This window comes from Homalodisca vitripennis, chromosome 2, assembly GCF_021130785.1.
Source record: "Homalodisca vitripennis isolate AUS2020 chromosome 2, UT_GWSS_2.1, whole genome shotgun sequence".
Classification (NCBI taxonomy): domain Eukaryota; kingdom Metazoa; phylum Arthropoda; class Insecta; order Hemiptera; family Cicadellidae; genus Homalodisca; species Homalodisca vitripennis.
Genome location: NC_060208.1, coordinates 215,830,882 through 215,975,060, shown reverse-complemented (window position 1 = coordinate 215,975,060; position 144,179 = coordinate 215,830,882). Strand labels below are relative to the sequence as shown.

Below are 144,179 nucleotides of genomic sequence, written 5' to 3'. Positions count from 1 at the left end.
TATTGCTGAAGTCAAACTTTTATATTATGTTACGTTTGTAAATGACAGTAAAAATGTAATAAACACTGCTCCTTAGTGAAATGATTTCAAATATAAAATTATGTGCTGGAAATTCGCACTTGTTATTACTCACATCCCGTAATTGTTTTTACACCGTTACACCATGTCCAGGCAGCCTGATGATTATAGATACTTACCGCAAGACACAGTGGGTCGCCATAACCGTTGTTACCTGCCTGCTGTGAGTAATGTAACTGACAGTATGGGGTATAGAAATTACTCTTTAATCTTACAAGTATTACACTATTAAAGGTCTAGTTGAACTGAAAGCAGTACCCCAAATCGGAGTTAAAAAATTTGATCCCGTTGGAAGAAATTGCTGTTCTTGTACAATTTATTAAACATTTTTAACAATTTAAACAGCAATTTCTTCCAACTGTAACAAACTTTTTAACTCCATTTTGCGGTATTGTTTTAGTTCCACTAGACCTTTAATATGATGTACAACTCAACATAGGCTGTCATTTAAGATTTTCTTCGTACCCCCGACGAGTCGTCCCCAAAAGGTGACATCCGATCGCCAAGTATTCAGAAAAATATTTTACTTTTACCAGTAATGGTGTAACAAAATGTGATATTATTGTTTTAAAAAATTATAAAGTCGTCCTAAGACTTAATTGTATATGTAATGTCAGAATAGTATGCAATAGTTCATAAGTGCATCTTAATGAGACAATGTATTTAATCTATATCATTACCACACACAAATGTTACCGAATTAAATTACAATTGACAAAACTGGTCTTTGCAGCCCTCGATGAGACATTCAGAACTGTCCGTTGTTACCTAAATTAGGAATTAAGTTAAATTATTAACATGAGTAAACTCGGGTGACGATAAAAAACTAATAATTACACCTTATGGATGTGTCTGAGATATTTAGAGTAAATTTAAAACAATAGAACCTGGCTGAGGGGATTTATGAACTATGTGGTAGTTACGGGATAAAAAATAAAGGAGGGGACAGATAAACATCAATCAATCTGACAGCTTTTAATAATCTAAAGGGTACTCTACACTTTGTTAAGAGAAATAAAGAGCAAGACGAGTGCGAGAGATAGACCCTGGCCCGCAGATCGCACCTTGAACAACTGAAATCACATACTGCACAAGGAGCGTCCACCAGACACTATACCGACCGATCATATCAGTACGTGACCTAAGGCGATATGGGGAAACACACCAGATTCAACATCTATGTTGCACATGTTCATAGTGAAATTTAATACAGCTTATCAATTAGTTTAAGCAATTATGACAAATGTAAACCAAATTATTCTAAAAAAATAAAACTGAATTTTATTCTAATGAAATGTAATTGAAAATGTTATAAGCATTCTGGCCCGCGGATCACACCTTGAATAACTGAAATCACATACTGCACAAGGAGTGTCCACCAGACACTATACCGACCGATCATATCACGTGACCTTAGACGATATAGGAAAACACTCACCATATTCAACATCTATGTTGCACATGTTCACAGTGAAATTTAATCCAGCTTATTAATTATTTTAAGCAGTTATGACAAATGTAAACCTAATTATTCTAAAAATAAAACTGAGTTTTATTCTAATGAAACATAATTGAAAATGTTATTAGCGTTACTTAGGCCCCGCCACTAGACAACGACAGTTGGACCCTTTACTTGCAAACAGCCGATGATTCAGAAGACTAGACGCTTACTTTCCCGCATTTGTGTTGGGAGTAGAACGGGACGCGTACTTCCCGCATTAGTGTTGGGAGTAGAGCGGGACGCATACTTCAGGCATTAGTGTTGGGAGTACGCATGCGACAGCGCCTGAGCCATTGATGTGGGTCGTTGGGTCCGCAACTCTTCAGGTACAATTGCCCTCTATACAAAGTAAAATGAAATTAAATCATTATTACCATGAGACTGTACGGACACAAGCTAAGCTGTATTAATGACATCAGGTATTTTGAGTTCTCGTATGGAAATAATATCAGAATACGAGGCACGGTTAACTTCCATACAATGACCGTGTCATAGCTTTTCGCTTCTTCTTCGGCTATGGCTATTGAAGAAAAATACTGACAATTCATGTTTTTGAAAACGACTAGAAAACAAGTACTATTTTAAATGTATAGTCAGTTACTTAAACAAGTGGCATTTTGGTTTTAATTTAAATGTGCTGCAAGTACACAACATGTGGTAGAAATATCAATTCATATTTAGGACCTGTAGAGAATTACACTTTTTGTAAAGTACAGGGTGGAGCGCGGTAATTTGCTGATTTGGAAATGAAATAAAAAAATTATGAACCTTAGAAAAAATTATTTTTTATTTTAATTATATTGAACAGTAAGGGAATTTTTAAAATTACATGGTTTTAAATAATTTATCTGGCAAATGTCGACCTTCGGCACCCACATACTGCTGCATACGTTTTCTGAAGTTTGCATTAACTCTAACAAGCATGTCGACTGGTATTCTGCCAATTTCTGCCTCAATATTGTTCCTTAGGTCTTCCAAGGTGTTGGGACGGTTGATATACACCTTCGACTTCAGGTAACCCCAAAGGAAAAAATCGCATGGGGCTAAGTCTGGTGAACCTACCATGTTCTGGCCAGTTCACATCACCCCTCAAAGAGATAAGCCGTCCAGGAAACATTTGCCTCTAACAATTCATGGTAACGCTCGCTGTGTGTGCAGTGGGACCATCCTGTTGGAACCATGTATCCTCTAATTGCATTGCCTCAAGAGCCGGCTGAAAAAAATCCTGTATCATAGTCAAGTACCGTTCGGAGTTCACAGTTATGGCACGACTGTTATCCTCAAAAAATTAAGGGCCAATGATGCCTACTCGTGATATGGCGCACCACACAGTGACGCGGTCCGAATGCAGAGGTCTCTGGTGGACTTCTCTGGGGTTTGTTTCACTCCAGTAGCGCATGTTTTGCTTGTCGACACACCCACTGAGGTGAAAACGTGCCTCATCAGAAAAGAACACAATTGCGTCACGTGGTATAGTTGCAAGCATGTCTTCACAAGAAGTACGCTGTGTCAAATAGGTGTGACAATTGATGGACCACGCACATTTTTATACGGGTGAAATCTCAGTTCATCATGAAGAATCCGGTGGAGAGAACGTCTTGAAATGCCAAGAGCAAGTGATTGCTTCCGAGCAGAGCGTTTTGGAGATTGCAGTACTGCTGCTCTAACTCTATCGATGTTTTCCGGTGTTGTAATCCTTCTCTGAGTTCCCCTTCGTACACATGACACATTCCCTGCTGTTGTGAATGCAGTTACCCAATTTACAATTGATTGCCGACCAGGAACACGTCCGCATGGGGGAACAGCGAATCGTAAACGAAAAGCACGCTGCACTGCAATGATCGAGTGGGCATTTGAAAAATACGCTTCAACACAAAAACGACCTCTCCTCTCGTGTCCACTGCATGATGGCAACTGGAACGCGGAGGAATACAAAATACAAATCTCCCGTCAGCCACTATAAGCCACGCCCCACTCTCCCCTCTCTTCGACCAACAGTGCCGCCACAGCCTGCAGTGCAAAAAAGCAAATTACCGCGCTCCACCCTGTATCATACACAATTTTTAACAAAAAATAATTATATTTTCGGTTTTGGGTGGGCAGTACAATCTCGTTACTAATTTAGTCATATTATGGTTGGAAACTTCAACACGATTAACGACAGCAATTTTATGAAACACTACATGTTTATTGAATTTACAAAATGTTATATTATTTGTAGAAGCCATTCTAAATTGCGCTAATATAATTTTGTAGATGAATCGTCCCCCAGATCGTCTGCTGGATATGCAGCCATCGCTCGCTCTCGTCAAATGTCAAATGTCAGCCCTGAACATGTTCCTACGCAAAAATGTTACTTCCAAAACCAACAGTAACCGACTGTGCAGCGGATTGTTTTAGTGACAACACTGTCGCCATGGTGATGGTACGCTCCTCGACCTTCTGCTTTTTTATATGCAACCTAACAAGGAATAAACCACGGATGTTGAAGCACGCACTATAGATGGGGAATTTACCATAATTTGTCAATAACCTATCCAAAATAACGTTGTTTCGTTACGTTTTGTTACGTTGTTACGTTTTCAGTAACCTGTTACCGTAGTAACATATTACCAGCCGACCCAATCTAGTTATTGGCATCATGCTGTTACTGAAATGACGTTATTGAGTTTCAAGTAAACTGATTCAGGACTATATCTACATCTATGGGTTTATTTATTCATAGTATAACATTTATAAAATCATCACAATGTAAATTTGGGACTGGTAGGTTTGTAGTTTTTAATACAAAAACTTAACTGACTCACTACAATGTAATATTTAACTATCCGTCTTTAAATAGATTACTTATGATTAATGATAACTGAGAACGAACCACCGAATGACGAAAACATTAGGTTTTGCTTTCCAGAAACAATTTTTACGTTTATATTTATTTATTTCAATCTGGTATTTTACTCCCTGTCCCTCCTACACCATTCAGCTCACTTCACTACGTTCTAGCTCATTTTACTTCATTATTATTACCAAAAATCCTTTTACGCCAGGTGTTGAATGGTGAATGTTTGTTATAAAAATATGTAGTTAATATAATTTAAATATTTAATTGCAGAATTTACCAGCCTTGATATAGAAGATGTAAATATCTGAGTCAACGTATACGATTTCTACTACTGCCTAATAAATAAATAAATAAATAATAATAAATAAATAAATAATAATAAATAAATAATTAATGAAATAACATTCCTTCAAAACTCAAAATATTTCAGATATAAAATCTCTCTGTTTTGATTATACACAAAGACATAATATTTCAGAACCGCTAGTCCTATGTCTACATTTAGTTTATTGTACGACGTTAAATCAACAGTAATTTCAGCGACTCGGTAACGTAATACCAGAATAACGTTACAGTAAATGGTCCGTTTCCTAGCCTCATTCCTTGCTCGACAACAGCCTCGGCTGTTACTCAGTAACCAGGTTACTGTGCAACCTAATACCAGAAAGGCGTTGTAAGAACGTGCAAAATCATTCAGCCCGCATGTTGCTGAAATAACAGGGTGTTACTGGTAACACGTTATCCTGGTAATAGGTTACCACTGAATAACGGTGTTACCGACACTCATACGTTATATAATGCCAATCTCTAGCATGCACGTTACCTTGGAACAAGAGCAATTTTCTTTGGCAGCTGCAAAGCAAGTACAAAGGATCCAGCGATCTCATACTTGAACTTGCAGATTTACTCCTTCCCTTTAGCCTTCCACCCACTGACATAACAAACCTAATCTCTTACTGTACAAGTCACATCAGATGTGTTTTATACTAGTCTTTAACGAAATGAATAAATTAGCGTGTTCCTGCTGACTAGAGTCCGAAGAATAGAGAAAGCGCACAGATTTATTCATGTTTTCGCGTGACAGACGAGAGGTGGAGGCAAGTGCCTTAGCAGATTGTTAAGTGAACGATAAATCTTAGTCGGTGCATGAAAAGGGTTGGAGACGTTTGTCTTCTTTTGAAATTTCAGCACAGCCAACCTCGTCAAGACTTTGTTGTTTCATTCTCTTTTTTAATGAAAAGGAAAACATATTTACACAAAATAAACAATATCTTACAAATAATAAATAAAGGGCAAAATAGTACCAGAAATAATTGTTTCTAAACTCAAATACATAAATTAAACTGGATCTTTAAATTTTTTAATAACTTCTCAGAATAATGTCATTCAGATTAATTTAAATAAATTTAGTAGTTATCTCAGAATGTACAGCTTTTTAACCACTAAGGGTGATCACCGTCTGGCATTATCATATTTGGTCTGCTAACGGTGGAGGGGGGTTGATAACCACTAAGGCTCTCATTTCTAGTCTGCTAGAAGGATAGTTACTACCTGGGTTCTAAGGTCTAGCCTTATAGAGGGTGATCACTGTCTTTGATTATCACATTTTGTACTTTAAGTTTAAAGAGCGATGTTTTGGTGTGCTGAAGTCAGAGAGTGAAACAGTTATTATGAGTACAAAAAAATCCGATTTTCTTTTCAAATTACAACAATTTTTGCCTAATAGATCCAACAAGTTTAGTTATACTTGAAATATTTCAGTATAGAGTGGAGTAATACTAAGACCAGCGTAATATTCTTAGTAAAATCCTTATGATAGTTTTTACTTCGAATTAAACATGTTTATAATTATTTTTTTTATGCTTACATTGATAAGAGGGTCTAACTAACTAAAACTAAAACTAGACAAAATTGACACTTTGAAAAGTCTTCTTTTGTCACAAAGCAACTACTTCCCATCATTGTGATTTACTTTCAATGTAAGATATTTTCGGGGCATATAACCGGTTACCTGTTTGTACTGATAATGAAAGTATGCAAATATGTTGGTCTGAAATGTATACTTTCGTTGAAAAGCGACTACATCCGAGCAAGGTGGTATATTTCCGGTCTAAGGAATACGCTTACTTGTACAGTATTCTGTTGAAGAGTTATTCTGGGTCTCAAACTATACTTTTATAGCTCAGCAGGAAGTTTAAAAACAAAACATAGACCTTTTAGGGACGAACATAATTACTAATAATTATGCTTATTGTTATTTTACTACCGGTCTAAGGTATTTTCTGCACAGATATGTAGCTTTTTAGAGCATAAGATACATGTGTATCAAACTTCACATTTATAAAAAAGCGGGAAATTAAAAAACAAAATACCGTTTTTTTCAAATTTATAGCTTGCAGCCCCATTAATACCTTATGCTTGGTTTATCTTCATGAATATGCTTTTTTGTCTATGTGTGTGATATTCAATATTTCTAGCAGAAAGTTTACAAACAAAAGTATAGTTCTCAAAGGGGCAACTACTAGATTTCAGCTTTCATTAATGGTTGGTTTTAATGAAAAATCTTTTACTTTACTGTTAGGAATATGGGGCTGATTCGAGGGGTTTGTAAGATTATTTCTGTCCCTATGTGTTGACTTTCATAAAATGTTTTATTTCAGTAGATTATGAGGAATTTTTGTGTCATGCTTCATGTTTTTATGATATACAAGTTGGGAAAGCAAAAATATTATTCTAGGGGTTATGACCCCATTTTAACCCCTATGCAATCAGTGGTTGATCCCCTTAAAAACTATTTATTTGTTGAGAGCGTAAGACACATGTGTCGAATATCTTTCTAAGATATCGAAATGTTAAGAAACAATATATTTCCTCTAGAGGTTGAAACCTAATTTCAACCCTTATATATATATATATATATATATATATATATATATATATATAATTTCCTATCTAAGCAAGACATGTGGCAAGTTTTAGCATTCTGGGATATCGGGAAGTTGGAAAATTAGTTATGAGTGAGTGTGCTTGTACTCTATGAAATTTCGTCGGTAACAATAATGATTTAGTAAAAATAGTCAAATATCTCAAAAATGTGTAAAAATGTATGTGTATTCCTTACTTGAATGTTGTTTCCAGCATTTAAATCCAGATTAGTAACAAGAGAGCCTACAAAGAGCTTACAGAGATTTACCGACCAAGTTGAAGAGACAAGTGTGAATTAACCCCTTTCCACTCTCTCCTTTACTAAATCTACGTAATTACATCAGCTAACACTCAAGGGTGTGATGGATAATCTGTGGCGTTTCGTAAGGTGGTCATATTTACTTGTGCATTAACTACCACTTAAATTATTCCCCTCTTGACTAAATCAAATTACATCAGATAACACTCAAGGATATGATTGATAATATGTGGCGTTACGTATGGTGGTCATATTAACTAGTACAGTAACTACCAGCTACATTGACTTTCCTCTTGACCAAATATAAATAATTACGTCAGATAACACTCAAGGATATGATTTATAATATATTGCGTTATGTAAGGTGGTCATATTAACTAGTACATTAACTAACAGCTACATATTTTTCCTCTTGACTAAATCTAAGTAAATACATCAGCTAACAGTCAGTGGTATGCTTGATAATCTGTAGCAAGGTGGTCATATATACTAGTACAGTAACTAACAGCTACATACTTTCCTCTTGACTAAATCTAAGTAAATACATCAGCTAACAGTCAGTGGTATGCTTGATAATCTGTAGCAAGGTGGTCATATATACTAGTACAGTAACTAACAGCTACATACTTTCCTCTTGACTAAATCTAAGTAAATACATCAGCTAACAGTCAGTGGTATGCTTGATAATCTGTAGCAAGGTGGTCATATATACTAGTACAGTAACTAACAGCTACATACTTTCCTCTTGACTAAATCTAAGTAAATACATCAGCTAACAGTCAGTGGTATGCTTGATAATCTGTAGCAAGGTGGTCATATATACTAGTACATTAACTAACAGCTACAGACTTTCCTCTTGACTAAATCTAAGTAAATACATCAGCTAACAGTCAGTGGTATGCTTGATAATCTGTAGCAAGGTGGTCATATATACTAGTACAGTAACTAACAGCTACATACTTTCCTCTTGACTAAATCTAAGTAAATACATCAGCTAACAGTCAGTGGTATGCTTGATAATCTGTAGCAAGGTGGTCATATATACTAGTACAGTAACTAACAGCTACATACTTTCCTCTTGACTAAATCTAAGTAAATACATCAGCTAACAGTCAGTGGTATGCTTGATAATCTGTAGCAAGGTGGTTCATATATACTAGTACAGTAACTAACAGCTACATACTTTACTCTTGACTAAATCTAAGTAAAATACATCAGCTAAACAGTCAGTGGTATGCTTGATAATCTGTAGCAAGCTGGTCATATATACTAGTACAGTTACTAACAGCTACAATAAAAAAACTAATAAATAATCAATGGAAGGATTTATCCATTTTTTCTTTAACAGCAGATGTATTTACATTTTTATTTTAGTTATTTAATTGCTACTAGCAAGTTAAACTAATCTTCAGTGCCGTAAATGGCAGCGAGAGTAACAGAAACACAAACACGATAAAGACTATAGTGCGGTGATTGAGAATCAGTGTTGGAACATCACACAGGCACAACCGCTTTATTTAATCAACAATTCCAACGTCCCATCGGCGGGCAGTACCGGATGTCAGCCGCGCTTTGCTCAGATGTTTATTTGATTTCCGGCCGTGAACGCGGTAGACACCAGAGCTAACAAACGTCCCGGCAAACATCACACCGAAGTCACTTTGAATATGTTTCATTGTTCGGTTATTTGCGACACCCGTTTAATAACCGTTCTGCTGAAACTCGGTTTTTTGAATGGTTTTAAATCAAATGAGGTTGGATCGGCTCGCTCTATCTTTTTAATTTTAGTTAGCCTATACAATTGTAGATATATCTCATGCACTAATAAACACATGGCTAGGGGCCTATATTGTTTATTTTCATATATATAATCTTGAGTAAATGTTAAGTTAGTAATTTTTTAAAGCTAACCTAGGAGGATCTTTTGCGATTAAAATAAATACGTTAGATTAAAATTTTAAAACATAATAAACCATTTAAAAAAGCATCCTTTATCTAAAATTATTTAGTTAAATGTTTGGAACAAAGTAACAAAAACCATCAGGACACCTTTTCGAGTTCTTAAAACTTACTTTACCTTTATTTATCACGTGCTTAGGCGTTTAAATACTAATGAGTAATATGTACAGTGTAAACACTAACCAAATTGCTTATATAACAACAGTTTACGAATGAAAATTAGAAATGAGTCATTTTAAAAGGTAATATGTTAGAATAAATAATAACCAACAATCGAAAATTCTAATCCTTATTAAAAAATTTTTTTTTATCTGACGGAAAGAAACATTTTTCATATATTAAAATGGTATGCGATGAACAAGAGAACGAACGTAATTTATATTCCCTAAATATAATGGGCATAACGTCCGTTTTTCACACATTCACAACACGCACACACACACACACACACACACACACGTATATAAATATATATATATATATTATATATATATATATATATATATTGCCATTTATACAAATTTAATGAATGTAAATAGAAGTCATTTGACAGGTCTTCCGATCATATGTTAGTTTGGTTATTTAAACACGTATGTGAAAGAAACGGCCAAATACAAAATAATTGAATCGTAAAAAAGTGATTGCTATTCAATGTTTATTGAAATAAATTAAATTCGGCTATTGCCATTTATACAAATATAATGAATGTAAATAGAAGTCATTTGACAGGTATTTGGTCTTCCGATCATATGTTAGTGTATATATATATATATATATATATATATATATATATATATTATATATATATATATATATATATATATGTATGTATATATATATATATATATATATATATATATATATACAGTGTTCAGTAAAATTGTTTCCAATATTTTGGGATTTTGTTCTACACATAAAAATTTACAAGAAAAGTTCATATTAAGGTATTTCCTAAAACCTTTAGTGTTTTTGTTTGTGTTTACTATGAATAAATCTTTTGAACGAGTAAAGATAAATTATTCCATCAAAATAACGAAAAAACGACTAAATTCCACCATTTTAAACAGGTAAAGGATTTTATTAATATATTGTTTTCCATAAGGTCTACAAAAGTTTAATACAATTCTCAAGTTTCATAACTTTATCTTAACTGGTTCTTAATTTCTAATCTTAATTTGTTTTATGTTGGTCTGAAATGTATACGTTCGTTGAAAAACGACTACATCCGAGCATGGTGGTATATTTCCGGTCTAAGGAATACGCTTACTTGTACAGTATTCTGTTGAAGAGTTATTCTGATTCTCAAACTATACTTTTATAGCTCAGCAGGAAGTCTAAAAACAACATAGACCTTTTAGTGAGGAACCTAATTACTAATAATTTTGCCTACTGTTATCTACTACCGGTCTAAGATATTTTCGGCACAGATGAGTAGCTTTTTAGAGCATAAGATACATGTGTATCAAACTTCACATTTCTAAAACAGCGGGAAATTAACAAAACAAAATATAGTTTTTTCAACCTTTTAGCTTGCAATCCCCATTAAACCTTATGCTTGGTTTATCCTCATGCATATGCTTTTTTATCTATGTGTGTGAAATTCAATATTTCTAAGACAGAAGGAAGTTTACAAACAAAAGTATAGTTCTCAAATTGGCTACTACTAAATTTCAGCTCTCATTAATGGTTGGTTTGCATGAAAAATCTCTTACTTTACTGTTGGGAATATGGGGCTGATTCGAGGGGTTTGTAGGATTGTTTATGTTCCTATGTGTTGATTATCATAACATTGGTTATTTCAGTAGGTTATGAGGAATTTTTGTGTCATGCTTCATGTTTCTAGGATATACAAGTTTGGAAATCAAAAATATTATTCTAGGGGTTTACAACCCCATTTTAACCCCTATGTAATCAGTGGTCGATCCCCTTGAAACGTATTTATCTGTTGAGAGCCTAAGACACATTTGTCAAATATCTTTCTAGGATATCGAAATGTTAAGAAACAAGAAAATTTGTTTATTTCAGTAGGTTATGAGGAATTTTTTGTGTCATGCTTCATGTGTCTAGGATATACAAGTTTGGAAAGCAAAAATATTATTCTAGGGGTTATGACCCCATTTTAACCCCTATGCAATCAGTGGTCGATTCCCCTTGAAACGTATTTATCTGTTGAGAGCCTAAGACACATTTGTCAAATATCTTACTAGGATATCGAAATGTTAAGAAACAAGATATTTCCTCTACAGGTAGAAACCTAATTTAAACCCTTACATATATGTCCTGTCTAAAAAAAACAAATGCCATGTTTTAAGCATTCTGGGATATCGGGAAGTTGAAAAATTAGTGATGAGAGATTGTGCTCTATAAAATTTCGTTAGTAACAATAATGATTTATTAAGAATAGTTAAATATCTCAAAAATTTGCAAATATGTATGTGTATTCCTTACTTGAATGTTTGATTTCCAGCATTTAAATCCAGATTAGTAACAAGAGAGCCTACAAGAGCTTACAGGGAAGATTTACCGACCAAGTTGAAGAGACAAGTGTGAATTAACCCCTTTCCACTCTCTCCTTTACTAAATTCTACGTAATTACATCAGCTAACACTCAAGGGTGTGATGGATAATCTGTGGCGTTTCGTAAGGTGGTCATATTTACTTGTGCATTAACTACCAGTTAAATTACTCCCCTCCTGACTAAATCAAATTACATTAGATAACACTCAAGGATATGATTGATAATATTGGCGTTACATAAGGCGGTCATATTAACTAGTACAGTAACTGACAGCTACAATAAACAAACTAATAAATACTCAATCGAGTTATTTATCTATTTTTCCTCTAACAGCATTTGTATTTACATTTTTATTTACGTTATTTAATCGCTACTAACAGGTTAAACTAATCTTCAGTGCTGTAAGCGGTAGCGAGATTAACAGAAACACAAACACGATAAAGACTATAGTGCGGTGATTGAGAATCAGTGTTGGAAAATCACACAGGCAGCAACCGCTTTATTTAATCAACCATTCCAACGTCCGTCCCATCAGCGGGCAGTACCGGATGTCAGCCGCGCTTTGCTCAGATGTTTATTTGATTTCCGGCCGTGAAAGCGGTAGACTCCAGAGCTAACAAACGTCCCGGCAAACATCACACCGAAGTCACTTTGAATATGTTTCATTGGTCGGTTATTTGCGACACCCCTTTAATAACAGTTCTGCTGAAACTCGGTTTTTTTTAATGGTTTAAATAAAATGAGGTTGGATCGGCTCGCTCTATCTTTTAATTTTAGTTAGCCTATACAATTGTAGATATATCTCATGGACTAATAAACACATGGCTAGGGGCCTATATTGTTTATTTTCATATATATAATCTTGAGTAAATGTTAAGTTAGTAATTTTTTAAAGCTAACTTAGGAGGATCTTTTACGATTAAAGTAAATATGTTAGATTAACATTTTAAAACATAATATACCATTTAAAAAAAGCATCCTTTATCTAAAATTATTTAGTTAAATGTTTGGAACAAAGTAACAAAAACCATCAGGACACCTTTTTCGAGTTTCTTAAAACTTACTTTACCTTTATTTATCACGTGCTTAGGCGTTTAAATACTAATGAGTAATATGTACAGTGGAAACACTAACCAAATTGCTTATATAACAACAGTTTACGAATGAAAATTAGAAATGAGTCATTTTTAAAAGGTAATATGTTAGAATAAATAATAACCAACAATCGAAAATTCTAATCCTTATTAAAAAAAATTCGAAACTGCTCAAAGGATTAAAACAAGAAAATCCTCCAAATTAAAATTAAAATTTTTTATCTGACGGAAAGAACATTTTTCATATATTAAAATGGTATGCGATGAACAAGAGAACGAACGTAATTATATTCCCTAAATATAATGGGCATAACGTCCGTTTTTGACTCAGGCAGTATATGCCCAGTATGGTATTTTAAATGAGTATTAATATGGAACTTTATCTCATTCAGACTTTTTTACTTCCTTAAAGATTGATTAGATACCGCCATATTGTACGTTTAACTTGCAAAATGTTCCTTTTTAATCTAATTTAATTAAAGCCTTTGTACCTTTTTTTTATAACTAAGTGTTTTATTTAATAATATTACTAATTTCTTACTTAAAGATTTTCAGTGCTGATTATAATTATCATGCAAATGGCTAATGTTTAATGGAATTCATAAAAGTATCGTCGTTTCATTATAGAAACCGTTATTATTTATTTATATTTTTTTGGTTTACTGGTTTGATTTTGTTTGTTTTTGCTAGAACTCAGATGTTTTTGTAAGTACTTTGCAAACTCATCTTTCAAATTTCAAATAATCGGTCTTGTTTTCTACATTCATCACCAACCCAACAACACTGTTCACTAAAAAATTCCACTTGCAAATTTCTGGTGCAGTTCATTCCTGATTGGTGACACGTTGATATAAATTTGATTGATTGAAATACAGAGGAAACACTTTAATGGTCGTTTATTGTTCTTAGAACAAGTTACGGTAAACCCCACTTTCGTTGGAGTTACTTCTTCAGGAACTGTCAATTACTCGTAGTCACTTGTCAATTAACTCAGAGTCTGACAAGGAGCGCCTCACACTCGGTACGTGCCTTTATCGCTCTTATTAAACTCCGAGAACATCAATTTTGTCATTACGAGAACTACTTTCCGGGTGATTTGCAGTTTAGTATTTAGATATCTGCGAGTATGTCAGAGAGTGAGAAAGTGATAAGGCCTCTCATTGATAAACATAGTCCTCAAATACATTCATTTGTCACTTAACGAACAAACATTCACTTATTATGCAGGTGTTGCACAAATGTTTTAGCTTGTACAATGTCAGACATTATCAGCATATTTACGATTTTGCCTCTGCTATGTTTTTTGTTTATAAATTACTATTCCGTCTCGAAACTTAAATAAAAGGTCGTATTTTTATTCTGGATTACAAAGCAATACAAGTTTTCACCCTCATTAGTTTCTTCGCTATATCATAAGTGTTGGCATGAAAAGAATACACGCACACACACATTCACACGCACACACACACACACACACACACACACACACACACACACACACGTATATATATAATATATATATATATATATATATATATATTGCCATTTATACAAATTTAATGAATGTAAATAGAAGTCATTTGACAGGTCTTCCGATCATATGTTAGTTTGGTTATTTAAACACGTATGTGAAAGAAACGGCCAAATACAAAATAATTGAATCGTAAAAAGTGATTGCTATTCAATGTTTATTGAAATAAATTAAATTCGGCTTATTGCCATTTATACAAATTTAATGAATGTAAATAGAAGTCATTTGACAGGTATTTGGTCTTCCGATCATATGTTAGTTTATATATATATATATATATATATATATATATATATATATATAAATATATATATATATATATATATATATGTATATATATATATACAGTGTTCAGTAAAATTGTTCCAATAGTTTGGGATTTTGTTCTACACATAAAAAATTTACAAGAAAAGTTCATATTAAGGTATTTCCTAAAACCTTTAGTGTTTTTGTATGTGTTTACTATGAATAAATCTTTTGAACGAGTAAAGATAAATTATTCCATCAAAATAACGCAAAAACGATTAAATTCCACTATTTTTAAACAGGTAAAGGATTTTATTAATATATTGTTTTCCATAAGGTCTACAAAAGTTTAATACAATTCTCAAGTTTCATAACTTTATCTTAACCGGTTCAAAAGATATTATTGTTTTATAATAAACACATACAGATAGATAGACGGAAAACTAAACTTTTTAGTATATATCTTCATATGATTTTTTCCTCATTTTTATTTGTTGAATAAAAATCTAAATTATTATTGAAACACTTTTATTGAACACTGTGTATATACAGCAGTCTGCTAAAATACTTTTGGTTGTGCAGATACCTGAGTGCCGATAAAGCTGCATTATCAGTTTGCCCCAGCCCTTAACAATATTAAAGGCTGCAATAGTGTCTGCTACACACAACAGATGATCCATTTCCCCCGGAAGTGTTAAGTGGTGTTAATTACCCAGATTAAGTGGATTAGGGAGTTTAAGCGGCGCTTGTCCCCGCGACTTGGACAGTAATCTTCTCCGTGAATTCTCTCAGGCTGATAACCTATCTGGATCCAAATTTGCTGGAAACTAACTGAGTGACATTTGTCTACATCTGACATTAAAGTTTCAATTATAATAATGAATTATAACAAGGAAACTAATCTGCTGCGGCAACCTCAAAGTTTAAATTTGAAGCAACCCTGATCTTAAGAACGCGATTTGAGTGTTTCTTTAACTTAGTAAACTCAGTATATTATCATTTCAAATATATTTTTTAACTTTCCACTAACAAACCTTTCCTTCCTATATTATTAAGGGGACTTATGAGTGTCCTATCATAATAAGGTAAATGCACTTATGAAAAAAGGCTCCACAGCTACAAAATGTTCTATTCAGCAATTTGTTTTCGCTGAAACAAATTTTATTATTTAAATTTGTTATTCCCCATGGGCCATTATAGTATAAGCTGACGTATAGTTACTCAAAATTGGTTTTTATCTGATAAACATATGGGAACTGCCTGCATATCTTCCATAAATATAAAAAAATCCAACTTACGCGGTATAAATAACATCTAAGATAAGACAAAAATAAGTTCTTTCATCTATTATACCTGTGCAGGACTTTATGTACACCCTGTATACATATACACACACACACACACACACACATATATATATATATATATATATATATATATGTGTGTGTGTGTGTGTGTGTGTGTACGTTTTATATATATACGTTCGATTATCTAGGTCTCGGAAATCTACTTTGGTCAAAATCGTGTTGACATAGTTGAGTTTATCTTGTCCTGATGAAGAAAATACACATATAAGTAGGACTGAAAATCTTACTACGACCTAGGGGAGAGTCCTACCTACTTACCATGTACTTTCTGTGTAAGAGGGAAATCCTTATTAAGGTTTTGCAACATTCCAAAATAATCGATATTAAAGTATTGCGTTACACTTTTTTTTGGACTGAAGCCAGGGAAAGAATGAATCGTTGAGGCATGTTAGTATTCATTTATCTGTTTTTTTTCCATTAGCCCTTGTTAAAATGTAATATCATAATGTCAATGAAGCCCGCCAGTTTAAAGTAACTTAAGTGAAAACATTCATAACTTTTTTCATTAGGGTTAGTTTTATAACAGTATTTAATGCAGTAGATGATTTTAATTCGTCACTGGCGCAATCTGGAGTAAAATTTATATAATAATGTTTTATTTAATATTTGCATTACACTACCGATCAAGCACTGTTTACTTATTATTGATCTAATTCAAATGTAAACAGATGTTTCAGAATGTTTGTCTAACTATAGCTGTCAACAGCTGTCAAAATACGTTTCGTTCTTATCATAACATTCGAATGTAAACAAACTAATGTGACAATTTGAATTCGACTTCATTTGGTGAAATGAATGTGTTATGGTTGGTAAAAAGCACTCTAAATGTTAATTTAGACTAAAAGCTATACCTGTTCCAATTTTCAGCACAATCCGTATAGCAGTTTCAACGTGATTCGAGGACAAACCTCCAAACACCTAAACATCAAAATATCCAAACATTCAAACTTTCGCATTTATAATATTAGTGGGAAATACAAAGAAGGGAATCTACAATTAAACGTGTATTTTGATAACGTCAACGTCTGATTAATGTCAGAGTGATTGTCGTTTACATCTATATTATTGAAACCTTTTGATTGTACCGTTCCGATTCACGTTGCAAAACTAGGAACAAACAATAGGGTCTGTGTAAAAAGCGTGTACATAGATAACCTGCCAGAGTCATTGTTGATACCATACAGATTATTCTAGCCGTGTTGACATCATCTGTTCAGTTTACATCAACAAACTACAGACAAACAATAGACTATATCACATTATTCTCCATATTCCTAGGCTCACTACTAACAATCAGTGACCACCTGACAATCTCTTAACAGTAATGTAACCAGGAAAAAGGTTTTTGGTTTGGTTCGAGACAATTGATATTATACCGTAGTGAACAGAGTCCTTAAAAAGTTATTGATCTGTTTGTTTGTTGAGGACGATCTTTCAGCTTGAAATGTGGTAAGTTCCACGGTTAGCTACCGATAGTGCTTATAACAGTAAGGTTCCCACTGAGCTCACAGTTCACGACGAAAATGAACATCAGCACTGTGGTATAGAGCATAGCCATCGAATTGTTGACCACAGAGATTCATGTAGCGGCAAACAACAAACGTATTTTTATATTTCGTATATAAAACTGTTCTTTCATTCAAAACAAAACATAAAACTACTGATTAAAACAATCTTCTTCACAACTTGGTTTTTAAAATTGTTGGTTGATCCGATTGCAATTGAAGGAAAAGGGATTCCTGATGATTTGTATAGATATTATTAAACAACCAAAAAAGCAAAATGCATGAATCCAATGTGTTAATGTTTCTTAATTTGACTGGAAAAATATGTGTAAATTATGTTAAGTACTTGATGGAAAGAGTGAATTCTGATGTGTTCGTAAAAAGCAAGTGTCGTCGTCAGGACTTTGTCACTCCAACTTCACGCCTTACACAGTATATACTAAAGCTGAGCCGCATTTTCTGTCATGAAATGCAACAGAATCTCTGTCAGACAACTTTGCTCGTTCCTCACAGGTACTTGAGTGACTACAGTATGATGCATCTTGAATCTTTGCACCTGTATACCCTTCTCACACCCGTATGGACCTTTGATCCCTGGGACTGTAACAATATAAAAATTAACTGAATATATGTCTACTGTTTCTACAGTATGGATCTCATAATCCTTATTACTTAACGCTACAAAATATGCAAGCATAAACGAATCCTTTGGATCCTATATAGTCGTACAGGGTGTTAACAAAAATGTACCATCAACTTGGGGTACTAATATGCAAAATTTCCAAACTATCGCCATTTTGTCTCTCTCTCTTTGATTTAAAATTTTGCACTCAAACTTAGCGGAGTCTGTTTCAAGACGTATTTTAGCATAATCTTACTGTGTACTAGTAGGACAGATAGGAGTAATAAAATACGATTGATAACTTATGTTGTGTTTTGAAAACAGAAGAGTATGAATCATCAACAGTGAGAGAGCAAAAGCCATATGTTTCTGAACAGGCGCGATCGTGATCACAATGAAACAGCAATAAGATAGTGATTGATTACTAGACCAGGATGTATCAGATTATAAGTCAGTCAAACTCATGAGATATAGATGACATTGTTTGCAACTGTCTGGCAATAATATCAGGATAGGTTGGATTTACAGTTAGAAACTGAATATAATTACTTAGTGTACACATAGTTCACAATACACTTACAGCAAAAAGCTTTGATGAAAACTTGTTATTAGGTTAAAATGTATTTACTGCATTTAGTTAACTTGATCACTATAAGAAGTAGGATGTGCAAATGTAACGTGGCTGGATGCAACTTGTACGTTTATCAGTGGGTTCATATATCCGCCTACTTAAGGCTAATGTTCAATGTTTAATGCACACATACAGTGAATATCGGGAATTTAACAGGATATTCAACCATCTTAAACAATGTACCATATTTAGCGGTACCCTTCTACTTTCAGTGAGAAGCTTCGCGAGATTAACTGAGCTTCCATCTTAATTCACATTTTGTGTGAGATTGAGCAATACTAGTTTTAAAAAAATATTTAAAGATACTTTAGTACAAAATACCACGTTATTACACAAATTTGGGACCAGGAAGCCTATTTTGGTTAAAAGACCTTGTACTGAATGGACGAAACACATGGTTGGAGATCTCTGAAGATGTAATAATAAATACTCAGTACGCAAAGTTGATTTACAATTTGAATATAGGACATAAATTGCAATAAAAAAGCTAATATTTCCGGATTTTATAATCTACTTTCAGTACATGGAGAAGTACTTGGAAAATTTTAACTTCTAGACATTACTCCCTAGTCGGCAGTATAAAATTGGTGTTAAATCTCTCTCCTTTACGTCAAACCGTTTTTGAGATGTATAGATAAACCTACTTGGACAAACACATTGGCTAAATCTTTTGGACGATCCTGACAAAAACAACGTATGCATTAATATTTATAGGAACTTTCATATTTTACTAGAAAGAGCTTAAAATCATCATTGCAAATTAATTGCTAATTGATTCGGTGCTATAGCAAGATGTTAATGCTATACCTTCAAATGTTAAACGAAATCTCATATGGTTTTTATTTGTCGCTATGCGCAAGTGCACTTCTAAATCGTAATAAGTAATATACCATGGTTGAGTCTGCCTTGTTTCATCTGTCAATTATATATATGCACAAGTCTGAGAAATCTACTTCTGTCACAAATCGCCTGATTTGAGCCATTGTAATTTACTTCCGGTAAAAGTTTAATTTTCCGGTGCAATATTTGAAGTTGCTTTGTTGCTACAATCAAGACACTATATGCATTCACAGTTATAAGAACCTTATTTCTGTAAAATATAAACTAACAAGATAGGATTTATATCAGTATTAAAATTAAAAAAGTATAAGCTAGACAGTAACTTTGTCTTTTATATATGTACTGCATACTAAATGTCCCAAGAAAGTGCGGTTTAAAAGTATATTTTTACTGAATTTTGCAATTTTATTATCCGGAGAAAACGTTAAATTTAATAGTAAGAGTTACTTTTAAGCTTACTCTATGATTTGAAGGCTATAAATGGACACACATTTACAGTTAGCAATATTAAAATTAAACGTATGATAGTTTTTTCATAGTACAATGTTTAAATTAAATATGAGTCTATTACACTAAACAGGATCTTTAAATGAATATTTATCACCTTTCCAGACCAAGATTCAATTTTCCGATAGACCAATATTCTTAGAGCAAAAAAAATTATGGTTGCCTGTAAAGTCGGTTTTACGGGCGAAGATTTTACGTGACAACGTCTTTTTCTCGGTAGAATATTTATTGATATGAATATTATTAAATTGCACAATAGGAACAAGGAATTGAAATGAAAATAAAAATTGCACAAATTTTAACTATAGAAATATATTTTGTTTAATAAAACATTGTACATAATTTAAAATTAATTACAATTTGTTATTGTAAATGGTAAAGTTGAATAAAACATTTACTAAAATTGGAATTTGAAATTCTTGCTAAACACAGTTAAATTCTAACTCCGCGCGTGGTGATTGGTCGGTTTAGTTCGTTTGTTTGGTCGCACTGTTATGACAGGTTAGAGGTTATAATTTGTTATTTTAAATGTTTGACTAGCAATACGCGCTGTTTCTTCTCAATCGACTGAATTACGATTGATTGCAGAGTGATTTAAACTAATAATTTACTTAACACTATCAACATTTGTCAATAGTATGACATAACCTATAAACTCAGTTTCTCAACTTTTGTGTCAATCTAACAATTAATCAATCAATCATAGTTTACGATAATGAAATATCAGTGTACAATCATTTACCTTTATTGTTGTAGTTGTTGTAAATGACGAATCTAAGCACTCCACATTTTCACGAATAAACATAGTTATCTGCTTTATCCCGTGCGGCGGACCCACAGTTATCTGCTTTATCCCGTGCGGATCCCGTGCGGCGGACCCACTGGACGGGCATCGTAACGTTACCGGGCGTTACACTTTTTCATGAGTGACTCCGAGCCGCAACCTAATTTAAGACGTTGTCACGTCAAAATAAACTTTCGAATATACAATATTATTAGAATATCTTCATATTGTAAAGTATATATGTTTATTTCCAATAAAGATGGAAATGAGAACATAACGTATATGTTTTAATGTAAACTAAAAGAACCATATATACGAATTTAAAAAAGCAGTGTTATATTTTCATTTAACTGGGTCATATTGTGGTAATAATACAAAAGCTCATAAAACATTTCTATGCTTATATTTTAGAAGTAAAATATTATGGTTTCGCAGAAGAATAGCGAGAAAACTTTATCCTTGTAAAAATAGTAAATTGTTATAAAAATGAACTTAAATATAATTTTTTATAGTGCTAAAACTGTATATGGGTACATTTATTAAACTTAAAATACATATTTACATATAATCAGAATTTTTGAAGTTACACAATACAAAGGTAAGCAGCATTGCCTTTGATAATTTGTAAATAATATTTGTGTAAAATATATTGGAACTAATTAGGAACAAAAAACAATCCTTGTTTCCAAATAGCACAAGTATATAATATGTTTCAGTTACATACACTGCATGGTTTAAAGTAACGTTGGGTATTGTCTTAGAATGAAGGGCTAATTTTTGCAAAAATAACATAAGAGTAATGGTTTTTTTTTGTCTGGTGATTATACGTGTTTTGTTAGCTAAAATAAACCACGAGTAAATGAATATTTCCAAACAATAAAGAAAATCTTACATCTTGTGTATTCCAAGAATAACGCTTCAGGCATACCTTAGCGAATCTATAGCGTATTGTCCCAGAGATTTTTATTTCACAAGATTCAGGGTATAGATAAAGAGCAAATTGGTGAAGTGCTCTTGACTGATGTATTATCAACGAATAACTGGGAATGTCCATCGCACTTAAGATAGTTCTTGGAGGCCGTCTGACCCAAAACTGTATATAAAACAGAAGCTCGAAAGAATCCATACTACACATCGTTCACACAGTGTTGAGGTCGAGACAGTTTAAGGTGAGTTTTGATGTTTGATTCATTGCAAAATTTATACAGTATTTCTCTACGATATATATCTATCGAAATTGTTATTTTTTCTAGCATTGTAAATGTTTTATGAAATATTCAAAAACTAATATTTATTACCTACTATCTGAGATGAATACCTATAATGGTACATTGGTACATTTTGTATTCAGTATATTTATTAAATTTTATGGCGTTTGAAGCAAAAACCTAAACGGAATATACTTATATGTATATTATATATAATAAATATAATATAATATGATATAATTACCTTTTACTATATAAAATATAAGTATTAAATTTAAGTTATTCATGTATATCACAAGAACAAACAATTTGTGGTGACAATGTTTTCTAAGTTTTATGATAAATATAAAACTAGTTTGTCGAAATTTTAAACCGGATCTAAAATTTTATATTTGCATTCTTAGTTTTCAGGTCCATTACTGAACGTTTTAAGATATAATTTTATACAAATATATTTAATAAAATACAAAGATTTTTTCACGATAATAATCGTTTATTAGATCAATGCAATACGATAATGTAGTGGCTGTTAAGTAATAACAAATTGAAGATCAATCCGTTGTTTCCAGGTAAACATGAAACTCTTACTTCTCTCTGCCCTAGTGGCCGTCGCCCTTTCTCATCCTCTGGAAGTGTCCGAGGAAGATCTTGCCCAATGGGAACTGTTCAAGGTAAGGCAGAATACATTTAGACCACAAAGGTAATGCAGAATTGTATAGAGTAAGTAGTGAACTCTTTCCGACAAAGCATGATTATGATCTCGTGTTTACAATCAGATCTTGTTGGCAAGAGTTTGGAAGATATACGGCTGTCTCCAACTGCATTTAGATTATATTAATTGACTCAATAAATTTCTTATTAATATTACGGTAATAGAACTATAAACATGGATTCATTTGATAGATTACAGTCTGAAAATCAACTAGGTCAAAATAGATTTTGTCTAGTAAGGGTTTATGTTTATGTCTAGTAAGGGTAATGAAAATGACTACTAAACTAATAATATTATAGTGTATAGCATATTTAAAAATGTATGTGGTATGTAATAATATTAAAAATACATAATATTAAAGTTATTACTTTTAGAATAATTCCACAAAATAATTCTTATTTATATACCTGAATTAAATTAATTCATAATATTAGCTCATGTTACCTGTTACTTTTTAAAACTAGTTTACTTAATCAGTTTGTTCCTTCATCGGAATATTGTATTAAATAAATATCTAATTTTTCAAATTTGTATTTAAATTTATAAATGTACTTTCTAATAAAGACCAAACATTTATAAAAATATCAAACAAAGATATTAATTTACTGCTAAAGACATTAAAAATGATATATGTATAGGTAACATTACATTGGGACGATTATATTTCAAATCTAATAGAAACCTGTACTTTAGGTGGCCCATGAAAGAGAATACGATACACCAGAAGAAGAACTGAAAAGAAAGAATATTTTCCTGGAAAACCTGCAGTTTGTACGAGAGCACAATGAAAAGTTTGAAAAAGGCGAAGTTACTTTTGATGTTGAAATCAATAAATATTCCGATTTGGTAAGTAAATAAATAATTATAGGTTTACAACAAATAATGATAGGATGCAGTAGGATACGATAATATCTAGTCCTATGTGAGACACTATGCTGATTAAATTTATCGCACAAATGTTTTTTATGATTTTTCAACATATTGACCTGTATTTAAAATTGTATATACCAAAGATATCTTCAATCCTTTTCACACGAAAAGTAATATATTTTTAATACCGTGCAGTTGAATTACTTAGATTTTATAGAAATTGTAAAGTTCCTATGCACATAACATATAAACATGGAATGGTATAAAAAAAATACGTTATTACGTTATATGACAAATGCTTTTATTTTAAGGCGGAGATACAGCTATCAAGTCATGTACCACTCAAAACTCATACATTGTACAATAAACTTACATTAATATGATAAATTTGCGGTTAAATTTAAATTATACTTTATATAGAAAATTACAAAATTGCTTACGTATATTAAATGAAATGAAGTTAAAGTAAAAGTCTATATATAAAATGATTTAAAAACTTAAAATACAAAAGAAAAGTTTATAAGTATTTTTAAATACACAACACAATTCAATATGAAGAAAAAGAAGCCTATACGCATTGAATCACTTTAGATGGAGTTTGAGAGTTACAAGTTTTCTTTATTGGGAGAAACAGTGCTTGTCCCCAAACACAGGGTAATGCAGAAGAATTCAAAGAACACTAAAAAATAACAACTATAATAGGCAGTATGATTGGTAAGATGACGTTTAAAAAGCGTAGGGCTATATTATCACTCTTGACGGCATTACTAGTCATCCTCGAAAACGCGGAATATACGTCAGCCTCACTCACAGAAGCAAACGAGAACTAACAGGCGAACGCATCCCGACGAGCAGCCCTCATCTCGGTGACATAAAAGCGTGCTGAAGAACATTTATCTATTGGTAAATTTACAAAATGGTCATTAATTACGTATTTGTAAAAAAAACATTTGAGTTTAAAATATCTAGGCCCTAAACTTTGTTCCATGGTTTCGATCCACGACAATTAGGATAGTGATCTATCTTGTTCTAATATTTACAGCAACTAACCACTTAACATAAACTTATAGCCCTTTTCAATATACAAAAGCCTCATTCAATGTAAGCAAAGGTTTTAAATTTATTACTAATTGACCCTCAGTCTAGATTGACTAGCCAAGTAAAATAAATTAAGTTTTACCAATAGCTAGTATTTAGTCTATTTTGTTATTTTGTCCAAAATAAACATATATTAATACAAATACATACGTTCAACTCCCACACAGACCACCGAGGAGTTTGTGACAATGATGAATGGCTACAAGCGCCCAGAGGGATACGAGAGTATTGGAGATAAATTCGACGACTCAGAGAACGTCAAGCTCCCTAAGAACTTGGACTGGAGGAAGAAAGGAGCTGTCACTGAAGTCAAGGACCAAGGATTTTGTGGATCTTGCTGGGCTTTCAGTGCTGTAAGTATTTGAACAGTCATAAAATATGTACTATAGATTACTAGGGATATATTGACATCTCAACCTTGTATATAAGCAAATAGATATAATTGTCTAGAAAACCGTTTTGAAGTGAAGTTGTGTTAAACAGACTGGAAGTCTCGAGGGTCAACACTACCTGAAGACTAAGAAGCTGGTGTCACTCAGTGAACAGAATCTTATGGACTGCTCAACTGCTGAAGAAAACCATGGATGTCACGGTGGTCTCATGGACAAGGCTTTCACTTACGTACAAAAGAACAAGGGCATTGACACAGAGGCATCTTACCCCTACGAGGCTAAAGTACGTACATAATTTAACTTTCTTATTTATATAATTTAAATTATTCTTTTATTATTAATTTCTATATTTCTTGCTTCTATTTATAACTTATATATTATCCTAATAAAAAAACACGATAATTGTGCGCAAATATCTTTTTAACAAACTGATAAGATGTGACTGGAATCATTCTAAACTTAGTTAAAAACAATAGCACATTTTGCGCTAACTCTTGTGTGTAGTACTTAATTATAACAGTCCTAGATAATATTCTAAATTGTTTTGTTTACGAGGGTTACGTACGTAAATAATATTCCTTGCTTCTTCATATAACTTATATTTTGCTAAAGGACACGCTAATATTGTGCAAATAGCCTTTATACAAACTGATAGGATGTGATTGGAATTAGTAAAAAACTTTTGATGTATGTCTTAGTTAAAAAAGCACATTTTCGCTTTATTTTATACGTAGCACTTAATTATAGCAGTGCTAAAACATATTAACAATCTTTTTTTCTGTCATTTATAGTAAAATATTAGGTCAAAGAAAACATTTCCCATCCTCATGTTTTTTCCATGTTTCCACTGGAATTTCAGATACCTACAGTTCCAAATTTAAAAAATATACGTGTTTTAATTTACAGAATGGCACTTGCCGCTACAACCCTAAGAACAAGGGAGCCACCGACAATGGATATGTTGACATCACCTCAGGCAGCGAGAAGGCTCTGCAGAAGGCTGTGGCCACGGTTGGGCCGATCTCAGTCGCCATTGACGGTGACCACATTTCCTTTAAACACTACAAGAGTGGTAAGTTCATACTGCAGTAACTAACTCCACCTGTGACAACTCGACTAACATTGTATTTTTCCTCATTACGTAATGTCCTCTTGTTGTCCAGGAGTGTACCAGAATCCTGACTGCTCTTCCACTGCCCTTAACCACGGCATTGTAGCTGTTGGCTACGGCTCGACCAAGAAAGGCGGTGCCTACTGGTTGGTAAAGAACTCCTGGAGCAGTAACTGGGGCATGAACGGCTACGCCATGATGGCTAGGAACCACAATAACATGTGCGGTATTGCTACTGCCGCTAGCTATCCCAAGGTTTAATTACTTCCTTTGTATATGATATATGGCCGAGTTATTAAACTTACCTGAGCATTGAGATATTAGTTATTTTTTACCTTATATAAATTATAATACACTTTTATTGTAATAACTCTTTAAGCGAAAACTCTTCATAGACATGCACTATAGAGTTGCCGTTTTAGTCAAGGTATAAACTTATTATGAATTTTTGTTTTTTAAATTAAAAAACCATAAAGGTAATTTAAAACATTAACAAAATAAATTTTAATGTATAGTTTTAGTAAATTACTTGCATTTTTTATATTTTGTATTGGTAATTTTTAAATTATTACATAATGCATATAACACGCACAAATTTAATATTGAGGATTTTTTTAGTTACAATACCACAGAGAGTGAATATATCATTTAATATATATGTAATTTTAAAAAATAATTTTGTACTTGAAATTAAACAGTAATATGTAATCATCACAAATATGTGACAGACTCTCCGTAGAACGATGAAAAGGAATTGGACCATAACATTTTGTCTCAGAAATTGAAACGTAAGAAAACCTCTAAATATTCTGCTTGGGTCTATTATGAGTGAATAAATTATTACTTCAACAATGAACTAAATTTGAAAAAAAACACCAGCAGGTTACATGATACTTAAAGAGATAGATATCAATTTGGCTGTATATCTTTCGAACAATATCAGTTCTTTTCGTAGTATTTATGTTTTAAATTTTGAAAAAGTCTTGTTTATTACACGTTACATTACATACTTTTTTAATTGTAGTTTTTTCAGTGTAAGACAGTTTACAAATAATTTCTAAACTTAAAATAACATTTTATCTTTTGGAATTGACTAAATACAAATTATTTATTCTTTTAATTAAAAGTTTCTTTTTTTGGTAATATTTCAAATTTAAATACGGCTATGAACATCGACTGTAACAAAATATGATGTATTGAAAATTATATTCCACATAAATAAGGAGCTAATGGTAAATAGTTCTCAATTGTGTGTATGTCAATTTAGTATGTACAATTTTATAAAACTGTGAATCCTTATAAACCTCAAATAATTAAGTAATAAAAGTCACAAAATAGCTCAACAAAATACCTCAACAAAATAGTTATTTTTGAAAAATACAAAAATATGTAATAATTAACAAAAATACTAGTACTAAGATTATTTAGTGGTTAATATTTCTGTTATATTCTAGAATATACACGCTATATTATCCTGAAAAAGGGATCTTTATATACTTGCCACACATTAGCTTTATATGTGTGTAATACTGTTAGAATATTTTAACAGTAATGTAATTTTTATGTTAAAGTTACATAGACAAGAATGAACTTTATGTTGGTGTATGTCTAACTATGAACTTAATCTAAGCGTCATTCATGCATGGTACGCATGATGCATATAATGAGGAAAAAGGATATGTCTGCCGGAAGGATGAAACCTTGTTTTGTACTATTTCCTATCTGTCTGTCTATAGGACATCTATAAAATGAAATGATCAATACGGATTTTAAATGATGCATTCAAAGTTAGCGAAGGCTGTTACGAGACGTATTGTGGCGTAATCACACGTTATGCTATTAGGACAAATAGGAAAAATAAAATACGATTGGTAACTTATGTTGTGTTTAAAAACAGAAGAGTATGTATGAATAATCAACAGCGAGGAGCAAAAGTTAGATGATCCTGAACAGGGGCGATCGTGATCACAATGAAACAGCAATAAGATGATGATTGATTACTAGACCAGGATATATCAGATCATAAGTTAGTTACACTCATGAGATATAGATGACATTGTTTTGAACTGTCTAGTATTCATGTCAGGATAGGTTGGATTTACTGTTAGAAACTGAATAAAATTGCTTAGTGTACATGGTTTCAAAATACACTCACTGCAAAAACTTAGATAAAAACTTTATATTAGGTTAAAATTTGTTTACTGCAATTAGTAAACTTTATTAATATAAGAAGCAGGATGTGCAAATATAACGTGGCTGCTAGCAACTTGTACGTTTATCAGTGGGTTCATATACCTGCCTACTTCAGGCTAACCTTCAATGTTAAAATACAGACATAATGAGAATAGCGGTAATTTAACAGCCTATTAAGAAATAAGAAATAACTGGTTTAAGATTTTCAATTCACAGTTCTAGTAATAACCTATAATAAGACGACAGATCAATATTTTAAGCGCATGTAAATTTTGTAAAGCATACGAAGAAATACACTTCAGTCAAAGGCTGAAAAAAGTCGTTCAAGAAATATTCTAAGAAATGCTCTCTTACAGCTCGAACAAATCAGTAAAATATACAGATCACATATTAATTACCCGTTTTTTTTAATAAAATACTTATAATCTCGTACTTTGTTAGATGATGTTTTTCTTGAAGGAAACATCACAGTATGTCTCAAACCACCTGTTGAGTTGATGGCTTCCCTTTGAGCTGATCTTAAGGTTCGCTTTCTCTGCTCATTTTTACTAATCATAGCGTTAATTCAAACAGTGCACTTGTTTAGCTTTAAGGTCAGAACATGTTCGAATAATTAGTTTTTATTTAGTATGTTACTGGATGTTACATTACCACCAACAGCCTTAATAATTTTTTCATTCCCGATGCTTGATGATGGCAAAAGTTTTCACCAGAAAAGTGGCATAATCAAAAACATGAATCGTAGTGAAGAGCTATCTCTATATTAATCGAAATAAATACAGCACAGACAAATCATAAATATGAAAAAACCTTAAAAATGCACTGTACCTCGTGGCACGCTTCTACTTTCCGTAAGAAGGTTCTCCAGATTAAGTGAAGTCGTAACTAGAAGTTATTTCAAATATTGTGTAAGATTAAGCAATACTAGTTAAGTAAATTTAGAAAGATTCTTTAGTACAAAATACCTTGTTGGTACACATATATAGGTCTGGGAAGCCTAATTTTTTCAACAACTTTGTACCAAATGGAAGATTCATAGTTGGATATCTCTGAGGTCACATTAATGAATACATAGTATGAAAAGTTTATTTAAAAGTTTAATATGGAACAGAAAATCCTATTTCAATTAAGGGGGTTCGGTATCCAAAAAATGAAATTTTTATAAATTTTCGTGTTTTAATATTTTATTATTCTATGACTAATTCCTGACATTTTAATGCAAAAAATATTAAAATCCGATGATGGGAACTATTTTTATTTTTATTTTGAAAAATATATTACATGCCAACAATTTAGTGTTTCCATTGCAACTGAAGTATTTGTTATAGTAACACAGTTGTATTCTTCCAAACTATGATTTAGATTTATGGTTTGGTACACCTGCCTTGTCTACTAACAAAAAATACAGCTGTCTATAACTGTCTTCAGTTACAATAAACAAATTTTGTGTTTGTAAACAAAACAAGTTCTGTTTGGTGGATTGTAGTTACTGTTATTTTGTTTGTAGAACGCATTTGATTTCTAAAATGCCTAGAAGTAATAGAATTTTTAAGAAGAGAAAAAGTGAGTTTTACAAAAAGAAAGTAGTTGTAGAGTGTGAAAGCAGTGGTAGTGGTGTTGTTTTGGAAGAAACTGTGGAAGATAGGTTAGTTGAGTAAAACTGAGCCTAGTCCTACGCCGAATAATGAGGGACACAGATGATGTTGTTAGTGCTTCAAAAGTGAAACTAGGTAATATCAGTCAAAATTATAAAAACATAACTGATAAGGAGCCTAATTTCCAAAATGATATTGTTGATTTTAAAAAACTTACAAATGTAATTTCTCAAATAGCAGTATTCAAACAGTGTCATCAACCGATCGATTTTAAAATCAAGTATCGTGTAGGCCTTTTTTTCTCGGGGAACTTTTCATGTGAAGGTTGCAATGAAAAGACACTGGCCTCTTATGAAAACTCCTTAGTCTTGCAAAATAGACCTAATGATGATACAAAATTATATTACATAAATGTAAGATTGGTGTATGGCATGTGTACGATTGGCAGAGGCCAGACGGATGCCGCTACACTATGTGGCGTACTAAATCTGCTGCCCTCTCCTCCATCACGGTTTATGAATTACACACAACTGTTAGGGTCTGTGACTGAAGATGTTTGTTTTAAGATTTGAAGGAAGCAGTAGAAGAATCAGTGATTATAAATGAAGGTAGGAGGGATTTGACAGTAGCCATAGACGGGACATGGCAAAAGCGAGGCCATACATCACAAAATGGTATAATCACTGCAACATCTGTGGATACCGGTAAGGTAATTGATGCAGAGATTTTATCTAAGTATTGTCGTTGTAAAGACAAATTAATTGGACAACATAGTGATAAGTGCAGTGCAAACTATCTGGGAGTAAGCGGAGGCATGGAAGTTGTCGGAGCTCGTGCGATTTTCCATCGGTCCCTACCCACTTACAATGTTCGCTACGTTGAATACTTAGGTGATGGGGATTCGAAAGGGTTTTTTAGTGTTGTGGAAAGCAAGCCCTATTGTGATGAGTGCCTGGTGAAAAAACTAGAATGCATTGGGCATGTGCAGAAGCGCATGGGGACTCGCCTAAAGATTTTAAAATTAAAAGAGGGGAAAAAAACAAACAAACCGGTGGAAAAAAAATAGGCGGTCGGAACAGACTGACTGAAGCTGCCATATTAGCCATACAAAAATATTATGGTCTAGCAATTCGAAGAAATGCAAGCAATTTAGAAGACATGCGAAAAGCTGTTTGGGCTGAGTATTACCATTTGCTATCCAGCAATACAAATCCTCAACACGGACTTTGCCCAATAGGGAGTGAAAGTTGGTGCAAGTACCAAAAGGCTATGGCTTGTAATGAAACTTATGACCATTCCAAACATTTTCACCTTCCTGCTGTCATCATGAACAAGATAAAGCCTATTTTTACAGACCTAAGTGCACCTGATTTGCTTCGTAAATGTCTCCACGGTAAGTCACAAAACCCAACTGAGTCCGTAAACCAAGTAATCGCTTGCCAAAAACTGTCTTTGTTGGCATACACACCTTGCACTTATGAGTGTATGATGCCATAAGTTCCTGCAATAAAGGAAATATGGCAAAATGTATGGTTTTACAACATCTTGGAATGACTGTTGGACATAATTTTTGTGAAACAATGAAAAAGCTGGACATAGCTCGCTTACAAAAAGCTCAACGCATGGCTACCGAAGTCGCAAAAAAATCAAGGCAAGCTCGCTCAAGTGCCAAGAGGAAGCTGGAAGATCAGTGGGAAGAGTTGAAGGATCCTGATAACCCTAGTTATGCAGCTGGATGTCATTAATATTATAATAAAGGTCAGTGAATTCACTTATTTGATGTGTGTTGCCTTTAGCTGCGATTTCCCGAAAATTTACTTTTTTATCACTTATGTACCTTTTTCTCAAGATCCACTGATCAGATTAACATAAAAAAATACACATGTACTTAAGACCAGTACACACATTTAGAGCGGAAAACATTATAAAAATCTATTTTAAATTTTTATTACAAAAATTATAATTATAAATTATTTTACAAAAAAATAATAAATTTTTTATTTACAACAAATTAAATAAAAACTTCTTTTTTTTAACTTTTTTACGCTCTACATGTTAACAAAGGTCTAAATAGTAGTGTCCTAAAGTTTGATGATGATAGCTTTAAAGGTTTCTGAGAAAAAGGTACATTAAATTGGCCAAATTAACATGTGAAGGATAGGGCATACCGAACCCCCTTAAATAGCGACTACTTTCGGGTTTTGTAATCTACTTTCAGTGCATGGAGAGGTATTTTGAAAATTTACACCTCCGATCAGACTGCTTCCTAGTCTGCAATATAAAATTGGTATTAAATCATTCTCCTTTTCACTGCACACTGGGCAAATTTTTCAGACGCTTATAACAAAAATAATGTGGCCATAATTGTTTATAGGAATCTTCATATTTTACTAGAAAGAGCTTGGAATCATCATTGAAAATTAATTGCTAATCCGGTGCTATAGCAAGATGTTAAAGCTATATCATTATTCCTTTATTATAAAACAGCACAAGTTTGCTGTGTAGTGTAATACGTGAGTAGTCAATTTCATAACTTTTTTACACATTTAGTTAACTTTGCTTATTATGGTTTGTTTTCAGAATTAAATTCCCTACAATCTGTATTAGGAAAAAACAATTTGTTTATTGGTCATTTAACAATGTTATTGGACATCAGACATTTAAGACGGTATTTTTGTTATTATACGTATTTTTGGCAAATTTCATACTTTTCTCAAAAACTGTTCACATTACAACCTATACAGTGGTTTTATGTTATTTTTCAGGTGACTTTACTTATAAATACACCTTATTCGAGTTAAAAAGTAAGAACAAAACATTTCAGAATCGCTTAATTTCACCAGATGAACTGAAAATAAAGCAAAATCTTTCGCCAGCCACTACTCACTAATGGAGCGTTTCCGGACCTACCTTTATGCAACATTTTTTTCTTATCTTTAGCTCTACAGTTACGTCTTAAAATATTTTACCATATTCCTGACTCAACCTGTATATATATATATATATATATATATATATATATATATATATATATATATATATATATATATATATATATTATGTGACAGATACGGCCAAATACAAAATAATTGAATCGGAAAAAGTAAGCGCTCTGTGGTGTAATGGTAGCACATTCACCCGGCAAGTGAGAGATCCGGGTTCGACTCCCGGCGGAGCAAGTACTTTTTGCGATTCAATGTTAATTGAAATTAAATAAGGCTCTTGCCATTTATACAATTTAATGCAAATAAAAGTCGTTTGACAGGTATTTGGTCTTCCGATCATATGTTAGTTTGCTTATTTAAACGCATATGTGACAGATACGGCCAAATACAAAATAATTGAATCGGAAAAAGTAAGCGCTCTGTGGTGTAATGGTAGCACATTCACCCGGCAAGTGAGAGATCCGGGTTCGACTCCCGGCGGAGCAAGTACTTTTTGCGATTCAATGTTAATTGAAATTAAATAAGGCCCTTGCCATTTATACAATTTAATGTATATATATATATATATATATATATATATATATATATATATATATATATATATATATATACTTTTGTCACAAATCGTCTAATATTAGCTATTGTAATTTACTTCCGGTATAAGGTTGATTCCGGTGCCATATTTGAGGTTGCTTTGTTACCCCAATCAAGCCACTATGTACATACAAAGTACTAAGAACCTTATTTCTGTAAAATAATAGAAACTAACAAGATTGGTTTTATAACAGTATTAAAATTATAGTATAAGCCAGACAGTATCTTTGTCTTTGACATATGTGCTGCATAGTAAATGTTCTAAAAAAGTGCGATTAAAAGTATATTTTTACTGAAAGTTCCAATTTTATTATCAGGTGTGAAAACGTTAAATTAATAGCAATAGTTACTTTTAAGCACACTCTATGGTTCGAAGACTACAAATAGGCACACATTTACAGTTATCAATATTTAAATTAAAGGTACGATAGTTTTTCATGGTAAAATGTTTAAATAAAATAGAAGAGCCTATTACATTAAACACGATCTTTAAATGAATATTTATCACCTTTCCGGACCAAGATTGAATTTTAAGGGGACCTATATTCTTAGTAAGGATCCTTTGAATGATAATGTAAATTTTCAACAGATCGTTGACTGTTTACGTGAAAACAAAACAAACAAAAAAGTCACTTTTGAATCTATAATATTATTAGAATATCATCATTTTGTACAGTATATATGTTTATTTCCAATAAAGATGCAAATGAGAACATAAAGTTTATATTTTAATGTTACAAAAAAAGAAAACATATATACGAGTTTTAAAAAGCAGTGTTATATTCTCATTTAACTGGGTTATATTGTGGTAATAATGCTCAAGCTCATAAAACATTTCTATGTTTACATTTTAGAAGTAAAATATTATGGTTTCACAGAAGAAGGACGAAAAAACTGTATCCTTGTAAAAATAGTAAATTGTTATTAAAATAAACTTAAATATAATATTTTAATGTGCTAAAACAGTATATAAACCTAACATATAACCCTAAAATCCATATTTTCATATCATCAGAACATTTGAAGTTACACAATACCAACGTAATTACGTAGTATTGCCTTTTATAATTTGTAAATTATATTTGTGTAAAAGATATTGGAACTAATAAGGAATACAAAACAATCCTTGTTTCCAAATAGAAAAAGTATATAACATGTTTCAGTTACATACTCTGAATGGTTTAAAGTAAAGTTGGGTATTGTCTTAGAATGAAGGACTAATTTCTACAAAAATAATATCTGAGTAATTGTTTTTTGTCAGGTGTTATTAAAAGTGTTCTGTTGGCTATAATGGTAAAAACCATGAGGAAATATATGTCTCTAGACAATAAAGAAAATCTTACATCATGTGTATTCCAAGAACAACGTTTGAGGCATACCTTAGCGAATTTATAGCATATTCTGCCAGAGAATCTTGTCTTCGTAAGATTCAGGGTATAGATTAAGAGTAGATTTGTGAAGTGCTCTTGACTGATGTATTTTCAACGAATAACTGGGAATGTCCATCGCACTTAAGATGATGCTTGGAGGACGTCTGACCCAAAGCTGTATATAAAACGGACGCTCGAAAGAATCCATACTACACATCGTTCACACAGTCTTGAGGTCGAGACAATTAACGGTAAGTGTTGTAGATTTCTTCATTGCAATTTTTATACTGTTAATTTTTTCTAGCTTTGTAAATGTTTCATGAAATACTCGAAAAGAAGTCGTTATTACTACTAAGATGAAACCTATAATGGTACATTGGTACGTTTTTTATTAAGTATATTAATTAAATTGCTTGGCATTAAAAGGTAATGATATCATTACCTTTAATTATATGAGATATTATTATTTAAGTTATTCATATATTTGTAGTGACGATGATTTCTAAGTTTTATGATAAAAATAAGAGTACTCAGAAACATTTTTGCTTCTATTTCAAAATTTAAAATTTGCAATCTTAGATTTCTGGACCATTACTGAACGTTTTAAGATTTAATGTTATAATATATATTTATTAAAATACAAAGGTTTTCAACACGGCAACACTCGTGTGTTATTTAGATCAATGCAATACGATAATGTAGTGGCTGTTATCTAATAACAAATAGAAGACCAAACCATTTTTCCAGGTAACTATGAACCTCTTACTTCTCTCTGCCCTGGTGGCCGTCGCCCTTTCCCATCCTCTGGAAGTGTCCGAGGAAGATCATGCCCAATGGGAACTGTTCAAGGTAATACAGAATACATTTAGACCACGAAGGTTATGTAGAATTGTATAGAACTTAGTGAACCCTTTACGACAAAGCATGGTTATGACCTCGAGTTTATAAACAGTTAGAACAAACTATATCTCGTTGAAGAGAGTTGGAGGATATACAGCTGTCTAAAACTGTAGTTAGATTATATTTATCAAATTATTAAAGTTTTTAACAATATTACCGTAACAGAACTATAATCATGGTTTCATTAGATAGATTAACTCTAAAAATCAACTAGGTCTATATTAAACGTTTATGTCTACTAAGAGTAATGAGAATAACTACTAACCTAATAATATTATAGTAAGTAGTACGTAACAATATTAAAAAGACCTAGTAACAAAGTTATTATTTTTAGTATAAAGTATTATTTTTAAATTTATATATTACACAATATGATTCCCTATTATATACGAAACATAAAATTAATTCATAATTTTAGTTTATAATACACGTTACTTTTAAAATCTAGTTTACTTATACAGTTTGATTTATCAGAATATTGTATAAAATAAATATTTTCCTAATTTTTAATTTTTTTATTTTAATTTATAAATGTACGTTCCAATAAAGCCCAAAAATTTATAAAATTGTCAAACAAAGATATTAATTTACTGCTAAAGATATAAAAAATGGCATATGTATAGTTTATATTACATTGGGACGTTAATTTTTCAAATCTAATATAAACCTGTAATTTAGGTGGCCCACGAAAGAGAATACGATACACCAGAAGAAGAAGAGAAAAGAAAGAATATTTTCCTGGAAAACCTGCAGTTTGTACGAGAACACAATGAAAAGTTTGAAAAGGGCGAAGTTACTTTTGATGTTGAAATAAATAAATTTTCCGATTTGGTAAGTAAATAAAAAAATAACTATCGGTTTTAGTATGATGTGATGATATATCGTTCTGTGTGAGACACTACGTTAATTAAATTTATCGCAGGAATTTTGTTCTAGATATTTCTATATATTAACCTGTATTTGAAATGTATATATACTGAAGATATTTTTAATACTTTAACTAAAAAAATTAATATATTCTAAATACCTTGCAATTGAATTAATTATATTTTATAGATATTTTTAAGTTCTAATGCATGTAAAATATTAACAGGGAATTGAATAAAAAATTACGTTATACAATTATATGGAAAATGCTTTTACTAAAGAGTTAGAGATACATGTATCAAATTCCTCTCTACCACTCAAACTCATACAGTATACTGTATAATTACGTTAGTGTGATAAAATTGCGGTGGGCTTATACTTTATATAGAAAATTACAAAATTGCTTATCTTTACTAAATTTACTGTAGATAAAGTTAAAGTCCACATATGAAATTAATTAAAAACTTAAAATACAAAAGAAAAGTTTGTATTTATTGTAATAAACACAATACACTTTAATATGAAGGACAAAGACACATAGAATCACTTCAGCAGGAGTTTGAGGGTTACACGTTTTCATTAATGGGAGAACCACGGGTGGGTCCAAACATTGGGTAATACAGAAGAACTCAAATAACACTAACACATAACAACTATAATAGGCAGTGTTGTTAGTAAGATGACGGTTAAAAATCGTAGGGCTATATTATCACTCTTATCAGCTTTGCTAGTAATCGTCGAAAACGCGGCATATACGTCAACCTCACGCACAGAGGCAAACGAGAACCAACTGACGGCCGCATCCAGATAAGCATCCCTCAACACGGTGACATAATCGCAAGCTGAAGATTTATCTATTGGTAAATTTAAAAAGTAGTCTTTAATAAATTACATTGATGTCAAAAAAATATGTATAGACATTTGATTTTATAATGTCTAGCCCTAAACCATGCCCCATGTTTTCGATTCATATTAACCAGGATTCTAGTATTTATAGTAACTAAACATATAACATAGCCCTTTTCACTACTCAAAAGTTCCCATTCAATGCAAGACAAGGTTTTAGATGTTTTTACTAATTGACTAGTGTTACAGTCTACAGTCTTAGTACAGCATTAGTACTACAGTATAGATTGCCTAGCCAAGTAAAATATATTAAGTTTACCAATATCTTGTATTTAGTCTATTTGTTATATTGTGCAAAATAAACATATATGAATACAAATACATACGTTCAACTCCCACACAGACCACCGAGGAGTTTGTGTCAATGATGAATGGCTACAAGCGCCCAGAGGGATACGAGAGTACTGGAGATAAATTCGACGACTCAGAGAACGTGAGGCTCCCTAAGCACTTGGACTGGAGGAAGAAAGGAGCTGTCACTGAAGTCAAGGACCAAGGATCTTGTGGATCTTGCTGGGCGTTCAGTGCTGTAAGTCATTGAGCGGTCATAAAATTTTTAATATAGATTATTAGTGATATATTGACATCTCAGTCTTGTATATAAGCAAATAGATCTAAATGTCTAGAAAACCGTTTTGATGTGACGTTGTGTTAAACAGACTGGAAGTCTCGAGGGTCAACAATACCTGAAGTCTAAGAAGCTGGTGTCACTCAGTGAACAGAATCTTTTGGATTGCTCAGCTGCTGAAGGAAACAATGGATGTCACGGTGGTCTCATGGACAAGTCTTTCACTTACGTACAAAAGAACAATGGCATTGACACAGAGGCATCTTACCCCTACGACGGTTACGTACGTAAAATAATATTCCTTCCTTTTTCATATACCTTATATTTTGTCCTGAAAAAAATAATGCTAATGTTATGTAGAAATATATTTTACACAACTTGATAGGATGTTACTGAAATCAGTCAAAACTTGTTGATATGTGTTTTAGTTAAAAAAAATAGCTCTTTTTACGCTAATTTTTATAAGTACTACTTAATTATAACAGTGCTAGAAAATATTCCAGATCTTATTTTGCTGCCATTTATAGTAAAATATAAGGGCAATGAGAGCATGTTCTCATACTCCTGATTTTTAATTTCATGTTTTATACTGGAATTTCGGATACCTTTAGTTACACATTAATAAATATACGTGTTTTAATTTACAGGTTGGCACTTGCCGCTACAACGCCACGAACAATGGAGCCACCGACACTGGATATGTTGACATCACCTCAGGCAGCGAGAAGGCTCTGCAGAAGGCTGTGGCCACGGTTGGGCCGATCTCAGTCGCCATTGACGGTAGCCACACTTCCTTTAAACACTACAAGAGTGGTAAGTTCACACTGCAGTAACTAACTCCACCTGTGACTAACATTGTATTTTGTCCTCAGCAAGTAATGTGCTCTTATTGATTTCCAGGAGTGTACCAGAATCCCTACTGCTCTTCTATATATCTAAGCCACGCTGTTCTGGCTATTGGCTACGGCTCAGCCAAGAAGGGCGGCGCCTATTGGCTGGTGAAGAACTCCTGGGGAACTGACTGGGGCATGAAAGGCTACGTTATGATGGCCAGGAACCACGATAATATGTGCGGTATCGCCACAATGGCTAGCTATCCCAAGGTTTAAGCACTTCCTTTGTATATGACATATGGACGAGTTATTAAACTTCCCTGAGCATTGAGAACTTAGTTATTTTTTACCTTATATAAAATATTAGTACACTTTTGTTTTGTACTGTACTAACTATACAAGCGAAAACTCTTCATAGACATACACAATAGGTTTGATTTTTACTTTTTTAGTCAAGGAATAAACATATTATGAAGTTTCCTTTTTTAAATAAAAAAATGAATTGTATAAAAAATCATGATCAAAATTAATAATAACTTTAGTTCTTGTAAATATCATACATTATTTACATTTTGAATAGGTAATTTTTAAATTTTAACATAATGCATATTACACGCACACAATTTATATTAAGGATTTTTTTTGTTAAAATACCACAGAGAGTGAATATATCCTTTAATAAATATTTCATTTCATAAAATAATTTTGTACGCTAAATTAAACAGTACTATGTATTGATCAGAAATATGTGACGGATTTCCCGCAGAACAATGTAAAGTCCTAAGACAAAAGGAATTAGACCATAAAATTTTGTCACAGAAATTGAAACATCCTTTAAAAAATCTACTTTCGACTATTACGAGTGAATAAATTATTACATTAACGGTTAACTAAATTTACAAAACCCCAGCAGGTTATATGATACTGAAAGAGATAAGATGTATTTTTGGCTGTATATCTTTAAACAATATCAGTTCTGTTTATAGTTTTTATGTTTAAATTTTGAAAAAGTCTTGAGTAATACACGTTACACTACATACTTTGTTAATTTTATTTATTACAGTGTAAGACAGTTTTTACTAATAATTTCTGGATTAAAAATAAAACTTTTTATCTATTGGAAGTAACTAATACAAAATATTTATTCTTTTAATGAAACGTTTAATTTTTTCTTTTTTGGTTAGTGTTCATAAATTAAATACGGCTATGAACATCGACTGTAAAATGATATTATGTATTAAAAATTATATTCCACATAAATATGGACTTAATGATAAACTGTCCTTAAATGTATGTATGCTACTTTAGTGTGTACAATAAAAAAAAAAAACTGTGAATCCCTAAATACCTCAAATAATTAAGTAATGAAACCCAAATAATCCTCAAGAAGATAGTTATTTCTGCTGAAAAATATAAAAATATTCAATAATTAACAAAAATCCTTCTACAAAAATTATTAAGTGGTTAAAATTTCTGTAAAAATGAACTTTATGTTGGTTGTGTGTCCAACTATGAACATAATTTAAGCGTCATTGATGTATGACACGCAGATACATATCATAAGGAAAAAGAATATGTCTGACGGAAGGATGAAAACTTGTTTTGTACTACTTCCTATATGTCTGTCTGAAGGACATCTAAAAAACGAAACGAGCAAAAAGGATTTGAAATGATCCATTTTGAATGTAGCATTCAAAGTTAGCGGAGCCTGGTACGAGACGTATTGTGGTGTAATCATACGTTATGCTATTAGGACAAATAGGACAAATAAAATACAATTGGTAACTTATGTTGTGTTTAAAAACAGAAGAGTATATATGAATCATCAACAGCGAGAGAGAAAAAGGCAGATGTTTCCGAAAAGGGGTGATCGTGATCACATTGAAACAGCAATAAGTTGATCATCGATGACTAGACCAGAATGTCATCAAATCATTAATGAAACTCAGGAGATATAGATGACATTGTTTGCAACTGTGTAGTATTCATGTCAGCATAGGTTTGATTTACTATTAGAAACTGAATAAAATTACTTAGTGTACACAGCGTTGACAATACACTTACAGCAACAAACTTTGATAAAACTTGTTATTAAGTTAAAATGTATTTTCTGCATTTATTACGCGTAAATACTATATGAAGCAGGATGTGCAAATATAACGTGGATGGTTGAAACTTGTATGTTTATCACTGGGTTCATATACCTTCCTACTTAAGGCCAATCTTCAATGTTCAAATGCAGACGTAGTGTGAAAAGCGGTACATTAACAGCCTATTCAAAGATAGGAAAGAACTCTTTTAAGATTTTCAAATGATATTTCCAATAATTAGCCTTAAAAAGACGAGAGATCGATGTGTAACTTTTTGCAAGTTGTATGTTTATCACTGGGTTCATATACCTTCCTACTTAAGGCCAATCTTCAATGTTCAAATGCAGACGTAGTGTGAAAAGCGGTACTTTAACAGCCTATTCAAAGATAGGAAAGAACTCTTTTAAGATTTTCAAATGATATTTCCAATAATTAGCCTTAAAAAGACGAGAGATCGATGTGTAACTTGTTGCAAGTTGTATGTTTATCACTGGGTTCATATACCTTCCTACTTAAGGCCAATCTTCAATGTTCAAATGCAAACGTAGTGTGAAAAGCGGTACTTTAACAGCCTATTCAGAGATAGGAAAGAACTATTTTAAGATGTTCAATTGATATTTTCAATAATTACCCTTGATGAGACGAGAGATCGATATTGTAAGGCCATATAAAAGTTTCTATAGCTTACGAAGAAATACACTTCAGTCAAAGACTGAGTAAAATGTGGTTCAAGAAATATTCTAAGAAATGTTCACCTACAGCTCGAACAAATCAGTAAAACAGACAGATCTCATATCAATTACCCCTTTATTTCTCAAATTCAATATCATCTCGTAATTTGTTAGATTTTTTATTTCTTGATTTAAATATCACAGTATGTCTCAAACCACCTGTTAAGTTGACGGCTTCCTTTTGAGACGATCTTTTGGTTCGCTTTCTCTGCTCATATTCACTAATCGTAACGTTAATTCAACAGTACATTGTTGTACTTTGTGGTCAGAACATGTTTGAATAATTAGTTTTTATTTAGTACGTTACTGGATTTTACGTTACCAATTAAAACTTTTTAATTTCCGAGGCTTGTTGATGGCAAAAGATTTTAACATAAAAGTGGCATAATCAGAACCTTGAATCGTAGTGATCCGATATCTCCATATTAACCAAAATAAATACAGCAGAAACAAAGAATAAATATAAAACCACCAAAACAAATTTTACGATACCTAGAAATCTTTCCGTTAGAAGCTTCGCGAGATTAAGTGAACTTACAACGGGATCTTATTTCAAATTTTGTGTGAGATTGAGCGATAGTCGTTTTAAAAGAAAATATTTAAAAATACTTTAGTACAAAATATCTTGATGGTACACAAAGTTGGGCCTGGAGCCTATTTTGGTGAAAGACCTTGTACGGAATGGACGGACCACATGGTTGGAGATCCCTGAGGACGTAACAATAAATACTGAGTACGCAAAGTTGATTTAAAATATGAATATAGGACATAAATTTTATTGAATTAAAATTGACTATTTGTCTAATCTACTTCAGTACATGGAGAGGTATTTGGAAAATTTACACTTCTGGATATGGCTCCCTAGTCTGCAGTATAAAATTTGTGTTCAATTACTCCTTTACAAATAATAGGATAAACCTATTATCGCACTTGTAAATCGTAATATATATATATTAGAAACAGGTTATTCTCTTCTAAGAAATAAACCACGTTATATTGGTTCAAAACATTTATACATTTTGGTACATCTAGGTACACTTCTTCAGATAAACATAACTTGTATAAATATTTACATAAATTGTGACAAAAAATAGGTAGGAACTCAAACAAGAAAAACAAACATTATAAATAAATGCAGTAGATCAGCAGCTGATGGCCCACGGCATGACGTGTGTGAATAAGTAGACGAAAAATAAATTTATCTTAAATTAAGACCCCTTGGATGTCTTCTCTGAAGTACCAATTGGTGTACAGTTTCACTTTTCAATTGCTAAAATTGAATTAAAATTCCTAAATTCACAGAACCATTTTCTTTTAGTTTGGTTTCGTTTTATTGATGTTGTATTTTTTTAGTGGGATCATAGTGAAGAACTCCTTCAAGAATTTCTACATGCATTGAACACGTTTTTTAACCCTCAAATTTACTTACAAATGTTCTTATGAAATTCTTAATTTCTTGGACGTAGATGTTTCTATAGAGTCTGGTTTATTAAAAACTAAAATACATGTAAAAGACAGCAATACTATGCAGTATTTAAATTACAATAGTTGTCACCCACACTTATGTGAAAAAAATTATTCCGAAGATTCTTTCAATTCGTGCGAAAAATCTTTGCAATAATAAGGACGATTTTATTAATTATATCAATAAGTTAATTTGTGGTTTTAGAAAATTAGGATATACCTATAAAGTTATCAAGAACAATTTGAATCAACCATCAAACAAAAATAATTATCCTTTTCCCAAAACGATCCGAAATTTATAACAAAATGTTATCATGGCCTTCAGAAAATCAACTCAACTATGAGGACAGCCTTTAAGTTACTTCAAAATACTCAAGAAACTAAAGATTTATTTTTAAAAATCTCAAAGAGTTGTATTCAAAAAGCCCACCAACATTAAACAGATGTTTGTCTGTACTGATCCTCTAAAAAAGATAAATAAGGAACCACAGTCCTTTGGTTGTAAACCTTGCCAAAAACCTCGTTGTGGAACTTGTAAGATCATATCTACAAGTAAAAATTTCAAAAGTAATCAATTATGTATATCCTATCAAGGGAACTATAAAATGTGACACTAAAAACCTTAATTACAAATATGACTGTAAATTTGGTGAAAAACAGTATGTCGGCCAAACGTCGAATCCCTTACCGATACGAGTAACTGGCCATCGATTTGACATTGTCCATAGCGATATAGAAAACCCTTTAGCCAGTCACGCTATCAATGTCCATAAACAAAATCATATAGATAATTGTTACACCATCAAAAGCGTAAATATGATCCCTGAAAATTGAAAGGAGAGCCTTAATACATTTAAATTGAAATATATGTATGTGTGTGAGTGTGTGACACGTACAGCCAAATAAAAAATATTTCAATAAGTAAAAGGTGAGGGCTGTAGTGGTAGCATATTCACCCGCTAAGTGAGAGATCCGGGTTCCAGTCCCGGTGGAGCAAGTAATTTTTATTATTCAATGTTTATTGAAATTAAATTCGGCTATTGCCATTTATAAAAATTTTATATAAATATATATATACATATAATGTGCGTTTAAAAGTATATTTCTACTGAAATTTACAATATTCTTATCCGGAGAAAACGTTAAATTAATAATAAGAGTAACTTTTAAGTTTACTTTATGCTTTGACGACTAGAAATTGACACACGTTTACAGTTGGAAATATATAAATTAAACGTATGATATTCTGGTCATGGTACAGTGTTTAAAATAATTAGAAAAGTCCATTACATTAAACAGGCTCTTAGGATGAATATGTGTTATCTTTAGAGACCAAGATTGAATTTTCGGATAGAGCAATATTCTTAGAAGGGATCGTAAGAGTGATAATGTAAAATTTAACATATTGGATGGATTGTTTATGCGTGAAAGCAAAACAAAAAGTCACTTTCAAATTTATAATATTATTAGAATGTATTTATATTGTAGAGTATATATATATTTATTTCCAATGAAGATTAGATTGGGAACATATATATTTTAATTTTACAAAAAGAAAAAATACATACGAATTAAAAAGTACAGTGTTACATTCTCTGAACTGGGTCGTATAGAGGTATTAAGGCACATAAAACATTTGTACGTTTATATTTCAGAAGTACTATATTGTAGTTTCATGGAAAAAACTACTACTACAAATTAGGTATACAAAACAGTCCTTGTTTCCAAATAGCGCAAGTATATAATATGTTTCAGTTACATACTCTGCATGGTCTAACGTAACGTTGGGTATTGTCTTAGAATGAAGGACTAATTTCTACAAAAATAATATCTGAGTAATGGTTTTTTGTCAGGTGTTATTATAAGAGTGTTCTGTTGGCTATAATGGTAAAAACCATGAGGAAATATATATCTAGACAATAAAGAAAATATTACATCATGTGTATTTCAAGAATAACGCTTGAGGCATACCTTAGAGAATCTATAGCGTATTCTCCCAGAGAATCTTGTCTTCGTAAGATTCAGGGTATAGATTAAGATCAAATTGGTGAAGTACTCTTCACTGATGTATTTTCAACGAATAACTGGGAATGTCCATCGCACTCAAGATAATGCTTGGAGGCCGTCTGACCCAAACCTGTATATAAAACGGACGCTCGAAAGAATCCATACTACACATCTTTTACCCAGTCTGGAGGTCGAGACAGTTAACGGTAAGTGTTATTGATTCTTTTATTGCAATATTCATACTGTTACTATTTTCTAGCATTGTAAATGTTTCATGAAAAATTGGAAAAAAAATATTTATCACCTACTATCTGAGATGGATACATATAATGGTACATTGGTACATTTTGTATTCAGTATAATAATTAAATTGCATGGCGTCTTGGGCATAAACCTAAACAGAATTTCCTAATATAAAAATGTTATCATTACCTTTTATTATATAAGATATTATTATTTAATTTAAGTTTTTAATGTATTTTTAAAAAAACAAACATTTTGTGGTGACAATGATTTGTAAGTTTTATGATAAATATAAAATTCCTTAAAAAGATTTGGACACAATTTCAAAATTTTGTATTTGTTAATTAATTTTCAGGACCATTACTGAACATTTTTATGATTTAATGATATAAAATATACTGATTAAAAAACAAAGGTTTACATCACGATAACAATCGTGTATTATTTATATCAATTCAATACGATAATGTAGTGGTTGTTAGATAATAACAAATTGAAGACCAAACCATTTTTCCAGGTAACCATGAAATTCTTACTTATCTCTGCCCTAGTGGCCGTCGCCCTCTCCCATCCTCTGGAAGTGTCCGAGGAAGATCATGCCCAATGGGAACTGTTCAAGGTAATACAGAATACATTTAGACCCACGAAGGCTATGTAGAATTGTATAGAACGTAGTGAACTCTTGCCCACAAAGTGTGACTATGATCTTGTGTTTGTAATCAGATTGAACTATATCTCGTAGACGAGAGTTGGAGGATATATAGTTGTCTAAAACTGTAGTTAGATTATATTAATCAAATCATTAACGTTCTTATTAATATTACTGTAACAGAAAAATATTCATGGATTCATGACATAGATTATAGTCTGTGAATCAACTAGATTAATATCAAATGTTTATGTCTACTAAGAGTAATGAAAAAAACTACTAACCTAATAATAGTATAGTATGTAGTACTTAATAATATTAAAAATACATAGTAAAAAAGTATTCATTATATATAAATGATTTTTTAAAATTATATATATATATATATATATTACACAAAATAATTTCTTGTTATATACATAAAATTAAATTTAATTCACGATATAGTTTATAATAACCAATTGTTTTAAAATCAATTTTTCTTATACAGGAATATTGTATCAAATAAATTATTTTTTTTATTAAAAAATTTAATTTTATAAATATACGTTCCAATAAAGCCAAAAATGTTTTAAATTGTCAAACAAAGATATTCTTTTACTGCTAAAGATATTAAAAATGGTATATGTATAGTTTATATTACATTGGGACGTTAATTTTAAATCTAATAGATAACCTGTAATTTAGGTGGCCCACGAAAGAGAGTACGATACACCAGAAGAAGAAGAGAACAGAAAGAATATTTTCCTGGAAAACCTGCAGTTTGTACGAGAGCACAATGAAAAGTTTGAAAATGGCGAAGTTACTTTTGATGTCGAAATAAATAAATTTTCCGATTTGGTGAGTACATAATCACTCATAGGTTTACAAAACATAAAGTTAGGATGCAGTATGATATGGTGATATCTAGTCCTTTGCGAGACACTATGCTGATTAAATTTATCACACAAATGCTCTCTATAATTTTGTAATATATTGAGCCATATTTAAAAAGTATATATACAGACGATATTTTTAATACTTTACCCACAAAAATTAATATTTTATAAATACCGTGCAACTGAGTTTCATATTTTTTATTGAAATTTTAAAGTTCTGTGCAAATAAAATATAACCATGGATAGGAATTAATAGAACATTTAAGTCATTACATTATATGAAAAATGCTTTCCTTAAAGAGGCGGAGATATGGCTATAAAGTCCTTTACCACTCAAACTAACACTGTATACAGTAAACTTACATTAGTATGATAACTTTGCGGTAAAATTTAACTTATACTTTATATAGAAAATTAAAAAGATTGCTTAACATATATTAATTGAAATTAAGTAAAATTAAAAGTATACATATAAAATGACTTAAAAACTTAAAATACAAAAGAAAAATATGTAAGTATTTTAATAAACACAATACAATTCAATATGAAGAACAAGAACGAATGACACATTGTATTACTTCAAAAAGAGTTTGAGGGCCACGTTTCATTGAATGTAAGATCCAGTGATTGGTTCCAAACATCGGGTAATACAGCTAGTGTTATTCTATCTGTTATTTTGTGCATAATAAACATATATGAATACTTTCAACTCCCACACAGACCACCGAGGAGTTCGTGACCATGATGAATGGCTACAAGCGCCCAGTGGTACACGAGAGGACTGGAGATGCCTTCGACGACTCAGAGAACGTCAAGCTGCCTAAAAACGTGGACTGGAGGAAGAAAGGAGCTGTCACTGAAGTCAAGGACCAAGGATTTTGTGGAGCTGGCTGGGCTTTTAGTGCTGTAAGTCTTTGAGTGTTGATAAAATATGTACTCTAAATTATTAATGGTATATTGAAATCTCAGCTATATGCATGTAAGGAAATATATCTAATTATTAATTTAAACTGTTTTGAAATGACGTTGTGTTAAACAGACTGGAAGTCTCGAGGGTCAAAAATACCTGAAGTCTAAGAAGCTGGTGTCACTCAGTGAACAGAATCTTATGGACTGCTCAAATGCTGAAGGAAACTTTGGATGTCTCGGTGGTCAAATGGACTTTGCCTTTTCTTACGTGCAAACGAACAAGGGCATTGACACAGAAGCATCTTACCCCTACCAGGGTGGCGTACGTTAATAATACTCCTTGCTTCTTTCTATAACTTATATTTTTGTCCTTCTAAAAAAGCACGCTAATGTTGTGCAAATATCCTCAATACAAACTAATAGAATGTGACTGGAATCATTATTAAGTTGTTGATATGTGTCTTAGTTAAAAAATAGCACATTTTGCGCTAATATTCATACGTAATACTTAATTATAACAGTGCTTGATAATATTATAGACCTTGAATGTATGCTACAATATAAGGTAAATGTAACATTTTCCCATCCTCATTTTTTTTTATGTGTTAATACTTGTATTTCAGATACCTCCAGTTAAACACGAAAGAAAACATACATGTTTTAATTTACAGAGTGGCAATTGCCGCTACAACCCCAAGAACAAGGGAGCCACCGTCACTGGATATGTTGACATCACCACAGGCAGCGAGAATGATTTGCAGAAGGCTGTGGCCACGATTGGGCCGATCTCAGTCGCCATTGACGCTCAGCACACGTCCTTTAAACACTACAAGAGTGGTAAGTTTATTCTGCAGTAACAACTCCACCTGTGACAATTCGAATAACCTTGCATTTGTCTTCATTAAGTAATGTGCTCTCATTGATTTCCAGGAGTGTACAAGAATCCTGACTGCTCTTCAACTGATGTAAACCACGGTGTTCTGGCTGTTGGCTACGGCTCGGCCAAGAAGGGTGGTGCATACTGGCTGGTGAAGAACTCATTGGGAAGTAACTGGGGCATGAACGGCTACGTCATGATGGCTAGGAACCACAATAACATGTGCGGTATCGCCACTCTCGCTAGCTATCCCAAGGTTTAAGCAATTCCTTTGTATATGACATATTGACGAGTTATTAAACTTCCCTGAGCATTGAGATCTTAGTTACTTTTTAACCTTATATAAATAATAATAATCTTTTATTGTGCTAACTAAACTCTTCATAGACATGCACAATATATTGATTTGTACTTTCTTAGCCAAGGGGTAGACATATTATGAAGTTTCGTTTTTTAAATTAAGTTTATAAAATATAATGATCAAAATTAATAGTAACAATAATGAATAGTTCTCTAGTAAATATTTTGCATTATTTATATTTTGAATTGGTAAGCTATAAATATTTGAATAATTTATATAACATGCACAAAATTTATATTGAGGATTTGTTTTAGTTAAAATACCACAGTGAGTGTTTATGTTTAAGAAATATGTCATTTCTATAAATATTTGTGTACACGAAATTAAACAGTAATATGTAATCATGAGACATATGTGACATAACATTTAGTCTCAGAAATTGAAACATCCTCTAAAAAAATCTACTTTCGACTAATACGAGTGAATAAATTATTAAATTTAACTCAATTTACAAAACCCCAGCAGGTTGCATGATACTGAAAGAGATAAGATGTATTTTTGGCTGTATATCTTTAAACAATATCAGTTCTATTCACAGTTTTATTTTTTAAATTTAAAAAAGCGCTTGATTAATACACGTTACATTACATACTTTGTTTATTTTATTTATTACAATGTAAGACAGTTTACAAGCAATTTCTAGATTAACAATAACCTTTTTTATCTTTTGGAAATAACTAAATACAAATAATTTAATCTTTCAACGGAAAGTTTAATTTTTTCCTTTTCGGTAAATATTCATATGAACATCGACTGTAAAAAGATATAATGTATTAAAAATTATATTCCACATAAATATGTACCTAATGATAAATTGTCCTCAATTGTTTGTCTGCTATTTTAGTACGTACAATTTAAAAATAACTGTGAATCTTTAAAAACCTAAAATAATTAAATAATGAAACCCAAATAATCCTTAAGAAGATAGTTATTTCTGTGGAAAAATAAAAAAAATATTCAATAATTAAAAAAAATTATTAAGTAGTTAAAATTTCTGTAAGTATAAACTTTATGTTGGTTGTACGCCCAACTATGAACGTAATTTAAGCGTCATTTATGTATGATACGCAGATACATGTGAAGAAAAATTTAAAAAAAGGGAAAATGTGAATCCTTAAAAACTTCAAATAATTAAGTAATGAAACCCAAATAATCCTTAAGAAGATAGTTATTTCTGCGGAAAAATAAAAACATATTCAATAATTAACAAAAATACCTGTACAAAAATTATTAAGTGGTTAAAATTTTTTGTAAGTATGAACTTTATGTTGGTTGTGTGTCCAACTATGAACATAATTTAAGCGTCATTGATGTATGATACGCATATACATATCATGAGGAAAAAGAATATGTCTGACGGAAGGATGAAAACTTGTTTTTGTACTATTTCCTATATGTCTGTCTGAAGGACATCTAAAAAACGAAACGAGCAAAAAGGATTTGAATGTAGCATTCAAAGTTAGCGGAGCCAGGTACGAGACGTGTTGTGGTGTAATCATACGCTATGCTATTAGGACAAATAAGAAAAATAAAATACGATTGGTAACTTATGTTGTGTTTAAAAACAGAAGAGTATGTATGAATCATCAACAGCGAAAGAGAAAAAGCCTGATGTTTCCGAAAAGGGGCGATCGTGATCACATTGAAACAGCTATAAGTTGATCATTGATGACTAGACCAGAATGTCATCAGATCATTAATCAAAACTCATGAGATATAGATGACATTGTTTGGAACTGTCTAACATTTATATCAGGATAGGTTGGATTGACAGTTAGAAACTGAATAAAATTTCTTAGTGTACATGGTTCACAATACACTTACTGCAAAAAACTTTGATAAGAAACATTTTACTAGGTTAACATGTGTTTACTGCATTTAGTACGCAATACTATAAGAAGCTGGATGTGCAAATATAACGTGGCTGGTTGCAACTTGTACGTTTATCAGAGGGTTCTCATACCTGCCTACTTAAGGCACAAACCTTCAATGTTCAAATGCAGACATAATGTGAATAGCAGCTTAATTAACATGTCTATTCAGAGACAAGAAAGAAACTATTTAATATTTTCAATTCATACTTTCAGTAAGTATCCATGATAAGGCGACAGATAAAAATTATAAGGCATATAAAAGTTTCCAAAGCATTTGAACAGATACACTTTAGTCAAAGACTGAGAAAAATGTGGTTCAAGAACTATTATAAGAAATGCTCACCTGCAGCTCGAAAAAATCAGTTAAAACATAACAGATCACATATCAATTACCCTTTATTTCTAGAATTCAATATCATCTCGTAATTTGTTAGATGTCGCATTTATTTTAATCAATCACAGTACGTCTCAAACCAATTGTTGATGCTGACGGCTTCCCTTTGAGCTGGTTCTTATGGTCGCTTTCTCTGTTCATATTTACTAATCGTAAAGTTAATTCAACGGTACACTCGTTGCAGGTTTAAGTTCAGAACATGTAGGAATAATTAGTTTTCATTTAGTATGTTACTGGATATTACATTAACACCAAAAATCCTTTAATACATTTTTAATTTCCTAGGCTTGAAGATGGTAAACGTTTTCACTAAAAATGGAGCAATCAGAACCTTGAATCGTAGTGATCCGCTATCTCCCTATTAATCAAAAGAAATACACCATAATCAAATCATAAATAATAAATCACCTTTAAAATGTACTATACTAGTTTAAAGTAAAAGTTCAAAGATACTTTAGTACAAAATATCTTGTTGGTACACATATATAGGTCTGGGAAACCCGTTTTGGTCTACAACCTTGTACCTAATGAAAGGTTCATGGTTGGATATCTCTGAGGTCACAGTAATGAATACTCAGTATGCAAAGTTTATTTACAAGTTTAATATGGAATAGAAAATCCTATTTCAATTTAAAATCGTCTTCTTCCGGAATTTTTAAATCTGCTTTCAGTATTTGGAGAGCTATTTGGAAAATTTACACTTCTGGAAATGGCTCCCTAGTCTGCAGTATAACCTTGGTTTTAACCCGCCGTTGGTTGCGTCATTAAAAGTTACGTAAACGGTCGCTAGATGGTATCTAACATTTGATTTTCGATAATATTATTTGTTTTTTAAGGTTAATATTCTGTTCAGGCTATCATGCAACTATATTTATAAGTTAATAAACCCATAAAAAGTTTTTTTTTATAAATTACCAAAACAACACATTTTTATAAAGCTTTTTTATTACAAACAAAACCTATGTTACATATTAGTCCTTTGTCACAATGTATTTCAGTTGCTGTCTTCCTTATTGTGTTTATTTGCCAAACATTCATTACACCAATATTTAGTTGAGCCCGTGTACTTTTTGCATATTGCTTTACTGCAGCCTCCACTCTGATACGGAGTAAACCGGTTATTTCTTGTGGGGCAATAGGCACACCTTGGTTTTATTCTATTGGTACCTGAGAAACCCCATACGTATTATATTTATGAGTATTTCAGTTTCTATAATGCCTATATTTATTCATATAATGTACATATTAAAATAGAAACTTAACTAACCTTCCTTTTTACATACCAATAACGTTATGAAAAAAATAGTCTTACCTGTTGTGTGACTTGTCGATGGAAGAGTCTAGCCCATAAGAGTATTAATGCTAGATTTAAAATTTAAAGGAAGTACTTCAATTGTAGCTCGCTTCAATAATAGCGAGCTAATAATAGTCTTTGTCAATTCGGGAATAAACACCCTTCTAGCTATAACCCTCTGGCTGCTTTCATGGATATATTTCCATGTTTAGAGTGTAAAAAGATCTAGCATCCACTACAGCATATATCTTTACGCCATACCCATCAGGCTTTTTGCTAATGTAATGTCTGAACTTATATTTTCCTCGGAAAACTTCTAGCATCTCATCTAATGTAACATATTATCCTGGAGAGTAATTTTCCGAGCAACGATTTACTAAGTTTTCAAAAATATCTCCGATTGGTGCTATGTTATCTAGCTTCCTCCTATTTGCTCGTCTCATTTTATCATCGAATCTAATGCATTGAACTAGTAAGTGAAATATCTTTTCACTCATTACAGCCCTAAATAATTATGGAGCTGTTCCATCAGTTTTCCATATATCAGCTGTAGTTAGGTGACTTTCTTTTTTTACCCCTAACAGTTACAAAATTCCAAAGTAACCTAACATTTCTTAATAATTGGTTGGCAAACAATATCTCTCTCCTTAATATTTGTCTCGTAAGCTGTCTAACTGTGTGTTTGTATATTTGACAATATCTTTTATTTTTAGTTCAGGAAAAAAACCATTTTCAACATTAAACAAGAGTTTAACAGGCTCTAGCAGCCCTTTTGTCTCCAGGTAATTTTGTTACAATAGTTTGTCTTGCTTCAAACGGTTTGTGATTCAACCATTTGCAAAAGAGATTTTTTCCAACATAAAAACAAATTGGCATTAGCTACCTGATCAGATTGAAGCTTTGATGGTACTGATCCCGTTGCATGTTTGATGAAAAACACACTTCACTTTCACTGTGACCACTATCTTCTTCCGATCAAGGTGAATCATCTTTATTATCAGTAAAACCAATTTCTCATATGGTCGACGGATCATTGTCAAACCTTCATTGTGATCAGACAAAAATTGAAAAATTACAATTTAACGACTAAATTGTATGGATGCCATCGAACAATGCGCCTCATCACAGGTTAAATCTCTCTTTACGTCAAACCGTTTTTGAGATGTGTGGATAAACCTACTTGGACAAGCACATTGGCCAAATCTTTCGGGCGCTCCTGACAAAAACAAACGCGGGCATTAATGTGTATAGGAATTTTCATATCTTACTAGAAAGACCTTGGAATCATCATTGCAAATTAATTGCTAATCCGGTGCTATAGCAAGATGTTAATGCTATAAATCAAGACACTGTATACATACACAGTTCAAAGAATCTTAGTTCTGTGAAATATAAACTATCAAGATTAATTTTATTACGGTATTAAAATTTATAGTATAAGTTAGACATTAACTTCGTCTTTGACGTATTTAGTGCATAATAAATGTTCCAAGAAAGTGCGGTTAAAAGTATATTTTTACTGAAATTTCTAATATTATTATCAGGTGAAAACGTTTTTAAACTAATAATAAGAATTACTTTAAAGCTTACTGTATGGTTTGAAGGCTAATTTGCAGTTGGCAATATTTAAACCATGCATTAAAGTAAAGCTGACTGTTGTCTTACAAGGAAAGAACTAATTTATACAAAAATAACATCTGAGTAATGGTTTTTTCACGTATTATTATACGTGTTCAATGGTAAAATCCATGAGTAAAATTTATCGCTCTAAAAAATAAAATATGATATCTTGGATCTTGAGTATACCAAGAATTACACTTGCATCATACCTTAATAAATCTATAGCGTACTAGCTTTTACCCGCGGCTTCACACGCAACCATTAGAACCAAAGTCCTTGTATTATTTAATAAATGTAATTATAATGTAATATGATGGGAGTCCTATAAAAATTTAAAACGTAAGTAGACATATCTCAGGTAGATATTATTTAAGTTCATGGTAAATAGTATCAGAGTTTAACTTCATTATTATATCATGTTTGGCATGTGTAGGAGCGTTTTCATGTTCTACTTAATTATATACATAACGTTACAGTTGAATCTGCCTTGTCATCCCTTTCAAGAAAACACAAATCTCGGATCACACAGGTCTCGGAAACTTACTTCGGTCAAAAAGCGTATATTTCCATATTTCCAGTTCTTGTCATATATTTCAGACCTAAGATATTTCCAGTACCATAGTAGGAGTTTGCCTTGTTGTTCTGACAAAGAATATATATATATATATATATATATATATATATATATATATATATATATACATTAAATTGTATAAATGGCAATAGCCTTATTTAATTTCAATAAACATTGAATCGCAAAAAGTACTTGCTCCGCCGGGAGTCGAACCCGGATCTCTCACTTGCCGGGTGAATGTGCTACCATTACACCACAGAGCGCTTACTTTTTCCGATTCAATTATTTTGTATTTTGGCCGTATCTGTCACATATGTGTTTAAATAAGCAAACTAACATATGATCGGAAGACCAAATACCTGTCAAACGACTTTTATTTACATTAAATTGTATAAATTTTAATGTATATATAGTCTCTTAGAGCAATTTCAAAAGAAAACTACAATTTTTTCGTACAATATTTCGTTGTAATTAACAACTTTTTCAAGTACACTTTTAAAATATACACAGAATAAAATAAACAAAGAAAAGAAGAAACACCTGATAATAAATATTCTAAATGTAAATACAGTTTTATTTTGACATGTAAACAAGTTTTGATTAGTTGCCTACGGTTAAAAAAAGTGCCTACTTAAAACCGTTTAAATTCACTTACCTACTATGTCACAGTTTAGCTTACCATTGTTGCCTCGATCAAAAAACTATAAACTTTTGAATATCTATTTCTCGGAAATCTATTTTTGGTCAAAATCGTGTTGACATACAGTAGTTGAGTTTGCCTTGTCCTGATGAAAAAATACACACATAGTAGGACTGAAAAACCTGTTACGATCTAGGGGGAAGTCCTACCAACTTAATATGCACTTTCGGTATAAGAGGGAAATCCTTATTAATGTTTAGAACATTCCACAATAATCGTTTTTAAAGTTTTGCGTTACACTTGGTTTTTGGACTTTAGCCAGGAAAAGAATGAATCGTTGAAGTATGTTATTATTCATTTCTCTGCTTTCCGTAAGCCATAGATAAAATGTAATAGAATAAAGTCAAGGAAGTCCACTAGTTTAAAGTAACTTATGTGAAAGCATTCATAACTTTGTTAATTCAGGTTAGTTTTATAACAGTATTTAATGCATTAGATGATGTTAATTCGTCACTGGCGCAATCTGGAATAAAATTACAGAGAGAGAGAGAGAGAGAGTGAGAGAGAGAGAGAGAGAGAGAGAGAGAGGAGAGAGGAGAGAGAGGAGAGAGAGAGAGAGAGAGAGAGAGGAGAGAGAGAGAGAGAGAGAGAGAGAGAGAGAGAGAGAGAGGAGAGAGAGAGAGAGATGAGAGAGAGAGAGAGAGAGAGGAGAGAGAGGAGAGAGAGAGAGAGAGAGAGCGAGAAAGAGAGAGAGAGAGAGAAGAGAGAGAGAGAGAGAGAGAGAGAGAGAGACCAATTTGACACCAATTTTTTTATTTTACCTGCCCCGGTTTAGACCAAAGGTCCACTCTTCCACCGGGACAGGCACCAAAAGATTACAACACAGAACATAGGTCGTGGTCTTACAAACGTTTGACCTTGCAAACATGAATTTATACATTGTACAAGGAATAAATTGTTATTATATATCTAGGTAAATATATATATATATATATATATATTTATTTTTTTTTTAAATCAAAATATACTATCATGTTTCTTACGTAAATATAATTCCAACACTTCATTTCATTACATTGTAAATACAATCTACAAAACAAACACATAATATAAAGAAGAAAACAATTATATACCAAATACACTTCAATCTATATTAACAACTCAAATATAGCCTTATTTTATTACACTGTTTATCTTAAGCATGATTTCATAATAACATTTTTTATTTTCTAACCCTATTCACTATATTTTAAAAGCAATAAAACGTCTTATATTTTTCACAAATATTCTCTCATTTTGCTCTTCTTTTAATGTTCGTTCTAGTTTATTTAATAACCTAATTGATTGGACACGAAAAGATTTAGAATATATCACCGTTCTATGGATTGGAAATTGCAAAATATGATCACCAAATCTTGTTTGTCTCAAATGAACATCTTGCATTCTAACAAATTTTTCATACAAATATTCTGGCGTTTTATATTTCAAAGTCTTAAAAGCTAAACTCAATATACTTAACTCCCTCCGTTCTTTAATCTTTAGCCAATTCAACTCTTTATAATACCTAGTTACATGATCATCCAATCGTAGATTGAAAATATACCTAATGCAAGCATTTTGTGCAACTTGTAACCTATTACTTAGTTCGTCATTTATATCACAATATGCTGACATAGCATAATCAAAATTTTGGGAAAATCAATGACATCACAAGCTGTTTTTTTTGTAAGAGTTGTTGGCTTGAAACATAAACGTTTGAATTGATACAAACTTTGGAAAACCTTTTTACAAACATAATTTACTTGCTCTTCCCATGACAAGTTACCCATAATTCTAAGTCCTAAATTGTATTACTATATATTAGTATTCAACAATCTAGAGGTTCCTAATATTATCGGCTTACACTTCAATATATTTAATTGTAACCCATGATCACTACACCAAGAGAAAACATTAGTTAAATCTATGTTTAATTGATTAACAGCATCATTTATTTTATCAGGTGTACATTGAACATATAAACTGTATGTCATCCGCATACAGCATAATATTCCTAAAAATAACACATTCATTAATTCGATTAATGTACAAAGAAAACAATAATGACGACAAAGTTGAACCTTGTGGTACACCTAGAGGATTAAGTCTCCAGTCAGATTTCTTACCTTCGACAGTTCTAATTTGCTGTAGCCTCCCTTCCAAATACGACTCAAACCATTGAACAAGATTATCACTAAAATTATAAGATTTAAGAATTGAAACTAGCAACTTATGATTTACACAATCGAAGGCACGGCTAAAGTCAAGTAACATTAGTACAGTAAGGCACCCTCTATCCATCCCTAGTCTTACATCATCAGTTATTTTTACTAAAGCAGACTGTGTACTAAAATGTGTTCTATAACCTGACTGATATTTATTCAGTATATTATTGTCATTAACATACTCAATAACCTGCTTATACACCAATTTGTCTAATACCTTTCCCAAAACACATAATATATTTATAGGTCTATAATTCTTACATTCTATAGGATTTACAACTTTAGGTAATGGTAAAATCATTGACCTTTTCCACTGATTAGGATATTTAGCACACTGCAGAGAGAAGTTAAAAATATGCGAAAATTACAGGTTTTATATTTTCAAACACCAACTTCACATCCCTCAATGAAATATCATCACTACCTACTGCATTGGAAGATATCTCATTTAACACTTCAGATATATCTTTATAACTAACATTTGAAAATTTCAGAAAAGTATGATTATTATCATCAACGTCTCTCAGAGCTTCATAATAATCTACTAAATCCCTATTAATTACATTATCTATACCACAAAAAATAATTATTTAAATCATTTAAATCTACAACAGGTTCACTTAATTTATTACATTGCTTTCCCGCTCCTTGATTTTTTATAACTTTCCACACATCTTTGCTAGGCTTATCTACTCGTAACAACTTATCAAAGTACCTGTTTCTACCATCTCTAGTCAATCTCTTCACCCTATTTCTTATCAATCTATAAGATTCCCAAATAAATACATCTTTTGTTCTTATATATTGTTTATATAACCTATCTCTTTCTTTCATTTGAGTTTTAATTTCAGAATTAATCCATGGACATGGATTTCTATTTTTTTGAAATCTTTCTTTCTGGAACATATTTATTAAGTAATTGTAATACTTTATCTGAACAATATCCACTTTTTCATCTATATTAGTTTTCAAATACATTTCATTAAATTCTAAATTACTACACTCATTATTAAGTTCATCTATTGCAATATTTTTATAATCCTTAATCACTATTAATTCCTTATTATTAGCTAATCGTACCTTCAAATTCAATTCAACATATATCATGTCATGATATGAGATTCCTGGTACTGGTATTTGACCAAAATTCTTAACTCTATTAAGCTCATTACATATTATCAAATCTAGCCATGTGTGTCTGACTGTGGTAAATGAAAAGTAGAGAGATAGAGAGAGAGAGAGAGAGAGAGAGAGAGAGAGAGAGAGAGGAGAGGAGAGAGAGAGAGGAGAGAGAAGAGGAGAGAGAGAGAGATGAGAGAGAGAGAGAGAGAGAGAGCCACTCCGCCAATTGATGAATTCATTAATACTATAAAAAGGACGATCAAGCAGCCACTCATTCAGTTTAGCCTTCAGCAATCTTGGTCTTGAGATCTTGACTTCCACTGGCAATAGGTTGAAGAACTTCGCTCCATTGTACGACGGCTTCATCTCATACCGCTTGCTATGATGAATAGGGAGGTTAAAGTCTCCAGCAAGCCGGGTGTTGTAATGGTGAGCATCCTCATTTTTTTAGAAGACCTTTAATGCAGGCTAGCGAGATCACCTCCAACAGGTAAATGTTCACCACAGCAAGTATGCGCCACCTTCTGAAAGGCTCTCGACAGCTCTCCTTCCAGTTCAGGCCAGCCATTACTCTTAGTGCCCTCTTTTCCAGGACTAGCACACGTTGGATGTTATGGAGAGAGGTGCTTCCCCAAAGCTGGATCCCATACCTGAGGCGACTTTTCGAAGAGGGAGTGGGTAAGAGATTTTAGGGGCTTCTACTGTACTAATAGATTTAATGCGTCTCAGAGCAAATATAGCACTGCTTAGTCTTCTGCACAGCTCGTCCACATGATCAACCCATGACAGTCTTTTGTCTATAACTAAGCCAAGATGTTTTGTAGCTTCGAAGACCTGAAGACCTGGACACCCCCTGATCTCGTCTTTCTTGTTGCCCATATTCATTTGCTTGGTTTTTTCTTCAATGAAGACGAGGTCATTCATGGAGCAATATTCAATGGCCAAGTTAAGTGCAACGTAGGATTTCACTTCTATATCTTCTATGGTTTTGCTTGAGGCAACGGAGCACCGTTATCATCGGCGTACATGATTGATTTGCTGAATGGAACAGTGTATGATGGAAGGTCATATGTAAACAGAGTGAATATTACTGGCCCCAAAACAGACCCCTGGGGTACGCCCCTTGTAACAGGTAGCAGTTGTGACCTGCATGTAGTAATTCTCCCATTCACTTTCTTCTTCAGTTCAGCAAGTTGGGTTCGGCCTGTCAGATGGCTTTGGAACCATTCTAAGGCGACACTCTGAAAGCCAAGTTCCTCAAGCTTTGTCAAGACAAGTCTGTGGCTACGGCAATCGAAAGCCTTACTTAGATCAAGGTATATAATGGTAATGTTCTCCCCATCTTCGAGCTTATCCACAACCTGTTCAACCATCTCGACTAGAGCTGTGACAGTGGGACTTATACTTTTGGAAGCCATGTTGGCTATTTAGACTGATCCTGTTGCTTTCCAGGTGATTTGCGATTCTAATCAGGACAATCTTCTCGATGAGTTTAGAAAAGGTAGACACTAAGGAGATAGGTCTATAATTTCCCAAACTCATGTCTAATACCTTTCTTATGTAATAGAATCACTTTTGACGCTTTCATCTTGCTCGGAAAAATGCCTTGAGACAAACTTAAATTGACCATATACAGCAGAGGTGTCAACAATTCTTCTTGGCAGTGCTTGACCATAACAGAGGAGAAATCATCTAGGCCCGATGAAGTCTTGCTATTTAGACTACTAATAGTGTTGAAGCAATTCTTGCTCAAAGGTAGGAATTAACGCTGTCATTGGGGTTGCCACATCAAGTTCTGTATGTTGTTCACTACGGGGTTTCCGGTCTTGAATGATCTTAAGGGTCTCCTCAGCTACAGATGAGAAGTGGACATTGAAACAATTAGCAAGCTCCATAGGATCTTCAACTTTGAGCATGTCTCTTACCATCAGGTATGTTACGTCCTCAGGTTCTCGTTGTTTGGGACTTCCTTTCGCTATTGATCACATTCCAGATCGCCTTGGATTTTATCAAGGACTTGGAAATGTAGCTGGCAGTAGCTTCACGTCTCAGTGACCTAAGCTTAAGGTCATAGTCTTTCTTTAGGTTATTTGACATTAATTTGTCTTCTTCTTTTTCCACTTAAAATAAATCGGTCCCGAGCTCTAATGTAATCTTCTTTTATTATTTTTGCTTCGTCATCGTAAACGTGCTTTAAAGGGTTTTCTCCTCTTGTCTCGAAAGGCTTTTTGGGGGCAGGTGGCATCGAGAGCTGAAGCTACAATCGTGATGAAATTATTGTAAGCATATTCTACACATCTGCATTCCAAGACTGTTGTCCAATCTTGATTTGATAAAATGGAGCTTCAAGTTGTCCAGGTTTTGAGGCTTAAGGCTTCTACGAGAGTATGTGCAGCGCATTTTTTGAGATATGTCTAGGTTTAGGTTGCATAATTGTCCGGCATGGTCCAAAATGCCATTGTCAATTACTTGAACATCAATTTCATTCATGAAATCGGTCGTTACACAGCATATATCGATCGATGATGAAGATTCCTTGGTAATCCTTGTTGGTGGAAGATCGATTTCGGTGGACATTGAATGTAGTCAAAAGTTTCTTTATTTGATTTCTTTTGGATGAAACAACAAGGCAGTCGACATTAAAGTCGCCCAAAATAAGTATAATATTATTCAGGGTTACCCAAAAGACAATAATGGCTAAAAGTTTCTCCAGAGGAAAGATCAAATGATTCCTTGTCATCAGCTGGAGATTCTGGTTGTCTTTGTTTTTCAGAAACTCTTGAATATTATTATTGAAGAAATCTTCATAGGTTTTATCGTTCTGCAGACGTTTAGCAGTTGCAGGGTGGAAATCTTTGTACCCTCTTGTTTTGCTGATGTTAGGGAGTCTAAAGAGGGGCCGAGAAGCGCAATTCACATATTCCATCTTCTCTGCAGAGCTAGTCTCCAAAATTGTGACCCTTTTTTCTAGCATTTTATAGTTGTTACACAGATTTTTTTATGTTCTTATTTATCAAAGAAACTTCATTTTTAACATTTTGTGAATAGGAGTTTACTTGATCCTGCGACGTGTAATTTTCGTTAGGCATATTATTCCTTATAGTGCCAGTGTTTTGTTTGCAAACAAGACGTTTAAAATGTTGAATTTCATCTTCTTGTTTTTTGATTATTTTTAACTGTTCAAAATCATGTTCTTCATAGTATGCGGTCTTCTTTAACATTTCCTCTCGAATACCGTCTGTTTGCTTGTTGCTTTCTTCAATAATGTAAATAAGTTCTTGCACTCTGGCGTGTAAGTGATTATTTTTGCGATTTGAGGTCTTCTATTTCCATGTCCTTAGTTTGCAATACTATTTTAATAACACAAAATATCTGATTTCAAATTGCGATTTTCTTCAAGTAAGGCCTTACCAATCTCGCCAGCCATTCTTAGAGTATAGGCGTTGTCCGTTTCATTTTCCACTAGTATATCTGCTTGACTTAACTTAATAACTGATCCACAGTTGGTATCAAAGGAATTCAATAAATATTTTTTGACTGTTTCGGAAGGCTTGTGTTGTCAAGACGATGCGGAGAAAACAAAATTTACCGAATGAATTAGCAAAATTTTTTGTAGTTAAGGACGAATTATCATCATTTTTCGTAGGACCTGTTTTGCCTGATGATTTGACTTTAGCTGTTAATTCATTACGGAATGGCAAGTCACCTGGATTTTGATGGTTATAGTTCTTTTTTAATCAAAACAATTTTTCCACTCATTTCTCAAGTATTTTTACATATAGTTAATTTAAGTTTTACGCTGGGTGAATTTTCCTGAGTGCCTCAAAGAATCTATTGTAATACCTTTACATAAGAAAGGCTCGAGAACCTCGTGTGACAATTACAGACCTATCTCCCTAGTTTCGACCTTTTCTAAGATAATTGAAAAATTAATGAAGCAAAAACTCATAAATCTTTTGTCAAAAACAAAATTTTTTAGCAAAAATCAATATGGTTTTAGAGAAGGGCTTAACACGGAATCTGCTATTCTTAATCTTGTTAAATCGATAAACAAAGGGATAAATAATACGAAGAAAGTCAGTGGGTTGTTCTTGGATATCAAAAAGGCTTTTGACACGGTCAACCACATTTTATTAAAAAAAATGTACAAGAGTGGAATAAGAGGCGTTGCGTATGATTGGTTTCATAGTTATCTCAAGAATAGGCGACAAACGCGTTAGAATAAATGGCGCGCGTACTGAGCGAAAGTGCCATAATTAAGTATGGGGTTCCTCAAGGCTCAGTTTTGGGTCCAATTTTGTTTTTAATATACATAAATGACTTGTGTAATGGCAATTTCAAAGGGTTGGTAACATCATTTGCTGACGATACAGCTATAACTTACATCAAAGGCAGTAATGTGGAAATTCAAGAAGCTATGAATGCAGATTTGGCTGCTCTCAGATATTGGTTCGCAGTTAATAAAATGATTTTAAGTCCTGAAAAAACTGTTTATTTGAATTTTTCCTTAAGGCAAACGTGTATACTTTTAAATCCTGTAACTTATAAATGTGTTGACTGTTTAACAAAATATACGGCCTGTAGTCAGAATTGTGTAAATTTAAAACAATGTAACAATATTAAATACCTTGGCATATTTTTGGATGAAAATTTAAATTGGAAAATACATGTATCAAGATTAGTAGGGCAGCTCAGCAGTCATCTAAGAATTTTTTATTTCCTTAAAGATATATGCAGCAGTGAAGTGTTACGTACCGTATACTTTTCGCTTGTTCACAGCAAACTGGAATACGCAATTTCAGCCTGGGGTGGTACTTATGCAACGAATTTAAATTCTTTAATTGTTTTACAAAAACAATTCATTCGTATAATTAATAAATCTAAGTCGAGGGAGCCATCTTTTCCATTATTTAGTCAAACAAAAATTTTACCAGTAAGATATATTTATGTTTTTAAAGTTTTGAAATTTTTCCACATAAATCGTGATAAATATGCCGCAAGAGAAGAGGTTTTACATAGTATGGCATTGCGAAATAGAAGGAATTTTTTGTGTCCCGAAACCCTATATAGATTATTTTAGAAAAAACATGTAATTTTATAGCTCCTCGTATATATAACGTTATTCCTGGAAATATAAAAGCTTTACCAAGTTTAAAGTTATTTTTACGCAGTCTAAGAAGCTGCAGTTCAAACAAGACAGTATAGACTACCTATTCAATGTAGTGGGCTAAGGCGTGACTTGTGGCTGGGGCGCCTCGCATTACTGACTTCCATGCATGGACTGAGCTTTTGACGGGCGGAGTGTCTCCGCTCAGAGCCGCATGATGGAGCAAGTGGCGAGGATGCCTTCAGTCTGAGTGGCGACCTTGCAGCAACATTCACAACAATTCGTACACTTACACCTACATTACAATATTATCTAAGTAAAGAATTGCACCCATACCAACACATAAACCGACACACACTCACACACACAAAACGCTGCTCAAATCACGAAAACCTACAGACAGACAAAGTCATTTTTTTTTCTTTTTTAGTTTTTTTTTTCTTGACACATTTAAACTTTTACGGCCAAAAATTAGGGACATATGATCAGCACCTAAAAAGAATATTTTTCCTATCATTATTTGTAGTCTATTAATTATATAATGAGTAAGCTACTATATTATTTATTTAATTATTATGCTCGACTTATAATATTTTGTCAATGTAGAAGATGTACCTCTGCACAGGCTTGCCTTTAGAGGTATATTATATTTCCCAAAATATAAAAAAAAGATGAATTATTTAGAGCTGGGGGAGAGTATTTTAAGTATGTTAGTTAACCAAAACGTGTTTTTTTATTTTTTATTTTAATTTTAGTACATTCTAGGAAAACCGTTAAGTTAAACTTTTAGATTACATTTTTAGAAAAACATAACTTTTTTAGTTCTAATCAATTCGGTTTCAGGCAGGGTTTAAATACAGAGTCGGCTCTTTTAAAATTTATGGGAGAGGTCTCAGAGGGGATAAATAATGGAAAAAAGGTAAGCGGCCTGTTCCTAGATATAACTAAAGCATTTGATATGGTGAATCATGATATATTACTGCAAAAAACTATATAGGTGTGGAATTAGGGGAGTTGTTTTTAACTGGTTCAAAAGTTATATTTTAAGAAGAACACAGCGTGTAAAGTTGAATGGAGTGCTTAGCGATTTACGTGAAGTTAAGTTTGGAGTTCCACAGGGTTCTGTTTTGGGTGCAGTTCTTTTTTTAAATATATATTAATGATTTATGTAGCGCAAGATTTGTTGGAAAAGTAACTTCTTTCGCTGATGATACTGCTTTCTCTTTACGTTGGAGAAACATGGGCTGATGTAGAGTTGAATATGAACCTAGATCTTCAAGCTATACAGTGGTGGTTCACTAAAAATAATATGATCTTAAGTACCGCTAAAACAAATTATTTAAATTTTAATTTAAGGGAAGGTAATCATTTAACAAATAGGATTATTCTACACTGTATTGATTGCATTTGTAGTAGGAGTGTATATTGTAATAATAAATGTATTGAAGTAAAAAATTACTGACAGTATTAAATATTTAGGAATAATTTTAGATAAGGATTTGTCATGGAAAAAACATATATTAGATTTAAAGAAAAAATTAAATAATGTTTTGAGACTATTTTATTTTTTACGAAACATGTGCGATAATGATACACTAAGAATGATATATTTTTCACTGGTGCATAGTAGACTGGAATATGGAATTTCATGTTGGGGAGGGGACTTATAAAACCAACACAAAATCCTTGTTTATTATTCAAATCATTTCGTTAGGCTAATTTTACGAAGAAATATAACTGAAGCAAGTTTTCCTTTATTTTATCAATTAAATATTCTACCAGTAAGACATGCGTATATCTATAAAGTCTTGAAAATATTTTATCGTCGTAGCAGGAATAGTACAGATTTAAATGATTACAGATCAAAATTAAGAAATGCGTCAGATGTATGTGTACCTAGGCCATCAAACACATTTTTTTTACCAAAAGCTATATTTTTTTGGCGCCAAGAATATTTAATAAATTACCTAATCGCATTCGCTACGTCAATTCTTTAACTAAATTCAGCTCTAAATTAAGACAGTGGTTGTTGGAAATTGAAAATATAGACGAAATATTATTTGAGATAATACAGTAAAAGTTTTTGTTTTTAAAGATTATAGCAGATAAAAAATGTAAAATCTTCTGATATGGATATACGTTATTTTTTGTTTATATATTATTTAAACTTATAAAATATAAAGGTTTGCATATTAATATTTTTATGTACATAAAATCAAGTTTTAAGGTTGATTTTTGTTTTGTTGTAGGGTAAAACATAGAACAGTTTTGTTTATTCATGAAACTAGATATTTTTGTTTAATGGTTTTATAATATTTGTATGGGCTTTAAAGAAAGACAAATTATTAATTGAAGGTGTATTTTTTTATGAGTAGACTTTGTTGGTTTTGGAGAAATTATTTTTCATTCTATATGTAATTTGAAAATTAGATCAGCCATTTGTAAAATAAAGTCAGTAAGACCTCCAATCAGGCTGTGCCTTGGAGGAGTCTATTTCTCATAATTATATTATATTATGCATTGTACTTGAAATATATTAATTTTATAGGATCTGCTTGGCATTGTTTTAATTTTATTGTTATGTATGTTATGTATTGTATTGTGCCAGTGTACAATGTTCAGCATGATTTGTAACATATTTGTTGTTTTGAGAAATAAATTTATTATTATTATTATTATTATTATTATTATGATTATATTGATGTCTATGTAAATATTAATATTTTAATTTTGTGAGCTTCAATTATCTTAGTGTAAATCTTATAGCATATTTTTTCTGGTCGACACCCTGGCAGGTCAAGGACTTTATTGTATACATATCTGTTATTGTTTATTTATGTATTAACTATGTTTTATTTTTGGGAAATAAATATTTTCTTTCTTTCTTTTCTTTCTTACTTAGCTCTAGCTTTTAAATCCTCCAGAGTTCTGTCGGGGAAGTTGGGGGGAGAATTAACAAAACTATTTTTGGGATTTGTAATCAGTTTAATTTGAATTATGAAACGTAAAAACCTACGATTTTTCTGAATTCCAAAATGTTTCCAGGTAAATTTTTCTTAACTTTTTTTCATGGAAACCTTCCTCGGATTTCAATAAATATTTAAAAAAAAGAATTAACCGAATTGCGAATTGGTCCAGCCGTTATCAAGATATGCGCTTACCAACCATTTTGCGATTCATTTTTATATTATAGATTCTCCCAGAGAATCTTGTCCTCACAAAATACAGTGTATAGATAAAGAGCAACTTGGTGAAGTGCTCTTGACTGATGTATTTTACAACGAATAACTGGGAATGTCCATCACACTCAAGATAATGCTTGGAGGCCGTTCTGACCCAAAACTGTGTACAAAATGGACGCTCGAAAGAATCCACACTACACATCGTTCACAGAGTCTTGAGGTCGAGACAGTTAACGGTAAGTGTTGCAGATTTCGTCATTGCAATATTTATACTGTTACTTTTTTCTAGCATTGTAAATGTTTCATGAAATATTAGAAAACAAATATTTTTTACCTACTATCTGAGATGGATACCTATAACGGTACATTTTGTATTCAGTATTTTTAATTAAATTGTATGGCGCCTTAAGCACAAACATAAACATAATATACCTTATAAAACATGATATCCTTTATAATATACCTTTAATTATACGAGATATCATTATTAAATTTAAGTTATTCAAGTATTTCACAAGAACAAAATAGCTGTAGTGACAATGATTTATAAGTTTTATGATAAACTAGGTGTTACCCGCGGCTTCGCACGCAATCATACAACCAAAGTCCTTATATTACTTATTAAAAGCAATTATGATGTAATATAGTCCTATAAAAATTTTAAAACGTAAGTAGGCATACATCAGGTAGATATTATTTAAGATAGTGGTAAATAGTGTCAGATTTTAACTTAATTATCACAGGCCAACTATGAAAAAACTTTTTTACTAAAAATAACTTATTCTAATGTTTTTTAGGTCGCTGAATCCAAATATGATGCTTACAAAGCTGTATCACCCACAATTTCTTCACAATTTAAAGTAACATTTTTTTTAACTAAGCGATTTCTACAGAGTTTAAATATAATCAAAAAAGTAGAGGTAATGGACTTAAATTGTGTTGGTAGCACTGCTGAAAACACACTAAAAGATCAAAAAAGGTAGATTCCATTTGAACGTTAACAGCTGATGTTTGTTTACTGTCAATCTAACCTCACTTTCACGGTTTTTGTACACGTGCTGAACACAATGTCTAACCGCGGTTGTAAAAACTCTGTTGACAGTTTTTGTTATATTTGTGGTGAGTTTGTGATTAAAAAACACCAAAGAAACATTACGGACTTTGTGAAAAGGTTTATCGATCATACTTTGGAACTTTACTTGGAGATTAGGATAAATATTGGGCGCCGCATAAGGTATGTTATGTATGTGTTGAAGATCTAAGAAAATGGTCAAAAAAGGAGGAAAAAATCCTTCAAATTTGCTGTTCCTATGATATGGAGAGAGCCAAGAAATCATTCTGATGATTGTTACTTTTGCAGTGTTGATGTAACTGGTCACAACTCAAAAAATAAGAAGGTAATAAGCTACCCTAACCTTATGTCTGCCATCCGACCAGTGAAACACGGTCAAGATTTGCCGGTCCCTGAACCTCCATATGATTTGGATTCCATTCAAACTGAACCATCTTATGATGTAGAATCTGAGTTAGATGAACAAGATGATGAAGAATTTCGATGTATTACAGAAAATGTAGAGCCTAAATTGTTTACTCAGATTGAACTTAATGACTTGGTTAGGGATCTAGGCTTAACTAAAGAAAAAGCTGAATTGCTTGGCTCTAGACTAAAAGAAAAAGAAAAGAACTTGTTGGGTGCTGGAACCAGCATTTATGTGTATAGAAAGAGAGAGCAACAAATTTTCAAAGTTTTTTGAACAAGATGGTGATTTGGTGTACTGTACAGACATTCCAGGTCTGATGAATGAATTTGGTGTTGAGTACAAAAAGGAAGACTGGAGGCTGTTCATTGACTCATACAAAAGAAGTTTAAAGGCTGTTTTATTACACAATGGAAACCAGTACGCATCTATACCTGTTGGTCATTCTGTACACATGAAAGAAAGCTATGAAAACCTAGAAATAGTGCTGAATAAAATAGGCTATTGTGATCATGGTTGGATGATATGTGGTGATTTAAAAGTAGCATGTATGCTACTTGGTCAACAAGGTGGTTTTACCAAGTTTTCCATGTTTCTTGTGTGAATGGGACAGTAGGGCTAGAGATCAACATTGGTGCAAAAAGAACTGGCCTGCTAGGGAATCTTTTAAAACCAGGTGAAAAGACCTCGGTTCTTCGCAAACACCTCGTAGATCCAAAAAAAAGTGCTCCTACCACCTCTTCACATAAAGTTAGGCCTCATGAAACAGTTTGTCAAGGCTTTGCCTAAAGATGGGCCATGTTTTATGTATCTCTGCCTAAAGTTTCCACACCTTTCAGAAGCTAAACTGAAAGAAGGCGTCTTTGTCGGACCAGACATTAGAAAAATTATGTTAGACCTTAACTTTGAATCGACAATGACCTCAAATGAGAAAGAAGCATGGGGTGTCATTCAAGCAAGTGGTTACCAAGTTCTTGGGGAATAAAAAATATCCAGAATATGTTGTTATTGTTGCTAAATGTTAAAGAACTTTAAAAAGTTAGGATGTTTGATGAGCCTGAAAGTTCACTTCCTGAACAGTCATCTTGATTACTTCCCGGAAAACTTGGGCGATGTAAATGAGGAGCAAGGAGAGCGTTTTCACCAGGACATTAAACTGATGGGAAAAACGCTATCAGGGCCGCTGGAACACTAACATGATGGGGGACTACTGTTGGTCACTTCACAGAGAAGTTCAGCAGGCGACTCATCGTAGAAAAAGCTACACAAGAAGTTTCAAAGAAAAGAGGGAAAGAAAATACAAACCAATCCCAGATGACTAATGGAACCTGTATTATACCACATGTATAACCCTTTCAAGTAACCTATTGTATTAATATATTCATAATTATGATGTCACATAGTGTTTCATTAATTTCACCATATACCGTATTTATACTACATAAGAAACTACATAAAAATGTATACTACATAAAAACCCGAATTGCAGAAAAACTATGGGTGATACAAAAAAACTAAGGCCAGATTTGGATTCAGCACATAAAAATCTATAAGACCAGCTATTAAAGTAAAAAAAGTTTTCACAAAAAAATTTTTCGTTGGCCTGTGTTATTATATCATGTTTGGCACGTGTAGGAGCATTTCTGGTACTAATTAATTATATACATAACGTCACAGCTGAATCTGCCTTGTCATCCCGATCAAGAAAACACAAATCTCAGATCACACAGGTCTCGAAAACTTACTTCGGTTAAAAAGCGTACATTTTCCATTCCTTGTCATATATTTTAGGTCTAAGATATTTCCAGTAGTACAGAAGAGTTTGCTTTGTTGTTCTGACGAAGAAGAAATATATATATATATATATATATATATATATATATATATATATATATATATATATATATAAATTTAATATATATATTATATATATATAAAACTTGATCAAGGCAATATGGCTAGCAAAACTGTGACATAATAGGTAAGTAAATTTAAATGGTTAAGTAGGCACTATTAACCCGAAGTAGGGATCTCGGTCGTACGTAAGTATATATATATATATATATATATATATAGTAAGTATATATATATACTATATAAGTATATATATATATATATATATATATATATATATATATATATATAGTAAGTATATATATATACTATATAAGTATATATATATATATATATATACTATATAAGTATATATATATATATATATATATATATATATATATATATACTTACGTACGACCGAGATCCCTACTTCGGGTTAATAGTGCCTACTTAACCATTTAAATTTACTTACCTATTATGTCACAGTTTTGCTAGCCATATTGCCTTGATCAAATTTTTATATACGTTCGATTATCTAGTTCTCGGATATCTAATTTGGTCAAAACATCGTGTTGACATAGTTGAGTTTGCTACAACTGAAAAGCCTATTACGACCCTAGGGGGAAGTCCTACCTACTTAATGTGTACTTTCGGTATAAGGGGGAAATCCTTATTAAGGTTATCAAAATTCCAAAATAATCGTTATTAAAAGTTTTGCGTTACACTTGTTTTTTGGACTGTAGCCAGGGAAAGAAAGAATCGTTAAGGTATGTTAGTATTCATTTCTCTGTTCTTCCGTAAGCCATTGTTAAAATGTACCTAATATCATAATGTCAAGGAAGTTTAAAGTAACTTATGTGATAACATTCATAACTTTGTTCATTAAGCTTAGTTGTATGACATTATTTAATGCATTATATGACTTTAATTCATCACTGGCGCAATCTGGAGTAAAATTTGTATATTAATGTTTTATTTACTATCTGCATTACACTACTGATCAAGCACTGTTTATTTATTATTGATAAAATTCAAATGTAAACAGATGTTTCAGAAAGTTTGTCGATCTACAGCTGTCGAAAGCTGGCAAAATACGTTTCCTTCTTATCCTAACATTCGAATGTAAACAAAATTATTTTTCAATTAGAATTTTACTGTATTTGATGAAATGAATGTGCTATGGGTAGTTAAAAGCACTCTAAATGTTAATTCAGACCAAAAGCAATAACTGTTCCAAATTTCAGCACAATCCGTATAGCAGTTTCAGCGTGATCCGAGAACAAAAATCAAAATATCCAAAACTTCAAACTTTCGCATTTATAATATTCGTGGGATATAAAACTACTTTGAAACTATTTGGAGCCGATTTCAAAATATAATATTTGCATTCTTAGTTTTAAGTATCATTACGAAACGTTTTAAGATTTAACGTTATAAAATATAGTTATTAAAAAAAATTTTTCGTCATGATAACAATCTTGTATTATTTAAATTAATGCAATACGATAATGTAGTTGCTGTTATCTAATAACAAGTTGAAGACCATAACATTTTTACAGGTAACCATGAAACTCTTACTTCTATCTGCCCTGGTGGCCGTTCGCCCTCTCCCATCCTCTGGAAGTGTCCGAGGAAGATCATGCCCAATGGGAACTGTTCAAGGTAATACAGAATACATTTAGACCACGAAGGTTATGTAGAATTGTATAGAACGTAGTGAACCCTCTCCGACAAACCATGTTTAAGATCTTGTGTTTGTAATCAGTTAAGAACTATTATCTCGTTGCCGAGAGTTGGAGGATAATATACAGCTGTCTAAAACTGTAGTTAGATTATATTAATAAAATTTATTTAAGTTCTTAATAGTATAACCGTAACAGAGCTAAAACAATGAATTTATCAGATAGATTAAACTCTGAAAATGAAATAGGTTTATGTTTATGTTAAATTTTTATTAAGATAAATGAAAACAACTACTAATCTAATAATATTATTAGTATGAAGTACAAAATAATATTGAAAATATTTAGTAACAAAGTATTAATTTTTAGACTTAATTATATATATATATTATATATATATTTTAACAATAATAATTCCCATTTATATACTTGAAATAAAATTAATTCATGATATTATGATACCTGTGATTTTAAAAAATCGAGTTTTATTATAAGATTGCTTCATCATAAATGTATGATATAAACTTAATGTATATAAAACTTTTTTAAACATTTAGAACGTTAATATTTCAAATATAATAGAAACTTTTAATTTAGGTTTCCCACGAAAGAGAATACGATACCCCAGAAGAAGAAGAGAAGAGAAAGAATATTTTCCTGGAAAACCTGCAGTTTGTACGACAAGCACAATGAAAAGTTTGAAAATGGCGAAGTTACTTTTGATGTTTGAAATCAATAAATATTCCGATTTGGTAAGTAAATAAACACTCATAGGTTTATAAAAAATAATTATACGATGCACAGAATGATAATGTTAATATCTAGTCCTATGTGAGACACTATGTTGATTAAATTTATCGCACAAATGTTTTTCATAAATTTTCAACATATTGAACTGTATTTTAACAATTTATATATACCTAAGATATTTTCATTATTTTCCACACGAAAAAGTAATATTTTTTTAATACCGTGCAGTTGAAATTACTTAGATTTTAATGTTCTTATGCACGGAAGATATAAAACATGGAATGGAATAAAAAAAGTACGTTTATTAAATTATATGGAAATATGTTTGTATTAAAGAGGCGGAGATACGGCCATCAAGTGGCTCTATACAATCAAATGTCTTATATCGTATACAGTTAAACTTACATTAGTGTAATTAATTTGTGGTAAAATCTAACTTATCAATTTATATGGAGAATTACAAAATTGCTTAGCCTATACAAAATGAAATGAAGTAAAAGTAAAAGTATATATATATATATATATATATATATATATATATATATATATAAAGAATTAAACAGTTAAAATACAAAATATTGGTTTCTAAGTAACTTAATAAAATCACAATACAATTCCATATGAAGAACAAGAATGAAAGATACAAATAAATCACTTCAGAAGGGATTTGAGGATTACACGTTTTCTTTAAACGTCATCTTACCAATCACACTGCCTATAATATTGTTTTTAAACTCCTATTAAAAAAGCGTAGAGGTATATTATCACTCTTGACGGCGTTGCTAGTATTCCTCGGAGCAGGCCTCAACTCGGTAACGCAATCGCGTGCTGAAGATTTATCTGTTGGTAAAATTTACAAAATAGCCATTGTTTACATTTGTTCTAAAAGAAAATTGGGATTTTCCATATATCTATGCCCTAAAACCTTGTTCCATATTTTCAATCCAGGACAATGTAGGATAATGATCTATCTCATTCTAATATTTACAGCAAAATAACACTTGACTTATACTTAGAGCCCTTTTCACTACTCAAAAGCTCCCATTTAATGCAAGCTAAGGTTTTAGATTTTGTATTTAATTGACTACCACTCTGAATTGTAAATAGATTACGTTTTACCAATAGCTAATATTATTTAACTGTTATTTTGTGGCAATAATAAACATATATGAATACGATTCAACTCCCACACAGACCACCGAGGAGTTCGTGACCATGATGAACGGCTACAAGCGCCCAGAGGGACACCAGAGGACTGGAGATGCCTTCGACGACTCAGAGAACGTCAGGCTCCCTAAGAACTTGGACTGGAGGAAGAAAGGAGCTGTCACTGAAGTCAAGAACCAAGGATATTGTGGATCTTGCTGGGCTTTTAGTGCTGTAAGTCTTTGAGTGTTCATAAAATATGTAAATCAATAGTGATATCTCAGCTATGTGCAACCAAGCAAATACATCTAAACATATATTAAAACTGTTTTTGAAGTGACGTTGTGTTAAACAGACTGGAAGTCTCGAGGGTCAACACTACCTGAAGACTAAGAAGCTGGTGTCACTCAGTGAACAGAATCTTATAGACTGCTCAACTGCTGAAGGAAACAATGGATGTCGCGGTGGTCTCATGAACATGTCCTTCTCTTACGTGCAAAAGAACAAGGGGATTGACACAGGAGGCATCATACCCCTACGAGGCTAAAGTACGTAAATAATATTCCTTGCTTTAATTATAAACATAATATTATCCTGCTAATAAAAAAATTGCAGTACCTTATTATAACAGTCCTAAAAATATTCTAAATTTTTTTTGCTGTCATTTATAGGTAAACATATTAGGTCAAAGAAAACATTTCCCATCCTCATGTTTTTTTTTCCATGTTTTAATACTGAAATATCCGATACCTACAGTTCCACATTTAAAAAATATACGTATTTTAATTTACAGAATGGCACTTGCCGCTACAACCCTAAGAACAAGGGAGCCACCGACAATGGATATGTTGAAATCACCTCAGGCAGCGAGAAGGCTCTGCAGAAGGCTGTGGCCACGATTGGACCGATTTCAGTCGCCATTGATGCTAGCCACATTTCCTTTACACACTACAAGAGTGGTAAGTTTATATACTGCAGTAACTAACTCCACCTGTGACAATTCGACTAACCTTGTATTTTCCCTCACCACGTAATGTACTCTCATTGATTTCCAGGAGTGTACAAAGATCCCGACTGCTCTTCTATATATATAGGTCAACGCTGTTCTGGCTATTGGATACGGCTCGGCCAAGAAGGGTGGCGACTACTGGCTGGTGAAGAATTCCTATGGAAGTGACTGGGGCATGAACGGCTACTTCATGATTGCCAGGAACCACAATAACATGTGTGGTATTGCCACTGCCGCTAGCTATCCCAAGGTTTTAATTACTTCCTTTGTATATGATATACTGTATATGGACGACGAGTTATTAAACTTACATAAGCATTAAAATCTTAGTTATTTTTTAACCTTATATATAAACATTAATAAACTTTTATTGTACTAACCATTCAAGTAAAAAACTCTTTATAGACATGCACAATAATTTTGCTCTTTAATTTTTTAGTCAAGGGGTAAACATATTATGAAGTTACGTCTTTTAAATTCAAAAACATTGAAGTTTATATAAATTCATCATAAAAATTAATAATAACAATAATATATATATATATATATAGTTACGAGTAAATATTTTGCAATATTTATATTTTAAATTAGTCATTTCGAAAATGTTATATAATGCAGGATTTTTTTGATTAAAACACCACAGAGAGTGAATATATCCTTTAATAAATATTTAAAATGTCCTAAAATATTATTGATGGCGAAATTAAACACTAATATGTAATTATCAGAAATATGTGACGGATTTCCCGCAGAACAATTTAAAGTTTTAAGACAAAAGGATTTGGGCCATAAAAGTTTGTCTCAGAAATTTAAACATAAGGAAGATCTCAAAAAATATACTTGGGAATATTACGAGTGAATAAATTATTACTTCAACATTTAACTAAATTTTACAAATTCCCAGCAGGTTACATGATCTTGAAAAAGATTAGATATAAATTTGGCTATATGTCCTTCACTCAATATCAGTCCTGTTTTTAGTATGTGTGTTTTAGTTGCTAAAAAGATTTTGATTAATACATGTTTCATTACATACTTTGTTAATTATTTTATTTATTACCAGTGTAAGGCAGTTTACAAATAATTTTGTAGATTAAAAATATCACTGTTTGTCTTTGGGAAGTAATTAAAATAAAAATTATTTAATCTTTAAATGAAACGTTTAATTTGTTGTTTTCTTAATATTCAAAATTTAAATACGGCTATGAACATCGACTGTAAAACATATTATGATTAAATAGCATATTGCACATAAATAAATGTGCTAATGGTCAAATTTTCTCAATTTTCTGTACGATTATTTTTGGCATGGTACAATTTTATAAAACTGTGAATCCTTAAAATCCTCTAATAATTAAGTAATAAAACTCAAATAATCCTCAAGAAAGTAGTTAGTTCTGTTGAAAAATACAAAACTTTTCAATAATTAAAAAATTTCTTTCTACTTAAATTATTAAGTGGTTAAAACTTCTGTCATATTCCAGAACATACATACCTTAATAACCTCAACAAGGGTTCTTCATAATCTTGTCACACATTAGCTTCTTATGTAATATGCTATTTTTCCTGTGCACGAAGGATATTTTTACTGTTATTTTTCATACCTCATTATTTCTTCTACCCACTTAAGCATACTGTAACCAGTCTCGTTCCCCCGACCTTGCTGCTCTCAAACGAAATGGCGTCTGTAGTAGCAGGATAAAACTGTCTGAATTAATTGCTTCAAAAAAGTAACCGACAGAGGCGTGGAATGTGATAGTGACTTCAAAAGATGGTTTCACTCGGAATGCGTCAAATTAAGCTCTGAAGAGTAAAAAAAATTGCCGATGGAGTTATTAAGACTTGGACATGTGATAGAATGGATTGGGTTGACAAGCCCCCGATGCTCTTAATGATCTCAATGCAAAAGTTACAGCTCTTCTGAATCAATTTCAACAGCTTGCTACAAAAAATTAAATCAATGATGGGATTTCGTCTATAAAGTCGGATATTCAAACTTTGTCTGATAAATTGGATGCGATGGAGCCTAGAATTGGTAGGTTTGAGACTAAGACTTTAGAGCTTGAACAGAAGATCGAGAATCTGAATTTGGAAGTTTCTGATGAGAACGATATCATTGCTGAAGTCAACGATAGAAGCAACGGAACTCGAAATATAATCATCTATAACATACCCGAATGCTCTAGCACTTCACCTGACCTATAGATAAAGCTTGATTCAGATAAGCTTAACATAATTTTCAATGATATTGGACTCGCCGGCCTTACGTATGTAAGCTTTTTCCATATTGGTAAACCTTCTGGCTCTTCCCCTCGTCCTATCAAACTGATGTTGTCCTCTAAAGAAGATGCATTCGCTTTCTTCACAAAGTTCTTACAACCAAAATGGCACTAAACCAAAGATCATTGGCTTGTGACCGTTTCGCGTGACAGAACTCCTTAGGAACGCAAACATCTAGAGACACATAACTTGAAGTTAAAGGATAGAATCGGAGCAGGTGTGAAGAACCTCACGATCAAGTTCGTTAATGGCGTACCTCGCATTACTGAAAAATCAAAAAACTAAACTTTTCTCACGGTAATCCCACATGTTTAAATGTTTATTACCAAACTGTAGGTGGTCTGCGCAGTAAATTGAGATGATCCTCTTTTGCTACATATCTGCATGACATTATTATCTTAAACCTAGTCTAATTTGACTCCTGAAATCAATAGTGCTGAACTTGGTGCCTCAAACCGTAATGTATTTCGTAAGATCGCTCGGGTGAAACTAGTGACAAGCACAGTGGTGGAGGAGAACTCATTGCTACTAAGAAATCCTGCCCATTGCCTCCAATCCGGACTCTTACGGTTACTGAAAGTGTCTTCGTTTCCTTAACAGTTTGGGTGTGAAAAACTGCTTCTGGGTGAAGTTTATCTCCCTCCCGGCCAATCATCACAAACTGTATTCAAGATTCTGTTCAGCTCTAAACGTGCCCGTTGCATCAACTGAATACTCAGAAACTCATTGTTTCTGGCGACTTTAACTTGCCGAACCACTCTTGGTCCGAAGACCAATGATTCTAATTCGTCTCCTTCCGCCCGTTATCTTCAGGAAGCTGCTGACTCTTTCTCTCTTAAACAAATAAATACTTTACCCAATCAGAGAGGAGTTCTTCTCGATCTGGTTTATTCTTCTTCCATTGAGGTAACCACTGCCCGTTCTCTGGATTCCAATTTTTTCTGGAAGTTCCCATCATCCAGCATTGGATATTTCTTTGCCCATAGGTGATATTTCTAAATCGTTTAATTTTGTGCCTAAACTAAAAGAAATGTGACTTGCAAAAATATATTCTTAGAACTCCATTCCCTTCCTTTGCACCACGATTGCAGTACCTATGATGTTGATGTTAACAAGCAGTTGTGGAAATTGGTTGACATGATTGGTGGTTTGTGTCTCCAAATTCACACCGTTAAAGAGAGTTGGATTTTTCAACTTTCTTCTCCTGGTTCAGCAAAGAACTTAAAGACTCTATTTTTGAAAAGAAGATACTGCATAGGCGCTACAAGGTAAATCTCGATATCAACACCTACAATCTATTTTTGGGGGGGGGTGGGGGGGGGGGGGGGTGGGGGGGGGGGGGGGTGGGGGGGGGGGGGGGTGGGGGGGGGGGGGGGTGGGGGGGGGGGGGGGTGGGGGGGGGATGAGTTTTCTTGAAAAAATTCATATGAGTAGTTTATTTTATTCTTTGACATATATTAAAGACAGATAGAATTTTGCAGCATATCATGATGAGAAAATACATGTTTACCTCCCTAAGAAATATAAGAAGAGGAAATTGTGTCAGCCTTACTGAGTGATACGCTTCAAAAAAAAATGGGATTCACAGTCCCAAATTCCATACTAGAACACTTACCGATCTCAGTAACCTCATTGTTGTCCTATGTAAAAATAAAGGGTCATCGACAATTTAACCGTCTGCACATGAAATCTGTACCTCGAAAATAACAAGATGATTCACATGATACAACCGCCATACCTCTAGAGCATTATTAAAATAGGTATTTATAGGTGAGGAATTAAGTTTCAATTCGGTAATATAATTAGCTGAAATTCTAAATTTATCATCTAAAATTAGGTTGATCTGACGTTTCAATTCATATTATTCTTTATTACTCCTGTAAATAAAAATGTTAACATGTTAAAACCTCATATGTATTGAGGTGCTCCAGATTTTTCCGGTTCTACCAAATATATTTTCGTCTGCTATTTTCTTTTTGCCATTTCATGGATACACGCCGATAAGCGTCCTCGCCAAGGTTTTTATAACTTAACGCGTTTGTCTGTGTAAAAGTGAAGTTGGTGCAAAACTTTCAAGTCTATAGGGTCAGTGCTTTCTTCTCGAGATTAAATAAAAAAATTTATTTGGTTTAGGTGTTAGGTTAGATTAGGTTAGGATTAGGTAAAATTAAATGTTTCTCAGCCCTACTAGAGTTGGTAGGCAGAGTCAGCGCTTTTGCCTGAAAAAAAAAAAAAAAAACTCGAATCCATAGATTGATAATCACACGTCTTTTTAAAAACCCAGAATTAGAAAATATGGCGCTTGGTCCTACAATTCCAAACGCTGGACATGACACTTAGGCAACCAGGTGTTTTCCATGGCAGAACAAAAATTTAATAAATTGTTCACCTGTATTATTCAATAGTAATTTAACCTTTTAACTGCAGATTTTACAATATAAATTTTTGTAGCGTAACCTTCCATCACCAGTGCAAGTCGACACGGGGGACACGAGATCAGGGCACAGTAATAAGCTTGCACAGCTTATCATAGTGGCTGATGATATCCAGACATGAAAAGGAGTGTCCCAATCTCGTTCACCAACCTGTAATTCCAAATTAGATGCCATGTAAAGATGAAAAGCCGGATTATGTAATCCAAACATACGCTTGGATATACAAGTATTCATAGCAATGAGAGGAGCTAAACTCCGAAAACTGATATATTATTCTGTCAAGGCAATTAATTATCAATAGTACATACAATACTTACTTAAATATAATAAATAATAATATGATTTTGGTAGTATTTTGTCACTCGTATCACCATAACGAAATAAGATATTTTACAGATCAACCGAATTAATGCGATCAGATGGTTTTAAAAAGAAAGACTAAATACGGGTTGAACCTAAACGGGTCCCTCAAATAAAAAAAAAGTTCAAAATACCAAGTAACGGCGAATACGATTTAAAATAAACCACCAAAAAAAAAACCATATTAAAATAGACCAAATATCACTATATCAAAACACAAATCAATATAACATTGGTTTAATCTTTGTAAATAAATAATAAAACTGAGTAGTATCCCTCTTGATGTACTATTTAATTATACAAGATACATATTTACTCAATATAAATTGTCCTCTAATCTATATGAATCATTAATTGAGACCTACAGAACCTTATTAACTCGTGTTAAACGCCTGTAGTATTGTGTAATAACTCTTGAAAGAAGGTCTTAAAGACATAAAAACCTTGGTATCCAAAGAACGCTATAAAATTTTTTGTCTACCCCCCCTTTAAATCAAAGAGCAAATTTTTCGTATCATCAGTCTGCCCATAAATGCGATAAAACACCTTCATAAAATTCAAATTCTATGAACTTTGAACCTCGGTATATTAAATGTTTTATCTTCCTTGTAATAAGCAAAGTATTGAGTTTTGAAGTCACAACGACATCGTCTGTCTGTACGTCTCCCCCATCTGATGCGAATAATTTTTGGTAGAAAGGTGGTTAGAAAACTTCCGTACATGTGTTTTCGTATTGGACCAATAAAGTAGCTCTGTTGATTTTAATGGGTTTAACAATTTCCGCTTGTACATCTGCGCGCTAATGTTTTCCTTGAGTGGTTTAATATAGTTCGATTTACAAGGAACAATTATAAAGCGCGAGACGCGCGGAATGGAGAATGGTTAACAGGAAAGAGCCCGTAATGCCAGTTGCTGTGTAATACTTGTCACCCTCGACGAATATCAAAATTCTCCACGTGGGTGTTCACCTATGATGCTATAAATATGTTATTGCTACAGCATTACAGGAAAAAGCATGAAGGAGGGGCAAATGTGCCAGTTTTTGATTCAATCTCAACTCACTGGGCATAACAAAAATTTACCAATGGTGCTTCACAATAACATGATGCTGCTTGAGCGCTGCGACGAATGTGATGTGCGAGGTGAGTGCGCCTTGTTTGGAGAGAGCAGCGAGATACTGGGCTATGTTGTCCGGCAGAATAAAGGTGAAGGAAACTGAAGAGGATACAATTAATTCATTGATGTGTTCGCCGACATGTCCACGTGTGTAATTAATTTACACGCACATCAATTAAATGGAATTCTATTGCAGATGTTCACACAGCCTAGCACGATAGTTTGATTAATCGCTGTAAACAATTAGCGTATGATAGCAAATTGTGATGAAAAGAGTAATTGACACATAATTCTAACAGAATTTTAACTATTTTGCAGGGGGGGGGGGGGGGGGGGGGGGGGGGGGGGGGGGGGGGTTTTCACTTATCGGCTGCATTAAATCTGGGCGGTTCTATCTTCTTTAGTGGGAAGAAGAAATATCCTATTATATTTTAAGCAACGCGCGCGAATCGTGCGAATAGAGCGATCGCGAGCCGATTATAGAATCCGATCGGGTCATAACTTTCCATGACTTTTATTTAGAACGAAAACTTTCTTAAAAAAAATATTTATAATTGCGCAAACCTCAAATAAATCTGAATTCATTCCTCTTATAACGCCCAAGTGACAGAATTTCTGATTTCCGGTCCGACTTCAACTTGGGCAAGGATTAAGATATATTTTATGCTCCCGAAGTCTACAAACACGCTTGACTTTTCTTCCCTTCTTGAGTTTCCCTGACATTTCTTGAGATGAATTTACTTGGTAAAATTATATTTTCATTCGTAAAAGTTTGCACAATATTTCACCTCTCAATCAATTAAAATAATAAGGGAATTATTTGCCCAATGTGTTTTAAGCAATTGCTATTGATGAAATACTTAATTCAAAATGATAAATCTTGATTTAGTCTCAATAACTCCAATAAGAATGAGAAGTTTAGCGCTACGTATATAACTGGAGATAACTACTTATTTATTTATTTTGTATTAATAATCAAACATATAATAAAACGTTATATATTTATAAAATATTGTAGTGCAAAGAAGATATCGTGACTCAGTTTTAATGTTTGTGAGACAAAATAATATTTTAAAATCAGTATATGAGATATACTATTACACTTTGAATCCGCAAGTATATTTGTACTCTTGTTGTGCAGGTACGTAACTCTCCGGATGGCGCTAAACGAACAACAATAAACAACACTGGTACCTGATCTTTTCACATTTGTTCATCTCCTTGTATTTTTGAGTAGCAATTATTTTCAAACTGTCAAACTTGTCGAGCCTCACTACTTACCATTATCATGTTATTAAAAATAAATAAATTGCAGAAAAATGAGATGACATCGTATATGCCAATTAGAAATTCAAAAAGTCGACGAATGAATTATCACAATCTATCAATTTATAAAACTTCATACCTCATATATATGCGTCAAGTAACTTACTCCAACCACTAAATACCACTTTACCTGATGTTGATAAAGGAGCACTTAACCAGAATGCACTCCATCGAATTTCCTTTCCATCCCGATGAGGGGCCTATTCTTAAAAATATTTAGGTGTCATTAACAGATTTTGTTGTAAAGTGATCACGCTTAATAAATCAGCAGAAGAAACGTCTCTTAAGTATTAACGTGATGTGTAATAAATATTATTTTATACCCCAATTATAAGATTGTGGTTGAGAGTAAAAGGGGTATCAAAAAGTGGTAATATACAGTGCGAGATGGAACGTTATCCTTTTTCAACGACTCTCTTTAACCTCTTCTTGCGAAGCGCGGGTGTAGCGGGTACAACGATCAAGCAAACGTTGAGCGTGGCTGCTGCTTATGGAGGATAGATAACCGCTGTAGCGATCCTATCCTTAGGCAACCAATCCGCTTCGCCCAGCCCATTGGTGATGGTTCGTGGAAGTCACCTTTAAGCCGTTAGGTCGCCCCTCAGGTTGTGTTAGTAGAGGGCTTCTTATCCCTAAACTTCTCGCCTGGTAAATATAAGACATCTGTCTGTACTTATACTTTACTTATTTCCTTCCTCATAAATGTCCTGTCCGTTGTTACCTAAAGCATCTGAATTTTGGAAAGAATTTCCGAGTTTCGATTTATCAAGATACAAAACTCTTACCACTGATAATTACTCAGTGAGGTTTAATGAGTAATCCTACAATTAGTTTCTTCCTGTGCAAGAACTCGGCACTCTAGTTCCCGCGTTTTCTGGGATATTCTTAGAACGAAAAAACGTTTTACTAATATCTGTTTTTTAGTTTAACACTTGAAAAATCATTACATCGATGATATATATGAAGAATAATTTAGGAGAATTTAATTACTCTAAATAGACTAGAATGAATGCAGTCTTCAATTTAAATTCATGTTAAAGATATATTCAATATTTAAAATAAAGAAAATATACATGAATCTTTAATTAGATCCAAAAATAAAATTAATTCATTTAATCAGGTTCACCTGCTCAAGTAAATTTATAATAAAATTTACACGTTATTTATAAACAGTATTTCTTTATAATAAATTTATGAAATAAAAAAATTTTTTTTGATCAACATATCATTAACAATCTAAAACAATAATCTTAATTATTATCGGTCATCACATTGTTTAATAAGTAATCATTACTGAACTTGGTAATTACAATCCTTAAAATAAACCCCAATTGTATTAAAGTATTTAAATCAAAATAATACAAATTTGTGATTTATGATTAAAATTTCATCTAGTTGAATACACCAGTTTTAATACTGCTTATTATAAATGTGTATTTTGTTTTAAACGCAATAAAATGCAAATATTCACAGACAAAAGCATTTAATTGCCCCCTCACACCCTACGGTTATAGGTTGCATGTTTACGTGGCCAGAGCTCGCAGGATCCTTAGTTTGTATCTGTATGAAATAAGTTACACACTCATTCTCATCGGCATGTTTATTCTTTCGAATAACAACGTAAAATAACAAATAGGAAGAAGCACAATATATAGATTTTATTAATACCACATGGTTGTGGTTAAGATATATTGTGATAGCAGTGTGTCAGGCTCTGAAATAGGTACTGTGGGAGAATAAGTTACCACTATCTCAACATCGGCAATGTTTTATTGACGATAAACAGCGTAGATAACAAAATAGGAAGAAGCACATAGATATTTTATTAATGCACATGGTATGTGGTTACTAGATTGTGTAGCGCGGTGTTACAGGCTCTTAATTGGTACTGTGGGAAATTAGTTTACCACTATCTCATCATGGCATGTTTAATTGTCGATAACTATACGTAGTTAACAAATCATAGGAAGAAGCACACTAGAGATTTTATTAATGCACATGGTTGTGGTTACTAGATTGTGTAGCGGTGTTTACAGGCACTCTAATTTGTTGCTGTGGGAAATAAGTTTTACCACTATCTCATCGGCATGTTTATTGTCGATAACTACGTAGTAACAAATAGGAAGAAAGCACATAGATGATTTTAATAATACACATGGTTTGTGGTTACTACATTGTGTTAAGCGGGTTGTTTACAGGCTCTAATTTGTACTGTGGGAAATAAGTTTACCACTATCCTTCATCGGCATGTTTATATGTCGATAACTATACGTAAGTAACAAAAGAGGAAGAAGCACATAGAGATTTTAATAAATACACATGATTGTGGTTACTACATATGTGTAGGCGTTGTTACAGGGCTCTAATTGTACTCGTGGGAAAATAAGTTTACCACTCATCTCATCGGCATGTTTTATGTGGTCGATACCTTAGCTCGTAGTAACCACAATTAGGAACGAAGCACATAGATATTTTATTAATGCACATTGGTTGTGGGTTTATACTAGAATTGTGTAGCGGTGTTACAGGCATTAAAAAAAAAAAAATTGTACTGTTGGAAATAAGTTAACTACTAATCTCTCATCTTCATGTTTTATTGTCGATAACAACGTAAGTAACAAATAGGAAGAAGCACATAGATATTTTATTAATACACCATGTTTTGGGTTACTAACATTGTTGTAGCGTGTGTATACAGGCTCCTAAATTTTACTCCCTGGAAAATAAGTTTACCACTATCTCATCGGCATGCTTTTTTGTTGTTTGAATAACAATCGTAGTAACACATTGGAATGAAGCAAAATAGAGATTTTATATTAATACACGATGGTTGTGGTTACTCATCAATTGTCTATCGGTGGTTAACAGCAGGCTCTAATTGTACTGTGGGAAATAATTAACCACAATAGCGTCATCGCATGTTTTATTGTCGATAACAACCATAGTAACAAATAGGAAGAAGGCACAATAGAGATATTTATTAATACACATGGTTTTGGTTTTACTAGATTTGTCTAGCGTGTTTTACAGGCTCAGTAATTGTACTGTGAGGAAATAAGTTTACCACTATCTCATCGGCATGTTATATTGTCCGATAACAACGTAGTATAACCAAAATTAGGAAAGAAGCACATAGATATTTTATTAATACACATGGTTTGGTTTACTAGATTGTTCTAAAGCGGGTGTTACAAGGCTCTAATTTTACTGTGGGAAATTATTTACCACTATCATTCATCAGGCATGTTTATTATCGATAACAAACGTAATAATACAAATAGGAAGAAAGCACAATAGAGATTTATTATTAATATACACACTGTTGGTGGTTACTAAGATTGTATAGCGGTGTTTACAGGCTCTAATTTGTTACTGGTGGGAAAATAAGTTACCAACTAATACTCACATCGGCAAGTTTTTGTTCGATAACACCGTAAGTAACAAATAGGTAAGAAGAACAATAGAGATTTTATTAATACACATGGTTTTGGTTACTTTAGATTGTGTAGCGGGTGTTACAGGCTCTTAAATTGTACTGTGGGGCAATAAGTTACCACTATCTCATCGGCAATGTATTTTTTGTTTGATAAACATCGTAGTAACACATCAGGAAAGAAGCAGCCAATAGAGGATTTTAAATAATACAACCATAGGTTGTGGTTTACTATATTGTCCTAGCGGTGTTACAGGCTCTAAATTGTACTGTGGGAAATAAGTTACCCACTATCTCCATCGGCATGTTTATCTAGTCCGACTAACAACATAGTAACAAATAGAAGAAGCACAATAGAGATTTATTAATAACACATGGTTTGGTTACCTAGATTGTCTAGCGGTGGTTACAGTGCTCCTAACTGTACTGTGGGAAATAAGATTACCACTTGATCCAGGCATGTCTTTTGTCGAAATAACAGACGTAGGTAACCAAATAGGAAGAAGCACAATATAGATTTAATTAATACAACATGGTTTTGGTTTAATATATTGTGTGCAGTGAGTCAGGCTCTAATTGTACTGTGGGAAAGTAAGTTACCACTATCTCATCGGCATGTTTAATTGTCGATAACAGCGTAGTAACAAAATAGGAAGAAGAGCACATAGATAATTTTATTAAATGCCACATGGTTGTGGTTACTAGATGTGTTAAGCTGGTGTTACAGGCCTCTAATTGTACTGTGGGAAATAAGTTACCACTATTTTCCTAAACGCATCAGCATGTTTATTTGTCGAATAACTAACGTAGTAACAAATAGGAAGATAGCAACATAGAGAATTTATTAATAATAACACCATGGTTGTGGTTTACTACCATTGTGTAGACGGTGTTACAGGCTCTAATAGTGACTGTGGGAAATAAAGTTACCACTAAATCACATCGGCATGTTTAATTAGTCGATAACAACGTAAGTAACAAATAGGAAGAAGCACAATAGATATTTTTATTAATGCACATGGTTTTGGTTACTAGATTGTGTAGCGGTGTTTACAGGCACTAATTGTACATGTGGGAAATAAGTTACTACTATCTCATCGGCAAGTTTATTGTCGATAAAACCAACGTAGTTAACAAAATAGGAAGAAGCACAATATAGGTTTTAAAATTAATACACATGGTTGTGGTTACTAGATTGTGGTTAGCGGTGTTTACACGGGCGCTAATTGTACCTGAAAGGGAAATAAAGTTTAACCGTACTTTATCTCCATCGGCATGTTTATATTGATATCGATGAAACAACGGTAGTTAAACAAATAGGTAGAAGAACAATAGAGATTATTATTAATTACACATGGTTATTTGGATTATACTAGAATATGTCAAGCGGATGTTACTGGCTCTAATTGTAACTGAGTGGGAAATAGGTTACCACTAATCTCCATCTGGCATGTTTATATTGTCGATAACAACAAAAGTAACAAATAGGAAGAAGCACATAGATATTTTTATTAATACACATGGTTGTTGGATTACTAGATTGTGTGTAGCGGTGGTGTTTACAGGCTCAAATTGTACTCTGGGAACTAAGTTACACAGCTATCTTCATCAGGTCATGTATTTTTTGGTTGATTAACAATTCGTAAGTAACACATAGGAAGAAGCCACAATAGTAGAATTTGTATTAATACAACCATAGTATTGTGTTACTATATTGTGTATCTCGGGTATATGGCGTCAGGAGGCCACACACTAGCGTGGGTAACAGGGCTCTAATTGTATTTGTGGGAGAATAAGTTACGCCACTAATCTCATTCCGTCATGTTTAATTGTCGATAAACAACATAGTAACAAATAGGAAAGAAGCACAATAAGAGATTTTTAATTAATACACCATGGTTTTGGTTTACTAGATTGTCTAGCTGGTGTTATCAGGCTCACTAATTGTACTGTGGGAAATAAGTTACCACTACTCTCAAGCGAGGCATGTTTATCTTGTCGATAACAACGTAGTACACCAAATAGGAAGAAGCACAATATAGATTTTATTATAAATATCACATGGTTTGGGTTTTACTAGATTGTCTAGCGGTGTTACAGGGCTCTAAAATTTTACTGTTGGGAAATTAGTTTTTACCACTATCTCATCGGCATGTTTATTGTCGATAACAAACGTAGATAACAAATAGGAAGAAGCACAATAGAGATTTTATTAATACACATGGTTTTGGTTACTAGATTGTCAAGCGAGTTAACAGTGCTCTAATTGTATTGTGGGGAATATAAGTTACCACTATCCTCATCGGGAAAGGTTTAATGTCGAAAACAACGTATGTAACAAATATGGATAGAAGCTCACAATAGATATTTTTTATTAACTACACATGGGTTTGTTGTACTAAGATTGTGGTAGCGGTGTTACAGGCTTCTAATTTGTAGCTGTGGGAAATAAGTGTTACTACTAATCTCATCGGCAATGTTTATTGTCAGATAACAACGTAGTCAAAACAAAATAGAAGAAGCACATAGATATTTTATATTATATAACACAAGGTTTGGTTACTAGATTGTGTAGCGGTGTTTACAGGCTCCTAAATTGTACTCTGGAGAAATAAGTTAACCACCTTATCCTTCTTCCGGCTATGTATTTTATTGTTGATAACATCGTAGTAAACACATAGGAAGAAGGCACAATAGAGATTTTAATTAAATACACACCATGGTTTGTGGTTAACTATATTGTCTATCGGTGGTAACAGGCTCTAATTGGTACAACTGGTGGGAAATAAGGTTTACCACTATCTCATCGCATGTTTTATTGTCCGATAACAGCATAGTTAACAAGATAGGAAGAAAGCACATTATAGAGATTTTATTAATACACATGGTTTGGTTACTAGAATTGTCTAGCGTGTTGTTACAGAGCCTCTAATTGTAACTGTGGGAAATAAGTTGTACCACTTATCTCATCGGCATAGTTATTAATTTGTCCGATAACAACGAAGTAACAAATAGAAGAAAGCACAATATTGATAATTTATTAATACACATGGTTTGGGTTACTCTGAGAGATTGCGCAGCGCGGTGTTACAAGGCTACTAAATTTTTACTGTTGGAAATTGAGTTACCTCACTATCTCCATCGGCATGTTTATTATCGATGACAACGTTAGTAACCAAATAGGATGGAGCGGCGAGCCGCGGTAGAGATTTTATTAATACACAAGGTTTGGTGTGTACTAAGATATTGTCTAAGCGGTGTTTACAGGCTCTAATTGTACTGTGGGAAATAAGTACCACCACTATCTCATCGGCATGTTTATTGTCGATAATAACGTAGTAACAAATAGGAAGAGAAGCACAATAGATAGATTTTATATTAATACACATGGTTTGGTTACTTAAAAGAAAAAAAAAAATTGTCTAGCGGTGTTACAGGCTCTAAATGTGACTGTGGTAAATAAGTTTACCACTATCTCATCGGCATGTTTTATATGTCGATAACAACGTAGTAACAAATATGGAAAGAAGCACATATGATATTTTATTTAATACACATGGTGTTGGTTACTAGATTGTGTAGCGGAGTGTTACAGGCTCTAATTGTAAACTGTGGGAAATAAGTTACTACTATCCTCAATCGGCATGTTATACTGTCGATAACACCACGTCAGTAAACAAATAGGAAAGGAAGCACAATAATAGTATTTATTAGTATAATACACATGGTTTGTTGGATTACTAATATTGTGTAAGCGGTGTTACAGGCTCCTAATTGTAACTCCTTGGGAAATAAGTTACCAGCTATCCCTCATCGGCATGTTTGTTTGTTGATAACATCGAATAGTAACACATAGGAAGAAGCACAATAGGAGATTTTATTGAATGACTCATGGTTGTAGGTTACTATATTGTTCTAGAGCGTGGTACAGGCTCTAATTGTACTGTTGGGAAAATAAGTTTTTTAACCACTATCGTCATCCGGCATGTTTATTGTCGATAACAACATAGTAACGGAAATAGGAAGAAGCGACAATATAGATTTTTATTAATACACATGTTTTTGGTTACTATAGATTGTCCTAGCGGTGTTTACAGGCTCGTAAATTGTACTATGGGAAATAAAGTTGACCACTATCCTCATCGGCATGTTTATTGTCGATAACAACGTAGAGAACAAATAGGAAGAAGCACAATAGAGATTTTATTATTAAATACACATGGTTTTGGTTTACTAGATTGTCTAGCGGTGTTACAGGCTCTAATTGTTATTTGGTGGAAAATAAGTATACCACTATCCTCATCGTGGAGAAAGGTTTTATTTGTCGAAAAATAAAAACGTAGTAACAAATAGGAAGAAGAGCACATAGATATTTTATTAATACACATGTTTTTGGTACTAGATTTGTGTAGCGGTGTTACAGTCAGGCTCTAATTGTGACTGTGGGAAATAAGTTACGGTAACTATCTCAAACGGCATGTTTTATTGTCGATAACAACATAGTAACAAATAGGAAGAAGCACAATAAGGAGATTTTTATTAGAGATACCGCCAGTGTGGTTTGGATTACGTAGATTTTCTAGCGGGTGTTACAGGCTCTAATTGAGTACTGTGGGAAATAAGTTTACCACTATCCTCATCGGCATGTGTTATTGTCGATAAACCAACGTAGTAAACAAATAGGTAAGAAGCACAATAGAGATTTTATTAATAACACATGGTTTGGTTACTCAAGACTTGTCGTAGCGGTGTTACAGGCTCTAATTTTACCTGTGGGGAAATTAGTTTACCACTTATCTCATCGGCAATGGTTTATTATTCCGATAACAACGTAGTAACAAATAGGAAGAAGACACAATAGAGATTTTTATTAATACACATGGTTATGGTTACGTAGAGTTTCCTAGCGTGCGTGTATGAGAGCGCCGAGTTGCTCTAATTGGTATTTCGTGGCAAAAGATAAGTTAACCACTATCTCATCGGAAGGTCTATTGTCGATAACAACGTAGTAAACAAATAGGAAGAAAGCACATAGATATTTTAATTAATAACACATGGTTTGGATTACTAATTGGTGATAGCGTGTGTTTTACATTCGGTCAAGGGGCTAATTGAGGAGCATTGGGGAAATAAGTTACTACTATCTCATCGGCATGTTTTTATTGTCCGATAACAACGTAGTAGGGAGGCGAAGGCAAGGTAAAGAAGCCACATAAGTATATTTTATTAATACACATGGTTTGGTTACTAAGATTGTATGTAGCGGGTGTTACAGGCTACGTAATTGTAACTCTGGGAAATATAGATTTACCACTATCTCTTCGGCATGTTTTTTTGTTGATAACATCGTAGTAACAACATAGGAAGAAGCACAATAGAGATTTTATATGAAATACACATGGTTGTGCGTTTACTATATTGTGCGAGCTGCGGCGTTGGTACAGGCTCTAGATTGTATCTGTGGGAAATATTTACCACTATAACGTCCGGCATGTTGTTATCTGACGATAACAGCATAGTAACAAATAAGGAAGAAGCAACAATAGAGATTTTATTAATACACATGGTTTGGTTTACTAGATTGTCTAGCGGTGTTACAGGCTCATAATTGGTACTGTTGCGGAAATAAGTTTTTACCCACTATCTGTCATCGTCAATGTTTATTGGTCGATAACAACGTAGTTAAACAAATAGAATAAGGCACAATATTTGATTTTATTCAATACACATGGTTTGGTTACTAGAGAGTTGTGACAAGTCTTGGTGTTTAACTAGGCTCCTAATTTTAACTGGTGGGAAATTAGTGTACCCACTAATCTCATCGGCATGTTTTATTATCGATGACAACGTAGTAACAAATATGGAAAGAAGCACAATAGAGATTTTATTAAGTACATCATGGTTTGGTTACTAGATTGTTCTAGCGCGCGTGTTTACAGCTCTAATTGGTAACTGGTGGGGAATAAATTCCCACTATCTCATCGGCAATGTTTTATTGTCGATAATAACGTAGTAACACAATATGGAAGACAGCACAATAGATATTTTATGAAATACACATGGTTTGTGTTTACTCAGATTGTCTAAGCGAGAGTTGTGTCAACAGGTCGCTAATTGTAACTGGTGGGAAATAAGTTACCCACTAATCTCATCGGCATGTTTATAGTTCGATAACAACGTAGTAACAAGAGAGCGCGCGAGCGGAAGAAGCACATAGATATTTTATTAATACACACAATGGGTTTTGGTTTACTAGAGTTGTGTAGCTGGTGTGTTACAGGCTCTAATTGGTACTGTGGGAAATAAGTTACTAACTATCTCATCGCAATGTTTACTGTCGATAACATACGTAGTAACAAATAGGAAGAAGCACAATTATAGATTTTAATTTAATACACATGGTTTGTGTGTTTACTATATTGTGTAGCGGAGTAGTTACAGGGCTCTAAATGTACTAATGGGAAATAAGTTTTAACCCACTATCTCATACGGGCGTATTTTTTTATTGTCGATAACCAAAACGTAGAAACAAATAGGATAGAAGCACAATAAGATATTTTATTAAAACACATGGTTTGGTGTACTAGATTGTCTAGCGTGATTTTACAAGGCTCTAAATTGTATTGTGGGAATAATGAAGATGTACACCACTAATCTCACAGGCGAAGGGTATTTATTGTCGATAATCAACGTAGTAACCAAATAGGAAGACAGCACATAGATATTTGTATTAATACAATACACATGGTTTTTGGTTAATAGATTGTGTAGCGGTGTTTAACAGGCTCTAATTGTACTGTGGGAAATAATGTTACGACTATCCTTCATCGGCAATGTTTTATTGTCGATAACAACGTAGTAAACAAATAGGTAAGAAGCACACTGAGGATATTTTATTTAAGATACACATGGTTTAGGGGTTACTGAGATTGTGATAGCTGTTGTTACAGGCTCTAATTGTACTCCCTGGGGAAAATAAGTTACCACTATCTCTCTCCGCGGCATGTTTTTTTTGTTGATAACATCGTAGTAAACACATAGGAAAGAAGCACACAATAGAGATTTTAATTAATCACACATGGTTGTGTGTTTACTAATATTGTCTAGCGGTGGTACAGGCTCCTAATTGTAGCTGTGGGGTGAGTGTGCGACGAAGCGCGAGATAAGTTACGCGCACAATATCATGCGGCATCGTTTATTGTCGAATAAACCAGCATAGTTAAACAAATTGGGAAGAAAGCACAATAGAAGATTTTAATATAATACACATGGATCTTTTGGTTACTAGATTGTCTAGCGGTGTTACCAGGCCTCTAAATTGTAACTGTGGGAAAATAAGTTACACACTCACTCTCATCGGCATGTTTATGTCGATAACAACGTAGTAGTACACAAATAGGAAAGAAGTCACAATACTTGATTTATATTAATATCACAAGATTTTGGTTACTAGCTTGTCCTAGCGAGTGTACAGGGCAGTGCTCAAATTAAATTTACTGTGGGAAATTAGTTTTACCACTAATCACATCGGCAAGGTTTATTAATCGGATGACGAACGATAGTTAACAAATAGGAAGAAGCACAATAGAGATTATATTAATAACAACATGGTTTGGTTACTTAAGATTGTCCTAGCGGTTGTTTGATCGCAGGGGCTCACTTCTAATAGTACTGGTGGGAAAATAAGTTCCCACTACATCTCATCGGGCATGGTTTATTGTCGATAGATAACGTAGTAACAAATAGGAAAGAAGCACAATAGATGATTTTATTAATACACATGGTTTGGTTCTACCTAGACTTGTCTAGCGGAGTTTTACAGGAGGCCTCTAATTGTACTGTGGGATAAATAAGTTACCACTATCTCCAGCGGCATGTTTATTGTCGGTATACAACGGAGTAACAAATAGGAAGAAGCACATAGATATTTTAATTAATACACATGGTTTGTTTACTAGATTGTGTAGTGCGGTGTTAACAGGCTCTAATTGTACTGTATGGGAAATAAGTTACTAACTATCTCCATCGGCATGGTTTACTGTCGATAACAACGTAGTAACAAATAGGAAGAAGCACAAATATAGATTTTATTATAATACACATGGTTGTGGTTACTATATTGTGTAGCGTTGTTTACAGGACTCTAATTGTAACTTCAGGGAAAATAAGTTACCACTAAATCTCATCGTCCATGTTTGGTTGTGTTGCGATAACATCGTAGTAACAACATGAGGAAGTAGCAGCAATAGTGAGATTTTATTAATACCAACAATGTTTGTGGTTACTATATTGTCTAGCGGCGGTACATGGCTCTAATTGTAACTGTGGGAAATAAGTTTAGCCACTATCGCATGCAGGCGAGTTTTATTGTCGATACACAATCATAAGTAACAAAGAAAGGGAAGAAGCACCAATAGAGATTTTATAGAATACACATGGTTTGGTGTACTAATTGTCTAGCGGTGTTACAGGCATCTCAATTGTAACATATGGGAATAAGTTTACCAACTCAATCTCATCGGCATGTTTTATTGGTCCGATAAACAACGTAGAGAACAAGAGAGTAGGAAGAAGCACAATAAGAGAAATTTTATTAATACACATGGTTTGGTTACTAGATTGTCCTAGCGGTGTTTACAGGCTCTAATTTTACTGTGGGGAAATAAGTTACCACTATCATCATCGGCATGTTTATCTGTCGATAAACAACGTAGTAACAAATAGGAAGAATGCGCAGCGCCCGGATAGAGATTTTATTAATACACATGGTTTTGGAGGGTTACCCTAGATTGTCTAGCGGTGTTACAGGCTCTAATTTTACTGTGAGAAATAAGTTACCCACTATCCTCATCGCCTTGTTTATTGTCGCATCAAAACAACGTAGTAACAAAATAGGAAAGAAGCACAAATCGAGCGAGATATTTTTAATAATACACACATGGTATTGGTTACTAGATTGTCTAGCGTTTGTTACAGGCTCTACATTTACTGTGGGAAATAAGTAATCCACTATCTCATTCGGACATGTTTTATTGTCGATAACAACGTAGTAAACACAATAGGAATAAGAAGCACAATATAGACTTTTATTAATACAACATGGTTGTGGAAACTAGATTGTGTAGCGTTGTTTACAGGCTCTAATTGTAACAGCGCGAGCTGTGTGCGCGCGAAATAAGTTACCACTATTCTCCATCGGCAATGTTTATTGTCGATAACAACGTAGATAGAGCGCGAAATAGGTAGAAGAACAATAGAGATGTTTATTACTAACATGTATTGGTTACTAGATTGTCTAGCGGTGGTACAGGCTCTAAATTGAGCTGAGCTGGTGGAAATAAGTTTACCACTATCTCATCGGCATGTTTATTGGTCGATAACAACATAGTAACAAATAGGAAGAAAGCACATACGATATTTTATTAATTACAGCATGGTTTGGTTATACTAAGATTGTGTAGCGGGTGTTACAGGCTCTAATTTTACTCTAGGAAAATAAGTTACCACTATCTCATCTGGCATGTTTTTTTGTTGATAACAATTCGTTAGTAACACAATAGGAAAGAAGCAACATTAGAGAGATTTTATTAATACACATGGTTAAGGTTTACTGATATTGTTCCTAGCGGGTGGGTACTCAGGCCTCTAATTGTACTGTGGGAAAATAAGTTTACCACTAATCATCATCGGCATGTTTTTATATGTCGATAACAAACATAGTAACAAATAGGAAGAAGCACAATAGAGATTTTATTAAATACACATGGATTTTTTAGTTTTACTATGATTGTCCTAGCGTGTTTTTACAGGGCTCTAATTGTACTTGTTGGTAGAGAATAATTTATACCACTATCTCATCCAATCGCAATGTTTATTGTCGATAACAACGTAGTCACAAATAGGAGAGAAGCACAATAGAGATTTTTATTAATACACATGGTTTGGTTTAGCGCTAAGATTGCGCGGAGAGTCGAGCGTCAGTGTGTTACAGGCTCTAATTTTTAACTGTTGGGGAAATTAGTTTTACCACTAATCTCATCGGCATGTTGGTATTATATCGGATAACAACGGTAGTAACATAATAGGAAGAAGCACAATAATAAGATTTTTAATTAATAACACACGGTTGTGGTTACTAGATTTGTATATGTGGTGTTACAGGGCTCTAATTGTTACCTGTGGGAAAAATAAGTTACCACTATCTTCATCGGCCATGTTTTATTGTCGATAACAACGTATTGTAAACAAATAGGTAGAAGAACATTAGAGATTTTAATTAATACCACATGGTTTATTAGTTACTTAGAGTTGTATACGGTGTTTACAGGCTTCTAATTGTGTAACTGTGTGGAAATAAGTTTACACTATCGGCATGTCTGTCTTGGGTCCGATAACAACGTAGTAAACAAATAGGAAGAAGCACAATATAGATTTATAATTAATACACATGGTTGTGGTTTAATATATCGGTTGTGTAGCAGTGACAGTCCAGGCTCTAACAATTGTGTACTGTGGGGAAATAAGTTACCACTATCTCATCAGGCATGTTTATGTGTCGATAAACACGTAAGTACAAAAATTAGAACGAAAGCACATAGAATATTTTATTAATTGCACATGTTAGTGGTTTACTAGATTGTGTAGCGGTGTTACAGGCCTCTAATTGTTACTGTTAGGAAATAAGTTACCACTATCTCATCGGCATGTTTATTGTCGATAACTACGTAGTAACAAATAGGAAGAAGCACATAGAGATTTTAATAATACACATGGTTGTGGTTACTACATTGTGTAGCGGTGTTACAGGCTCTAACTGTACTGTGGGAAATAAGTTACCACTATCTCATCGGCATGTTTATTGTCGATAACAACGTAGTAACAAATAGTAAGAAGCACATAGATATTTTATTAATGCAACATGGTTTTGGGGTTTACTAGATTGTGTAGCGTGTTACAGGCACTACTTGTACTGTGGGAAATAAGTTACTACTCTCTCATCGGCTTTTTATTGTCGATAACAACGTAGTAACAAATAGGAAGAAGCACAATCATAGATTTTATTAATACACATGGTTGTGTTACTAGATTGTGTAGCGGTTACAGGCTCTAATTGTATTAAGCGAAATAGTTACCACTATCTCATCGGCATTTTATTGTCGATAACAACGTAGTAACAAATAGTAGAAGAACAAAGATTTTTATAAGAGCACATGGTGTTGGTTACTAGATTGTCAAGCGGTGGTTACAGGGCTCTAATTGTACTGTGGGAAATAAGTTACCACTATCTCATCGGCATGTTTATTGTCGATAACAACATATTAACAAATAGGAAGAAGCACATAGAAGATTTTATTAATACACATGGTTTGGTTACTAGATTGTGTAGCTGTGTTACAGGCTCTAATTGTACTCTGGGGAAAATAAGTTACCACTATCTCATCGGCATGTTTTTTTGTTGATAACATCGTAGTAACACATGGGAAGAAGCACATATAGAGATTTTATTAATACACATGGTTGTGGTTACTATATTTGTCTAGCGGTGGTACAGGCTCTAATTGTACTGTGGGAAATAAGTTACCACTATCTCATCGGCATGTTTATTGGTCGATAACAACATAGTAACAAATAGGAAGAAGCACAATAGAGATTTTATTAATACACATGGTTTGGTTTACTAGATTGTCTAGCGGTGTTTACAGGCTCTAATTGTACTGTGGGAAATAAGTTACCACTATCTCATCGGCATGTTTATTGTCGATAAACAACGTAGTACCAAATAGGAAGAAGCACAATAGAGATTTTATAATACACATGGTTGTGGTTACTATATTGTCTAGCGGTGTTACAGGCTCTAATTGTACTGTGGGAAATAAGTTTACTACTATCTCATCGGCATGTTTTTATTGTCGATAACAACGTAGTAACAAATAGGAAGACAGGCACAATATAAGATTTTATTAATACACATGGTTGTGGTTTACTATATTGTGTAGCGGTGTTACAGGCTCTAATTGTTACTCTGCGGAAATAAGTTACCACTATCTCATCGGCATGTTTGTTTGTTGAATAACATCGTAGTAACAAATAGGAAGAAGCACAATAGAGATTTTGTTTAATACACATGGTTGTGGTTACTATATTGTCTAGCGGTGGTACAGGCCTCTAATTGTACTGTGGGAAATAAGTTACCACTATCTCATCGGCATGTTAATTGTCGATAACATCGTAGTAACAAATAGGAAGAAGCACATAGAGATTTTTATTAAATGCACATGGTTGTGGTTACTAGATTGTGTAGCGGTGTTACAGGCTCTAATTGTACTGTGGGAAATAAGTTACCACTATCTCATCGGCATGTTTATTGTCGATAACAACGTAGTAACAAATAGGAAGAAGCACATAGAGATTTTATTAATACACATGGTTGTGGTTACTAGATTGTGTAGCGGTGTTACAGGCTCTAATTGTACTGTGGGAAATAGGTTACCACTATCTCATCGGCATGTTTATTGTCGATAACAACGTAGTAACAAATAGGAAGAAGCACATAGAGATTTTATTAATACACATGGTTGTGGTTACTAGATTGTGTAGCGGTGTTACAGGCTCTAATTGTACTGTGGGAAATAAGTTACCACTATCTCATCGGCATGTTTATTGTCGATAACAAAACGTTTTAGTAACAAATAGGAAGAAGCACATAGAGATTTTATTAATGCACATGGTTTGTGGCTACTAGATTGTGTAGTGGTGTTACAGGCTCTACATTGTACTGTGGGAAATAAGTTACCACTATCTCATCGGCATGTTTATTGTCGATAACAACGTAGTAACAAATAGGAAGAAGCACATAGAGATTTTATTAATGCACATGGTTGTGGCTACTAGATTGTGTAGTGGTGGTACAGGCTCTAATTGTACTGTGGGAAATAAGTTACCACTATCTCATCGGCATGTTTATTGTCGATAACAACGTAGTAACAAATAGGAAGAAGCACAATGGAGATTTTATTAATACACATGGTTGTGGTTACTAGATTGTGTAGCGGTGGTACAGGCTCTAATTTGTACTGTGGGAAATAAGTTACAACTATCTCATCGGCATGTTTATTGTCGATAACAACGTAGTAACAAATAGGAAGAAGCACAATATATATTTTATTAATACACTAGTTGTGGTTACTAGATTGTGTAGCGGTGGTACAGGCTCTAATTGTACTGTGGGAAATAAGTTACCACTATCTCGAGTCGTTAATTTTCGATGATAATATAGTAGCTAATACCAATAGGCAAAATAGAGATTTTATTAATGCACATAGTTGTGGTTACCAGTTTATGTAGCCTACCTGTATAACAGACTCTAGTTGTGGTGTGGGAAATAGGCCACCACTATCTCAGAATGTTCATTGTCAGATTATTTAAGTTAGTCCTAAGCCCCGTCGCTAGGTCTGCGCCACATAACTTTGACTGTTATGATTCAATATATTGTTATCTTACCTTTTACTCCACAGATGGCAGTTTGTCGGTTACATCTGCCGTTCCTTGCATTAGTTTCACACCAACGTTACAGCAAATGATCTATGTAGTACTTGTTGTACTAGGTTAATGGACGTTTGTGCCTAGGACTGACACTACCTCGTGAATATAGATGGGGGGGAGGTATTGTTAAAAGTTGTAGCTCCCTGAAAAACACTGAATGGCTCTCTGGAGGCTGTGACCGTTATTAACGATATGCAGTGGCTTGTGTTATATAAGGGAAGAGTTATGTACAAATGTAATCAGTTCTTGTACAATATTAAGGAAACTATTTGATTAAAGTTTTTTTATTGACTATGGAAGTTTTAAAAGCGATAACAGGTGTTCGGACATTTTCCATCGTTATGGGTTATAAAAGGTATAACACAACGTTTCGAGGATTTGAATCTATCCCCTCTTCAGGTGGGTGAGGTATTAAGACACACAAAAATAACGAACAGGAAGAAGTAAAGAAGGGAGAGATAAGGGTTCAAACATACCCAAAATCTGCTTGGAGTCCAGTCCAGGCGTTGTAACTGCAAAAAATGCAAGTCCTGAGGACAAATCACAATTACGAGGATAAAAATCACACCAGCACAGGCTACAGTGGGGTACCAACAAGAATGGGGATATCGGCTCTTTCATCAGCACCGCGTAGTGTTATCTGAAACAATGGGGCAGGAAGGCGATGGGCAGGAAGGCGATGGTCAGGAAGGGGAAAGGGGTAAAGCCCCATCAGGACATTGAAGAATTTATTACTCAGGCAGATAAGAGGATTCTAGAATTTAAAAATTTAAAAACATTTAAAATTAAAAAAAAATACATGAGCTTTAATTAATCCAATAAAATTATACATGATGCTGATAATGAAAGAGCACGTAATAAGATGCCCTGCCGATTGCTGATTCCACAATTTCCCCCCCCATAATTTTTGGACCTAGGCTTTAGTGTCATGATGTGTATATTTATTACACACCTCTCCCACCTGACGAAGAGGATAGATTTTTAATCCTCGAAACGTTGTGTTAACCTTTTATAACCTATAATTAATGAAATGATGTATTATTGTCTTGCAATCAGTTGGCACTATTGCAATAAAACGAGTTTCCCGTTTGGTGGCGTTTTCATTTACTGTGTGCGACAAAGGAAATGCACAAGGACTGTAACCAAGAACGTAGAAACAAAATACTTTGGGGGTCCAGACACCTGATATTTTTTCCGTAGTGGACCGAGACTAAGGCCCCGTTTGTTCCTTGAAAAAGTTCGTAACCCGTTTCTTTGTTAAGAACGGTCTTTTTGGCAATACATGACAGTAATACTGAATTATTTAAATAATAATAATTGTTTTATAATAAATTAATTGAACAAATTTTAAACTTGGGAGGACCCTTTAGACCCTCTCTCTGGCTACGTCCTTGACATTAACTGTTAATTATAAAAATAAGATCATTTGTACAAGTTATTTATTTAGCAACTTGATTAATATGAATTTTTAGCTAATGTGGGGCAAATTCACTAACATAATAATGTATGGTATTTTCAGGTAGGCTATCTTAGTTTAGTTCCTATTCACGTGTTGTCCATACAATTGTGGAAGCTTTTTTCTAATTTGTCCTGTAACCTTAAATGAAAAATAATATATTCGAATTTATAATGTCAAATTTATATTACTTATCTACGCAAACTACTATATTTAAAAATAATTTTTTATTTATATGTAGAATTTCCTTTTTATATTTTCAAGCAAATAATTGTGGTAGTAGTAAATTTCAACTATTTTTTCTGGTTTGTCTAATGACGTCATCTAAACTACGGCAATATTTATAATTCCTTACAATGCAGAATGCATTACTATAATTTCCGTAAAGTTTAGTTCATAATTAATTAATTTTTATAAATTAATAATTAATAAATAACAAATATTACTGATTTTCCTAACTGCTGAATGATTCTTCTTCATTTTAGACATTTATCAATACATTGTTTAACAGATAAACAAAAAATGTATAAACAAAAGATATATATTATTTTGTTTTCAATTTTGGTGAAAGTTGAAACATATGAAATATCGAGGACATTCAAAATGTAATAACACGCAATAGTTTTTGGTTAGTATCTTACGATAAACTATAATTCCTTGCTTGTTTATTACGTAAAATCACAAACCGTCCATCTTATAAAACTGCAACCAATTAATCTATATGAGTGACATCCATTTATAATAAGGTGTACCACATGCAGGTTTAAGCGCTGTACAATGTGTCTGTTAGTAACTATAAAGACATGTAACAGTACATTTTACTATTGTTAATTAATACACTTTAAACTCCTGTTCTAAAAGCCATATCTAATATGCTACAGCTAACAAATCACGCATTACAATTACTTACTCAATGTAAACATAGGTTTTGATAAATCAAATTAACAAATGCATATTAAATTACTTGATAATTGCAATAACCAGTGGATAATGCACTGAGAACTCATTATTAGCCTTTAGCATACACTATTTACATACATGTGCCATGGCGATGAATAATACAGCTTACATTAATTATTGATGATTACCATTGTGACATTCGCCTTTGTTGTCGATGTCATCACCAAATGCATATTTGTAGTGCTGAATAATACACAATTTTAAAAGTCACTGACTACACGTTGTTACTTAAACATACAATATGTACACAAATAAAAGTAAAGAACACTAACAATGTTACATTAATTTTAATTATTTTCAGTCTCAATGTTTTCCCATCAGTAAGGAAATGTCATTAGCTTTAGAGCTAAAAAATCGAGTACTTTTGAATGAAAAATACACCCATTAAAAGTTCACCAACAAGAGAAGCCCAGAGGACCCTTCTAATTTCTCAGAGGAGTAGGCTAGTACTGCGGATTTCTCCACTGGTCACACTACCTATCTTTTGATTTCTTCTTTCTAATTCCAAGTATGCATTGAGAATTATTCCATCAAAACTATCAAATACCGTTCCCAATAAATAGATTCCTGTGGAATGTCCTGATCTCACGCTATTTCCTTACCTTTCCTGTGCCTTTTTTCCACCTTCTACAGAAGAAAAATGTTTGTTGGGTTTTGGATTGTTCCAAGTACCATTGGGGTACTTCGCATTCACGAACGGACTTACATTTATCTGTTGAACATCCATGCATCATGAGGAACTAGTTCTGGTAAAATTCAATATTCTCTTATATCTGCACAACTCAAACTTTCATATATCCAATAAAATGGTTATCCACCCACTTTTTGTCTTCCAGTGTACTCTATGGGATCAGAACTCTATTTTTCAGGGGAATTCACAAATGGTATTTTAATTGAATATTATAAACATTCCTAGGAGAAAACTGTTCAAACCCACAAGTATATTTTTATTAGCCACTTCATGAATCGAACCCGTGACCTCTGTGGTTAGAAGACAGCCTAACGCGTGAAGGTCAAACTGATAAGCTCACGATTTCTTACACAATTCTGTCATCACGAAATCGACTGTGATACATATACAACCCCTGTGACTACAAAAAAGTGTTTCGAATATTGAGCGGGAACCATTCAATATTCAGAGATCACCCTTTTTCTATTTCTAGTACCCAAAATTTTTGACTTTTAAAATTTACCTCACATTGAAAAATGCGAAGGTAGACAGTCCAATTTGTCCAGTTTGGACTTCAAGCTGTTCATGTATAAGTCAGTGCGATAAATTTTCAAATAGCAGACTATTGCTGCATCTTGTAGGTTTTTAAAGTACATGTTTGTATATTATATGTTTATAAATAAGGACGTGTGTATATTACTATCCTCCAAACGTTGTCTTATATACTTTGTAACATATAACAATTAAACAGGTTGTAAAGAACATGTATTGTGGTCTATTTTTCCATCTGAGGAATAATTTTTTCTGAAAGGTCCTAGAGAATTTAAAAACGTACATAAAGTTCTTTTGGTCGAGGGAAGAATACTATTGATTTTGGGGAACAAAATGCCTAAGGGCGGCAATATTACAACAATACGGAAAAAGTTACAACACTTTGGGGAAAGAGTTACAGTCGGTTCGGTAAGGATTGTAATTACGTTCTATCAGTGTTCTTGCAATGAGGATCTATCTCCTCATAGGCACTGAATCTTAGATGAAGAATAAACCAATCTTCTGAGTACCGATAAAAATGCTGAAGCAGGATGAGTACATGAGATTAAATCTGCAGCGTTCTTGTCTAATCCATGTCTCGCACCATTCGTCTATTCCTTACTGCAGGTTCACGAATGTTGTTAATCGATATAACTGCAAACATTTTAGTAAGTGTTTTATGAGTTGACCGGTGTCGATCAACTTTCAGCTGTAATTAGTGATCACTGTTTCTTGTTTTAATTTCAAAATATGTTTCTGGATACTGTAATTAAATCGTAATGAAATTGCAGATTAGAGCATTTAAAATATTTGAAAATTGTATTTTTTAAATACAATTTATTGATTACAGTTCTTGAGGATATTAATACACGGAAATAGTTTAATAATAATAAAAGTGTTAATTAACTGAGTGTTAGCGAATTCCCTCAATATATAATCTGGAAAAATTAATTTATGTTGATATGTCTCTCTAATTGCACGATGACTCGAGAACATCGAACTAACCTATGTAATTGCAATGTTACGTGAAGCTTTATGGCTATACAAGCTACATCGAATTGGTTATTGATCATGCCACTTTGGTGTCATATTGGTCTTATGGGTAACCAATAATTACAATGAGAATACCGCAGAGTAAATAAATGTGGTAGCAAATTGAATATTATCACATAAAATTTTTAAATGTGTCATAGTAACACGTATAACTGTAGATTTGAAATTTAGCATCAAACGTCTGTCACGTACTATTACATTGTAATTAAGAGAATTAGTTATAATGTCTTGGAAAATTCGATTATCACTCAGCATATTGATTTTATAGGGTGCAAAAATATATATTTAAGTACCTCCTAAGTATAGGGAAACATTGCGTTTCATATATTAGCACTTTTTATTTTATAAACGTTCACGAATAATTTGTGATGACTTGATATTCAACAGAAGAAGTTAATGGAGTCAAGTTCTCGCCAGTTGTGCTCAGTATTTGACAAGTTCCCGAGTTGTGCAACTAAGTTTATTTATTGCCAAGAGTTTCATAACGAATGCATCAAGCGCTAGAATGTTATTGCTGAAGTCAAACTTTTATATTATGTTACGTTTGGAAATGACAGTAAAAATGTAATAAACACTGCTCCTTAGTGAAATGATTTCAAATATAAAATTATGTGCTGGAAATTCGCACTTGTTATTATTCAAAGTCACATCCCGTAATTGTTTTAACACCGATACACTATGTCCAGGCAGCCTGATGATTATAGATACTTACCGCAAGACACAGTGGGTCGCCATAACCGTTGTTACCTGCCTGCTGTGAGTAATGTAACTGACAGTATGGGGTATAGAAATTACTCTTTAATCTTACAAGTATTACACTATTAAAGGTCTAGTTGAACTGAAAGCAGTACCCCAAATCTGAGTTAAAAAATTTGATCCCGTTGGAAGAAATTGCTGTTCTTGTAAAATTTATTAAACATTTTTAACAATTTAAACAGCAATTTCTTCCCACTGTATAATTCTTTTTAACTCCAGTTTGCGGTATCGTTTTAGTTCCACTAGACCTTTAATATAATGTACAACTCAACATAGGCTGTCATTTAAGATTTTCTTCGTACCTCAGACAGGTTGTCTCCAAAAGGTGACATCCGATCGCCAAGTATTTAGAAAAATAGTTTACTTTTACCAGTAACGGTGTAAAAAATTTGGTTGTGATACTATTGTTAAAAAAAAAAATTATTAAGTCGTCCTAAGACTTAATTGTCATCCTGTATATATGTAATGTCAGAATAGTATGCACTAGTTCATAAGTGCATCTTAATTAGACCTAATGTATTTAATTTATGTCATTACTAAACACAAATTTTACCGACTTAAATTACAATTGGACAAATCTGGTCTTTGCAGCCCTCGATGAGACATTCAGAACTGTCCGCGGTTACCTAAATTAGGAATTAAGTTAAATTAATGACATGAGTAAACTCGGGTGACAATAAAAAAAGAAGAATTAAACCTTATGAATGTGTCTGAGATTTAGAGTAAATATAAAAGAATAAAACCGGACTGAGGGGATTTATGAACTATGTGGTAGTTACGGGATAAAAAATAAAGAAGGGGACAGATAAACATCAATAAATCTGACAGCTTTTAAAAATCTAAAGGGTACTCTACACTTTGTTAAGAGAAAGAAAGAGCAAGACGAGTGCGAGAGATAGACCCTGGCCCGCGGATCACACCTTGAACAACTGAAATCACATACTGCACAAGGAGCGTCCACCAGACACTATACCGACCGATCATATCAGTACGTGACCTCAGGCGATATGGGGAAACACTCACCAGATTCAACATCTATGTTGCACATGTTCATAGTGAAATTTAATCCAGCTTATCAATTATTTTAAGCAGTTATGACAAATGTAAACCTAATTATTCTAAAAAATAAAACTGAATTTTATTCTAATGAAACATAATTGAAAATGTTATTAGCCTTCTTTAGGCCCCACCGCTAGACAACGACAGTTGGACCCTTTACTTGCAAACAGACGATGATTCAGAAGACTAGACGCTTACTTCCCGCATTAGTGTTGGGAGTAGAACGGGACGCGTACTTCAGGCATTAGTGTTGGGAGTAGAGCGGGACGCGTACTTCAGGCATTAGTGTTGGGAGTACGCATGCGACAGCGCCTGAGCCATTGATGTGGGTCGTTGGGTCCGCAACTCTTCAGGTACAATGCCCTCTATACAGAGTAAAATTAAATTAAATCGTTATTACCATGAGACTGTACGGACACAAGCTAAGCTGTATTAATGACATCAGATATTTTGAGTTCTCGTATGGAAATAATATCAGAATACGAGGCACGGTTAACTCCCATACAATGACCGTGTCATTGCTTTTTCCTTCTTCTTCGGCTATGGGTGCTAGTTGGGTTCTTCACCGCAAGAAGAACCAAGACGCAAACGCAAGAATTAATTTATACGTTCATTCATTAATGAAATTATTTACACTTTTTAAAGATCTTGATGTTAAGTTACACGATTGTTATCAGTTGCACATTCCTATATTTATTCATGGTTAGTTTATTGAAAACTGTGTTTATGGTACTCACAGACACAGTATGTATCGTAATTAATGCTGCTTGTTTACGGTCTATTGTGCAATCTAAAAAGTTTTAATCTAAACTTTGCCACGACTTCAAACATTGACTCTCTACAATGATGAGAGAAGCAAAGCAAGAATATCACTACACAGCATTGATAGAAGAAAAATACTGACAATTCATCTTTTTGAAAACGACTAGAAAACAAGTACTATTTTAAATGTATAGTCAGTTACATAAACAAGTGGCATTTTGGTTATAATTTAAATGTGCTGCAAGTACACAACATGTGATAGAAATATCAATTCATATTTAGGACCTGAAGAGATTTACACTTTTTGTAAAATATCATACACAATTTTGAACAAAAAATAATTATATTTTCGGTTTTGGGTGGGCAGTAAAATCTCGTAAAATGACTAATTTAGTCATATTATGGTTGGAAACTTTAACACGATTAACGACAGCAATTTTATGAAACACTACATGTTTATTGAATTTACAAAATGTTATATTATTTGTAGGAGCCATTCTAAATTGCACTAATATAATTTTGTAGATGAATCATCCCCCAGATCGTCAGCTGGATGTACAGCCAGGGTTCTCTCGATCATCGCTCGCTCTCGTCAAATGTCAGATGTCAGCCCTGAACATGTTCCTACGCAAAAATGTTACTTCCAAAACCAACAGTACCGACTGTGCAGCGGATTGTTTTAGTGACAACACTGTCGCCATGGTGATGGTACGCTCCTCGACCTTCTGCATTTTTATATGCAACCTAACAAGGAATAAACCACGGATGTTGAAGAACGCACTATAGATGGGGAATTTACCATAATTTGTCAATAACCTATCCAAAATAACGTTGTTTCGTTACGTTTGTTACGTTGTTACGTTTCAGTAACCTGTTACCGTAGTAACATATTACCAGCCGACCCAATCTAGTTATTGGCATCATGCTGTTACTGAAATGACGTTATTGAGTTTCAAGTAAACTGATTCAGACTAAATCTACATCTATGGGTTTATTTATTCATAGTATAACATTTATAAAATCATCACAATGTAATTTTGGACTGGTAGGTTTGTAGTTTTTAATACAAAACTTAACTGACTCACCACAATGTAATATTTTTAACTATCCGTCTTTAAATAGATTACTTATGATTAATGATAACTGAGAACGAACCACCGAATGACGAAAACATTAGGTTTGCTTTCCAGAAACAAGTTTACGTTTATATTTATTTATTTCAATCTGGTATTTTACTCCCTGTCCCTCCCACACCATTCAGCTCACTTCACTACGTTCTCGCTCATTTTACTTCATTATTATTACCAAAATACTTTTACGCTAGGCGTTCAATGGTGAGTATTTGTTATAAAGAATCTGTAGTTAATATATTTTAAATCTTCAATTTACCAGCCTTGATATAGAAGATGTAAATATCTGAGTCAATGTATACGATTTCTACTACTGCCTAAGAAACAAATAAATAAATAATATATAATAATAAATAAATTATTAATGAGTTAAATTCCTTCAAAACTCAAAATATTTCAGATATAAAATCTCTCAGTTTTGATTATACACAAAGACATAATATTTCAGAACCGCTAAGTCCTATGTCTACATTTAGTGTATTGTACGACGTTAAATCAACAGTAATTTCAGCGACTCGGTAACGTAATACCAGAATAACGTTACAGTAAATGGTCCGTTCCTAGCCTCATTCCTTGCTCGACAACAGCCTCGGCTGTTACTCAGTAACCAGGTTACTGTGCAACCTAATACCAGAAAGACGTTGTAAGAACGTGCAAAATCATTCAGCCCGCATGTTGCTGAAATAACAGGGTGTTACTGGTAACACGTTATCCTGGTAATAGGTTACCACTGAATAACGGTGTTACCGACACTAATACGTTATATAATGCCAATCTCTAGCATGCACGTTACCATGGAACAAGAGCAATTTTCTTTGGCAGCTGCAAGCAAGTACAAAGGATCCAGCGATCTCATACTTGAACTTGCAGATTTACTCCTTCCCTTTAGCCTTCCACCCACTGACATAACAAACCTAATCTCTTACTGTACAAGTCACATCAGATGTGTTTTATACTAGTCTTTACGAAATGAATAATTAGCGTGTTCCTGCTGACTAGAGTCCGAAGAATAGAGAAAGCGCACAGATTTATTCATGTTTTCGCGTGACAGACGAGAGATGGAGGCAAGCGCCTTAGCAGATTGTTAAGTGAACGATAAATCTTAGTCGGTGCATGAAAAGGGTTGGAGACGTTTGTCTTCTTTTGAAATTTCAGCACAGCCAACCTCGTCAAGATTTTGTTGTTTCATTCTCTTTTTTAATGAAAAGGAAAACATATTTACACAAAATAAACAATATCTTACAAATAATAAATAAAGGGCAAAATAGTACCAGAAATAATTGTTCTAAACTCAAATACATAAATTAAACTGTACTAATTTAATAGTTTATGCTTCTCTTAGGCAAACTATAATTCTTAACAGCAAGGTTGTTTAAAATTAGGCCTACTATATATCTATTCTATTTAGACATAATATACAACCCTATAAAAAAGACAAATCTCCCACTACTTACTCACACACTCCATGTATTTTTTAATTCTCCAACTTCTTGACATCCCGGAAAGTTAGGGAAAGAAAAACTAAAGCCTTTTTATAAATATCGATCTTCTATAGGGGTTGAACCGGGGTAGCAATTACTAGAAAAACTATATTTAGCTTTTCAAACTTCTATAAGGAACGTTTTTGAAAGAAACATTTGACCCTCACGTGCCTCATGACTTAAATAGAAAATTAAGAATATTTGCATTAATAGTAGTCGTTCCTTTAAGTAGAAATGGAGTTACAAGAAAAAGTAAAATATTATTTTTCATTATTTACTGTTTTAGAAAGGAGAGATTAAACCACACGTGCCTCATCACTTGAAGTAGTAATATGAAGCAGTTGCTTTGTGAGAAAAGAAGAATTTTAAAATAAAAATGTTATGTAATCTCTTAGAGTGGGCATCAATGGAAACCCTACTAAAGGCAGCAGAAGTAGGTTCTAATGATCAGAAATAGTCACTTTACATAGACGTTTCAGGCCAACGTAATATACATTTTCTTAATCGAGGCAAAATTTTAAACGCTACTATGACACCGGGAGTAGATTCCAGTGAGGGAAGTAGTAACTTTTTGACTAAAGTAGAGTTTTCAGACCAATTTCTTGATTGAAGCAACAAGGTAAAAGCTAATATAGCGTGTGAAATATAATTTATTCGAACTAGAAATGATTCTTCCTGCGCTAAACCTGAAATAAGATTTTTGATCTTATTAACAATTAACAATGCCATGTCTATATCAGATTAAATTTTGTAATAGGGCTAAATAATATTACATCATAAGTGCTTACACTAAAATTACTACTACGATCTTAATAATTATTAGTTAGCGTGTAGGACATGAAGCTTTCTGAATGAGTCATATTGTAGGAGAGCTAGTAGTAGACACCAGGTAGGAGTTGTAGTATCAATCTAGAGTATTAACAGTGCATACTAGATGTTAGATGTAGTATCCATCCGGAGTAATTAACAGCGTATACAAGGTGTTACAGTGTTATATCAAATTTGGATTAAATGTATACTCCAGGTGTTATTATTAGTCGTATCCACTTGGATTAGAAGAAGTATTATAATAGGTGTTAATTGTAGAATCCATCCGGATTATTAACAGTATAAACAAAGGTATTAAATTTAATATCCATTTTGATTTAACCCATACTCCGGATGTTATTTGAAGTACCTTTTTGGATTATAAGTAGTATACACTAGGTGTTAGTTGTAGTAACCATCCGGAATATTAACAGTGTATACAAGGTGTTACACTGTTATATAAATTTGGATTAAACGTATACTCCAGGTGTTATTTGTAGTATACACTTGGATTAGAAGTAGTATACACTGGGAGTTTCTTCTTTATGTGAAGTTTTGGACAACGGAAGGATTGCGTAGGAAACAGTATATTCTATACATTTTCCGTCTTTTAGTGATACAATACTATCAGTAATATCATTGTTTCCTTCACTAGGCATTAGATGTAATATCTTTCATGGTAATATCCATAATTTAGTATATATTAATAGAAAATGTATACTCTAGCCATTAAGTGCACTATCTATTTAACATGAAACAATGTTACATTGTTTTAGTTAGAGAGTTCTAAACTATAATTACTCACAAAACCCTCTTGTAAATGCTGTCTGTGTTTTAATTGTGTGCTACACGATAAATGGGTACTGCGCCAAAGAAAAACAGTTTTACATTTTCCTTGTTATTAAAACCGCCATCAAGATGAAAGTGTTTTTTAGACAATGTGACCCCGGGCATCGGCCTCTGGGGACTTTCGTTCTCAAAGATCTCTCTAGATACTTGCTCCAACAACCTTCATATAATTACAGTTTTAGGTAATATCAATACTCATATCTTTTTTATTGCATGTAAAATGCTTAATTTGCAAACATTTTTATTTTTATTGCCCACTATGCTTGATTTAATTCTTGATTTATGAAAATATTTTAGATTCTAATCAATCTTAGCAGATTCTAGATCGCAGACCAAATACCGGGAGCTCTACTCCTCTAAACTGTCAAATAAGAAACATTAAGATGAGCCAATGTATCTTGTGTGAGTGTATTCTCATAGAATTGGCTCATTTTTTGAGCAACAAGGATTACTAGAGAAATCGTGATGTCGTCTGCCCAGAAAGTAAAGTACGCACAGAGAAGAACTGGTCAGAATGATACATACATATATATATATATATATATATATATATATATATATATATATAACTAGTTATTATTTCAATTAATAACATAGCATAGGCAATAATTCGGCTAATTATTTTTAATACCGTAGTAGAAATCCTATACATTGTCTAAGATATTATGTGTTGGAAAAAATGTCTTTTTTAAAATTAAAGATTAGAATTATATTAACTACTGATTTTTTATAACGAAAATTCACCATTCAACGCCTGGTAGAAATGAATTTTGGAAATAATAATGAAGTAAAATTCCTTAAAATCTCAAAATATTTAAGATATAAAATCTGAAAATTTCAAAGATACAGAAAGATATAATATTTCTAAACCGATAGTTCTATGCCTACAGTAAGTGTATTGTACGAGGTTAAATCAAAGACAAACGGTAGTTTTGGTATTTTTCTTAGAATGCACGTCCTAACTAGTAGATAAAGCTGTGTGGAGTAGATGTTTGATTTATGAGGAGTGGGGGAACCGTTCTGATTAGTGTTCCGTTCAGCATTGCCTTCAGTACAGCCATCACCGATCAAAAGGACCCTTCGTCTGTTGCACAACAGATTATAATAAAGTTTCTAACTAATTATGGCGTTAAACCAGCTAAAATTTTAACTTGTTTGCGGACACGATTTTGGGAAAATACACATTGTTTCAAAATCTTGAGTTTATGTGAGCAAGAGTATTTAAGGGTGGACGAGAACGGTTTGAAAACGAAAATCATGATCGACACTGAAGAACAAGCCTTGCAGATGACAATATTCATGCCTTTAAAATTTTTCTGTTACAACAGTCCTTGCAACTTTTTTTGGACTATAGGCGAATTTTATCTGTTGATTTTCTGAATTCTCAACGTACAGTGAATGCGGCTTACTACTGCGATTTGTTACGGTCGGCGAAAGCCAACTATGGAACGAAACAAAAGAAAAGACATGACAATCAGTGATGTCATTCTCCTCCATCAGCACGCCAGTCATTAAACCTTTGTTTTGGTACGGGGAACACTGGAAGAAATGGGCTGAAAAACCCTTGAGTACTCTCAATATAGCCCAGACTTGCCTCCCTGTGACAATATTTTATGTTCGTGCCTATGAAGAAATCACTAGGAGGGAAACGATTAGAGAGCAATGACGAAGTCGAGAAGCACGTGCGCAATTGGCTAACAGCTCGCCCTCAAACTTTCTATGACCGAGGAATACTGAAACTTAAAATTCGGTGGCAAAAGTGTGAAGATCAAGCTGGAAGGTATGTTGAAATCTTTTAAACTAAATTAAAAAATCACACATTACTCGATCTATAATTTAACTAAACAGAAAATACGGAGTTAAAGAAATACTGTATTTTATCAAACAGTATTATCTAAACAGCACTGTTTGACCAAAATTAATGGTTTTTGAATTAGAAACAGCAATGATTTTCAATAATATTTATTATAATAGTTTTCTAAATATATTAAAATGTCAATTCATATTTTGCTGTCAGTGAGCTTGAATTCACCATTGGTTGATTTATTACGGAATATGTAATATATGTGTATACTGATTACTTACCAAAGAACAAACACTCGTATATCGCTTACAATCTCACTGTAAAGTAGGTTTCAAATACAAAGTAGGTTTTTTCGCTCGTATAACGACCTAGAGTTTGGAGTGGTTTTATTAAAGGCAGGCAATTCATGGATGCCCGTGAATATAAGCTTCTGTTGGAATAAATTACTGCTCACTCCGTCCCGCTTTGGCTTTTAAATAAATATGTTTTTCCGACGGAACCTGCGATAGTAAACAGAGCCTTATACAAATAGCACCCCTTTCAAGTGAGCGCTCAAATTGGCGGTTTCATTTATCACGTCGTATCGCGTAGTGTCGGGAAGTGCGTTAGTCTGCAATGTCTGAGAAGTTTGGTTTTATACATGACTATGGAAGAGAGCGCTCAGATTGGCGGTTTCATTTATCACGTCGTGTCGTGTAGCGTCGGGACGTGCGTTCGTCTGCAATGTCTGAGAAGTTTGGTTTTATACACGACTATGGAAGAGAGCGCTCAGATTGGCGGTTTCATTTATCACGTCGTGTCGCGTAGTGTCGGGACGTGCGTTCGTCTGCAATGTCTGAGAAGTTTGGTTTTATACACGACTATGGAAGAGAGCGCTCAGATTGGCGGTTTCATTTATCATGTCGTGTCGCGTAGTGTCGGGACGTGCGTTCGTCTGGAATGTCTGAGAAGTTTGGTTTAACACACGACTATGGAAGTGCGCCGACGTTCTTGATGTTTTCCATACGTTGCCGTACGTATATTAAGGCTTTACAACCGAGTTTACGATCACACTGGGGTGAATCAGATCACACGCGTGATTTATTTAGAATGAATACTCGCACATACACCATACTCACAATAATGCGGTTCGAGTTGAATTTTACTCGTAAATTAAATATCCGTTAAAATATAAAAATATGGAGCACCTATCCTCTGTCTGGGGGCGTATATCTTCATTCACCTCTCTTTGATTTGCACTTTAAACGATGAACAAACTCGCAATTGTAAAATATCTTAGTCGATCCGTACACTGAAGTTCGTCAAGAGCTGAGGGAATATGAGTCAGTTCTTAAAGAAGGTCATATTCATAAAAGATTCTTTAGAATCTTAAATATCTTTATAACTCTCAAAATAAACTTTTGTCTTATAATAGCCAAAAAGGGATACAGTATTGATAGTGTATAAAGATTGAAGAAGCAAGTATCTAGAGAGATCTTTGAGCATGAAAGTCCCCAGAGGCCGAAGCCCGGGGTCACATTGTCTAAAGAAAACTTTCATCTTGATGGCGGTTTTAATAACAAGGCAAATGTAAAATTGCTTTTCTTTGGCGCAGTTCTCATTTATCTTGTAGCACAGAATTAAAGCAGAGACAGCATTTACAAGACAAATTTGTTTGTTTGAACTCTCTTACTAAAACGACGTATAGTTTTTCATTTCAAATAGGTACTACACTTACCAGCTGTAGTATGCATTTGCTATCAATATTATATAAATAAATATGTACTATATTACGTATATTACTACAATAGATATTAAATCTAACACCTAGTGAAGGAAACATGATTTTTTCTGGATATCTGCCATTGTTCAGTCGTACAACCTAATCAGTAATACTTGATGTTACTACGTGTATTGTTTCACTGAAAAATGGCAAATATCTTGAAAAAAAAACTTCAAACAAAAAATTACCACCTAGTAAATACTACTTCTAATCCAAAAGGACAGAATAAATAACACCTTATTTAAACTATTTATATGCCAGATGGATACTACAGCTAACAACTGGAGTATACGTATATTCCAATTTGATATTACATTTTAGTACATTGTATGCACTGTTAATACTCGGAATGGATACTACAACTACTAACTGGTGTCTAATACTTGTGATCCTTGTAAATAATACACCTATGTGCTCGTACAACGTGACTAATTGGGAAAGCTTCGTGCCCTAAACTCTAACTAATATGTATGAAACAATACGTTACTTCAGTCTTTGTAATATCTAGGTTTAATATTAATAGTTGATAATTCCAACCTCTCCATAAGAGATAAGCTATCAATAATTAGTTTTGTATACCTTATCTGCACTGTCCGCATTTACCAATGTTGATATCGAACTCATCTCAGAAATATGGATATGCAGATCTGATGTTGTTTTAATGTTGAAGTCATAATACTGGGCTTCATTATAAACAGGGTCTTTAATCAACTATCGGACAGTCGTGTTAATAAATTAAAGTAGGTTACGAAATAAAATTATGTTTAATCTTTATCGTCAATGATTATACAATGTGTCCTACGAGTAACCCGAAAAACTTCTCAGGTGGTTTTCTCTCATCAAAGTAATGAAGAAAATTCATATAGAAATATGTCTGAAAACGCTTTGTTAGTGATCTACGGCTAGCGAAAGATTTCGCCCGATTCTCTAGGAAAATACTGAAATAAGGCGAAACTGAGATTTTTTATAAAGATACTTGTTAAATTTATTAAATTGTATGTAAAATTAACTGAACATAGAATAAAATACGACCCAGAACTATAAGATAACCCATTTCTGAGATATCAGACAAAATATGCAAAATTATGTTTTGAAAAACTTGCTCAGTTTAAATTTGAAATACATTAACTTCATTTAATGTGTAGGCTAATAAACATGTACACTTTTTAACCAGCACTTTTTGAGAATTTAATTCCGAAGAGAATAATTTAAAATGGGCTAATAATAAACAAACACAAAGTTTAAAACATCAATCCTTAATTAAATCAACATGTACGAAAAATAAGGTAAAAATTCAATATATGTTTATTAAATGAATTTATAAGTGGCTTTTAAATAGTTTAACCAGTCTTGTGCAATAAACTCAAGATAAAAATCATAAAAAATATAGGATGACTTAATAGAATATTACAATTTTAAATATAAATAATTTGATATTACTAAAAGTAAATATATGACTTTGTCTTTATAGATTTATCGATAATAACAATTCAAAATAGTCTTCCCCCAAAAAATTGTTGGTTATTCGCGCCAAAGTCCAATTTTATGAACAAAATTATAGCTAGCCAGTATAAAAAAACTGTAATCTGTTAAGTGCTCTATATCACAATCACATTTCCGTGTAACCACAGCATATGTAAACCCTACAGTAATTCAACTTCGCACAAGAGGCTTTCGCTGTGCGGGCACGCCACAATAGTCCTACCCGCGGTCATCTATTGTAACGCTTTTTGTGTGGTATGATATATGGTGTAATATTCGCTATGTTATTCACATCTTGCTTTAACATTGTATAGCTGTTGTGTTTTGGATTCAATCAGCGAAATTATTGGATTGTACCTTCACACGTTTCCCATCATAATCGTTTGAATACCAAACATAAAACATGGGCCCTTTCATACAGGTGTAAGCGGTCAGGCCGATACGATATGACGATAATCCCAAAATATAAGTATTTCTTACAAAGTGTATAAATAGTAATCTCTACTTATTAACTAACAGCTCTCTAATGTACAATACCGTTTTACCTTTTAATGATCGATTCGTTTCACACCTTGCTGAAGTGACTGCAACAAGTTTCAAAATAGTGATGAAAGTCATCCATAAATATCATAAAATCTAATGCCTTTGTAATCCTAGATTACATATATATCGTCGTGTTGTTCAGATCTAACGTTCGGGACACATTTCGATACGACTGTATCATCTTTAACATATTTGTCAGACTAACCACAATAAATCATTGCAAACCATAAAAAATAAATGTAAAACCAGTAAAGTCAAGAGATATAACATCAAAGAAACATTTTATTTTGCGGATTATGAGTTGAAAATATTCTTCGAGGCATAGGAATAATAAAATAAATAAATAAAATTTATAACAATGCATTAATAACATACAAATAAAAATAGATTGATTAAGTTCTAATACAGACTAATGGGGAAATAGCTATTAATAAAACCTAAATAAATAGGAACAATAACATTAAAAAGCAACACATATACATTGTAATTTTTGTCTGTCTGATAATACTGCTCATAAGTGCAAACATTTATACATTTTTCGAACAAAACCTTTCAACTTCCGAAATCCAACACTTCAATCTAAATTTAGTGATTGAGGATGTGTCAAATGATAATGAATTATACGATACCGAATGGTACTTATTACCAAACAATAGTAGGCTATCACTACAAAGATATACTTATCTTGACATTTCATAAAATATATGGAGAAATGAATTTTCATATCTCGATAAAATAAATTGCTATTATACCATTGCGATTGTGGTTACCAAACCACAATCCTAGATATCAGCATTTTTAATACTAACACACGTACATTTATAAAGGAACTGATGACTGAAATTTAATATAAAACGCCCTCTCATTGTACGGACAATGAATACCGTACTTTTTTAGGCTGAATTGATTAACTACCTATATTGAGAATGGTTTGTTGTGTGTGATTCTTGAGTTTAGCTACAATGCACCTTCCTCTTGGTGCAGCGACTGAAATTTGACGCTGCTGTCCCAGACTTGACTCCTGGAATCTAAAGGCATGTTCGTCTGAAGACATCCAAAAAACAGTTGGCGATGAAGCAGTTTTAAAAATCTTTTCGACACCAGAGACACCTAAAATATACTACAAAATATAGTGAAATCTAGGTGAAATATTCTTATAGTCTCATCAGGTGCACAATTGAGTGTACCACGATGGAGGACTGAGGAGCAATCTTGTTGTAATCTAGGTGTCTTTGATATCGAAACGGTGCAAAGGTTCATTTTAGGATTCTTCTTCGCCAACTGTTTTGTTTGAACCTTTTTAGACGAACATGACTCCAGATTCCAGGAGTCAAGTCTGAGACAGCGTCAGATTTCAGACTACGAGCAACTGGAGCTAAACTCGACATTCAAATTGGTAATTCATCATTTAGTTAAATATACTCCTCATAAAACATGCCTATTGAGCGCCGTCCCCATGAGAGTAGTCACGTACGATCATTTATAAAAGAAGATAGAAGTACACTTCCTAAAATCTCCTTGCGGTTTCACTAAAATCACTTCCTATATATCACTAGAGTGTTATATTAAGGCATTTGATTATTGTTTAATTTATTTATTTATTCTTCCAACGGAATTACACCACTTGTACATGTAATAAGTTAAAAAGAGTATACATTATTAATAACACTAATATAATGTATACATATATAATTAAATAACAAACAGTGATAAAATAAGCAATAAAAAAACAGTGAATTAGTACCAAATATAAGTTAACAAATAATCAACAAAAAGGTAAAAAAATAAAAAAATAATAAATAATTAAATATAAAAACGAAGCAACAGTAATAAATGTGTGGTGTATGATGATAAGAACTAAATAATAACTAAGTGATGACAAAATTTTACACATGCAAAAGTAACAATAAATAACTAGCAACATCAAGAAAAGATAAATAATCAGGAACATGCGTAAACATAAATAATAATCAACAACATCTTAAATAATTTAACATCCAAAAATATAAACTAAATCCACTACATGCATACCAGTGACGGCGTGTTTGTGTGTGTGTGTGTGTGTGTGTGTGTGTGTGTGTGAGAGAGAGAGAGAGAGAGAGAGAGAGAGAGAGAGAGAGAGAGAGAGAGAGAGAGAGAGAGAGAGAGAGAGAGAGAGAGAGAGAGAGAGAGAGAGAGAGAGAGAGAGAGAGAGAGAGAGAGAGAGAGAGAGAGAGAGAGAGAAAGAGAGAGAGGGCATATTTCATATTTAAAAAAAAATACTAAATATTTTAAATTCAACTACTGACACCATCATCTTTAAGATTACTGATAATTATATATTATAAATATGTTGGGTACTGTAGTTTAAGGCCTATATTTGGGAAATAGGATAACATCTGCCACCTGTGCCCGGACTTCTCTATACGCATATCCAATTTTTATTTTCTGAAACCCTGCAATAACTTATTTACTATGAAACCATAAAACACAGAATATGTAAAAATATATTTACAATTGTTTTAAAATTTTTACATTACACAGAAACACCAAAATTCATTAATTTTTTATCGTAATATAATATGCAGTCTTGCATATGTCATCATTGTTTATTTCAGGATTTTAAGGTAGTTAGTTATATGTCACTATTTATCTAGCTCATCTAGCTTTATATACAGGAAATCACTTTGAGAAAATTATTTATTTACTCAACTAATGTGTGGTAATTACTAAATACGACCACAATGAAGTTATCAGCTATTCCATTTCCCAATGTAGCAATGTGGGGTAGCCTCGTTACCGAACCAAGGAGCTGTTGCCTGTGCAAATTCAAGATAACAAACACCAACAGTTAGTTAACTGCCGAAGTTGGTGACAACTCAGCAACTGCAGAGCAGTAAATTGTTGATCTATTAGCAACAAAGTTCCCTATTCGCATCAAGAATGCCTTGTCACAGTGCCGTAACTGCTCTTGTGAGAGGGGGGAGGGACCCCTTCCTCGGATCTTGGAAGTGTCACTAAGTAAGAACAGCAAACATAACAGTTCCAACCTGTTTAACTATATAAATGACTTTATTAGTTACACAGGAGATAAATCAATCATAAGTACGAGTTATCATAAGCTTCGAGGGATTATTTTAGTTACTCCTGAGGTCCAACCGTAGGTTGGCGCCACCTAACTTTGATTGTTACTGTTCAAATATTTATTCCAAATATTATATCTGTGCGCTCACTTTAAATAAACATAACTATTTTATTCACATTTTAAAGAACAGAACCTTTTCCAAGCTTAAAATTAACGGATTGAAAAAGAAAACATAACTAATTACAGCACTTGGGTTTCCTATTTATTGTAGTTTATTACATCTACGGTAGAATATTTTCCTTAAATACGGGTATTTAGAAATTTGTTATTGCTATAGATAAAGTAATCGGATGTAATATTGGCATTAAAGTATTTACTCTTACTGGCTCACGTTTATTCCGATAACATGATACAATAAACTACATTCCTTAAAATAAGCTACGATTATTCAGTACTTAGTAAGATTTTCCTATTGCATTCATTCAACCAGGCAAGATACAAGTTTATTAACTTTACTTATTATTTAATTAATAAGTAAAGTATATTCAAGACTTAATTAATATCCAGAGTGATATAGAGGTGAACTTACTAAGATGTCGGTTTTGAACTTGGAGCATTTGATGTGTCCAAAAGGTAAATTAAAACTTACTTAATTAAAACTTCTGTCTTGGTTGTCTGTATAAATGTACATTAACAAGTGAACAAACAAATATATATCTTAAGAGACTTTAGATGTATACTCAAAGAAAAATTTTTACTTTAAATTTGTACTAACTTCTCAGAATAATGTCATTAAGATTAATTTAAATACATTTAGTAGTTATCTCAGAATGTACAGCTTTTTAACCACTAAGGGTGATCACCGTCTGGCATTATCATATTTGGTCTGCTAACGGTGGAGGGGGGTTGATAACCACTAAGGCTCTCATTTCTAGTCTGCTAGAAGGATAGTTACTACCTGGGTTCCAAAGTGTAACCTTATAGAGGGTGATCACTGTCTTTGATTATCACATTTTGTACTTTAAGTTTAAAGAGCAATGTTTTGGTGTGCTGAAGTCGGAGAGTGAAACAGTTTTTATGAGTACCAATAAAAAATATCAATTTATTTTCAAATTTCAACAATATTTGCCTAATAGCTCCAACAAGTTCAGTTACTCTTGAAATATTTCAGTACAGAGTGGAGTAATACTAAGTCCAGCGTAATATTCTTAGTAAAATCCTTATGATAGTTTTTATTTCGAATTAAACATGTTTATAGTTATTGCTGTTTATGCTTACATTGATAAGAGGGTCAAAACTAGACAAAATTGTCACTTTGAAAAGTCTTCTTTTGTCACAAAGCAACTACTTCCCATCATTGTGATTTACTTTCAATGTAAGATATTTTCGGGGCATATAACCGGTTACCTGTTTGTACTGATAATGAAAGTATGCAAATATGTTGGTCTGAAATGTATACTTTCGTTGAAAAGCGACTACATCCGAGCAAGGTGGTATATTTCCGGTCTAAGGAATACGCTTACTTGTACAGTATTCTGTTGAAGAGTTATTCTGGGTCTCAAACTATACTTTTATAGCTCAGCAGGAAGTTTAAAAACAAAACATAGACCTTTTAGGGAGGAACCTAATTACTAATAATTTTGCCTACTGTTATCTACTACCGGTCTAAGGTATTTTCTGCACAGATATGTAGCTTTTTAGAGCATAAGATACATGTGTATCAAACTTCACATTTATAAAACAGCGGGAAATTAACAAAACAAAATATAGTTTTTTTCAACCTTTTAGCTTGCAAACCCATTAAACCTTATGCTTGGTTTATCTTCATGAATATGCTTTTTTATCTATGTGTGTGAAATTCAATATTTCTAAGACAGAAGGAAGTTTACAAACAAAAGTATAGTTCTCAAATTGGCTACTACTAGATTTCAGCTTTCATTAATGGTTGGTTTGCATGAAAAATCTCTTACTTTACTGTTGGGAATATGGGGCTGATTCGAGGGGTTTGTAGGATTGTTTATGTTCCTATGTGTTGATTTTCATAAAATTGTTTATTTCAGTAGGTTATGAGGAATTTTTGTGTCATGCTTCATGTTTCTAGGATATACAAGTTTGGAAAGCAAAAATATTATTCTAGGGGTTACAACCCCATTTTAACCCCTATGCAATCAGTGGTCGATCCCCTTGAAACGTATTTATCTGTTGAGAGCCTAAGACACATTTGTCAAATATCTTTCTAGGATATCGAAATGTTAAGAAACAAGATATTTCCTCTACAGGTAGAAACCTAATTTCAACCCTTATATATATATATATATATATATATATATATATATATATATAATTTTCTATCTAAAAAAAACAAATGCCATGTTTTAGCATTCTGGGATATCGGGAAGTTGGAAAATTAGTGATGAGTGAGTGTGCTTGCACTCTATAAAATTTCGTTAGTAACAATAATGATTTATTAAGAATAGTTAAATATCTCAAAAATTTGCAAATATGTATGTGTATTCCTTACTTGAATGTTGTTTCCAGCATTTAAATCCAGATTAGTAACAAGAGAGCCTACAAGAGCTTACAGAGAAGATTTACCGACCAAGTTGAAGAGACAAGTGTGAATTAACCCCTTTCCACTCTCTCCTTTACTAAATCTACGTAATTACATCAGCTAACACTCAAGGGTGTGATGGATAATCTGTGGCGTTTCGTAAGGTGGTCATATTTACTTGTGCAGTAACTACCAGTTAAATTACTCCCCTCTTGACTAAATCAAATTACATTAGATAACACTCAAGGATATGATTGATAATATGTGGCGTTACATAAGGCGGTCATATTAACTAGTACAGTCAACTAACAGCTACATAACTTTCCTCTTGACAAAATATAAGTAATTACGTCAGCTAACACTCAAGGGTGGTAATCTGTACTTGATAATCTGTAGCAAGGTGGTCATATATACTAGTACATTAACTAACAGCTACAGACTTTTCCTCTTGACTAAATCTAAGTAAATACATCAGCTAACAGTCAGTGGTATGCTTGATAATCTGTAGCAAGATGGTCATATATACTAGTACAGTAACTAACAGCTACATACTTTACTCTTGACTAAATCTAAGTAAATACATCAGCTAACAGTCAGTGGTATGCTTGATAATCTGTAGCAAGGTGGTCATATATACTAGTACAGTAACTAACAGCTACATTAACTTTCCTCTTGACTAAATCTAAGTAAATACATCAGCTAACAGTCAGTGTATGCTTGATAATCTGTAGCAAGGTGGTCATAATTATATACTAGTACAGTAACTAACAGTTAAATTTACTCTTGACTAAATCTAAGTAAATACATCAGCTAACAGTCAGTGGTATGCTTGATAATCTGTAGCAAAGGTGGTCATATATACTAGTACAGTTACTAACAGCTACAATAAACAAACTAATAAATACTCAATCGAGTGATTTATCTATTTTTCCTCTAACAGCATTTGTATTTACATTTTTATTTACGTTATTTAATCGCTACTAACAGGTTAAACTAATCTTCAGTGCTGTAAGCGGCAGCGAGATTAACAGAAACACAAACACGATAAAGACTATAGTGCGGTGATTGAGAATCAGTGTTGGAACATCACACAGGCACAACCGCTTTATTTAATCAACCATTCCAACGTCCGTCCCATCAGCGGGCAGTACCGGATGTCAGCCGCGCTTTGCTCAGATGTTTATTTGATTTCCGGCCGTGAACGCGGTAGACACCAGAGCTAACAAACGTCCGGGCAAACATCACACCGAAGTCACTTTGAATATGTTTCATTGGTCGGTTATTTGCGACACCCGTTTAATAACCGTTCTGCTGAAACTCGGTTTTTTTTAATGGTTTAAATCAAATGAGGTTGGATCGGCTCGCTCTATCTTTTAATTTTAGTTAGCCTATACAATTGTAGATATATCTCATGCACTAATAAACACATGGCTAGGGGCCTATATTGTTTATTTTCATATATATAATCTTGAGTAAATGTTAAGTTAGTAATTTTTTAAAGCTAACCTAGGAGGATCTTTTACGATTAAAATAAATACGTTAGATTAAAATTTTAAAACATAATAAACCATTTAAAAAGAATGTTTAATACCCTTCATCTAAAATTATTTAGTTAAATGTTTGGAACAAAGTAACAAAAACCATCAGGACACCTTTTCGAGTTCTTAAAACTTACTTTACCTTTATTTATCACGTGCTTAGGCGTTTAAATACTAATGAGTAATATGTACAGTGGAAACACTAACCAAATTGCTTATATAACAACAGTTTACGAATGAAAATTAGAAATGAGTCATTTTTAAAAGGTAATATGTTAGAATAAATAATAACCAACAATCGAAAATTCTAATCCTTATTAAAAAAATTCGAAACTGCTCAAAGGATAAAACAAGAAAATCCTCCAAATTAAAATTACAATTTTTTTTATCTGACGGAAAGAACATTTTTCATATATTAAAATGGTATGCGATGAACTAGAGAACGAACGTAATTATATTCCCTAAATATAATGGGCATAACGTCCGTTTTTGACTCAGGCAGTATATGCCCAGTATGGTATTTTAAATGAGTATTAATATGGAACTTTATCTCATTCAGACTTTTTTACTTCCTTAAAGATTGATTAGATACCGCCATATTGTACGTTAACTTGCAAAATGTTCCTTTTTAATCTAATTTAATTAAAGCCTTTGTACCTTTTTTTATAACTAAGTGTGTTATTTAATAATATTACTAATTTCTTACTTAAAGATTTTCAGTGCTGATTATAATTATCATGCAAATGGCTAATGTTTAATGGAATTCATAAAAGTATCGTCGTTTCATTATAGAACCGTTATTATTTATATTTTTTGGTTTACTGGTTTGATTTTGTTTGTTTGCTAGAACTCAGATGTTTTTGTAAGTACTTTGCAAACTCATCTTTCAAATTTCAAATAATCGGTCTTGTTTTCTACATTCATCACCAACCCAACAACACTGTTCACTAAAAATTCCACTTGCAAATTTCTGGTGCAGTTCATTCCTGATTGGTGACACGTTGATATTAATTTGATTGATTGAAATACAGAGGAAACACGTTAATGGTCGTTTATTGTTCTTAGAACAAGTTACGGTAAACCCCACTTCCGTTGGAGTTACTTCTTCAGGAACAGTCAATTACTCGTAGTCACTTGTCAATTAACTCAGAGTCTGACAAGGAGCTCCTCACACTCGGTACGTGCCTTTATCGCTCTTATTAAACTCCGAGAACATCAATTTTGTCATTACGAGAACTACTTTCCGGGTGATTTGCAGTTTAGTATTTAGATATCTGCGAGTATGTCAGAGAGTGAGCAAGTGATAAGGCCTCTCATTGATAAACATAGTCCTCAAATGCATTCATTTGTCACTTAACGAACAAACATTCACTTATTATGCAGGTGTTGCACAAATGTTTTAGCTTGTACAATCTCAGACATTATCAGCATATTTACGATTTTGCCTCTGCTATGTTTTTTGTTTATAAATTATTATTCCGTCTCGAAACTTAAATAAAAGGTCGTATTTTATTGTGGATTACAAAACAATACAAGTTTTCACCTCATTAGTTTCTTCGCTATTTCATAAGTGTTGGCATGAAAAGAATACACACACACACACACATTCACACGCGCACGCGCACACACACACACACACACACACACACACACACACACACACACACATATATATATATATATATATATATATATATTGCCATTTATACAAATTTAATGAATGTAAATAGAAGTCATTTGACAGGTCTTCCGATCATATGTTAGTTTGGTTATTTAAACACGTATGTGAAAGAAACGGCCAAATACAAAATAATTGAATCGTAAAAAGTGATTGCTATTCAATGTTTATTGAAATAAATTAAATTCGGCTATTGCCATTTATACAAATTTAATGAATGTAAATAGAAGTCATTTGACAGGTATTTGGTCTTCCGATCATATGTTAGTTTATATATATATATATATATATATACAGTGTTCAGTAAAATTGTTCCAATAGTTTGGGATTTTGTTCTACACATAAAAATTTACAAGAAAAGTTCATATTAAGGTATTTCCTAAAACCTTTAGTGTTTTTGTATGTGTTTACTATGAATAAATCTTTTGAACGAGTAAAGATAAATTATTCCATCAAAATAACGCAAAAACGATTAAATTCCACCATTTTTAAACAGGTAAAGGATTTTATTAATATATTGTTTTCCATAAGGTCTACAAAAGTTTAATACAATTCTCAAGTTTCATAACTTTATCTTAACTGGTTCAAAAGATATTATTGTTTTATAATAAACACATACAGATAGATAGACGGAAAACTAAACTTTTTAGTATATATCTTCATATGATTTTTTCCTCATTTTTATTTGTTGAATAAAAATCTAAATTATTATTGAAACACTTTTATTGAACACTGTGTATATACAGCAGTCTGCTAAAATACTTTTGGTTGTGCAGATACCTGAGTGCCGATAAAGCTGCATTATCAGTTTGCCCCAGCCCTTAACAATATTAAAGGCTGCAATAGTGTCTGCTACACACAACAGATGATCCATTTCCCCCGAAAGTGTTAAGTGGTGTTAATTACCCAGATTAAGTGGATTAGGGAGTTTAAGCGGCGCTTGTCCCCGCGACTTGGACAGTAAATCTTCTCCGTGAATTCTCTCAGGCTGATAACCAATCTGGATCCAAATTTGCTGGAAACTAACTGAGTGACATTTGTCTACATCTGACATTAAAGTTTCAATTATAATAATGAATTATAACAAGGAAACTAATCTGCTGCGGCAACCTCAAAGTTTAAATTTGAAGCAACCCTGATCTTAAGAACGCGATTTGAGTGTTTCTTTAACTTAGTAAACTCAGTATATTATCATTTCAAATATATTTTTTAACTTTCCACTAACAAACCTTTCCTTCCAATATTATTAACGGCACTTATGAGTTTCCTATCATAATAAGGTAAATGCACTTATGAAAAAAGGCTCCACAGCTACAAAATGTTCTATTCAGCAATTTGTTTTCGCTGAAACAAATTTTATTATTTAAATTTGTTATTCCCCATGGGCCATTATAGTATAAGCTGACGTATAGTTACTCAAAATTGGTTTTTATCTGATAAACATATGGGAACTGCCTGCATATCTTCCATAAATATAAAAAAATCAAACTTACGCGGTATAAATAACATCTAAGATAAGACAAAAATAAGTTCTTTCATCTATTATACCTGTGCAGGACTTTATGTACACCCTGTATACATATATATACATATATATATATATATATATATATATATATATATATATATATATATGTGTGTGTGTGTGTGTGTGTGTGTGTGTGTGTGTACGTTTTATATATACGTTCGATTATCTAGGTCTCGGAAATCTACTTTGGTCAAAATCGTGTTGACATAGTTGAGTTTACCTTGTCCTGATGAAGAAAATACACATATAAGTAGGACTGAAAATCCTACTACGACCTAGGGGAGAGTCCTACCTACTTACCATGTACTTTCTGTGTAAGAGGGAAATCCTTATTAAGGTTTTGCAACATTCCAAAATAATCGATATTAAAGTATTGCGTTACACTTTTTTTTGGACTGTAGCCAGGGAAAGAATGAATCGTTGAGGCATGTTAGTATTCATTTATCTGTTTTTCCATTAGCCCTTGTTAAAATGTAATATCATAATGTCAATGAAGCCCGCCAGTTTAAAGTAACTTATGTGAAAACATTCATAACTTTTTTCATTAGGGTTAGTTTTAAAACAGTATTTAATGCAGTAGATGATTTTAATTCGTCACTGGCGCAATCTGGAGTAAAATTTATATAATAATGTTTTATTTAATATTTGCATTACACTACCGATCAAGCACTGTTTACTTATTATTGATCTAATTCAAATGTAAACAGATGTTTCAGAATGTTTGTCTAACTATAGCTGTCAACAGCTGTCAAAATACGTTTCGTTCTTATCATAACATTCGAATGTAAACAAACTAATGTGACAATTTGAATTCGACTTCATTTGGTGAAATGAATGTGTTATGGTTGGTAAAAAGCACTCTAAATGTTAATTTAGACTAAAAGCTATACCTGTTCCAATTTTCAGCACAATCCGTATAGCAGTTTCAACGTGATTCGAGGACAAACCTCCAAACACCTAAACATCAAAATATCCAAACATTCAAACTTTCGCATTTATAATATTAGTGGGAAATACAAAGAAGGGAATCTACAATTAAACGTGTATTTTGATAACGTCAACGTCTGATTAATGTCAGAGTGATTGTCGTTTACATCTATATTATTGGAACCTTTTGATTGTACCGTTCCGATTCACGTTGCAAAACTAGGAACAAACAATAGGGTCTGTGTAAAAAGCGTGTACATAGATAACCTGCCAGAGTCATTGTTGATACCATACAGATTATTCTAGCCGTGTTGACATCATCTGTTCAGTTTACATCAACAAACTACAGACAAACAATAGACTATATCACATTATTCTCCATATTCCTAGGCTCACTACTAACAATCAGTGACCACCTGACAATCTCTTAACAGTAATGTAACCAGGAAAAAGATTTTTGGTTTGGTTCGAGACAATTGATATTGTTAAGTATTTATTGCATTAAATAACTTGTTTTTTATTGCCTAATATGAAAAGGCTACTTTTATTGAATAATAATTATGTATATATTTTTTGTGCAACTTATACTCTATATTTGCGTTTATTTACCAAACTGTATATACTACATTAATTCTATATCTCTTTCTGCGGCCTAGTGCCTACAATACCATTCCTTACTGGATTGAAATATTCACGTACAGTGACAGACCAATGAACCATTGTTTCCCGAATCAGCTGTTTACTGTAAACTCACCAACCAATCACAACGGTTGACTTATCAATTGCCCACCTTGCAAGCGTAGGCACGCTTGCTCATTATACTCTCGATCCCGCCTGGGGCACTTATGTACTCTCTAGCCACTGCTTACCATACTTACTCTCTCCCCCATGTGTTACTCTCTCATTTTAAATATTAGTTTATTCTATTTGTTGTACATTTACATTAACATTAAAGTCAGTGCTCTGGATTGGCAATCTCTACCAGAACGTCTCTGCTCCCGGACACCCGCGTCAACCGCGCTCTACAGGACTGGCCACAGTGTTATGAACTATTCGTTTGCGGTCGTATTGTGCGTGAGTGAATCCGTGAAGGACATCTTCCGTCTTCACGCCTGCCTACAAGACAGCAGCCTATTTCCAACACTTACTGGTCACAACCTGGCCCTCAACAACAGCAGACTACGGTTAGGTACCTCTCATGAAAATAAAGGTAACTGTTTATTTTATACACTTTATTTGAATATGCACTGTTCATAAACTCATTATGTGTAACCTAGTGAACTCTTGTTAAAAATCAGTGTGTTCGGCGTCTTCACTGCCTAGTGTGAAGTGGTCCTTCTTAGTCGAGCCTCTAAAATATTATTTCACGGTTCTATAACCAAAATTCATTCTTTTCATGGTCCTTAGCGAGCCGGATAATAAGAACTTTTAGTCCATTGGTGAATATCAGTGCAATCTCAACTCTTATAAGCTATATACAGTGCATATTTCAAAGTGTGGTTTCAGGTTCTTTCACGATTGCAAAGTCCGTGCATATCGATTTTCCAATCCCCTCTCCAGTCATATCAGCTGTGATCATATCAGCTGTGACGTCTGATCATATCAGTGTGGTGCTCTGTCGACTGCATTGTTTTGTTGACAAACAAGCTCTCAGACTGTTACAGCACAGGTGAACTGATTACTGTGTTTAATGGTTACCGCTTCTCAATACTTGCTGGTTATCAGCCCCTACTTGTAATACTCATTATTCTAAGCAGGTTAAATATAAACAATCTTGGTTATTTACACTTTACCTTGAGCAGGACTCTTATTGCAAAATTAAATGTTTATTTTGTCAACACTAATATTCTAGTCTCAGCTTAAAAAGAAAAAAAGCTACTTACTGCTCACAATTGTTTATTATAATTTCTATTTGAACATTGCTCACGCATATGTATGCATGATTTATGGTTTACTGTCACAACACTACCATACTTTACCACTGACAGTTTTACATGTAGTACGTGCTCATATGTTTCCAGAGCCTCTGCTACATTTTAGCTGAATTTAGCTCAACAATAACCTTAATTGTTGATTATTATTTAATAACAACTTGTCTTGTTTACGTTTTTCCATAATAACAGTTTATTTTATTTTTCTCAAAACAAAACTCTACTATAGGCCTATACGAGCCTACTCTACTTATTGCATTATTATTGAGTTTTTACCTCAATAAACTAAACAATTGGTACCTGAAGATGAAATCAATGATTTCGAAATGTACATAGTAACAAAAATAAAAGTTTACAAAAAGTGTTTTAAAAGGTTTATTTATATTGTATCATAAATATTTTTAAATTGTTTTTCATTGTATTATATTGTTTAGATACTTCTTATTTTCTTGGGGAAAATACTTCAGAGGAAAATAATTTAGTTTCTATTTTTATCACTGTCTCAATTCAAGAGGACAATATTTTGTTTACTTTTCACCTTTGAAGTTTTACTCAAATTGATTAATTTTCTACAAACACTTTCAACATGGCGATGTCTCTTAAAGTGGCCAATGCAAAGCGAGAACACCTCTTTTCTCAGATACAAAGTATCTATGATTTAACTAAGAAGACTTCCGATCCAAATATACTTCAGCAGTTGCTTGTCAGAGCTAAATCTATTCAGAGACTTAGACAGGAATTTTCAGCAATATTAGACTTGTGCCACGAGTTGGAATTAAAAGTGGATGCCGACTATACACCTAACTATTCCGCATTAGCGAGCGTGGACGAGTTAGTTGATTACATTTCTGCTAACGTGCTTATGATTGAGACCAAGAGACAAGCTAAAGCTAATAAAAGCGAAACTATTCCGCCTGCCTCCCCTCAAGTCAACGTCCGGCTACCGAAATTGGAATTTAAAAACTTTTGACGGAGCTGCCTTGGACATCTGTACGTTCATCAACGTTTATGAACAAGCCGTACACAACAATGCGCACTTAAGCGATGTAATGAAATTTCAAATATCTCTTGAGCGTGCTTTCAGGCGAACCACTCTCTCTGATAAAGTCGCTAAAATATAACTGAGCAAAATTATGCAATCGCTTATCAGCTGCTGAAGGATCGCTACCATAATACTAGGCGTCCTACTCACACTACATTTAAATCAAATACTAGACCTTCCTGTCATCTCCAGCACATCTGTGAAGAATATCCGTGCTTTCCTTAATCTTTTTCACGAACATACGCAATCACTTAAAGCATTAAACAATGACATCACTAGTAACAACCCACTTCTCTCAGCCTTGTTATTACGCAAGATTGATAATCGGATGGTCACCCGCCTAGAACAGTTTTCGAAAAAAGGAAGAGCTTCATACTTTGGCCCTCGGTTGAACAAATAATTGAGTTTCTCAACCTGGAATGCAGCCACATTGAGGACAGTAGTCTACATGACAATATTGTGGACCCCAAGAACGCTTCAAGTTCTTATTTTGGGTCAAAACCCAGATTTGATAAACCCAAACCGTCTCTTAAAAACGTGAGCTTGTTAGCGGCTTCCTCTCCACCCTCCTCGGCCTATAAACAAGGCCCATCATGTTTTTATTGCCATCAGAGCGGTCATAAAATTTATGGCTGTCCCAGCTTCGGCCAAAAGACACCTCAAGAACGGCACGGGATTATTAAACAGCACAACCGCTGTTCTTCTTGTTTGGGGGACGCACAGATTAAGTGAATGTCAGTCTAAATTCACGTGTCGAACATGTCGTGGTCGTCATCATACCTTGCTACACTTCACTGATCGGCCAACACGGTCCAGTGTTAGTACGTCGGACCGCGTTCGTCCCGTTGTGGAGAACGGCCGTGACGGCGGCCGGTCTGCCGCAGAGCAGTGCAACACCCTACACCTGCTGTCCGCCCTCCGCCTGCGACCACAGCGCTCTCACCTCCTACCCCGGCCGAACACACCACACTACACGCTCATGGCACACTGCATCAAGACCTCGCTCCCAGTACCCACGGTTCTTCTGGGTACTTCTCTTGTCAAGCTCACCGCCTCTAACGGACAAGCTTATGTCTTTCGGTGCGTTAATTGATTCAGGAAGCATGCTAAATTTTATTAGCGAGAAAGCCCTCCCAACTGTTGGGTACACAGCGCCGTCCGGCCACTATTAATGTCGCCGGCCTTTCTCAAACCTCTGCTCACACACGCGGATTTTTTAACTCTGGGAGTGGAAACTCTTGCTGGCCACCCAGTTGCCGCCCCGCACTCGTTCCACATATTGCCACAAATCACTGTAGACCTCCCACGAGTGCAAAATATCTCAGGAGGTCATGAATAAGGTTAAAAATATTACACTGGCTGATCCAACCTTCCACCTCCCTGGTTGGCATTGACGTGCTTATTGGGTGGAGCGCTATTTCCACATATTCTTACTCACGAGACCTACTCTCTTGGTCTTCAATTTACCTCACGCCCTGGGCAACTGTTTTGGTTTCGTGCTGATGGGGGACGGCTCCCTGCACACCACTGACGCAGTCTGTCTCTACTATGGCTGTCTCTCTTCTCTCGACTGCTGAGGTGGACCTCCACGCTCTCTGCAGCGGTTTTCTGGACACAAGAGGAACTGCCTGCTCCCAGTAAAAGGTCTGCAGAGGAAACTCAATGCGATGAATATATTTTCTAACCACGCACTCCAGGGACCGTGAGGGTCGATATATGGTCCGCCTCCCTTTCAAGAACACCAGTACTCATCTGGGAAATTCCAAAGTTCATGCTGAAAGTAGACTCTATTCACTCGAGCGCAAGCTCCACGCTCCCACTAATGTGGAGTATTATAATTTATATTCTGATTTTATACATGAATATCTCTCTCTAGGCCATATGCAGGGCTGCCCTACTCCTGACTTAAGCACTCCCCACTACTATCTGCCACACCACGGTGTTTTTAAGGCACAAAGTAGCACCACCAAAACTACGCGTCGTTTTTGACGCCCAGTGCCAAAACCAGTTCCGGACTCTCTCTCAACGACACTCTGTTGACCGGACCTAAGCTGCAAAATAATATTTGTGACATTCTTCTGCGCTTCCGCCTTCAGAACGTAGTGTTCTCTTGTGACATCAGACAGATGTACCGCCAAATCAAGGTGCATCCTGACGATCAACATTTTCAACTGATATTATGGCGTGATCACCCTACCGACTTGATGTCCACGTTCAAGCTCACGACAGTTACCTACGGCCTGAACTGTTCACCCTACTTGGCCATCAAAACGCTACATCAATTGGCAGAAGACGAAGGTCACCGCTACCCCCATGCTGCTGAGATTCTCAAGCACCAGAGCTACGTCGACGACCTGATCTGCGGAGCTGAGACTGAAGAACTCGCCGCTGAACTTCAAGATCAACTCATCAAACTCCTTCGGCTCGGTGGCTTTTGAGCTCCGGAAGTGGGTCTCGAACTCTCCGAGACTTCTGCAAACACCTTCCTGAAGATCATCGGGAAATCCCAGTTTTTCTGCAACCCTCTCAGGAGCCTCATTTCTCTATTTTGGGCCTAAAATGGACCCCTCTGACTGACACTTTTTACGTTTAACTTTAATTTTTCTTGTGAAAAAAAACCCACTAAGCGTAAAGTGTTAAGTCTCATTTCTCAAGTCTATGACCCCTGTGGTTTTTTGGCGCCTTGTATAATGCTTGCAAAAAATATCATGCAACTCGTATGGGATTTCTGGCATAGATTGGGATGATTCGCTCCCTCCAGAAATATACCAAAAATGGTACGCCTTTTTATTTGAACTTAAGCACGTTTGCTACCATTTACAATTCCTCGTGCTATCCCCTACTCTGCTGCTACTCACTGGGACTTGCACGGTTTCTCTGACGCCTCAGAACTAGGCTATGCTGCTGTAGTCTACATCCGCTCTACCTCCAATGACACGGTGCACGTAAGCCAAGTTATGGCTAAAACTCGCGTCGCTCCTCTCAAAAGAGTGACGCTGCCCCGACTGGAGCTATGCGCAGCTCATCTCCTGGCCCAACTTGTGAAATATTGTGTTACTCAATTAGCTCCCACCCGCAAGTTTGGTTCTATTGTTGCTGGTGCGACTCTACTGTGACCCTCGCGTGGATCAAAACACCTTCTTATCGCCTCAAAACCTATGTGGCTAATCGTGTGGCGCAAACTCAAGAGCTTGTGGCTGTGGAGTGCTGGCGCTACATACCCAGTGCTTCCAATCCTGCTGACTGCGCCTCCCGTGGGATCCTTCCCTCTCAATTGGTAGATCATCCCCTTTGGTGGCATGGACCCGACTGGTTGCGTCTCCCCTCCTCGGCCTGGCCAGATACTGATTCCAGCCTGTACTCGGTCTCTCTGGAGGAGCTAGGGGAGCTGAAGCATTCCACTCCTGTCATTGCCTTGGCCACAGCACCGCCTACGTGGGACCTCCTCATCCAGTACTCTTCCTGGAGGAAATTGCTGCACGTGATGGCCTACGTCTTGCGTTTTATCCACAAACTGTCGTTCACCAAACCGCCACTTCGGACCTCTCTCCAAGACAGAACGGGACTCCGCCCAGCTGCGAATTTTCAAGACCGTGCAAGAGGAAGCTTTCACTGAAGATCTAGCTCTACTGCGGGACCGAAAGACGTGTTCTACCAGACTTCAACGCCTCGCCCCATTCCAGGGTCCGGATGGACTTCTCCGCGTCGGCGGCAGACTGCGCCACGCTGACCTCCCGCCGAACGTGTCTCACCCGTGCATCCTGCCCAAGAAGCACCCTGTCGTGGACCTCCTCATTGACCATGTCCCATGTCAAACATCTCCCCACGCTGGCGCGCAGCTTACTCTCTCTCTGCTCTCCCAGCAAGTCTGGATCCTCTCTGCACGCAGCGTGGTAAGATCTCGCATTTTTTAGATGCCTCACATGTTTTAAGAATCGGCCCTAAAAATAACGCCCCTCTCATGGGCGACCTCCCCAAAGCTCGCATTACTCCAGCCCGAGCTTTTCTCTCCACCGGCATGGACTATGGTGGCCCCTTTTTGCTCAAGGTCCATAATTTTACGCTCTGTCCGCATTATTAGGCCTATATTTGTAATTTTTGTTTGTATGGTTTACGAAGGCCGTTCACATTGAGGTGGTGACGGACCTGTCCACCGAAGCTTTTCCTTGGTGCTCTCACTCGCTTCGTTTCTCGTCGTGGCCTGTGCACAGACCTTTATAGTGACTGTGGCACGAACTTCGTAGGTGCTAAAAATGCCCTACACAAAATCCTCACGGCTGACCGCGCAAAGTCCAAGACTTTGCTGCTGACCGTTCAATTCGATTCCACTTCAACCCTCCTGCTGCTCCCCATCAAGGTGGAATTTGGGAAAGTGCCATCAAGAGTGCTAAACACCAACTAAAACGTGTCATGGGACTCCACATACTAAACTTTGTCTCAATTCATGACGCTCACAAGTCAGGTTGAAGCGATGCTCAACTCTCGCCCGCTCACCGCTCTTTCCAGTGATCCCAACGACCTTCTCCCACTGACGCCTGGACACTTCTTGATCGGGCTCTCCTCTGGTTTTCCGTGCCTGAAGAGAACTTGATGGACATACCCACGAACCGCCTTTCTCACTGGCATCTGGTTCAAGCGCTGCACCAACGTATCTGGAAGCGTTGGCAGCGAGAATATCTCCAGACTCTTCAGCAGCGCCTCAAGTGGAGCACTCCTTCCCGCAACCTCCAACCTGGAGACCTCGTCCTGGTGCATCAGGATACTCCCGCTCTCTCTTGGCCCCTTGCACGGGTCACTGATGTCACTCCAGGACAAGATGGTACAGTTCGAGTGGTACATCTCAAGACCTCAAGTGGAACTCTCACTCGTCCAGCAGTGAAGGTGTTTCTCTTACCACACCTCTACAATTAATTAACTGTCTCTCTACCACCGCCTATAACCTTTGTAATTTGAGCCTATGTTGCTCTTTCTCTCATTGAATCCCAAGGTGATTCAAGGCGGCCGGTATGTTAAGTATTTATTGCATTAAATAACTTGTTTTTTATTGCCTAATATGAAAAGGCTACTTTTATTGAATAATAATTATGTATATATTTTTTGTGCAACTTATACTCTATATTTGCGTTTATTTACTAAACTGTATATACTACATTAATTCTATATCTCTTTCTGCGGCCTAGTGCCTACAATACCATTCCTTACTGGATTGAAATATTCACGTACAGTGACAGACCAATGAACCATTGTTTCCCGATTCAGCTGTTTACTGTAAACTCACCAACCAATCACAACGGTTGACTTATCAATTGCCCACCTTGCAAGCGTAGGCACGCTTGCTCATTATACTCTCGATCCCGCCTGGGGCACTTATGTACTCTCTAGCCACTGCTTACCATACTTACTCTCTCCCCCCATGTGTTACTCTCTCATTTAAATATTAGTTTATTCTATTTGTTGTACATTTACATTAACATTAAAGTCAGTGCTCCTGGATTGGCAATCTCTACCAGAACGTCTCTGCTCCCGGACACCCGCGTCTACCGCGCTCTACAGGACTGGCCACAGTGTTATGAAACTATTCGTTTTGCGGTCGTATTGTGCGTGAGTGAATCCGTGAAGGACATCTTCCGTCTTCACGCCTGCCTACAAGACAGCAGCCTATTTCCAACACTTACTGGTCACAACCTGGCCCTCAACAACAGCAGACTACGGTTAGGTACCTCTCATGAAAATAAAGGTAACTGTTTATTTTATACACTTTATTTGAATATGCACTGTTCATAAACTCATTATGTGTAACCTAGTGAACTCTTGTTAAAATCAGTGTTGTTCGGCGTCTTCACTGCCTAGTGTGAAGTGGTCCTTCTTAGTCGAGCCTCTAAAATATTATTTCACGGTTCTATAACCAAAATTCATTCTTTTCAGATATTATACCGTAGTGAACAGAGTCCTTAAAAAGTTATTGATCTGTTTGTTTGTTGAGGACGATCTTTCAGCTTGAAATGTGGTAAGTTCCACGGTTAGCTACCGATAGTGCTTATAACAGTAAGGTTCCCACTGAGCTCACACTCTACGACGAAAATGAACATCAGCACTTTGGTGTAGAGCATAGCCATCGAATTATTGACCACAGAGATTCATGTAGCGGCAAACAACAGACGTATTTTTATATTTCGTATATAAAACTGTTCTTTCATTCAAAACAAAACATAAAACTACTGATTAAAACAATCTTCTTCACAACTTGGTTTTTAAAATTGTTGGTTGATCCGATTGCAATTGAAGGAAAAGGGATTCCTGATGATTTATATAGATATTATTAAACAACCAAAAAAGCAAAATGCATGAATCCAATGTGTTAATGTTTCTTAATTTGAGTGGAAAAATATGTGTAAATTATGTTAAGTACTTGATGGAAAGAGTGAATTCTGATGTGTTCGTAAAAAGCAAGTGTCGTCGTCAGGACTTTGTCACTCCAACTTCACGCCTTACACAGTATATACTAAAGCTGAGCCGCATTTTCTGTCATGAAATGCAACAGAATCTCTTTCAGACAACTTTGCTCGTTCCTCACAGGTACTTGAGTGACTACAGTATGATGCATCTTGAATCTTTGCACCTGTATACCCTTCTCACACCCGTATGGACCTTTGATCCCTGGGACTGTAACAATATAAAAATTAACTGAATATATGTCTACTGTTTCTACAGTATGGATCTCATAATCCTTATTACTTAACGCTACAAAATATGCAAGCATAAACGAATCCTTTGGATCCTATATAGTCGTACAGGGTGTTAACAAAAATGTACCATCAACTTGGGGTACTAATATGCAAAATTTCTAAACTATCGCCATTTTGTCTCTCTCTCTTTGATTTAAAATTTTGCACTCAAACTTAGCGGAGTCTGTTTCAAGACGTATTTTAGCATAATCTTACTGTGTACTAGTAGGACAGATAGGAGTAATAAAATACGATTGATAACTTATGTTGTGTTTAAAAACAGAAGAGTATGAATCATCAACAGTGAGAGAGCAAAAGCCATATGTTTCTGAACAGGCGCGATCGTGATCACAATGAAACAGCAATAAGATAGTGATTGATTACTAGACCAGGATGTATCAGATTATAAGTCAGTCAAACTCATGAGATATAGATGACATTGTTTGCAACTGTCTGGCAATAATATCAGGATAGGTTGGATTTACAGTTAGAAACTGAATAAAATTACTTAGTGTACACATAGTTCACAATACACTTACAGCAAAAAGCTTTGATGAAAACTTGTTATTAGGTTAAAATGTATTTACTGCATTTAGTTAACTTGATCACTATAAGAAGTAGGATGTGCAAATGTAACGTGGCTGGATGCAACTTGTACGTTTATCAGTGGGTTCATATATCCGCCTACTTAAGGCTAATGTTCAATATTGAAATGCACACATACAGCGAATATCGGGAATTTAACAGGATATTCAACCACCTTAAACAATGTACCATATCTAGCTGTACCCTTCTACTTTCAGTGAGAAGCTTCGCGAGATTAACTGAACTTCCATCTTAATTCACATTTTGTGTGAAATTGAGCAATACTAGTTTAAAGAAAATATTTAAAGATACTTTAGTACAAAATACCTCGTTATTACACAAATTTGGGACCAGGAAGCCTATTTTGGTTAAAAGACCTTGTACTGAATGGACGAAACACATGGTTGGAGATCTCTGAAGATGTAATAATAAATACTCAGTACGCAAAGTTGATTTACAATTTGAATATAGGACATAAATTGCAATAAAAAAGCTACTATTTCCGGATTTTCTAATCTACTTTCAGTACATTATGGAGAAGTACTTGGAAAATTTTAACTTCTAGACATTACTCCCTAGTCGGCAGTATAAAATTGGTGTTAAATCTCTCTCCTTTACGTCAAACCGTTTTTGAGATGTATAGATAAACCTACTTGGACAAACACATTGGCTAAATCTTTTGGACGATCCTGACAAAAACAACGTGTGCATTAATATTTATAGGAACTTTCATATTTTACTAGAAAGAGCTTAAAATCATCATTGCAAATTAATTGCTAAACCGGTGCTATAGCAAGATGTTAATGCTATACCTTCAAATGTTAAACGAAATCTCATATGGTTTTTATATGTCGCTATGCGCAAGTGCACTTCTAAATCGTAATAAGTAATATACCATGGTTGAGTCTGCCTTGTTTCATCTGTCAATTATATATATGCACAAGTCTGAGAAATCTACTTCTGTCACAAATCGCCTGATTTGAGCCATTGTAATTTACTTCCGGTAAAAGTTTAATTTTCCGGTGCAATATTTGAAGTTGCTTTGTTGCTACAATCAAGACACTATATGCATCCACAGTTATAAGAACCTTATTTCTGTAAAATATAAACTAACAAGATAGGATTTATATCAGTATTAAAATTAAAAAAGTATAAGCTAGACAGTAACTTTGTCTTTTATATATGTACTGCATACTAAATGTCCCAAGAAAGTGCGGTTAAAAGTATATTTTTACTGAATGTTGCAATTTTATTATCCGGAGAAAACGTTAAATTAATAGTAAGAGTTACTTTTAAGCTTACTCTATGATTTGAAGGCTATAAATGGACACACATTTACAGTTAGCAATATTAAAATTAAACGTATAATAGTTTTTTCATAGTACAATGTTTAAATTAAATATGAGTCTATTACACTAAACAGGATCTTTAAATGAATATTTATCACCTTTCCAGACCAAGATTCAATTTTCCGATAGACCAATATTCTTAGACCAAAAAAATAAACTTTCGAATATACAATATTATTAGAATATATGTATATTATATATATATGTATATATGTATATGTATATATATTGTAGAGTATATATGTTTATTTCCAATAAAAATGGAAATGAGAACATAACGTATATGTTTTAATGTAAACTAAAAGAACCATATATACGAATTTAAAAAAGCAGTGTTATATTTTCATTTAACTGGGTCATATTGTGGTAATAATACAAAAGCTCATAAAACATTTCTATGCTTATATTTTAGAAGTAAAATATTATGGTTTCGCAGAAGAATAGCGAGAAAACTTTATCCTTGTAAAAATAGTAAATTGTTATAAAAATAAACTTAAATATAATTTTTTATAGTGCTAAAACTGTATATGGGTACATTTATTAAACTTAAAATACATATTTACATATAATCAGAATTTTTGAAGTTACACAATACAAAGGTAAGCAGCATTGCCTCTGATAATTTGTAAATAATATTTGTGTAAAATATATTGGAACTAATTAGGAACAAAAAACAGTCCGTGTTTCCAAATAGCACAAGTATATAATATGTTTCAGTTACATACACTGCATGGTTTAAAGTAACGTTGGGTATTGTCTTAGAATGAAGGGCTAATTTTTGCAAAAATAACATAAGAGTAATGGTTTTTTTTGTCTGGTGATTATACGTGTTTTGTTAGCTAAAATAAACCACGAGTAAATGAATATTTCCAAACAATAAAGAAAATCTTACATCTTGTGTATTCCAAGAATAACGCTTCAGGCATACCTTAGCGAATCTATAGCGTATTGTCCCAGAGATTTTTATTTCACAAGATTCAGGGTATAGATAAAGAGCAAATTGGTGAAGTGCTCTTGACTGATGTATTATCAACGAATAACTGGGAATGTCCATCGCACTTAAGATAATTCTTGGAGGCCGTCGGACCCAAAACTGTATATATAAAACAGAAGCTCGAAAGAATCCATACTACACATCGTTCACACAGTGTTGAGGTCGAGACAGTTTAAGGTGAGTTTTTGAAGTTTGATTCATTGCAAAATTTATACAGTATTTCTCTACGATATATATCTATCGAAATTGTTATTTTTTCTAGCATTGTAAATGTTTTATGAAATATTCAAAAACTAATATTTATTACCTACTATCTGAGATGAATACCTATAATGGTACATTGGTACATTTTGTATTCAGTATATTTATTAAATTTTATGGCGTTTGAAGCAAAAACCTAAACGGAATATACTTATATGTATATTATATATAATAAATATAATATAATATGATATAATTACCTTTTACTATATAAAATATAAGTATTAAATTTAAGTTATTCATGTATATCACAAGAACAAACAATTTGTGGTGACAATGTTTTCTAAGTTTTATGATAAATATAAAACTAGTTTGTCGAAATTTTAAACCGGATCTAAAATTTTATATTTGCATTCTTAGTTTTCAGGTCCATTACTGAACGTTTTAAGATTTAATTTTATACAAATATATTTAATAAAATACAAAGATTTTTTCACGATAATAATCGTTTATTAGATCAATGCAATACGATAATGTAGTGGCTGTTAAGTAATAACAAATTGAAGATCAATCCGTTGTTTCCAGGTAAACATGAAACTCTTACTTCTCTCTGCCCTGGTGGCCGTCGCCCTTTCTCATCCTCTGGAAGTGTCCGAGGAAGATCTTGCCCAATGGGAACTGTTCAAGGTAAGGCAGAATACATTTAGACCACAAAGGTAATGCAGAATTGTATAGAGTAAGTAGTGAACTCTTTCCGACAAAGCATGATTATGATTTCGTGTTTACAATCAGATCTTGTTGGCAAGAGTTTGGAAGATATACGGCTGTCTCCAACTGCATTTAGATTATATTAATTGACTCAATAAATTTCTTATTAATATTACGGTAATAGAACTATAAACATGGATTCATTTGATAGATTACAGTCTGAAAATCAACTAGGTCAAAATAGATTTTGTCTAGTAAGGGTTTATGTTTATGTCTAGTAAGGGTAATGAAAATGACTACTAAACTAATAATATTATAGTGTATAGCATATTTAAAAATGTATTACATATATATGCTGTATATGTAATAATATTAAAAATACATAATATTAAAGTTATTACTTTTAGAATAATTCCACAAAATAATTCTTATTTATATACCTGAATTAAATTAATTCATAATATTAGCTCATGTTACCTGTTACTTTTTAAATCTAGTTTACTTAATCAGTTTGTTCCTTCATCGGAATATTGTATTAAATAAATATCTAATTTTTCAAATTTGTATTTAAATTTATAAATGTACTTTCTAATAAAGACCAAACATTTATAAAAATATCAAACAAAGATATTAATTTACTGCTAAAGACATTAAAAATGATATATGTATAGGTAACATTACATTGGGACGATTATATTTCAAATCTAATAGAAACCTGTACTTTAGGTGGCCCATGAAAGAGAATACGATACACCAGAAGAAGAACTGAAAAGAAAGAATATTTTCCTGGAAAACCTGCAGTTTGTACGAGAGCACAATGAAAAGTTTGAAAATGGCGAAGTTACTTTTGATGTTGAAATCAATAAATATTCCGATTTGGTAAGTAAATAAATAATTATAGGTTTACAACAAATAATGATAGGATGCAGTAGGATACGATAATATCTAGTCCTATGTGAGACACTATGCTGATTAAATTTATCGCACAAATGTTTTTTATGATTTTTCAACATATTGACCTGTATTTAAAATTGTATATACCAAAGATATCTTCAATCCTTTTCACACGAAAAGTAATATATTTTTAATACCGTGCAGTTGAATTACTTAGATTTTATAGAAATTGTAAAGTTCCTATGCACATAACATATAAACATGGAATGGTATAAAAAAATACGTTATTACGTTATATGAAAAATGCTTTTATTTTAAGGCGGAGATACAGCTATCAAGTCCTGTACCACTCAAACTCATACATTGTACAATAAACTTACATTAATATGATAAATTTGCGGTTAAATTTAAATTATACTTTATATAGAAAATTACAAAATTGCTTACGTATATTAAATGAAATGAAGTTAAAGTAAAAGTCTATATATAAAATGATTTAAAAACTTAAAATACAAAAGAAAAGTTTATAAGTATTTTTAAACACAACACAATTCAATATGAAGAAAAAGAAGCCTATACGCATTGAATCACTTTAGATGGAGTTTGAGAGTTACAAGTTTTCTTTATTGGGAGAAACAGTGCTTGTCCCCAAACACAGGGTAATGCAGAAGAATTCAAAGAACACTAAAAAATAACAACTATAATAGGCAGTATGATTGGTAAGATGACGTTTAAAAAGCGTAGGGCTATATTATCACTCTTGACGGCATTACTAGTCATCCTCGAAAACGCGGAATATACGTCAGCCTCACTCACAGAAGCAAACGAGAACTAACAGGCGAACGCATCCCGACGAGCAGCCCTCATCTCGGTGACATAAAAGCGTGCTGAAGAACATTTATCTATTGGTAAATTTACAAAATGGTCATTAATTACGTATTTGTAAAAAAACATTTGAGTTTAAAATATCTAGGCCCTAAACTTTGTTCCATGGTTTCGATCCACGACAATTAGGATAGTGATCTATCTTGTTCTAATATTTACAGCAACTAACCACTTAACATAAACTTATAGCCCTTTTCAATATACAAAAGCCCCATTCAATGTAAGCAAAGGTTTTAAATTTATTACTAATTGACTACCAGTCTAGATTGACTAGCCAAGTAAAATAAATTAAGTTTTACCAATAGCTAGTATTTAGTCTATTTTGTTATTTTGTCCAAAATAAACATATATTAATACAAATACATACGTTCAACTCCCACACAGACCACCGAGGAGTTTGTGACAATGATGAATGGCTACAAGCGCCCAG

The 144,179-nt window shown here is 33.5% G+C and overlaps 3 protein-coding genes and 1 pseudogene across 5 annotated transcripts in view; all 4 read left to right on the top strand.

The window, feature by feature from the left end:
* The first annotated feature begins 22,350 nt into the window (after nucleotides 1–22,350).
* On the top strand, nucleotides 22,351–26,916 carry LOC124355399 (procathepsin L-like). Of its 2 annotated transcripts, XM_046806525.1 has the most exons (8): nucleotides 22,351–22,378; nucleotides 22,987–23,088; nucleotides 23,823–23,975; nucleotides 25,265–25,450; nucleotides 25,581–25,766; nucleotides 26,045–26,050; nucleotides 26,396–26,561; nucleotides 26,653–26,916. In XM_046806525.1, the coding sequence occupies exons 2-8, from the start codon at nucleotides 22,993–22,995 to the stop codon at nucleotides 26,859–26,861; spliced, it is 1,002 nt and encodes a 333-aa protein (XP_046662481.1). In that variant the 5' UTR covers nucleotides 22,351–22,378; nucleotides 22,987–22,992; the 3' UTR covers nucleotides 26,862–26,916. The 2 variants fall into 2 exon arrangements, with proteins under 2 accessions (XP_046662481.1, XP_046662480.1); XM_046806524.1 differs by lacking the exon at nucleotides 26,045–26,050 and having other exon boundaries at nucleotides 25,581–25,772.
* An 11,406-nt stretch (nucleotides 26,917–38,322) lies between these two features.
* On the top strand, nucleotides 38,323–49,481 carry LOC124355400 (procathepsin L-like). Its single transcript, XM_046806526.1, has 4 exons — nucleotides 38,323–38,499; nucleotides 38,630–38,821; nucleotides 39,186–39,351; nucleotides 49,273–49,481. Exons 1-4 carry the CDS (start codon nucleotides 38,335–38,337, stop codon nucleotides 49,479–49,481), a joined length of 732 nt encoding a protein of 243 aa, XP_046662482.1. The 5' UTR covers nucleotides 38,323–38,334.
* Nucleotides 49,482–69,069: 19,588 nt separating this feature from the next.
* On the top strand, nucleotides 69,070–126,774 carry LOC124355995 (annotated as a pseudogene).
* A 14,438-nt stretch (nucleotides 126,775–141,212) lies between these two features.
* Nucleotides 141,213–144,179, top strand: part of LOC124355398 (procathepsin L-like) — a 4,588-nt gene continuing 1,621 nt past the window's right edge. For both annotated transcript variants that reach the window (XM_046806523.1, XM_046806522.1), the window contains exons 1-4: nucleotides 141,213–141,238; nucleotides 141,848–141,949; nucleotides 142,697–142,849; nucleotides 144,134–144,179. The exon at nucleotides 144,134–144,179 is cut by the window's right edge and continues 140 nt beyond it. In XM_046806523.1, coding sequence (XP_046662479.1) covers nucleotides 141,854–141,949; nucleotides 142,697–142,849; nucleotides 144,134–144,179 — 295 coding nt within the window. In that variant the 5' untranslated portion in view covers nucleotides 141,213–141,238; nucleotides 141,848–141,853. The remainder of the gene's footprint in view (nucleotides 141,239–141,847; nucleotides 141,950–142,696; nucleotides 142,850–144,133) is intronic.

Coding starts and splice junctions, on each gene's coding strand:
- LOC124355399 (XM_046806525.1), top strand. CDS start 22,993: ATGAAACTCTTACTTCTCTCTGCCCTAGTGGCCGTCGCCCTTTCTCAT. Junction 23,976..25,264: donor TCAATAAATATTCCGATTTG/GTAAGTAAATAA, acceptor ACTCCCACACAG/ACCACCGAGGAGTTTGTGAC. Junction 26,562..26,652: donor CTTTAAACACTACAAGAGTG/GTAAGTTCATAC, acceptor CTTGTTGTCCAG/GAGTGTACCAGAATCCTGAC.
- LOC124355400 (XM_046806526.1), top strand. CDS start 38,335: ATGATGAATGGCTACAAGCGCCCAGAGGGATACGAGAGTACTGGAGAT. Junction 38,500..38,629: donor CTTGCTGGGCGTTCAGTGCT/GTAAGTCATTGA, acceptor TGTGTTAAACAG/ACTGGAAGTCTCGAGGGTCA. Junction 39,352..49,272: donor CTTTAAACACTACAAGAGTG/GTAAGTTCACAC, acceptor ATTGATTTCCAG/GAGTGTACAAGAATCCTGAC.